Source organism: Juglans regia, chromosome 10 (genome assembly GCF_001411555.2).
Source record: "Juglans regia cultivar Chandler chromosome 10, Walnut 2.0, whole genome shotgun sequence".
In the NCBI taxonomy this organism is placed as follows: domain Eukaryota; kingdom Viridiplantae; phylum Streptophyta; class Magnoliopsida; order Fagales; family Juglandaceae; genus Juglans; species Juglans regia.
Window position 1 is genome coordinate 9883675 of NC_049910.1, and position 119997 is coordinate 10003671.

At 35.1% G+C, this 119997-nt stretch overlaps 11 protein-coding genes and 1 non-coding gene across 17 annotated transcripts; 7 read left to right on the forward strand and 5 right to left on the reverse strand.

Moving 5' to 3' along the window:
- The first annotated feature begins 7092 nt into the window (after positions 1–7092).
- On the forward strand, positions 7093–8082 carry LOC109001573. The gene has a single exon (XM_035695308.1). It carries the CDS (start codon positions 7188–7190, stop codon positions 7902–7904), a length of 717 nt encoding a protein of 238 aa, XP_035551201.1. The 5' UTR covers positions 7093–7187; the 3' UTR covers positions 7905–8082.
- Positions 8083–12656: 4574 nt separating this feature from the next.
- LOC109001558 lies at positions 12657–24817 on the forward strand. Its single transcript, XM_018978908.2, has 2 exons — positions 12657–12848; positions 23982–24817. Exons 1-2 carry the CDS (start codon positions 12772–12774, stop codon positions 24631–24633), a joined length of 729 nt encoding a protein of 242 aa, XP_018834453.2. The 5' UTR covers positions 12657–12771; the 3' UTR covers positions 24634–24817.
- A 1300-nt stretch (positions 24818–26117) lies between these two features.
- LOC109001574 lies at positions 26118–29417 on the forward strand. Its single transcript, XM_018978926.2, has 5 exons — positions 26118–26355; positions 26470–26543; positions 27590–27716; positions 27815–28129; positions 28922–29417. The coding sequence occupies exons 1-5, from the start codon at positions 26239–26241 to the stop codon at positions 29192–29194; spliced, it is 906 nt and encodes a 301-aa protein (XP_018834471.1). The 5' UTR covers positions 26118–26238; the 3' UTR covers positions 29195–29417.
- A 1038-nt stretch (positions 29418–30455) lies between these two features.
- On the reverse strand, positions 30456–33605 carry LOC109001578 (annexin D2-like). Its single transcript, XM_018978930.2, has 5 exons — positions 33475–33605; positions 32714–32859; positions 32300–32518; positions 31636–31848; positions 30456–30944 (listed from the first exon to the last, which is right to left on the reverse strand). The coding sequence occupies exons 1-5, from the start codon at positions 33548–33550 to the stop codon at positions 30648–30650; spliced, it is 951 nt and encodes a 316-aa protein (XP_018834475.1). The 5' UTR covers positions 33551–33605; the 3' UTR covers positions 30456–30647.
- Positions 33606–35324: 1719 nt separating this feature from the next.
- TRNAR-ACG lies at positions 35325–35397 on the reverse strand. The gene has a single exon. It is a non-coding gene; the product is annotated as a tRNA-Arg (tRNA).
- A 53-nt stretch (positions 35398–35450) lies between these two features.
- On the forward strand, positions 35451–40724 carry LOC109001577. Its single transcript, XM_035695064.1, has 8 exons — positions 35451–35988; positions 36797–37320; positions 37428–37500; positions 38032–38112; positions 38195–38258; positions 39987–40074; positions 40157–40241; positions 40406–40724. Exons 1-8 carry the CDS (start codon positions 35863–35865, stop codon positions 40487–40489), a joined length of 1125 nt encoding a protein of 374 aa, XP_035550957.1. The 5' UTR covers positions 35451–35862; the 3' UTR covers positions 40490–40724.
- Positions 40725–42278: 1554 nt separating this feature from the next.
- Positions 42279–50803, reverse strand: LOC109001576 (asparagine synthetase [glutamine-hydrolyzing] 3). Of its 3 annotated transcripts, none has more exons than XR_004802609.1 (15): positions 50655–50797; positions 49878–50016; positions 49538–49633; positions 49306–49447; positions 48499–48594; positions 47752–47846; positions 46474–46635; positions 45279–45359; positions 44963–45184; positions 44698–44832; positions 43808–43888; positions 43518–43604; positions 43226–43333; positions 42629–42927; positions 42279–42482 (listed from the first exon to the last, which is right to left on the reverse strand). XR_004802609.1 is itself a non-coding variant. In XM_018978928.2 (14 exons), the coding sequence occupies exons 1-14, from the start codon at positions 50732–50734 to the stop codon at positions 42697–42699; spliced, it is 1755 nt and encodes a 584-aa protein (XP_018834473.1). In that variant the 5' UTR covers positions 50735–50803; the 3' UTR covers positions 42279–42696. The 3 variants fall into 3 exon arrangements, 1 of the variants encoding a protein (XP_018834473.1); XR_001997893.2 differs by having other exon boundaries at positions 42279–42488; XM_018978928.2 differs by having other exon boundaries at positions 42279–42927; positions 50655–50803.
- A 2176-nt stretch (positions 50804–52979) lies between these two features.
- Positions 52980–58404, forward strand: LOC109001579 (UDP-N-acetylglucosamine transporter ROCK1). 3 transcript variants are annotated; one of them, XM_035694880.1, is made up of 8 exons: positions 53073–53183; positions 53924–54033; positions 54669–54717; positions 54821–55047; positions 55972–56170; positions 56261–56404; positions 57237–57311; positions 57915–58404. In XM_035694880.1, exons 3-8 carry the CDS (start codon positions 54700–54702, stop codon positions 58074–58076), a joined length of 825 nt encoding a protein of 274 aa, XP_035550773.1. In that variant the 5' UTR covers positions 53073–53183; positions 53924–54033; positions 54669–54699; the 3' UTR covers positions 58077–58404. The 3 variants fall into 3 exon arrangements, with proteins under 3 accessions (XP_018834477.1, XP_035550772.1, XP_035550773.1); XM_018978932.2 differs by lacking the exon at positions 53924–54033 and having other exon boundaries at positions 52980–53183; XM_035694879.1 differs by lacking the exon at positions 53924–54033 and having other exon boundaries at positions 52980–53183; positions 57237–57371; positions 57915–58028.
- Positions 58405–69499: 11095 nt separating this feature from the next.
- On the reverse strand, positions 69500–73438 carry LOC109001580 (BTB/POZ domain-containing protein DOT3-like). The gene is made up of 6 exons (XM_018978933.2): positions 73135–73438; positions 72865–72934; positions 71196–72091; positions 70786–71041; positions 70541–70669; positions 69500–70068 (listed from the first exon to the last, which is right to left on the reverse strand). Exons 1-6 carry the CDS (start codon positions 73299–73301, stop codon positions 69718–69720), a joined length of 1869 nt encoding a protein of 622 aa, XP_018834478.1. The 5' UTR covers positions 73302–73438; the 3' UTR covers positions 69500–69717.
- Positions 73439–75566: 2128 nt separating this feature from the next.
- Positions 75567–79281, forward strand: LOC109001583 (ras-related protein RABH1e-like). Its single transcript, XM_018978937.2, has 6 exons — positions 75567–75912; positions 76829–76899; positions 77275–77363; positions 77757–77868; positions 78444–78534; positions 78702–79281. The coding sequence occupies exons 1-6, from the start codon at positions 75796–75798 to the stop codon at positions 78843–78845; spliced, it is 624 nt and encodes a 207-aa protein (XP_018834482.1). The 5' UTR covers positions 75567–75795; the 3' UTR covers positions 78846–79281.
- Positions 79282–81187: 1906 nt separating this feature from the next.
- LOC109001582 lies at positions 81188–86386 on the reverse strand. Of its 2 annotated transcripts, none has more exons than XM_018978936.2 (7): positions 86182–86386; positions 85205–85319; positions 84982–85052; positions 84072–84356; positions 83798–83885; positions 82839–82968; positions 81188–81573 (listed from the first exon to the last, which is right to left on the reverse strand). In XM_018978936.2, the coding sequence occupies exons 1-7, from the start codon at positions 86203–86205 to the stop codon at positions 81495–81497; spliced, it is 792 nt and encodes a 263-aa protein (XP_018834481.1). In that variant the 5' UTR covers positions 86206–86386; the 3' UTR covers positions 81188–81494. The 2 variants fall into 2 exon arrangements, with proteins under 2 accessions (XP_018834481.1, XP_035550252.1); XM_035694359.1 differs by having other exon boundaries at positions 83798–83876; positions 86182–86361.
- Positions 86387–99275: 12889 nt separating this feature from the next.
- Positions 99276–101004, forward strand: LOC109001581 (1-aminocyclopropane-1-carboxylate oxidase homolog 4-like). The gene is made up of 2 exons (XM_018978934.2): positions 99276–100224; positions 100431–101004. The coding sequence occupies exons 1-2, from the start codon at positions 99367–99369 to the stop codon at positions 100707–100709; spliced, it is 1137 nt and encodes a 378-aa protein (XP_018834479.2). The 5' UTR covers positions 99276–99366; the 3' UTR covers positions 100710–101004.
- The last annotated feature ends 18993 nt before the right edge of the window (positions 101005–119997 follow it).

Here is a 119997-nt window from a genome sequence, read left to right on the forward strand (position 1 = left end):
GAAGGCCAAAACTGCAGAAGGGCTGAGTTTTAGAGACTTGGAGAGTTTTAACCTTGCTTTACTAGCTAAACATGGTTGGAGGATACTGCAGTAGCCAAATTCTCTAGCTTCACAGGTTCTTAAAGTGAAATACTTCACTTGTACAGATTTTCTTATGGCTAAGGTGGGTGCAAGACCGTCTTTTATCTGGAGGAGTATTTGTTCTGCTAGAAATCTGGTCGAAAAGATTTCTTTTTGGAGGATTGGAGATGGTCATGATACTCTTATTTGGAAGGACAGGTGGTTGCCCACTCCTTCTGGCTGTAAGGTCCAATCTCCCACTAGGATTCTACCCATAAATGGAAAGGTTGCAGCTCTTATAAACCATACAGAGACACAGTGCAATAGGCTGCTGGTGAGAGATGTATTTGGGAAGGAGGAAGTTGCTACTATCCTTAAACTCCCAATTAGTGCCACTAGTGCTAGGGACAGATTGATATGGTTAGGCCCTAAGGATGGAGTTTTTATAGTTAAAAGTGCTTACCACATTCAAAAGGAGATGAATGCATTTGCTACTGATCAGTCATCTTCTGTTGCTTATAAGGAGAATGATTGGACTATCTTGTTGGAGGTATAAAATCCCAAATGCATAAAAACGTTTTATGTGGAGAGCCTGCCACGAGTCATTGCCTACAATGTTAAACTTGTTCAAGAAGAAAATTTGTGACTCACCTATGTGTCCTATCTGTTTGAGTGAAGAAGAGACTGTGGTCCATATTTTGTGGAACTGTAAATCTGCTATGGATGTTTGGAGTCAAGGCCCTTCTATATTTCATAAAATTTCCCTCATAATAGAAAGATTTATTGAGCTTGTTGAGGAACTGAGCCTATCTTGTGATCAGCAGACTATGGAACTCTTTGTAGTAATAGATAGGACCATTTGGTATAGGAGGGATCAAATTATCTTTGAGGACTGATTTGCACATCGAAGAACTTTAGCTAAGCAAGTTGAGAAGTTCCTTGATGAGTTCAAAGCTGCTCAACAGACTCCTAAGGCTTCCACTCATGTAATATCAGATGAGAGATTTAATTGGATCCCTCCTCCACTAGGCACTATAAAGATTAATTGGGATGCAGCCTTGAGTGAGGTCAAAGGTAGAGCTGGTTTTGGTCTAGTAGCCCGTGATCATGAGGGTAAGGTGATTGCCACTAAAAGGATTTCAAAAGCAAGCTTAATTAATCCTTTATTAGCTGAAACTCAAGGAGCGTTTCATGCTGCAGAGTTGGCTGCTGATATGGGACTTAGATCAGTACTCTTGGAGGGTGATTCAAGCCAAGTTGTCAAAGGCTTGGAGCAGCAACTGGACAGATGGGATTGGGTGGGCATGATCCTTTGTGACACTAAACTGAGACTATTATCTTTGTCCAGTTGGAGTGTTCTGTTTGTTAAAAGAGATGGTAATATGTTTGATCATAATCTTGCTAAAGCATCTCTAGAGTTAAAAGAGGATGCTTCTGAACTGGCTGTGTACTAAAGCATCTCATAATCTTGCAACTTGCTACTCTTTCCTGAGTTTTAATGAAGAGTATTATTCCTTTTAAAGAAAAAAATAGCTGTGTACTATTAAGTATAAGTTTCAAATAAATAAATTTTGTACAAGTCTTTTTATAAAAATGTAGGTTTCACTGATAAATAATAGTTTTTTTTATACTTTTTTACGTTTGGATGTTGAGATGAGTTGAGATGAATTGAGTTTTTTATGAATAGTAGTGAGTTGAGATTGTTGAATGAGTTTGGTGGGGTCCACTTAAGATGAGTTTAAAATGTGTTTGGATGTTAAGATGAGTTTAGATATATTTATGAGAAGTTGTGAAAGAAATGGGTCCCACCATTATTCGGCTACTGTTCACGTGACAGTAAAAACAATTATCTTCCGAAGTCAAACATAGCACTTGAGAGAGAGAGTCAATGGGTCAATGGGTCCCACAAATTAAAGAGAAATAGAGAGAGTGTCGGGTAAATAAAGGGAAAAAAGAGAGAGAAATAGAGAGAGAGTGTCAGTGGGTCCCACGAATTAAAGAGAAAGAGAGAGAGAAATAGAGAGAGGATGTCAATGGGTCCCATTACTTTTTGAGAGAAAAGAGAAATGAATAGAGAATGTGGGTCCCACGACGTCTGAATTGAAAGTAGTTTAAAATAAAGACTAAAGTGTGTTTGGATGTCAAAAGTACTCTAAAAATAAACTCATCTGAGATGAGTTCATCATCCAAACGAAGGTTTAATGTGAAACTTGTCCATTTAAAACTTGTACAAATCATTTTTATATATACATACACACAAGTGTCTAAGGTTGCGTTTGGGTATAAGTGACATATTCTCTGGAATTATGTGAATAGTAATAAAAAAAGTAATAAAAAAATAGAATATTGAATAATAGTGAATAGAAGTGAAAAGTAGATAAAAACTAATAATAAAATAATGAACAGTAGTCAGGTATTATAAGAAGAGAGACCCTCCAGGCCGGTTGGATGTTTTTTTTCACTTTACACCCACAAATTACAAACTGCCACGTAGGTGTTGCAATAAAATACATCTTACACTCGCTTACAAGTGAAATTTCTTTTTAAGCTCTTTCCCCTCTCTCTCTTTCACTCCCTCCCTCCCCCCACCCTGTCACTTGCTCTCCCCCCACCCTCTGTCACTCTCTTTCTCTCGCTCTAGATTACGATCTGTGTAGAGGGATTTGTCGCCAACGACGCGAGATAGGTGAGGGTACTAGCTTACAAATTTTTAGTTTGATGTCGTAGTCTTTGTTCTGTTGATATGGCAAACACCCGGGGAAGTAAGTTTCCCCTTTTATTTTATATATTCGATGGATTCTTCTGGGTTACTAATGGAATCAAATCATTTCATAATCATATTTGATTCCATTATATTTTTTTTTCTTTTTAAAATTTTGAAAAGAGGAAATTTTAAAAAAGTATTGATTGCGTATCACAAAATTGAGACATGAAGGAGATAAGTATTGTTTTTGTGGAACGGCATGACAACATAGTCAACGATAACAATGAGAACTTCATCTCAATTTTGAAAAGAGGAAATTAAAGTATTGATTGCGTATCACAAAATTGAGACATGAAGGAGATAAGTATTGTTTTTGTGGAACGGCATGACAACATAGTAGTGACAGCGATTGTGCTCTACCTGATCTCACTCACCTTGCCGAGAAGAGGTAATTCTCTGAATAAAATCTGAAGACGAAGATGACCTCTATTGAAGGAGATGAAATCAATGCAAAGAATTTGTTGAAGGAGATGAAATCTAAAGACGAAAATGGTGGCCTCTGTTGAATGAGATGAAATCAATGCAAAGAATATGTTGAAGGAGATGAAATTTGAGGATGAAAATGACCTTTATTGAAGGAGACGAAGATGGGTCGAGGGAGTCCTTCGGGGAGAAGAGGAAGAGAGACAGGAGAAGATGGAAGAGATACGGGAGAAGAGAGATAGTAGAATGGATTTGATTTTACCGTAACTTTAATAAGTCTACTACGTATCATAACTTTACTGGCAGGTGTAAAAGTGAAATTAACATCTGATAGGTTTGAAGTTTTTCCCTTCTGAGAATACGTGGCAGTACCCAAATTAGGCAAAAAACTCTCCAATTAAAGAGGGAAAGCCTTAGCACTAAATCTGCTCGCCCTAGCTAGGAATATTTGACCAAAATGTACATGTAGTTACATTTGTCAAAGAAAAATTCTACTCATCATAATTTTCTTATCATACTCTTATCATCCCATGATATGGCATTAAATGATAGATTCATATCATAGGATGATGAGAAGATGATGAGAAAAATGATGATGAATAGCATTATTTGTAAGAAACCAAATATAAGAAACCAATTGCCAGGCATGTTTTATTTATTTATTTATCTAATTCTTAGCAAAACTTGAAAAATTGTACTCATTTTGAAAAGTATAGATTCATGAGACATGTGTCTCATGTATAAAGATGCATAAGAGACACTCTCAATCATGTCTAGAGAATTACTTGTAAAGTAGAGATCGATATGTTTCTCATCGATTCAAAAGTGGACATGATCTTTACAAGAGACACTCTCTATCAAGTGAAAATAAACACTAAATCCCAAACAAACTCCATTGTTGCTCCACCTTTCTTCGACTGTCTTCTCTCCAGAAAGAAAACCCATCTTTCCGTTGAGGTTTGTCAAAGAGGCAGATGTGAGTCTCGGTTCCACCTTCCTCTCAGTCTCCTTTTACTTTTCATTTTCATTTCTACTACCTATATGTGAATATGCTTATAAGGTAGTTTTTCTCACCCGGTTCTAATTTTCTCAGATCTACTGTACTTCGACCATGGAAAGTCGACACGCACCCTACCATGAAGTTTCCCAGCCGCCGATCTGCTGAGAATACGCGGGAACCACGCCCAAAATGTTAGCACATGGCCCACACACGCGGTTTGTTTCCGCACGTGGTCTTCACGTGCCGCCGCCCTCTGACTACTTCGTCAGCTACACGCGCTGCACCAACATGTTCCCCACCTTCTGATCCTTAGATCCTTTCGATCCTTCAGATCAATCCGACCCCACCTCCATACCATCGGCGCATAGCCTTCACGCGCCACTCCAGATGCGCGGGTTGACTGTCCCTCCGTAGATCTGCTCTTTTGATGCCGATCTATCCAAGTTATCGCTTTCCCTAACGAGTGATTTTGTTACAGAGACTAAGGATCTCTCCAAAAAATATTTCAAGACAACATGCTACAGTGCACCCACTTACACCATTTCCAACAGTGGCTTATCTTTTGATTGTCTTTTAAGACAATACCCTCTTTGTAGGGCTTGGGTAGTAACTAAGAAATTGATCTCAAAATCTGTTTTCTTTTCTTTTTATCACCAGTTTTGCACAGTAGTTGTTATATTGGCACTACAAAAAATACCAATTTTTCTTGGGAGTGACACTCGTGGGACTACAACAAAGGTTCAGTGGCATTGAGGCAGTTGGCTTTTTTGTCAAGTAAGTTGGTATGAGAACAATTGCAATGGTCTTACTGATTGCAATAATATCAACCGGCAAGCGAATATAAATTAAAAACAAATACGTGACCAGAGTCTCAGACCTTTTTCACTATATGCTACAAAGACAAGAAGCTACCAAGCAGTGATATGTGCATTAGGAAAGCAATCACGTACCCTTACTACTAGCTCCTTGTAAGGCTCATTTTGCACTGAACCGCTCTCACTTATTTGTCTAGCATTGACATATTCACTTTTCCTAGCACTTGTAGTTGCAGAGACATTTACTGACATTGAATCTAATTTAATTAATTCAAAAGTGAGGAGTTAGAGTTTGAACCAAAGTTGGGGGATCTTCTTGATTAATTTATAGATATGTTTCCCAATACGAGAATTTATTAAAATCAGCTTATGCCTTTTTTTAATGATTATGTTTTCAGTTCATAGATTAAGGAAATTAAACAGTTTACATCCATATGGTATCCAAAAGGCCCTTTACAGATGAGATAATGAAACTTACAGTCATAGTCTCCCCTCCATCCTATTCGTTGACCAGCCAAATCATAATAAAATATTTTGTCTCATTGGACAAGGTCTACAAAAGATTGTGATATTGTTATCATAAAAGCACAAAAGTAATCCAAAAAATAATAAATAAATTAGTTTAAGCACCAGGTAGTAAAAAATAAGATTTGTAATGAATCTAACGAATCAAATGTTTAAAATTAGCCTTAGTTGAAGGGGAAGTGGAAAGAAAGGCAACGAAATTGTCCAGTGACATGCAAAAGCCAAATTAGAGCAGCTGTTGCAGAAGCATGCGTGCATTAAGATAAGATAAAGAACACGAATTGAATAATATGGAAAAGTAGCAGGCAAAAGGAACAATTAGAGGAGAGATTTTGCTTTCCAAAGTGAACCTTGAAAACCAGAACATGAATTAAAGATTAGGGTTTCTAGAGTGACAGGTGAGAGCTGAGAGAGAACCTGCGAGAGTGGTGACGACATCTACTAGTCAGTGGACAACTATGACTGAAAAATGCTCGAACCCCTATGCTCATACCCAATAGGTGCTCTCAGGCAGTGACGCCACATGACCATGTGTTGTCTTTGGTGGAGAGCAAGGTCCAACCAGCCACCAGAAAATCGACGAGGTCAACGACGTTGGAAGTTCCACCGAATCTTCTGGGGTTGAACGTGGTGGATGCATGTCATGGGAGTTGTTACCAACTCGTGTATGCCAACCCTATCCTCTCTGCGAAATTATCTTTCCCAAGCCCTAGTTGACCCAACATGGAAATGATCGATCACGGGAGGATTTCATGAAATGGGAGAAAATAAGAGAGGTAGAGGGAAAATTTGGTAGATTTGGTCTGAGGAGAGAAGAAATTTCCCCGCTGAAATCGAAGGAAATGGAGAGAATGCACGCTAGCCAGAAATTTCCCACCGTGCTGTTCGTTGAAATGGGTTTGCACATATTACAAGCCGTATAATATGAGGGAGTTTTTTTGCGGCGAAATATTTTGGTGGAAAAAGAACATTTTTTACAACCATTTTAAATGATCCGTCGGCATGTCGTTATAACAGAGTGATTTTTTTTCCACAAACCCACTTTGTGGGAAAACGCCTATTTTGTTGTAGTGTGGGGTATTTGTTGGAGAACTCCATCACCTAACATGTATCATCTTTGATATATATTTTATTTTAATGAAGTTTGCTTGCTTAGAAAAAAAAAAATGTAGAGAAACACTATCAAGTTTACACGTGTCTTTTAGCTTAGGTGGCATGGTTGTACTACTTTTCAGTTTCACAAGGGTCAAATATGTAATCATCCATGACTGGAAATAACTCGTTTCTGTTAATTTATTTTTTATTCTGATCTCCTTCTTAGTGGGGGCAAGCAGGATCCAGGCAATATATGCGGCTCTGAGAGTGTAGCCCAACACTCTCCCAACTTGCAAGGGTCACTTGTGCAAAATCTTATCCCTTCAAGATTTTATAACCCTATTTTAATTTGGCATAATCTTCAAGTCAATCTAGCAGGATCCATGTCCATCTTATTATAAAGCATAAAAATCAAACCCTGCACGAAAACAATCTAACTAGCCTGCTGGGTGTTTATCCAACAGCGGCCTCAGAAAAAGTAATACCAGCGCAGCTTCCTTCCAATATGCAAACACTATATATATTCCCCCACCAACAATCAAAACCTTCATCAACAATCAAAGCCTTCATCTCTCTCTCTCTCTCTCAAATGGGTACTTCTCAGCAGTTTTCCTCTCTTAGCTGTAAACTAACCATCAAACAAGCAAAACAAGTGGAATTGAAGTCCACGGGTTCTCTCTTTGTTAGATACTATCTTTCTGCAGGAAACAACAAAAGAATTCGGCTTAACAGCCGAGAAATCTCCTCCAGGTCCGATCTCTATTGGAACGAGTCCTTCTCATTGGATTGCTTTGCTACCCACGACACCATGGACAACCTAAAGCAAGAAAACGTGGTTTTCGAGCTCCGGTGGAGATCAAACAAAGTGCCTGTTCTTGGGAGGAATATTATTGGGGGCTCAAAACTCTTGGGTAGGGCAGAGATTCCATGGAAAGAAGTCTATGAGTCACCAAACATGGAGATGGAGAAGTGGGTCACGATGATTCCCACGAGTGGATCGCGTGTGCTTGTTGAAGGTGTCAAACCACCTAAGCTGCAAGTGGGAATGAAAGTTCAAGTTCCTGCAATGGTGGAAAAGGAGGTCAGGAGGAGATCAAATTATGGGAAGGGAAAGAAATCATGGGATGAGTCATGTGGATGCAAAGATGGTCATGGGCATGGCTGCACTAGTTGTGAAGATTATAATATTTTTGCACTAGCGGCTGCTTTGGAGGCATTTTAATTAGGCGCAATGACATATAACATGTAATATTGGTTGGTGTCGACACTAGCTAGTTTGGCCTTATTATTGATTTATTAATTGTATTCGGGACATTGAGTTAATTTGTACTTAAGAGATGAATATGTATATTTAATGTGATGGGACTACAACTCTTGAAGAGAAATGAAATGGAGTCCAGCTCTTCAATTTTCAAACAACACACTATCAATAGTTTATAAATTAAATTATACCATGTAATATAAAAGCCTTCAAATAACATTGCTCAATAAATATATCCAACACACTATCAATAGTTTACTTCACCTTGATTTCACTTTCATTAAAAATACTGTAGCATTATTTTGATGACACGATACAAAGGATTGGAAGAACATCGGTGGCATTTTTGGTACGAGTACAAGCATGTAAAATAAAAGAAATACTTTCTTTAAAGAGATTATACAAAAATAAATTTATAAACTAATATAATTTGATATAATATGTCAGTGTATACCTTTTTTTTTTTAAGGAAAATTATCATCATTCATTCATCATATATACTTACATGCATGACCGGATATATTTTTGGATGTCCTTATATCAAACATGACATCATAAACCAAAATAATGTATTTGGAGCTCCACCATTATGCTATTTCCTTTTGTGACTGGTCTGATCTTCATTATTGCTGATATTCTCTACAGACAAATGTCCAAGAGATAACACTCTCTGCCTAAATAGGAATTCAACCTCACCCTTCATAGAATGAGAGAATTCAACCTCTATAGACAAACGTCCGAGAGAAGAACTCTTTTTTTTACTTGTCTCTTTTTAGCTACAAATGTCATATCTAAAAGGTTTGGTACGTGGTGGCGAGTTCGGTGATCTGGTGAATGTGTCAAGAAGAGCTGCTGGAAAGGGTGGCATGTGAGGACCACAAGCAGTGATTTTTGCATAACCATCACTTTCCTCTGAACGATTTTTGACTTGTGAATATTCTTGTGTCGCGCGTGTCTCTTGAGAGTTGCCGGAAAATTGTAAATTTATCTTTTTCGACCTTGAAGATAGCAAGATAAAACTAAGTAAAAGAAATCTTAATAGACAATGTGGATGAATGGAGGAACGAGTGAAGGAGAGGGAGAATAGCCGAGGGCTCCTCCCCTCTTCGGTGAAAATCAGATTTGGATCCCTTGATTTTTTACCATATAACTCATTTTTGTAGCAAGTATGTGAAGACGGAACATTTATATATATATATATATATATATATATATATATATTACTCATAGATACGTATAAAGAAATAACATCTTCTGCAAGATCTCATTCTCTTAAAACTACCCAAAACAATATCGGTTTCATCATCCCAACCATAGATTTTATTCTCTTTAGTGTGACCAAGGATATTACAACACTTGTGAATAATATCCTATTTAAATTACTAAACCCAAAAACAAAACATGAATTTTTTGGTTAAGTCAGTTATGTTTTCATCTTCTGATCATCCCATGATGTGGCATTAAATGATAGGTTCATATCATAGGATGATGAGAAGATGATGAGAAAAATGATGAGGAGTATCATTATTTGTAAGAAACCAAATATAAGAAACCAATTGCTAGGCATGTTTTATTTATTTATTTATCTAATTCTTAGCAAAACATGAAAAATTGTACTCATTTTGAAAAGTATAGTTATGTGAGACATGTGTCCCATGTAAAGATGCATAAGAGACACTCTCTATAAAGTCTAGAGAATTACTTCTAAAGTAGAGATCGATATGTTTCTCATCCATTCGAAAGTGGATACGATCTTTACAAGAGACACTATCTATCAAGTGAAAAGAAACACTAAATCCCAAACAAACTCCATTGTTGCTCCACCTTTCTTCGACTGTCTTCTCTCTAGAAAAAAAAACCCATCTTTCTGTTGAGGTTTGTCGAAGAGGCAGGTGTGAGTCTCGGTTCCACCTTCCTTTCCATCTCCTTTTACTTTTCCTTTTCATTTCCACTACCTATATGTGAACATGCTTATAAGGTAATTTTCTCGCCCGGTTCTAATTTTCTCAGATCTGCTGCACTCCGACTATAGAAAGTTGACACGCGCCCCACCATGAAGTTCCCTTGCCGCTAATCTGTTGAGACTACACGGAACAGCACCCAAAATGTCAGCGCGTGGCCCTCACACGCGGCTTGTTTCTGCATGTGGTCTTCATGTCTGCCCTCCGACTACTTCGTCAGCTACAAGTGCCGCACCAGCATATTCTCCATATTTCGATCCTTTAGATCGATCAGACTCCACCTCCATACCACTGGCACATAGCCTTCACGTGCCACTCTAGATCCGTGGGTTGACCGGCCCTCTGCAGATCTGCTATTTCGATGCCGATCTATCTAGGTTACCGCTTTCCCTAACTGGTGATTTTGTTAAAGAGACTAAGGATCTCTCTAAAAAATATCTCAAGACAACGAACTACAGTACACCCCCTTACACCGTTTCTAGCAATGGCTTATCTTTTGAACATCTTTTAAGACGGTACCCTCTTTGTAGGGTTTGGATAGTGACTAAGAAATTGATCTCAAAATCCGTTTTCTTTTCTTTTTTATCACCACTTTTGCACAGTAGTTGTTATATTGGCACTACAAAAAATACCAATTTTTTCCGGGAGTGACACTCGTGGAACTACAACAAAGGTTTATTGGCATTGAAGCAGTTGGTTTTTTTGTCGGGTAAGTTGGTATGAGAACAATTGCAATGGTCTTACCGATTGCAATAATATCAACCGACAAGCGAATATAAATTAAAAAATAATACGTGACCAGAGTCTTAGACCTTTTTCACTGTATGCTACAAAGACAAGAAGCTACCAAGCAGTGATATGTGCATTAGGAAAGCAATCATGTACCCTTATTACTAGCTCATTGTAAGGCTCATTCTGCACTGAACCGCTCTCACTTATATGTCCAGCATTGACATATTCACTTTTCCTAGCACTTGTAGTTGCAGAGTCATTTACTGACATTGAAGCTAATTTGATTAATTGAAAAGTGAGAAATTAGTGTTTGAACCAAAGTTGGGGGATCTTCTTGATTAATTTATAGATATGTTTCCCAATACGAGAATTTATTAAAATAAACTCATGCCTTTCTTTAATGATTATGTTTTAAGTTCATAGATTAAAGGAAATTAAACAGTTTACATCCCTATGGTATCCAAAAGGCCATTTACAGATGAAATCATGAAATTTATAGTCATAGTCTCCCCCATCCTATTCGTTGACCAGCCAAATCATAATAAAATATATTGTCTCATTGGACAAGGTCTACAAAAGATTGTGATATTGTTCTCATAAAAGCACAAAAGTAAGCCAAAAAATAATAAATAAATTAGTTTAAGCACCATGTAGTAAAAAATAAGATTTGCAATGAATCTACCGAATCAAATGTTTAAAATTAGCCTCATTTGATGGGGAAATGGAAAGAAAGGAATTGAAATTGTCCAGTGACATGCAAAAGCCAAATTACAGCAGCTGTTGCAAAAGCATGCATGCATTAAGATAAAATAAAGAACACAAATTGAATAATATGGAAAAGCAGCAAGCAAAAGGAACAATTAGAGGAGAGATTTTGCTTTCCAAAGTGAACCTTGAAAACCAGAACAAGAATTAAAGATTGGGGTTTCTAGAGTGACAGGTGAGAGCTGAGAGAGAACCTGCGTGATGGTGACGGCATCTACCAGTTCGTGGACAACTACGACTGAAAAACACTCGAACCCCAGTGCTCATACCCACGAGGTGCTCTCAGGTAGTGACGCCACATGAACATATGTTGTCTTCGGTGGAGTGCAGGGCCCAACCAGCCACCAAAAAATCCACGCGGCTACATTGGAAGTTCCACTGAGTCTTCTGGGTTGAACGTGGTGGATGCAAGTTGTGGGAGTTGTTACCAACTCGTGTACGCCGACCCTCTCCTCTCTGCGAAATTATCTTCCCCAAGCCCTAATTGACCCAACATCGAAATGGTCAATCACGGTAGGATTTCATGAAATGGGAGAAAAGAAGAGAGACAGAGAGAAAATTTGGTAGATTTGGCCTGAGGAGAGAATAAATTTTCCCGTTGAAATTGAAGGAAATGGTGAGAATGCACGCCAGCCAAAAATTTCCAACCGTGCTGTTCGTCGAAATGGATTGGCACATGTTACACGCCGTGTAATATGAGGGAGTTTTTTTTCCGGTGAAATATGTTGGTGGCAAAAGAATTTTTTACAACCATTTTAAATGATCCGTCGGCATGTCGCCGTAACAGAGTGATTCTTTTTCCACAAACCCACTTTGTGGAAAAGCGCCTATTTTGTTGTAGTGTGGGGTATTTGTTGGAGAACTTCATCCCCTAACATGTATCATCTTTGATACATATTTTATTTTAACGAAGTTTGCTTGCTTAGAAAAAAAAAAATGTAGAGAAACACTATCAAGTTTACACGTGTCTTTTAGCTTAGGTGGCATGTTTGTACTACTTTTCTGTTCCACAAGGGTCAAAGATGTAATCATCCATGACTGGAAATAACTCGTTTCTGTTAATTTATTTTTTATTCTGATCTCCTTCTTAGTGGGGGCAAGCAGGATCCAGGCAATATATGCGGCTCTGAGAGTGTAGGCCAACACTCTCCCAACTTGCAAGGGTCACTTGTGCAAAATCTTATCCCTTCAAGATTTTATGACCCTATTTTAATTTGGCATAATCTTCAAGTCAATCTAGCAGGATCCATGTCCATCTTATTATAAAGCATAAAAATCAAACCCTGCACGAAAACAATCTAACTAGCCTGCTGAGTGTTTATCCAACAGCGGCCTCAGAAAAAGTAATACCAGCGCAGCTTCCTTCCAATATGCAAACACTATATATATTCCCCCACCAACAATCAAAACCTTCATCAACAATCAAAGCCTTCATCTCTCTCTCTCTCTCTTTCTCTCTCTCAAATGGGTACTTCTCAGCAGTTTTCCTCTCTTAGCTGTAAACTCACCATCAAACAAGCAAAACAAGTGGAATTGAAGTCCACGGGTTCTCTCTTTGTTAGATACTATCTTTCTGCAGGAAACAACAAAAGAATTCGGCTTAACAGTCGAGAAATCTCCTCCAGGTCCGATCTGTATTGGAACGAGTCCTTCTCATTGGATTGCTTTGCTACCCACGACACCATGGACAACCTAAAGCAAGAAAACGTGGTTTTCGAGCTCCGGTGGAGATCAAACAAAGTGCCTGTTCTTGGGAGGAATATTATTGGGGGCTCAAAACTCTTGGGTAGGGCAGAGATTCCATGGAAAGAAGTCTATGAGTCACCAAACATGGAGATGGAGAAGTGGGTCACGATGATTCCCACGAGTGGATCGCGTGTGCTTGTTGAAGGTGTCAAACCACCTAAGCTGCAAGTGGGAATGAAAGTTCAAGTTCCTGCAATGGTGGAAAAGGAGAGGAGGAGATCAAATTATGGGAAGGGAAAGAAGTCATGGGATGAGTCATGTGGATGCAAAGATGGTCACGGGCATGGCTGCACTAGTTTTGAAGATTATAATATTTTTGCACTAGCGGCTGCTTTGGAGGCATTTTAATTAGGCGCAATGACATATGACATGTAATATTGGTTGGAGTCGACACAAGCTAGTTTGGCCTTATTATTGATTTATTAATTGTATTCGGGACATTGAGTTAATTTGTACTTAAGCGATGAATATGTATATTTGATGTGATATGGGACTACAACTCTTGAAGAGAAATGAAATGGAGTCCAGCTCTTCAATTTTCAAACAACACACTATCAATAGTTTATAAATTAAATTATACCATGTGATATAAAAGCCTTCAAATAACATTACTCAATAAATATATCCAACACACTATCAATAGTTTACTTCACCTTGATTTCACTTTCTTTAAAAACACTGTAGCATTATTTTTATAACACGATACAAAGGATTGGAAGAACATCGGTGGCATTTTTGGGACGAGTACATGCATTTAAAATAAAAAAATAAAAAATATTTTTTTATAGAAATTATACAAAAATAAATTTATAAACTAATATAATTTGATATAAAATGTCAGTGTATAGTTTTTTTTTTTAAGAGAAATTGTCATGATTCATTCATTATATAAACTTACATACATAACCGGATATATTTTGGGATGACCTGTGAAAGCAACACACTTGTCTAGTAGATTTTGAAATCTGTGACGACCTGTGAAAGCAACGCACTTGTCGCTTTTCAGCCACAAACTTCATATCTGAAAGGTTTGGTACATGGTCGCGAGTCCGATGATCTGGTGAATATGTCGAGAAGAGCTCCTGGAAGGGGTGGCACGTGAGGGCCACACGCAGTGATTTTTGCATAACCATCACTTTCCTCTGAACGGTTTTTGACTTGTGAATATTCTTGTGTCGCGCATGTCTCTCGAGAGTTGCCGAAAAATTGTAAATTTATCTTTTTCAACCTTGAAGAAAGCAAGATAAAACTAAGCAAAAGAAATCTTAATAGACAATGTGGGTGAATGGAGGAAGGAGGGAAGGAGAGGGAGGAGGAGGAAGCCGAGGCCTCCTCCCCTCTCCTATGAAAATCAGATTTGGAACTCCTGATTTTTTACCGTATAACTGTAGCAAATATGTGGAGACAGAGCATTTATATATATTTATATATATAGTACTCGTAGATACATATAAAGAAAAAACATCTTCTGCTAGATCTCATTGTCTTAAAACTACCCAAAACAATATTGGTTTCATCATCCCCTACCATAGATTTTATTCTCTTTAGTGTGACCAAGGATATTACAACACTTGTGAATAATAACCTATTAAATTACTAAACCCAAAAACAAAACATTAATTTTTTGTTTTCATTGTAAGTTGGCAAATTATCTCTACAACATCCAATTGCTTAATAGATATTTGTAAAATTCATGTGCAATTTATTTTTGCTTTTTTAAAAAATACATGAATTAATGTAGGGTGAATAGATGTCCAGCTACCAGTACCACTCATTCACATCCCTAACAACGGTCTGGTTAGTCATTAGTCTCTACCACAATCCTAATGTTGTGGTTAGACGAATTAAGTGGGCTTTGACAGAAGCTTTATGGTTGAGAGTAGAGGACTTAGTGGGGCGCTCGCCTTTTTGTGGAATAGCACAGATGACATTACCTTGGAATCGTTTTCCCAGAATCATATCTCTTTGTCTATGAGGAGGAAAGAAGACAATGTGGAACTATTGCTGACTGGTTTTTATGAACACCTTTCCACTTATTAGAGGGAGGGTAGCTGGCAGCTTTTGAGAATGCTTAAGTCTAGCAAAGATAGAGCCTGGATTTGTTTTGGGGACTTCAATGAAGTACTGCATCAACATGAAAAGAAAGGAGCAGCTCGAAGGCCTTATCACCAAATGGAAACTTCAAGGGAGGTAGTGGAGTTTTGTGGTTTGAGTGATCTTGGTTTTGAAGGAACAAAGTTTACTTGGAACAATGGAAGAGATGACTATCAATTTACCAAGGAAAGATTGGATCAAGCTTTTGGAAACCTGTCTTGGACAAAACTATTTACTGAATGCAGTGTCAGTGTTCTAGCAGCATAGACTTCTAACCATTGTCCTCTTTTGCTTAAAATGAGGAATGTGAGGGAGAGGAGATGGAGTGAAGAAGGGGGTAGAACAAAGGTGTTCAGATATGAGGCAAGTTGGGATCAGAGGGAGGAATGCAGTAGATTTGTTCATAATAGCTGGTTTCAGAAACAAACTTGGCAGGGGTCTCATTTATGAGGTGTGCATAATAGCTTATTGAGGTGTAGGGACTCTTTGATTAAGTGGAGCAAAAATTCCCTTGGAAAGCACAAGAAAGACGTTCAGGAGAAAGTCAAAAATCTTTCTAAGTTGCAGGATTCTAACTCTGGTGATCACTCAGTGGCTGTGAAACAGATGCAGAATGAAGTTGATGTAGTTATAGAAGAAGATAATGTGAGATGGAAGTAGAGGACCAAACAGATATGGCTCAAAGATGGAGATAAAAACACCAAGTTCTTTCATAGAGTGCTAAACAGAGAAGAAAAGTTAATGTGATCAAGAGAGTGGTGAGGAGAGATGGAAGGGTGGCCAACTGCTTGGATGATATTTCAGAAACTTTTTGTTTACATTTCAAGGACCTTTTTTCCCCTTTTAATCCTGATTAGATAATTGATTGTTTGAATCATGTGGGAAGAAGGATGGATGAGCACATGAACAGAATGTTGTCAAGGGAGTTCCTTGCATATGAGGTAAAAACAACTTTGTTTCAAATGAATCCATTGGGGTCTCCTGTCCTTGATGGATTCTCAGCTGTGTTTTATCAAACTCATTAGGACATTGTGGGAGGGGATGTGACTCGAGCTATGCTTGAAGTTATTAATTCAGCAGGTGACATTTCCCCTATTAATGAAACTTACATTGTGCTGATTCCTAAAGTCAAAAATCCTCAAACAGTTTCTGAGTTTAAACCTATCTCTTTATGTAATTTTATTTATAAGGTGATCTCAAAAGTCCTAGCAAATAGGCGCAAGCTCATCTTGCCTCAACCCATTTCTCTTGCACAAAGTGCCTTTGTGCCTGGGAAACTAATCCTTGATAATGTGATTGTGGCATTCGAGGCAATGCATTCAATGAGTTCTAAGGTGAAAGGGCAGCATGCATATATGTCTTTGAAGTTGGACATGAGCAAGGCCTATGATAGAGTGAAATGGAGTTTTTTGAGAAAGGCAATGAAGAAGATGAGTTTCAATTCTAGATGGATTTCATTGGTGATGGGATGTATTTCAACTGTTTCATATTCCATTCTTATTAATGGTTCCCCTTAAGCTTGGTTCCAACCCACAAGGTGATTAAGACAGGAGGATTCCTTCTCCCCTTATCTTTTTATCCTTGTCTCTGAAGTATTGAGCTCCCTTTTGAATCATGTTGAAGCTTCTAAGCAGATTCGGTGTCCAATTTGGTAGAAGCAAGTTAAGCATTAAGCATTTATTTTTTTTGTAGATGATAGCTAGCTATTTTGTTGAGCAAATGAAATGGAATGGTCTAAGATACTTGACTTGCTTGATCTCTATGAAAGGGCCTCAGGACAAAAACTCAACAAGGACAAAACATCCATATTTTTCAGTTCAAATACAAAAAATTTGACAAGAGATCCTACTCTTTTTGGTAGGTCAAGGTATCAGACTTTTAAAAGGATCCTAGATATAGTTGGAAGTAGAGTGAGCCATTAGAAGACAAAACTGCTCTCACAAGCAGGAAAAGAGATTTTATTTAAGGATGTTATTCAAACTCTCCCCACCGATTGTATAGGGTTTCTAAATTGCCTCAAGCACTTCTAATGGAGCTCAATAGAGTTATCCATCAGTTTTGGTGGGGTCAACAAAAAAATGAGCATAGAGTCCATTGGCTTTATTGGAAGCAAATGGGGAAGGCCAAAACTGCAGAAGGGCTGAGTTTTAGAACCTTAGATAGTTTTAACCTCGCTTTACTGGCTAAACATGGTTGGAGGATACTGCAGTAGCCAAATTCTCTAGCTTCACAGGTTCTTAAAGTGAAATACTTCCTCGTACAGATTTTCTTAAGGCTAAGGTGGGTGCAAGACCCTCATTTATCTGGAGGAGTATTTGTTCTGCTAGAAATATGGTTGAAAAGAGTTCTTTTTGGAGGATTGGTGATAGTCATGATACTCTTATTTGGAAGGACAGGTGGTTGCCCACTCCTTCTGGCTATAGGGTCCAATCTCCCACTAAGATTCTACCTATAAATGCAAAGGTTGTAGGTCTTATAAACCATACAGAGACATAGTGGAATAAGGTGCTGGTGAGAGATGTGTTTGGGAAGGAGGAAGCTGCTACTATCCTGAAACTCCCAATTAGTGCCACTAGTGCTAGGGACAGATTGATATGGTTAGGCACTAAGGATGGAGTTTTTACAGTTGTCAGTCATCTTCTGTTGCTTATAAGGAGAAGGATTTGACTATCTTGTTGGAGGTATAAAATCCCAAATGCAGCAAAAAGTTTTATGTGGAGAGCCTGCCATGAGTCATTGCCTACGAGGTTAAACCTGTTCAAGAAGAAAATTTGTGACTCACCTATGTGTCCTATCTGTTTGAGTGAGGAAGAGACTGTGGTCCATATTTTGTGGAACTGTAAACCTGCTATGGATGTTTGGAGTCAAGGCCCTTCTATGTTTCATAAAATTTCCCTCAGAATAGAAAGATTTATTGAGCTTGTTGAGGAACTGAGCCTATCTTGTGATCAAGAGACTATGGAACTCTTTGCAGTAATAGCTAGGAGCATTTGGTATAGGAGGAATCAATTTATCTTTGAGGACTGATTTGCACATCGAAGAACTTTAGCTAAGCAAGCTGAGAAGTTCCTTGATGAGTTTAGAGCTGCTCAACAGACTCCTAAGGCTTCCACTCGTGTGATATTAGATGAGAGAGTTAATTGGATCCCTCCTCCACTAGGCACTATAAAGATTAAATGGGATGCAGCCTTGAGTGAGGTCAAAGGTAGAGCATGTTTTGGTCTAGTAGCCCGTGATCATGAGGGTAGGGTGATTGCCACTAAAAGGATTTCAAAAGCAAGCTTAATTGATCCTTTATTAGTTGAAACTCGAGGAGCCTTTCATGCTGCAGAGTTGGCTGCTGATATGGGACTTAGATCAGTACTCTTGGAGGGTGATTCAAGCCAAGTTGTCAAAGGCTTGGAGCAGCAATTGGACAGATGGGATCGGGTGGGCATGATCCTTAGTGACACTAAACTGAGACGATCATCTTTGTCTACTTGGAGTGTTCTGTTTGTTAAAAGAGATGGTAATATGTTTGCTCATAATCTTGCAAAACCATCTCCAGAGTTAGAAAAGGATGCTTCAGAACTGGTTTTTAGTCCAACTTGTTTGCAATTTGCTACTCTTTCTTGAGTTTTAATAACGAGTATTATTCCTTTTAAAAAAATTAGCTAGTAATGTTAAGTATAAGTTTCAAAAAGATAAATTTTGTACAAGTCTTTTATAAAAAAATAGGTTTCACTAATAAAGAATAGTTTTTTTATAATTTTTTAAAGTAGAGTCTACTTTTGTAAAGACTTATGTGAAACTTGTCCATTTAAAACTTGTACAAATCATTTTTATATATACATACACACAAGTGTCTAAGGTTGCGTTTGGGTATAAGTGACATATTCTCTGGAATTATGTGAATAGTAATAAAAAAAGTAATAAAAAAATAATAATAGAATATTGAATAATAGTGAATAGAAGTAAAAAGTAGATAAAAACTAATAATAAAATAATGAACAGTAGTCAGGTATTATAAGAAGTGAGACCCTCCTGGCTGGTTGGATGTTTTTTTTCACTTTACACCCACAAATTACAAGCTGCCACGTAGGTGTTGCAATAAAATACATCTTACACTCGCTTACAAGTGAAATTTCTTTTTAAGCTCTTTCCCCTCTCTCTCTCTCTCTCACTCCCTCCCTCCCCCCACCCCGTCATTTGCTCTCCCCCCACCCTCTGTCACTCTTTTTCTCTCCCTCTAGATTACGATCTGTGTAGAGGGATTTGTCGCCATCGACGCGAGATAGGTGAGGGTACTAGCTCACAAATTTTTAGTTTGATGTCGTAGTCTTTGTTTTGTTGATATGGCAAACACCCGGGGAAGTAAGTTTCCCCTTTTATTTTATATATTCGATGGGTTCTTCTGGTTTACTAATGGAATCAAATCATTTCATAATCATATTTGATTCCATTATATTTTTTTTTTCTTTTTAAAATTCTGAAAAGAGGAAATTTTAAAAAAGTATTGATTGCGTATCACAGAATTGAGACATGAAGGAGGTAAGTATTGTTTTTGTGGAATGGCATGACAACATAGTCAACGATAACAATGAGAACTCCATCTCAATTTTTCTTCAAGCAAACAAATTCAAGACAAAGTTTTCATTATTACCAGATTTGATTGTATTAGTCGTAGAAGAATTTTCCTTTTTAATTATTACTTGGAGAATGGGAGTGTTGGGGCAGAGTCGTTCTGTAGTAGTGACAGCGATTGCGCTCTACCTGATCTCACTCACCTTGCCGAGAAGAGGTAATTCTCTGAATAAAATCTGAAGATGAAGATGGCCTGTATTGAAGGAGATGAAATCAATGCAAAGAATTTGTCGAAGGAGATGAAATCTAAAGACGAAAATGGTGGCCTCTGTTGAATGAGATGAAATCAATGCAAAGAATATGTTGAAGGAGATGAAATATGAGGATGAAAATGGCCTTTATTGAAGGAGACGAAGATGGGTTCGAGGGAATCCTTCGGGGAGAAGAGGAAAGAGAGACAGGAGAAGAGGGAAGAGAGATGGGAGAAGAGAGAAGGTAGAAGAGAGAGAGTAGAATGGATTTGATTCTACCGTAACTTTAATAAGTCTACTACATATCATAACTTTACTAGTAGGTGTAAAAGTGAAATTGACATCCGATCGGTCTAAAGTTTTTCCCTTCTGAGAATACGTGGCAGTACCCAAATTAGGCCTAAAACTATCCAATTAAAGTGGGAAAGCCCTAGCGCTAAATCTGCTTGCCCTAGCTAGGAATATCTTACCAAAATGTACATGTAGTTACATTTGTCAAAGAAAAATTCTACTCATTATTATTTTCTTATCATCCTCTCATCATACCATAATGTAACATTAAATGATAGGTTCATATCAAAGGATGATGAGAAGATGATGAGAAAAATAATGATGAGTAGCATTATTTGTAAGAAACCAAATGTAAGAAACCAATTGCCAGCATGTTTTATTTATTTATTTATCTAATTCTTAGCAAAACAAGAAAAATTGTACTCATTTTGAAAAAGTATAGATACATGAGACATGTGTCCCATGTATAAAGATGCATAAGAGACACTCTCAATCAAGTCTAGAGAATTACTTGTAAAGTAAAGATCGATATGTTTCTCATCCATTCAAAAGTGGACATGATCTTTACAGGAGACACTCTCTATCGAGTGAAAAGAAACACTAAATCCCAAACAAACTCCATTGTTGCTCCACCTTTCTTCGACTGTCTTCTCTCTAGAAAAAATCCCATCTTTCCTTTGAGGTTTGTCGAAGAAGCAGATGTGAGTCTCGATTCCACCTTCCTCTCCATCTCCTTTTACTTTTCCTTTTCATTTCCACTACCTATATGTGAATATGCTTATAAGGTAGTTTTTCTCACCCAGTTCTAATTTTCTCAGATCTACTGTATTTCGGCCGTGGAAAGTCGACACGCACCCTACCATGAAGTTTCCCTACCGCCGATCTGCTGAGACTACAGGGGAACCGCACCCAAAATGATGGCCCTCACACGCGGCTTGTTTCCGAACGCGGTCTTCACGTGCCACCACCCTCCAACTACTTCGTCAGCTACACGTGCCGCACCAGCATATTCCCCACCTTCCGATCCTTTAGATCGAGCCAACCCCACCTCCATACCACCGGCGCATAGCCTTCACACGCCACTCCAGATGCGCGGGTTGACTGTCCCTTCGCAGATCTGCTCTTTCAATGCCGATCTATCCAGGTTATCGCTTTCTCTAACTGGTGATTTTGTTAAAGAGACTAAGGATCTCTCCAAAAAATATCTCAAGACAATGGACTACAGTGCACCCACTTACACCGTTTCCAACAGTGGCTTATCTTCTGAACATCTTTTAAGACGGTACCCTCTTTGTAGGGTTTGGGTAGTGACTAAGAAATTGATCTCAAAATCTGTTTTCTTTTCTTTTTATCACCACTTTTGCACTGTAGTTGTTATATTGGAACTACAAAAAATACCAATTTTCCCCAGGAGTGACACTCATGGGACTACAACAAAGGTTTAGTGGCATTGAAGCAGTTGGCTTTTTTGTGGGGTAAGTTGGTATGAGAACAATTGCAATGGTCTTACCGATTGCAATAATGTCATCCGGCAAGTGAATATAAATTAAAAAAAAAATACGTGACTAGAGTCTCAGACCTTTTTCACTATATGCTACAAAGACAAGAAGCTACTAAGCAGTGATATGTGTATTAGGAAAGCAATCACGTATCCTTATTACTAGCTCCTTGTAAGGCTCATTCTGCACTGAACTGCTCTCACTTATCTGTCTAGCATTGACATATTCACTTTTCCTAGCACTTGTAGTTGCAAAGACATTTACTGACATTGAACCTAATTTGATTAATTCAGAAGTGAGGAATTAGAGTTTGAACCAAAGTTGGGGGATCTTCTTGATTAATTTATAGATATGTTTCCCAATATGAGAATGTATTAAAATTAGCTCAAGCCTTTCTTTAATGATTATGTTTTCAGTTCATCGATTAAGGAAATTAAACAATTTACATCCATATGGTATCCAAAAGGCCCTTTACAGATGAGATCATGAAACTTACAGTCATAGTCTCCCCCATCCTATTCGTTGACCAGCCAAATCATAATCAAATATTTTGTCTCATTGGACAAGGTTTGCAAAAGATTGTGATATTATTATCATAAAAGCTCAAAAGTAATCCAAAAAATAATAAATAAATTAGTTTAAGCACCAGGTAGTAAAAAATAAGATGTGCAATGAATCTAACGAATCAAATGTTTAAAATTAGCCTCAGTTGAAGAGGAAATGGAAAGAAAGGCAATGAAATTGTCTAGTGACTTGTAAAAACCAAATTAGAGCAGCTGATGCAGAAGCATGCGTGCATTAAGATAAGATAAAGAAAGCGAATTGAATAATATGGAAAAGCAGCAGGCAAAATGAAAAATTAGAGGAGAGATTTTGCATTCCAAAGTGAACCTTGAAAACCAGAACATGAATTAAAGATTAGGGTTTTTAGAGTGACAGGTGAGAGCTGAGAGAGAACTTGCGAAAGTGGTGATGGCCTCTACCAGTCCGTGGACAACTCCAACAGAAAACTGCGCAAACCCTTGTGCTCATACCCACGAGGTGCTCTCAGGCAGTGACGCCACATGACCATGTGCTGTCTTCGGTGGAGCGCAGGGTCCAACGAGCCACCAGAAAATCCACGAGGTCGGCGACATTGGAAGCTCCACCGAGTCTTCTAGGGTTGAACGTGGTGGATGCAAGCCGTGGGAGTTGTTACCAACTCGTGTACACCAACCCTCTCCTCTCTGCGAAATTATCTTTCCCATGCCCTAATTGACTCAACATGGAAATGATCGATCACGGGAGGATTTCATGAAATGGGAGAAAATAAGAGAGACAGAGGGAAAATTTGGTAGATTTGGTCTGAGGAGAGAATAAATTTTCCTGCTGAAATCGGAGGAAAGGGTGAGAATGAGCGCCAACCAGAAATTTCTCACCGTGCTGTTCGTTGAAATGGGTTTGCACATGTTACAAGTCGTATAATATGAGGGGTTTTTTTTGCAACAGAGTGATTCTTTTTCCACGAACCCACTTTGTGGGAAAAAACCTATTTTGTTGTAGTGTGGGGTATTTGTTGGAGAACTCCATCCCCCTAATATGTATCATCTTTGATACATCTTTTATTTTAATGAAGTTTGTTTACTTAGAAAAAAAAAATGTAGAGAAACACTATCAAGTTTACACGTGTCTTTTAGCTTAAGTGGCATGGTTGTACTACTTTTCAGTTTCACAAGGGTCAAATATGTAATCATCCATGACTGGAAATAACTCCTTTTTGTTAATTTACTTTTTATTTTGATCTCCTTCTTAGTGGGGAAAAGCAGGATCCAGGCAATATATGCGGCTCTGAGAGTGTAGCCCAGCACTCTCCCAACTTGCAAGGGTCACTTGTGCAAAATCTTATCCCTTCAAGATTTTATAACCCTATTTTAATTTGGCATAATCTTCAAGTCAATCTAGCAGGATCCATGTCCATCTTATTATAAAGCATAAAAATCAAACTCTGCACGAAAACAATCTAACTAGCCTGCTGGGTGTTTATCCAACAGCGGCCTCGGAAAAAGTAATACCAGCGCAGCTTCCTTCCAATATGCAAACACTATATATATTCCCCCACCAACAATCAAAACCTTCATCAACAATCAAAGCCTTCATCTCTCTCTCTCTCTCTCAAATGGGTACTTCTCAGCAGTTTTCCTCTCTTAGCTGTAAACTAACCATCAAACAAGCAAAACAAGTGGAATTGAAGTCCACGGGTTCTCTCTTTGTTAGATACTATCTTTCTGCAGGAAACAACAAAAGAATTCGGCTTAACAGCCGAGAAATCTCCTCCAGGTCCGATCTCTATTGGAACGAGTCCTTCTCATTGGATTGCTTTGCTACCCACGACACCATGGACAACCTAAAGCAAGAAAACGTGGTTTTCGAGCTCCGGTGGAGATCAAACAAAGTGCCTGTTCTTGGGAGGAATATTATTGGGGGCTCAAAACTCTTGGGTAGGGCAGAGATTCCATGGAAAGAAGTCTATGAGTCACCAAACATGGAGATGGAGAAGTGGGTCACGATGATTCCCACGAGTGGATCGCGTGTGCTTGTTGAAGGTGTCAAACCACCTAAGCTGCAAGTGGGAATGAAAGTTCAAGTTCCTGCAACGGTGGAAAAGGAGATCAGGAGGAGATCAAATTATGGGAAGGGAAAGAAATCATGGGATGAGTCATGTGGATGCAAAGATGGTCATGGGCATGGCTGCACTAGCTGTGAAGATTATAATATTTTTGCACTAGCGGCTGCTTTGGAGGCATTTTAATTAGGCGCAATGACATATGACATGTAATATTGGTTGGAGTCGACACAAGCTAGTTTGGCCTTATTATTGATTTATTAATTGTATTCGGGACATTGAGTTAATTTGTACTTAAGCGATGAATATGTATATTTGATGTGATATGGGACTACAACTCTTGAAGAGAAATGAAATGAGTCCAGATTTCTTGTCATTCTTTCCTTTCCTTTTCCTTTTTTATTTTTTTTAAATTGCTAGAGTAACCGAACGTTGGGTTCCGATTGTTCCGACAAATTTCTTTTATTTTCTTTTTTACTTAGTATTTAAAAAAATATATTTTTTTAGTGATGTTATGAATTTTAAAAAAAATATATATATATTTAAGAATATAAAAAAATGAATGAAAAAAAATAAAAAAAATATATATTTTTGTGACGGGTCTCGAGCACTGCTCTTTTTTTTTTTTTTAACATCTTCAGCTATATCTCATTCTCTTTAAGAAAAAAAAAAAAAATACATAAATTAATGTAGGGTGAATAGAGGTCCAGCTACCATGCAACACTCATTCACATCCCCAACAAAGGTCTGGTTAGTCATTAGTCTCTAGCACATGAATCCTAATGTTGTTAATGTTGTGGTTAGTCGATTTCAGTGTCTTGATCGAGGATGGGTTTCACTTTCCCAGACCTACATGAATGAATATATGGTGGGTCTTCACCATGATGAGGTACCAACGAATCTAGTAGTTCAAATATCTACTCCTTGGGCCTCCTTTAGGGATGGTGAGTCCTCAACCCAAAAGGGTGGCGGGCCATTCCAAGGGAAAATTGTTTTCTAATTATTTAATTTTTTTTTTAATATGATATGGTATTTGAATAGATAAGATTGATAATTTAACTTACGTTCTGTTAAAAATTTACTAAATATATCTTATTGAGAAGTGAATGGAAAAAATTGAAAGATCGATGAAAAAGATGACTTATTTTTTTAGTTAAATTATCAATCTTATCTATTCAATTTTCAAACAAGATGTATCCAATAAATTTTTAACACGATGTAAAACAAACTCACATTTTTTTTTTTTATGTGAAATCAAGGAATAGCGAGTTACAGTTTCTCAAAAATAATATACACCAATTAATATAAATTTATAAAAAAAATGATAAGAATCTTCTTTATTTTACTATAAAAGACTAGATTTAATGGATGAAATCCATTTCAATAATATGAAATATTAGATGGTTGTATTTTAAAAAAAAAAAAATTTAAAAAAAATGATTATATATTAAAGAAATCAAATAACAAAATATATAAATAAGATAGAGAGGATCTCTTTGAGTTCTTTATCCGTACAAATTTTTTAAATTTATAAAATCAAATTATCTAATCTCATTTTATTATTATAATTTTTTTAAAATTTTATATAAAATATAATAAATAATTTAATTTTTTTAAATTATAAAATAAATATTTTATTATATCAATATTTTATTTCACTTTTAATAAATAAATAAAAAAAACATCTTATTTCATTTCGCATCAACTGCCTAACGAAACGAGGCTCGAAATCTTTTAAAAATATCTCAAGCTCAAAAGTGGTGACCACGCAGAGACAGAGAGAGACAGAGAATGGAGAGAAGCACACCGGTGAGGAAGCCTCACACGTCCACTGCCGATCTGCTCACCTGGTCCGAGGTCCCTCCTTCCCATTCTCCGGCCACCGTATCCGGCGCTCGCTCTCACCAGGTAAGTTGCCTCTTAAATTTCTCCGGTGACGAATATAATGCTCCTTTTTCTCACTTCTGCAGCATTTCGTGCTAATCGAGACATCTGGTTTGCGTGTTCATTTTCAAATTTCAGCCGTCTGATCGAATCAGCAAAGTCCTCCACGGATGTCAGCTGACAGACGAAGAAGCCCAGAGCCTCATGAAAAAGTAAGATCCCTTTCTATTTTTGGCTTAAAGCTTCTCTCGTTGACGTTCACTTGTTTTTCTTTTTCACTCTAAAAGTGGTTTACAATGCTATTATATGCTCTGAGATTTCGTTGCATGCGTTATCTTTTTGTGATTCTCGATTCTTTTCCATTCGAAATATGATTTCTTATGTAATTTTCACTTTGATGGAATTTTCAGATCTAACTGATACTTTCTTGGCTTTGATCTGATTTCTGGTCCGTGGAAAATATTAGCTATGCGATTGGTAGAATCTTAGTCTTATTTTGATGTTCCTGGTCGGTCTTAGAAACTATACTAAGGCTTCTTTTCTGATTAATCTCTAAGAGAAAAAAAGAAAATTGAAATGTAAACGTGATTAAAGCCCGCAATCCCATACAAACACTTTCCAAGCGTGAAGAAACTACATCTTAGAAGAATATGAGAATCAATGATCTTTTAAGACTTCCTCTAGTCCGACTCATAGTTTCTCGCTGAAAATGCTCTTAAGCTATTGAATCCGATGATGGGGGTAAAACGTCCGCTTATCAAAATCACTGGCAAAGCAAGATTGATATGAAGAATAGCTTGTTTGTAGTAGGGTGGCAAACTTAAATTTCATTTGATTGTTGATGTAGAGGCTAAAAGCCCAAAGAAGGTGCTTTAGAGTCTATTTTGGTAGTTCAGCACTATCACTCATGTATACTTCAAATGCAACTCCTTTATGGACCAAAGCTAAGAAATCAAGTTCCATTGCTAAGAGGAATTATACAATTTATGTGAGGCAGGATTAGGGACATTTTTGTTTTTGATAAGTAAAAGAAAGTGTTGATGAGATCGGGACAAAATAAGAAATACAAAAAAATAAGTAAAAAAATAAAAGCAAAAATAAAAAAATAAGAAACGTATTATTAGTTTTTGTTGCTATAATCAATCTTATGGCTACATCATTTAGGGTTCTCATTGCATGGTCTGTTGTAAGCATGATTTCATATAATGGCTGTCTTTTATCTAAGGCTAGTCGGAACTGTTTCATGTGCTACATTCAGGAAGCCATGTTCTGGGTATAAATTGAAAGAAATCACTGGTAGTGGTATATTTGCTGGAAAAAATGAAGATGGTGCATCTGAATATGATGCCACTAATCATAACAAAACAGGGCTACGTACTTACCAGGTATTTAGTTTATCTCTTTGCATTCACTGTAAAATATGAGCACAGAAATCCATCATGTTGGCTATTCTTCTTCTTACTTATAATGGTTGGATTTTCAGCAAGCAATGAATGGAATTAGTCAAATCTCATTCAGTGCTGACGGAAGTGTTTCTCCCAAGAAGCCTACTTCTCTCCCTGAGGTAGCAAAGCAGCGTGAATTAAGTGGAACATTGCAAAGTGAGTCGGACAAAATGTGTAAGAAGCATACATCAAATGCCAAGTCCAAGGAGCTCAGTGGACACGACATCTTTGGGCCCCCTCCTGAAATTGTGCCTCGCTCGGTAGCTGCTGCACGCACCTTGGAATCGAAAGAAACCAGAAACATGGTGGAACCTGCACCTCGAAATGTCCGAACGTCTGTCAAAGTTTCCAATGTGAGTACTCTTTTTGGCATGCAAGAGAATATTTTATTGTCTTTATAGTTCATAATTTGGTGGAAAAGCTCACAGTTGTCGTTGTGCTATCTCCTTTTCTAATACACCATGTGGGATAACTTTATGGGATGGGTCTAATATTGAAATATGAAGTGTCCAATTTTATGCATTCCTAAATTGCAAATGTTTTGAATTCAAATTAAGTTGAATTCCAAGCTTATGAAATGTCAGAATGGGATTCTTTGATAATAATTTCAATTGCAATCACATGATAACCACCATGAATCCTTTTGAGTTATGCATTATTTCAAGGGATGTCAGACATGTATTAAAGTAGTTCACAGTTATACTTGAACACCTTTTCTTTATCATAATCGCTTGATTTCCTAACTTGCATTTCTTTCTTCCCTTGAAGGCTCATTTTTTGTCATCCTATCCAAATTATTGCCAAATTGCATCATTTCCATAGTTTCTTTCTAGCACTACTTTTAATAGATGCAAGGCTACATCAAGTGTTCTGTCTAATATTTTTTGTTTTCTTCTGGCTTTTATGATGATGTTTATCAATAACATATTCAAGCACAAAGTATGAAGGGATGTACCCTTCCAGTTGTGCAGTTCCACTAAACATTTATCCTTTTCTGTAGGCTGATGGTTTGAACTTGGAAGTTTTTTTTATAGGTGTTTGAACTTTAAAATGTTTCTCAAATTGATGTGTTCTTCCCCTAATTTTCTCATCTTTGGCTCTCAGCTATATAAACTAGTTCTTGTCTTTGTTTATCAATCTTATAGCCTGCTGGTGGTCAGAGTAATATCATGTTTAGTGAAGAACCAGATATCAAGACAGCAAAAAAAATACATAACCAGAAGTTTGCAGAGCTGACTGGCAATGATATTTTTAAGGGAGATGTTCCTCCAGGATCCACTGAGAAGCCACTGAGCACGGCTAAGCTGAGAGAAATGAGTGGAAATGACATCTTTGCTGATGGCAAGGCAAAGTCAAGAGACTATCTTGGTGGTGTCCGCCAGCCCCCTGGTGGTGAGAGCAGCATTGCCTTGGTTTAAATAATATAAGTGCATGATGCTTTCTTCATATCCCTTCATGAACTTTTGTGTCAAGATGAGGACTGTAAGATTGAAGGTTTTGGAGTGAATGAGTACTGTTATTCCAATACATTGTTAGGGTTTAACATTCAGTTATGTCGACTATCCATTCAATTATTTCCATCTGCTTGACTGTCAATATCAAAACATTGTCGGTTCAGGTTTATAAAGAATGGGGAAAGAGATGACAAATAAGCCCAATGAACACTTCCCTCACACCTTTCTACTTCACCCCCTATTTACTGTTCAGACACTTCAACCACTTAGATCCTCTAATTCGTCTATTATCCCATCAGCAGCCCCCTTTTCTTCACCCCCCATGAGCCTTTCAATATCCGTCCTTCCCCGGCAACTCCGACCAATTTGATCCTCTGGTTCCTCTCTTATCCCATCAGCAGCCCCTTTCTTCACTCCTCATGAGACTCTTTCAATATCCATCCTTCTCGGCAACTCCAAGCTCAGCTATTCCAATCGGCACACATCCGATCCCTCTTTTCAGACGATCTTGTGTCTGTTGTTCCTGCTAATTTATTTCTCTCTTCAATGTGATTTCTTTTGCAGAATTCTGTAACATTTGTTTAGTAGCCTAATTGTATGCACAAATGTTGGTTTAACTTTTGTTCGGCATGGCTATATAACGTATCCGCATTCTGGTTGACTCGATCTATCTATGGTCAACCTTGATGATCCAACTCTTTCAAAATGATCCCATATGGACAATCAAATTCTTCCGATCAAAGTTGCATCCAAACTGACTACTAGGTGAATTTGGGGGGCTAGTGGTTTGGTGAAGCATGGTAAGGAGGCATCCAGGATACATACCCTTCTTAAACATGCCCGGCGCATTTGACAAATTAGGGGAGATGAAAGTGCGAATGAACATAGTGGCGTAAAAGCTGTATGCGTAGTTACCAAGAGATTATCCATATGTCAGATGCAGGAGCTGGGGCCATGTGACGATGATGTGAGGGCTTGGGTAGTTGGGTGAGCCATTTGGAGTTAAAAAAAGGAAATGCGGATGTCATTTTGTGCCCAGTTCACGTGCACTGCAAAACTTGTTGCTAGGGCAATAATACATCTTTTTCTCCGACAAACAATTAGATCCAAAGATAAGATAATTAAACCAACAATAGTGGATAATCCTTCTGATGGCCAGCGGGTTTAGCACATGCGTCAGCGGCATTCATATGATATCATCAAAATATGAAGGATAAGCAGAGAACAAGAACAAAACCCTCCTCGTTCAATTTGGAACTCAAATAGAGTCGTATGAGAACAATGCCCACTTGAAACCATAACAAGACGCATCCAAATTAAAGACAACTTATTGCACGCAACTCAAACTACATTCATTCACTATTATGCAACTTAACAAGACACAGCAAAAGCAACGACACTTGGCCAGCAGCATTCCTCATGCATCCCCATGTCCTATCAATGTCACAAGCATTTTCTCATAGTCTCCAGAAGTTTCTTTGTTAATTGCACGATCCAGAGGAATGCTGTTCCTCCGATAGTATTCTTCTTTGATCCGTTCCATGTCAACCTCTGCTCGAGTGGCCACCACTCTTGTAAGAGCCCCTTCATCTGTCCCCAACCTGTTTATTGCCAGCCGCAGAACCTCCTCGAAATATTTTGCAGGGTAGGTCAAGCACTCAATTGTTGCTCTCAGTAATTTCTTGTACTCATCATCAGGATCAGCCTCCAAATCCTGCAAAAAGTTGCCCATCATCAGTTTGAATGGCAGCGGATTATCATTCAGCACATTCAGGCGTAGAATCCTTCTGCTTTGATCTATATTAGCTCATAACATTGACCTTATAATAGTGATAGACAAACCATCACTCAAAATTGGATAGTCATAAAGTCAGTCACTCAAAAATGAGAAAAGATATTTGCAACCGTAAATTGTGCAACCGTCGCGTAATCGCTTTGAAAAAAGTGAATAAAACATAGGATTCACATGAAAAAATTAATTTTTTAATAGAGAACCCACTTTTTTTCAAAACGATTATGCGGCATTTACATACTTCACAGTTGTATATAGAATTACTTCTCAAAAATTTGACAATGCACCAGGACTGCTCCTAGACCCTTTTCTGTATGCTATCACATTCAGCTACTTTTTTGTTTCACTTATTAGTTATATTTTTCTCCCTTAAGAGATCAGAATCATATGGTTATTACCCAGCTGGTCCCACTTAGTGGAGTCCTGGAGGGATACCTTAGATATGAATCTCCTAGCACAGCCTTGGGTTGTCAGAACAAAAAGTACTTTTTTTTTCAGGACAAGAAGTACAATAAGGATTTTCACACTGAAAAATCAGACCACAAATATCACATTGCTGGATCCAACCTCCGGTGCTTGCTACATCACACATATCATAAGAGATGCTATATACCTTGTCAATGGCATTTCCAAACTCATTGTTATAGTGATTGAGTGTCGCATTCAGCTGTGCTTTACTTCTTGTAGTCAGAATTCTAATGAGCTCATCATGATTATAAGATTTCTCGGATATCTTCTCATGAAGTATCTTGGCCTCTGATTTTGCTAATTTCATATTCACTTCATCTCCATCATATCGGAATGAGCTCACAAGGGGAACCAAAAGCTGTGATGGAAGCAGAGTTAATCTATCAGCCAGTGCATGGATTGCAATCATAGCAAAAAGAAGACAAATATTCTAAGAGGTTGGAATGAATAGCTGCTACCAACAATGTGAAATAAAAGAGTATTAAAGTAAATCCTGATTTTTGGTCCTTATGACATCTTGTGGCCATTCTAAAGGGCTCGAATCAAGCTATTAGTATTTGTCAAGATACAAATGTAATTGATGTAATGCACACCTATAGACACTTGGAGATTTTGTACGTATCTATTCTTGTAATATCACCAAGGTCCAAAGGATGCATTAGTCCCGTGAATGTTTGGCAAAAAGGTGTGTGAAGACATCATCTAATACAGATAAAGTATCATTTTGTAGGCACAGCACCGAAAATGTCTGATTCAATGTTTGGCAACTCGAATAAATCTACTGATGACCTGTGGGTTCAAGGATGTACCTTGCGAAAATCTCCAGATGTATGGTATGCAACATCCTCTTCAAGAGATTTTTTAAAACGAGCATGATATGCCTGCCTTACCATAAAGAGGTCAAGAGAAGACCTAGTACACGCTACTTCCACAAGAACCAAATTGTTGGATGTCAACATCTTTGTTGCTTCATTAGCCAAAAATGCATCACGCTCAGCTGGATCCAGAGTCCATAGCAGTACAAGCCGCTGTTTCATGCCAATAAAATGTGGAAGTAAGAGCATTAGCCTTCTGCCTCCCTCAATCCTCTCCTACTCAACTAAAGAGTACAATGAAAACTATGCCAAGCCTCTTGGCATGATTATTTACTCCGCTAATATTCAATGACTATTTGAAAAGCATTGCCATTTTAACAATTAAAATATTCGTGAATATAACCTGACCTCAAAGTCACTTGAAAGTTCTTTGTCTAGTGATTTAAGAAGATCTTCCCCATAAGTTTCAGCATAGGACTGCCTGATTAACTTCCTTTGAGCTGCATTCCTGTGAGCCAATATAGATATGATCAAGGCCTCATTGGTTCCCCATCCTGCAACATATTATCAGGACAGCTCGTAATGTATCCATCCAGGGCAAAATTCTTATCAGAAATATTAGAATTCTTGACCCAAGGATTTGTATTGGGTATGAAAAATTCCCAAGTAACCAATAAGCGATCAAACTTATTCTACAACTAACCAATGCAAACAATGCCGGATCCGAAATGTGTTGCAGTTAACCGATAAATAATCAAAACTTCTTTTACAACTAATCAATGCAAACAATGCTGGATCCAAACCGTGTTGCACGCAGATCATAAAGAGCGGTTCCTTCCTCAGATGCTTCGCGATATAAATTCTAGACTCTCAAAGTAACAAAAACTTGGTGATAACCAAAAAAATAATGCACCATTAAAAAGGAAAAAAAGAGAAGCGATCATGATCAATGGATCATTAACGGATCAGATTTAGAAAGCGATCATATAGCTAGATCCCAAAAAACAGAAATTCAGCAAGGAGAAAAAAATTGAATGCTGATCAAATGCATATGGTCAAAACGATATGATCATGATAAGAACAATAAAAGAATAGCAAGCGATCACATTGATAATCAGAATCAGTAGTAAAGGAATAGAGTGGACATGAAGTCAGATTGAACTGAGAACCTTGGAAAGCCTTTCGGAGTTGTTCGGCGTCCTCAGCTGGTGACGTAATCGCTTCTGGTACTCTAAGGGTCGCCATTGTCTCTCTCTCTCTCTACCTATGTCTCTCGCTCACTCGGTGCCTTGTCTTATTAATGTTTGTGGAAGACTGACGATGCACTTTAAACGGTTAATTACCGGTTACGGTTAATTATCCGGTTTAAATAGAAAATATAAAAATGACAAATTAGATATATGATATAGAATCATAGGTAATATTTCTCTTTCCATTTTTATTTTTCTCGCATTCAGTCACGGACACGTAATCCAAAAAATGGCAATATTTAAAATAAAGAGTAACATTATTTCTTTTAAATAAATGATTGTGAATTTTGTGCAATTTCTTTTAAAAGAGAAAGAGATATTTATAATTATGAATTGTGCAATCGTCACGTAATCGTTTTAAAAGAAGCGAATAAGACATAAGATTCATATGAAAAAATTTAATTTTTTAATAGTTGACCCTACTCTTTTTCAAATCGATTATGCAGCGTTTACACGCTTCGTAGTTGTATATAGAATTACTCCTTTTAAAAAATATAAATTTGAAATCTAAGTCAAAAAAAATTATTATTTTAATAATAAATTCTATTTTTTTAAAAAGAATGTATTAAACTTGAACCTCCTAAAATTATATTAGCTCATTTTAATTTCGAATATATAATTATTTTTTTAGACAATTTGTGCAGGAATATTGAACCCTATTGCCCTACTGAGGCGGATCGAGTCAGTCCATTGTATTAAGAAAATGAGATTTATGTCCAATATTTTTGTTCATTGATTTGTACCATCATGGATTAAACTACGTCTTCAATTCATTTTGAGGGAACGATCCCAATTCTTATTGTATGAGTCTAAGGGACTTTCTCCACAATGATTTTAGACTTCATATAGAGATTATTCATTTGTCTAGATTTATTTAAAGAAGAATGTTAGATATAGTTTTAGGATGGGTAAAACCCGCACACTCATTTTGAAAAACAGTCGATCTATCATTAAAAATAATAATTTTTTTATGTGAATTCTAAATTTATTCAATTTTTTTTAAGGGAATGTGTAGAACTTACACACTTTAAGACTACAAATATCATTTATCTTATTTAAAAATCGATTCTTTGTTACACGTCAACGTTTATCAATTTTTGAGAATAAATAGTAGGGTTTGAAAAAATACTTGAAAAAAATATCCTAAATGTTCCAACAGATGAGACTGATACTAATTTATTGATCAGATATGACCTACCATTACTGATTAACCACAAATGAAAGTAATCCCCTCAGTGGTGTGTTTCATTCAATCCAAATTGGGCCAAAATAATTAAGAAAATATCCCTACAAGTTCTAAGAGATCAGACTGCTTAAGTTGGACTTTATACTAATTTATTGATAAGATATCTCCTGCCATTATCGATTAACCACAAATGACTATAATCCCCTCAGTGGTGTTTCATTCAATCCAGATTGGGCCAGAATACTTGAAAAAATATCCTAAAAGTTCTAAGAGATCAGACTGATTAAGTTGAACATGATACTAATTTATTGATCAGATTTCACCTACTATTATTGATTAACCACAAATGACAGTAATAGTGTACTCTATTTTTTTTAAAAATAATTATACGGTGTTTATATACTTCACGATTATATGTAGAATTATAGTAATCACCTCAACCGTGACTTTCATCAAATCCAAATTGGGCCAGAATACTTGGGCCTCGACAACTTGAAGCCCACTATATCAAACGATGTCGTTCTTATACCCCTACCTGAGTGTTAAAAAAGATCTGGAACTCTCAACACAACTTGACAGGGTACGACTCCACTGGGGATCGAACCCAGAATCTCTGGTTCCGTAGACCAGCGCCTTATCCATTGGGCCATGGAGTCATCTTCCTCCACCGTGTAAATAAAACAAGATATTATACTTTAGAAAGCAGGTGATGGCGTTGACTGCCGCGGAAGCCGACGAGACCTCCAACACAGAAACCCCCAGCATTGACGTCCATTACAAAGTTCTAAGTTATGTCAGAGATTTTGTTGGGTGGCAACAATTATCTGCAAAAGTATCCCCTCCCTGAAAAGAACATGCTTCTTTGAGCATGCGCTTTCTTCCTCAATCTATGGGTTAAGAGGAATAATTTCCATCTTTACTCATAACCCATATGGTGGAAGTCTTTATAGGTTATAATGGTATCATAAAGCTCGTAGGCAAGGATTCTTCTAGCATACAGAAGCAGAAGTCAAAAAAGGAAGAAGAAAAAGAGAAAAGAGAAAGGTGGGAATAAGCATATCCTCAATCATATATAGACGATTTAAAGGTTGAGGCTTGAAATTCCTTTGCTTTTTTAGAAAATGGGTAGGCAACAGTCGCTGCGGAACAAAGCCGTCCACTTTGTTTCTGATCTCACCACTGTTTTCCTCAACCCCATCTCTGACAAACCCTCGGAACCTCATTCTCATCCTCCTCCTTCACCCACTGTAAGTCTCTCTCCCTCTACTGTTCCTTGATAAAGCTTGGTTTATTTTCTTTTTCTTCTTTTTGTGGTTATTGCTTTATTTTTCTTTCTTTCTTTCTTTCTTTCTTTCTTTCTTTCTTTCTTGTTTCTTTGATGGAATCATGGAACACCTATAGGATCTAAGAATTGATGGATTTTCTAGTATTGATAGACAGGGTGGGGTTTATGTTATTTTTCCTTGCGATCAACAGAAAGTGGGAGGTATATCGTTCTAAACGATACAAAAAATGCGCGGGTGATGGTTAGGGCCCGTTACTGGACGTCTAGCATAATTGATTCATATAATTAGCTAAAATTATAAGAACCCCGCTCTGTGCATTGAAGGAAGCTGGATAGATTGATTGAGAAGTGTAGTGGAGTGAAACAATCTTCTTCTTCTTTTTTCCATTTACAGTAAGTAAGAAGTTTATTAATAAGAAAAGTAGGCATAGCCTAGTACACGGAAACAATCTTGAATATGGGAACACGGTCTAATTTATTGGGGTCCTAAAAATCGAATTTTGTGTTATCTATTTAGGAATAAAAACTAGGTCCCATGCCTATTCCTGATGGATTAGTTAACCTTTTTACCAGACCAAGCTCCTATAACCGCGATTGGCTTTGCATGGCATCAATTGTGTCAGGCATAAAGCCGGGGAGCATGACCCCTCAAGTAATAACATGGTAACCCGTGATAAGCTAACATATGCATGTAGAAACAAAACCCTTTGTACATATAATCATTTTTCTTTTGACTCTAGTTTTTTTATTTTTTAAATATTATTGAACAGGAAGATGCAAGCAAGTCAAAGAGAAGTGAACAAGAGTCAGTTAGTGCAGAGGGTTCTGGGGATGTAGTCGATGGGCCTGATACTTCTTCTTTTCCAGCATTTCTCTATTCCCTATTGTCATCCTCTGAGCCTGGGGATAATTTGAAGTCAGATGAACAGAATAATGACAAAGTAGAATCAGGGGACCAGCAATCTGACACTCTAACGAAAGAAAGTGGTGGGAAGAAAAGCTTATTTTCTAGGGGGAAACATTCACTCGGTAAAGCTATTTACAGGGCTGCAAGGATCGGTGGCTATCGAAACCAAGATCGCAAGGGTGACCCTGACATGATATTTGATGGGAATGATGCAGGAGTTTCTGGAGTTGAAATGAGGCATATGGAAAATGAGAAAGAGTCTGTGGGCTTGGTCAAAGTCCCAGATGTTTCTGAACCTTCATTGCTTCTTTCAGAGAAAAGTAGAAGTGCTCTTTATGCTTCCCTTCCAGCACTTGTTCAAGGGAGGCAATGGTTATTGCTCTATAGGTGTGAATCTCATTTGCATAAATGAAATGGATCTTCCTAAAGTTGTATGGTCTTTCTACACTAAACAATTAAGTTACTTTTTCTGACATATCTATTGTCCTTTGTAGTACATGGAGGCATGGCATATCACTTTCAACCCTGTACCGAAGGAGCATGCTTTGGCCCGGGCTCAGCTTGCTGGTAAGTGTATATATCATTGTTTTTTTGGATATTAACATGAAGTTTGGGATTTTTGGCTGTATAATGCATGGAAAAGATCGAGAGAATTTTGTTTAGAAGTTCAGAGTTTTAGGGAAAGATGTTTTCCTTGGAGTGGAATTCATAGGCAATATTGGATTTTACTATCTCCTAAAAGGTTTTTTTTTGTAAGTCTGTCTTCTGGAAGTTTAAATTCTCTGGGACATCTTGCAAATTAAGTGGAGGCTTTTGGTTTTGAAACAGTTATTCAGCTGAAAAAGATAGCCTCTTTTATTTCTATTACTAAGCTAAATCCATGATAAGTGTTTTTATAAATCATTTGGATGTCACTTATCAAAATAAATAAATAAATAAATAAATCATTTGGATGTCACTATATAAAAGAATCCTTTTGGAGGTCATTATACTCAATTTGACTATAAACTTCTGCACTCGTCATATTATCTAATAATTTATTCATAAAAAAAAAAAAAAAACTTCTGCACTCGTCATATTATCTTTATTTTCCTTCAGGTTATTGGAGACCGTAAAGGTGCAGTATTTGGTGGCTTGGTTGAGGCACCCCTAAGACCAACCAACAAGAGAAAATATCAGGTTGCTAAAACTCATAATTATTTTGAATTCACTTAGTAACTGTATTACTTCTTGTATCATGTTGACCCTGGACATTGAACAGGGAACCAACAGTACATTTGTTTTCACGAATAAACCCGGACATCCTGTTATCTATCGCCCAACAGGTACTTTTGTTGGTGCCTCATGGGCACTTACTACTGCATATTAGCTTTATCAATGAAGTTAACATGTCATCATTAAGAGGATTATATATAGTGTTCTGCAACTCAACTCTTTCTTCCTACTTGGTTCTGCAAATCAACGATTTCTGCTTTTTTAATCAATAAAGAGAATATTTTATCAATAAGAATAGGCATAGCCAAAATACATGGGACATATACAAGAGCAACACCTATGCATAATTGTCTAAAGATACAAGGAAACCATGAATGCTCATGCCGTTAAAGTCTATTACAGATGACCAATGGAATAAAGTATTAAGAAAAAACATTCTAGGCGCACAATAAGATAAGACCAATAGAGACTTCATTAGAGTGCATTTGAGCTGCAGATCGTAATACTTGTGTTTATTCTTCTTTTGAAACATATTCTTTAGTTTTAGCAACCCATAGGCGCGAGATGTACCTTGTAGCTCATCCATTCTCCGTTCACGATCATTGAAGCTCCTTTCATTCTCTCCATACATATGCACCACCATAGACAAATCGGGACCATCTTCCACCTATCTACAATTTGAGAATTTGTTTGGATACCTCTCCAACTTGCTAGCAAGTCAACCACCCTTCTCGGTATCACCCAAAGTAGCCCCACTCTAGCAAAGATATTATTCTATAAGCTCATGGCCATTTCACAATGCAATAATAAGTGGTCAATGGATTCCCCACTTTTTGTTGCACATACAACACCAATCCATCACAATGCTTTGGCGTTTCCTTAGATTGTCTATGAGATTCTTCCCAAAGGAAGCCATTCCCAAGAAAAAGGAAGCTTGTAGGGGAGCCTGCTACGTTTGGATGTTGAGTTGAGTTGTGAATGGTACTATTTTGTGGGTCTCATTGAGATGGGTTTAACTTTTTTAGGTTGAGATGTGTTTAATTTTTTAGGTTAAAATGTATGAAGTAGGTTGAGATGAATTTAACTTTTTTATGGGAAGTTGAAAAAGTAGTGAGTCCAATCAATGATTTGTTTGAGATGAGTTGAGTTTGGTTCAACAACCAAACACAACCTTAGTCTTCCATATGTTCTTCCAAAGGAATGGACTTGACTTTTGTGTAATGAGGGACTTGTGGTATGAACGAACACCGAATCCCTTCTTAAAAAGTACCAAGATCGGTACTTTTCTGCTTATACCTTGGTTAGTTTTTAATGACCATAAGGATGCTGCATTTCAGTTTCTATTGGGGGAAATGAACTTTTATTTTCTATATGCAATTGCATTGATCTCCTCTCCTTTTATGGTTCAAAAATGTAATTAGAATGTGGATTAAAACAAAGCATCTGGGTTTTTTCTAATGCTTAGTTGGAAATGTTTTAATATTTTATTTTCATAAATATGTAAGTAGCCATATAGGAAGTAAGATCCTTATTAACATAAAGAGGCTATCATTTGTATGAATGAGTTCATGCTATACTAGAGTTCTCTCTGTTATACCTGAGTTAGATATTGTATAAAGAAATTATGATTATGTGAAACATATATAAAATGTGGAAACATAACAGAAGATTGAAGAGATAATGTTATACACCTGGCATGCACTCAGCAGTATGGTTCTGAACCTAAACCTTCCCTTAAAGGGACCATGCTCTCAAAAGGGTGCTCTGTGTTGGTTCAACCTCTGGTTTGGATTGATAAGTAAGACTATGTTTAGTGGAATGACATTGTCTCTTATCAGGTGTAAATCGCTATTTTACTCTGTGCTCCACTGAATTTCTGGCAATTGGTGGAGGTGGTCACTTTGCACTGTATTTGGATGCTGATCTGTAAGAATTCTGCTCCATTTGTTCCTTTTTTTTAGGAATCTGGATGCTCTTTGTAACATTTTCAATTCATTTTGTTTTAAAGATTGAATGGATCAAGTTCTGTTTCGGAAACATATGGAAATCCTTGTCTTGCGCACTCGGAAGACTTTGAAGTGAAGGAAGTTGAGGTATGCAGAAATGCACCGGCTCTCTCCCTCTCTCTCTCTCTCTCTCTCATGTTCTCAACAGTTTGGCTCACTAAGTATTTGACTATTGACTGTGATGCATTTATAGTTTTGACACTGTCATCTAAAATGAAGAAATAAATCCATAACTTCTTCATGTAATGCAGTTGTGGGGCTTTGTATATGCTTCAAAGTATGAGGAGATGCTTTCTTTAAGCCGAACGGAGGCTCCTGGGATATGCCGATGGTAAATGCTCCTCAAGCTTTTTGTGATAATTGGTCATGTTGTAGTCAGGTAGCTGCAGCTTGGTGCTAATGGTACTCTTGCATGATGCTGAATGTCTTTTGTATACACCATGATATGCTCCAAATACCAGGTTATGTTTGTACATACATGTGCATCCCATTTACACAAAGAGTGCTTATGTATTGAACTGCAAGTTTTTATGGATAAATGGTAGATTTTGATGGCATACCGATTGATAATAAGTAAGGATGTCCTAGCCTGGTTGTTCTGGGGTATACCATATTCTCTTGTATAGTTTTTTCTCTTTCTATACTGTTATTTACTCATCCATAAAGACATAAAAGAGAGGAAAAAAAAAACTGGGTCAAGTATCATCTGTTTTTCTGTCTAAAGAAACTGAAGAGGTTAGTGAGAAGATTCGGGTAAATTTTCAGCATGTGCTTATAATGTAGTGTATACAATGACTAGAAACACGAACATATAATTTCGAGAGCATGTCATTTTCAAAAACCGGTAGTATGTATATATATTTTCTACAACGTATTAAACATCTGGAGACTAGAGTGTATCTTAAGAGGTGAGCATCCATGTAGCATATGGTATTTCTTTATAACAAGGTTTATGTTCTTTCCTTCTTTTGGGGGGGTTGGGATAGGGGAGGCTTCGCAGCTCAGTTCACAAATTGTTCTTGCAAAAATACCATACAACCTCTGAGCAAGTTCATCCAATGCTAGATTTGAAGTAGATGAAAAATAGATGAAAATTGTTAGGTTTATAAAGAGATTTAGGTTTATAAAGTTTACAAAACTGATTTAGCAAAATATCAAACTTTAAAATTTTTTTATATAGCAAAACGAGTTTTATAATTCAATGTACCACAATAAACCACATAAGTATGTGAATTTTATTTTTATGAGATCTCAGTATAAAGAAAGCATTTGTCAAAGTAGATATGCTAATCCTAGAAAAAAGGAAAGGCAAGGGCATGTTTGGTTTGGTTCACGGAAGAATGCGGCAAGATTTTAGAATTGGCATTCCAATTTTGTGCAGTAATTACAATAAAAATAGTAGTGTTTTTGTATTATTGTATTTATAATTGTAATGCTATAATAAGTACAGGTTCGCATACCAATTTGTTAGTAGAAATCTTATAACATTCGTTGATGCAAAGGCGTTTTACATCAATGGTGTATTGAATGTGTCAATAAAGAGTATCATTTTGATCATTATAACCAAAAAGTATCAGTATTTTGATCATTTTCATAGATGCCATGGTTGGCACAATGAACGATTTTGAAAAAACTCGCTTGTAAACAACAGAATTCAAACTTCAAAATATCTCATTGAAATTAGATCAAAATTCTTGGAATTATCCCAATTCCACAATTTTTTTAAATTACTGATTTTATTTTTTAACCTTTAGAATAAAAAAAGATGAATTAATGGGTAGCCAGAAAAGAACAAGGGAGGTCGAACCACACGTGGCATCATGGTGGCAAAAGCCACCTTATATGGTCATTGGTGGGAGTGGGAGTGGTCAGAGAGAGACTGACTAGCCCGAAAATCCATTTATGTAAATGGTCCGATGACTCCGATTGACTCAGAATGCTCCTAAAATGGGGTTTTGGGGGTGGTGGTCCGATCACCCCAGCCCACCCTTGCCCACTAGTGTTTAATATCCTTTTCTCGTTTAACCTTACTAAGAAATATTACAATCCTTACCCAAGAATACATATTCCTCTCATATGTATTCAGTATTTAAAGGCATCATAAAACGTAACCAAATTAATAAATTATGGAATAATTATCCCCTAGTCTGTTCCTCGAATCAAGCATTCTCTAGACCATTCAAGATTTCAAAGGTACTACAAGAAATTCTTTACGCTTCAGAGTAATCTACACAAGAAGCTAGGAAATACACAGCAGTGAAATCAACTTCACAAAATACATAAACAGTTCGTTAAGAGCTGGATTGATATCAACCAAGGGCCACAAGCCTGTGTCTGTCACAATACCAGAAAATATCTTATCGAACCATATAGTCTTATAAACATGCAAAACGCTCCGTTAGTACAATCCCAAAAAAGGGTTAGTTTTGTCGCATATTTGAAAGAACAAAGGAGGAACCAAGAAATTGGGGTACCTTTTTCATCAGGAACAAATTTCTTCTGGTGGTTATGTGACAAATTTAAGATGCGAGGATGTCCTACTTCAAACAACTGCTGTAGTTTTCTCTACAGACCCCTGAAATTTTTGTGGGGAACCATTCATCGTATTGGCATTCTTGGCATCCACTCCTTCCTCGTATGCAGCTGCATGAACACCAAGTGCTGCACGACCAGAGGGGTCAGGGTTTTTTGACCACGAGGCATCCCATTCCACAGCTTTTGCAGTGCTGCAAGCCACACTTGGACCTCCGGGAACTGTTGATCTAGCAGCATTCTGTTCAGCAAATAAAAAATAATTATTTGTAATGAAACGAAACATTAAAAATGTAGACAGAAGCCAGCAGGCAGCACTCCAGTAGATAAATGTTGTTACATTTAATTGACGGCGCAGATGATTATTCGGATATTTAGAACAACCACCCTTACATTTCCCATCAAGATTCAAGATAGAGCATGTGCATTCCATAGCTAAACAACTTAACCTATTAAATATCATAATATATTGATTGCTAAACAGGAGCAAACAAATAAATCTACCCAATTCTTTATACGTTAAAAACATGAAAGGTCACCTTAGGAAAGAACTTCTCAAAGATAGCTCGGTAGTAATATGCTTCCTTTGTCGTAGGTGTATTTTCAGGGTAAATAAAACTTGCATGCGTCAACATTGCATCTGTTACCTGACCAATAGCAAAGGAAAATGAGAAATAATCACAGTAACCAAGGCAGAAGTATCTCTTCTGTTTCTTGAGCAGGACGGCGTAACAAAGTTGACTACAGTTCTGGTTCAAAAAGGAGAACTGCTGGCCATGATGAAGAAATGTAAGTCATATCACCATTCCCGGAAGTTCAAATGGTACATACTTGATCGTTTGCATGATCCTTCAAGCCATCAATCCAACTGTACCCAACGCCATCACTGAACTGCTCCTTTTGTCTGTACAATATGTGCTATAACCAAAAAAAGAAGAATACTTTAAACTGTTCTTCCGTGGATGCATAAATTAAATGAGTAGGGTTCTCAAGTCAAAAGTGAGAAACCATACAAAACGCTGATAGGGAAAAAAAACAAACAAAACATGTAAAAAGGTAGCCAGTGTTAGGCTTGAGTGGCACAATGGATGAAAATGTGGCAAGCACGCCGTGTCCCCCACCTTTGGCAAATATGGGTTCTGTTCATCATCAAATGCATTGCGTAGGATCCACTTCTCTATTCTTCCAAGATCAGGCCTGACCTGTCATTGCATATATGTGGAGGTAACTAACAGGTGGAAAAAGTGGACACTTAGGCCTCGTTTGTTTTTTCAAAACTTCTCAACTCATCTAATCTAATCATTACAACTTTCTCAAATTCTCACACAAAATAAAATAAACAATTCAACTTTTTCAAATCCCAAAACAAAAATAATATTAAAAAAATATATTCTAACAATATTTTATTCAATTTTCAACTTTAATCTTAACTCATCTCATTTCAACTGCGAAAACAAACGAGGCCTTAGAGGAAAAAGCTCAAATCAAAAAATTTCAGGACAAATATTTCAATTAATTTTTATTCATTTGCTCGTTCAAAGCAATCTCAGTTCTATAAACATGATTAAGAGATTGTCTAGGGACCTCCCATTCTCTATTCAATGCATCAGGTGCCAATACTGAAACAAGCACCACATACGATTATATATCTTAGACATAGGAGTTGAGAAAACCCAGACACATAATGAAGGGAACTCCTGATCCATGTTCAAACATAATGGCCCATAAGAGTGGGAAAGAAGGCATCAAAAAGCAGCCCAGGTAAATCAAACATTATAGGAAGTTACAACATGCACTGGCTCTTAAGATATAATTGGCAATGGCAAACGCTGCTATTAGGTAGGTTTCTATTAGATGGTAGTGAAAGATACCCTTTTGATTTTGTTTTGTAGGTAGGTGACCACTACCCTTAAACAACAGCTATTGAACTCTGATGACAAAGTATACATGAACTGCTCAGCAGTTGAAAAATGGGAACAAAATGTAGAGCCAGAGACAGTACGTATTATACCATTTTCCACTCAGGATCAATGTTCATTGCCACATTGATGAATTCTTTATCTAAGAAGGGTACACGAGCCTCAACACCCCATGCTGAAGTTGATTTATTGGCCCTCAGGCAGTCATACAGATGAAGAGCTTTAATCTGTAGCAATATCATAGAAGCCATGAAAAAACATGAAATGATAACATGCTAGTACAATATAATCCAGAAATATTGCCTGAACACAATCATACACCACAAAAAGCTGAAAGGGATACAAAGAATGTGATACTTTTTGACATGTTTCTTGGTGAAACTCCTCCTTGTTAGGTGCCTTGTGGAAGTACAAGTAACCTCCAAAAATTTCATCTGATCCTTCTCCAGAAAGAACCATTTTCACTCCCAAAGATTTAATTTTCCGAGACATAAGAAACATTGGTGTGCTGGCTCTGACAGTGGTCACATCATATGTTTCAATATGGTAAATGACTTCCTCAAGTGCATCTATGCCTTCCTGATATGCCAAAGAGAAAGGCACTTAAGTCGCTAATTGGTTGGATGCACCTAATAGATCCAAATCCTCTCCAGAGAAAAACACAAGTGATTACCTGAACAGTGAAGTGAAACTCATGATGACGAGTTCCAAGATAATCTGCCACCTCCCTGGCAGCTTTCAGATCTGGAGAACCCTGAATATCAGAATAGGCAAAAGTAGCATTTAAATATATAGAAGATAGTCCAGAAATATGAATATAATAAAAATTCAGTTACAGGAAAATAACCAAGTGGCACAAAACAAATAAGCTAGTAACTCTGTGTGTCAGAAGCACGAAACTTTGCACATGAGAGACAAACAACCAAGGCATCAATAACCAGGTCAATTCACTTTATTCCAAATTACAGTGTCAAAGCCCTATACAGAGGTCACACACCAAATCCAATTCACACTCTCTTCGCAGGTATATTATGTGGATAGCACTAGAAGCACCCAGACACCAGTTTTTTGGTCTAAACATTTTGAAAACCATCAGGCAAAAGCCAGAGAATAACCACCTTTATCTATTTGATACCTAATTTTTTATATATATACATAAGATCAATGTTTCATATCTATACCTTTATACAAGATCCGTGTTTCACATCTACAGCTGTGGTTCTTAGAGGTAATATGCTTAAAGAACATCAATGCCACCTCATTACTTGTACAAATTAGGTATTATTTTGTTATATATATAAGATCAATATTTCATATCTATACCTTTATATAAGATCAGTGTTTCACATCTATAGCTGTGGCTCTTAGAGGTAATATACTTAAAGAACATCAACGCCACCTCATTACTTGTACAAATTAGGCAGACCAGAAACCTCTCTGCTACAAGTCTGTTCAAACAATGAAAAACAAACCACTAATATGTCCTGGAGTAAAGGCATGCCTCAGGATCAGATAAAATCAACATCACTATGAGACCTTTTGTAGATATGACATGTATATGAGAATCTGCTGAGAATGATTAAGCATTAATTTTGCTAGTACGTATTTGCCTAGATGGTTATTTTACAGCCTATCACAATAAGAGATTGGCCAAACATAGTCTGGATACATTACCAAAAAGAAAAAAAGGTTTGAAATACAAGATAACAAAATAGCATAATGTTCTCTTGAAAACATTCCATTTTATTTTTCCCACCTAAAAATTTGTGTAACTAGAATCATCAATGCACGTCCTTGAGCAAAAAGAACAAAGAAAAGAAAACAGAAGGACCAAACATGGCTATCTAACGTGAGAGAAGGATTAGGACCTTCAAACCAACACAAAACGTGTGCAATTGTGATCCCCACTGACAAGCAGCTTCTGATTCTGCCATATAGCGGCCAGCCACAGCAGCAACAAGAGAGGAGTCCAGTCCTCCAGATAAAAGTACACCAAATGGTACATCAGTCATAAGTCTCTTAACCACAGCCTTCATGAATTTGAGAGGGAAAAACAAAGAATGAAGTTAGAAACACTAGGTACTCCTTGAGTATGACAACAGGGGTGTGCAGGCGCTGGTTGAAATGGAAAATCAGCAACATCCAAAATCAACAGGAGAAAAGTTATGTCAAACTTACATAGTACTTAACGAAAAAAACGAGAACTATCCAACCAGAAGCTGCTCAGTTTGTTTTTTAATCGATAGAAACAATAAATTTTAAACAAATATGAAAGATTCAAGTGTTCTCCTTTGAGATTTATAAATCATCCACTCTCTGACAATTAAAGCTTATATAGATTCAAGTACTTAATTAACCTCAAAGGAAATTCTATTTCCCTTTTCCCCCCTCTGTATATCTTATTATACCTCTTGCTTGGTACAGATTCTCCAATTTTTATTTTTTTATAAGTAATAAGTTATTTTATTGATATGAAGGTAGGCATAGCCCAGGTACACTAGAAGTATACATGTGAATACACCTATTTAAGAACTCGAAACAGTTACAAGGAAATCATGAAAACTAAGACCATTCAAATCAAGAGCAATGGCCCACACAAACAAAGTCTTCCAGGAAAAGCTCCTAAACTCTTCCAAAGAGCGTTCATGATCCTCAAAAAGTCTCTCATTACGTTCGTTCCAAATACACCAGAGAATACATATAGGAACCATCTTCCACATTGCTGCAATCTGTGATGTTCCTGAGATCCCATTCCAGCTTGCAAACAAATCAACCACCCTACCCGGCATCACCCATGCTTAATAGAGATACAATTAAACATTCTAGAATCGGGATTTGCATGCAAGAAATACAAAAAAAAATTAGCTACTACAGGATGAAGTTTTCTTGGTATAATAATGTTTAGAGCTACATAACTTTATTTTCAGTTAATTGACACGCATACATATGTACATGCGTACATACATATAAACGAGATAATTTCTTCATAAGTACTTGCATACATATATTCATATAAACATTCAACAAATCATCTCCTTTTGAAAGAATCCAACCCAACCCACCCAATATTCGCATAAGAGGCTAAGTAGGATGAAGAACACAAATAAAAGCACTAGAGCTCTAACAGGCACAAGTTCAGAGCGTGCCTTCTCAAAGCTCTCACGTAGAAGTATGGGATCATATCTAGTTGATGGTATGCTCTCTGAATACCATGGTGGGTTATACCATCTTCTAAGCCCTCCTGCAAACATTTCATGGCCTATATAATAAGCAAATCATCCAAACATCTGATGAACTTATATAAAGGATATAATTTCCAACATTTATCCATACAAAATCAAAAAGTAATTTTTTTCAGAAAAAGAAAACGAAAAGGACAAAGTACAGTATACATAACCATAAATCATTTAAAAGCATTGCCTAATTTTGAGTGATGACTTGTGTTGCACCTTTGCACTTATCAATAAAGATTAATTACTTATTGAAAAAATTGTCTGATGATTTGAGTTCCCCATGGGAAACTAAAACATAATTATCTCTTTCTGCCCTTAGCTCAATCTCTATCGAGGTGAAATGAGAAATTTTAAGGAATAAAAAAAATCAGATAGTTACATAAAAGCTTATACTGGAAAAAATGTAATATTTTTACTGTTCATAACATAAATATTTGTTTTTCTTGAATAATCTCTCAGAAAATTCCATTAAAGAAATTAATAAAATCATCAACATGAAAATCTGGACCTGAAGATATTTGCCTTATCAATCTTAAACAGACTTGAGAATTTAGAACCAACCCAGAAAATAAAGACCTCCATTAAATTTGGGAATTCCCAACACTTCATATATAATTAAAAAACAAGGAAGAAATAGTTTTACATTCATTAACAGCGTACCCTGTTTGCTAGAATATATATGCCCAGGAAGAAAAGACATAAATCTTTCACAATCATCGCTCAATGCCTTCATTTCTGAAGCAAACCATACTGAACCTAAAAAGAAAAAAGCAATACATTATTTCAAGTGTGTATTCCTTAAAATATATATAAAAATTAAATGGCAAGCTCTAGACAACGTATCAAAAAAAGTCAGCATCAATTACACTAAATCAAGTCGATTAAGAACAGGAACAAATGTCATTAGAAGTAGTAGATGAATAAAAAAAAAAATTCTCTCTATCCCTTGGTGATGTTAACAAAGTCAAGTCTTTTAAAATTGACAAGGTGTCACCAGAAGAAGTAAATTATAAATGGAATGACAATAAATACACTAGAGAGACAAACATACAAGAGATCTTATACAATTGGCATTGGCTAGAGGAGAACAAATGAGCATTGGAATTTGGCACGCAACCATGCTGACATCTGGTTTTTTCTGATAAGCATGTATGTACCAGCAATCAAACTAAACAACAAATAATAAATCTTTAAGCACCTTAAGATTGGGAGGCAAGCAAGATCAATATGCTTCATCATACCAGCTTTATAAACAAAGATACAATATTTGAATGAGTTTCTAGAATGATACTCGTTAATTTTTTTTCAATTTCCTTACATGTAAAGGTATTGAAACAAATAAAATAAATAAATAAATAGAAAAAGGACACTGATGTATGATAGCAAAAACTCCAATAATTCACAATGTGTAAACCCAGATCATACAAGAAAAAAGAGCATTTCTAATATCGGGATGAAGTTACATACCATCAAGACCCCAGCCGATGTAAAGTGGGGTAATGCCAATAGCATCACGCGCTGCAATAAAACTTTTGTCCCGGGTGTCAAGAAGAACAAAAGAGAACATGCCATCCAACATATCCACAAAACTTTCCCCATACTCTTCATACTGAAAAAGATAAGTAGCTAAGTTCTCGATTGCTTACAAGATGGCCAAGTAGTAAGGACACAAGATCTCAACAAGTTCTCAATTACTTACAAGATGGGCAATCACTTCACAGTCACTTCCAGTTCGGAATTGATGAGACTTCAGCTTCTCTCTTAATTGTTTGTGGTTATATATCTCACCATTAACCTACGAACAAAGTTCCAAACTCTAAAATGAGGCTCTGAAAACTAAGTATAGGTTTCGACCAACTCTATATGAAAGACGAATTACTACTTTTTCAATGACAAGGAACCCCAAAAACAGTGCAAACGCAACATGTCTTTTAACCGGTTAAACCCTGGATCCATTTGAAGAGAATAAAAGCTTAAACTATATCACAGAAATATGATTCTACCCATTCACAAAATATATAACATTGCTTAAAGAATACCGTGACAATTACTGTCTTGTCTTCGTTGTAAAGTGGCTGATCTCCTGAAGTAGGATCCACAATAGCTAATCGTTGATGAGCCAGATAACAATCCTCATGACAGTGCAAGCCACTCCAATCAGGACCTCTATGACGCAACCTACACTTTCAAATAATTTTATTAGGCATTTTATTCTATCATATATGTAGCAAAAGAAAACTGCATACTTACCACATACAAATTACAAAAGTATTTATCATAAATTAGAAAAAAATTGCATCTTTATAAGACAACTTTAATATTATACAATAGTTGCAAAACAAAACTGTTCAGCCCGTGTTTCTTCCAAGCAAAGTCCAGAAACTGTTAAACTGAAAAACAATAGCAGCCAAAACCTTTTTTTTTTTTTTATAATTTTCCTTTTACCACAAGTGATAAGCATCAATAATCATTTGGCATTAGAACGAGCAGCAGTGTAGTGTAAACCGATGGCTAAAAATCACATGCGTTGATAGAAACGGTGGTTTGAATTAGCAAACGTCGGCTACATTCGGGTGGCCATGGCGTGCATTCCCCAAGAAACGATTGCAATGCCATAGACAAAGGTTAGTTCTATTTAGTATTTACACAGTCTGACTCTGAACCAACAAAATCAATTACGGCTCAAAACACTGGGACTCCTAATCAATAGAATCAAACATGAAAATGGCGTACATTTTCAGCCAGACCAAAATCATACGCATCAGAAAATAAATAAAATTTCGCAAAGAAATACCAAAAACAAAAAAGAGACAAACCTCCGAGACAGTTCAATGATCCGGGAGCGCTTCGCCTGAGAGTTGTCGGTGCAGCCAAAGACCGCTAGTATTCCACACATGGTTGGCGGCTCTCTCTCTCTCTCTCTCTGTGAGTCTGAGCACGAGACAGAAGAAATTTGGGAAGGGAGGGGGGTGGACTACGTTATATTATGCTATAATTATATATAATGATGGTGATCCAGGCCGTTGATTCTGGTCAGTTTTCAAAAGATTCCAAAAGATTCTTTTTTTTCCCAAGTTAGTACAAAGGGTATATGTGATACTTTACACATTCTTTAAGTTATTTTTTTCTCCTTTACTCTTTAAATCTAAATTAAAAATTTTAGAGCATGGTTTTCTTATATAATTTAACAGAAAATAAATTTAATCAATCAACATAATCATATATTTAATTAAAAATAAATTATATTTTTAATTAAATTATATGATTATATTATTGATTGAATTTATTTTCTTTTAAATTATACAATAAGATCATATTATGAAATTTTTAATCTAAATTATAATAACTAAATAAATAAATAAAAATTAAATAATAAAACAGTAATAAAAAAAAATATAAGGATAATATATTAGGGTTTTAGGTCTGTCAACTATGACTGCTCCTTCAAAAGTAAAATATATTTAAAAAAATTAAAAATCTAAATACACTATAAAATAATAAAAAGACAGTAGAAAGATGATAAGCCTAACATTATCATTTTTACAAGGCCAAGTCAAACTCAGCATATGATTGGTCGGTTTTTTTTTTTTTTTTGCCCTTTAATCTCGACCCGCGTGGGTAAGGGTAGTACCACTGTCATTGGCGGACCCTTGGCAGATTTGAAGACCCATCGGAGTGACCAAGAATCGTGCCAATTGCCAGCTGACCAAGAGAATAAAAAGGGAGTGAGCGGACGAAAGGTAAGCCTGACGTGATGAAAGATAAGCTAAAAAAGTTGGACCACGTTCATGGCATCGATAGCACAGGCACAACAATCCAATAACAATGTAGAATCATTATAGGGGGTAATTTAATTATCATCAAGCCATGGACTATTATTTCGAAATTATAATTAATTTTGAAAATTAGATTAATCATGAACCTTGATTTATTACCATTAAATGTGAACGAAAGTGTGCTATTTTTTGCAAGCTATTGTGTTGAGTAATAAAGGATTAAGATACATGTGGAGTTCTCTAATAAATAGTACAGTATAAAGAAGAAAATAAATTAAATTTTGTGACCAAAAAATTAGTCCACACTCATTTTTTCTAAAGAGGATGCTGAGTAATTGCGTTTGTAAGGGTTTTTCTTACTTTTTAGTGGGCTTGTGAGGAGCAATTAAGAAAATAAAAAAAATAATGCTCAGCCCCAGAATAAAAAGGCCTCTCAGCCCGACCCTCAAGTAGACTCCCCAGGACGCAACCCCTATATGGGAGTATACTGCAGGGGATGAGACTCATTGTTCTGAAGATCTCTTGAACAATGTTTAGCCCTTGAGTACCTCTCCACATGAACAAGTGGGAAGCAAAGAGAACCTTCAATTCTCTAACAAAGTGACATCGACTGACCACCAAAAACACCAGTAGAGTAAGGCAAATCGAGGAATCACGTCGAATTAATGACACCACTACCCAAACTACATGTCACATTAATGACGTCATCATAGAGGCACGTCGCATTAAATGATTCTAACAAAAAGAACAGTAAAAAGGATATAAACTCTAGGGGCCGGCACAATCTGTCTCCCTAGATTCCTGGTATAAATAACAATTTTCAAATACAAAAAAGTTCTAACTCTCTGACCTCTAGACTCTCTCATTATTTACAAACTTTTAAAATATTCTACTGATTTTGACATCAAAGACTACCCGGCTCCAAGGTTGCACTCTCCCAACTGTTTTCTTCTTCATTTTTGCAGGCCCAACTTTAAAGATCCAAATTCTTGAAACCTAATCTAAAGACGTACAAAACACAATATTAATAACGTTAATGATATTACGCTAAACACTACGTCAACAAAATTCGTTTTTACTAAGTAGGAAAATGAGAGTTTTGAGATTATTGGTTTAACATTCATGTCATGGATTACATGGTTTAAATTCGTGCATTAAAAAAGGATTTTTTTTAAAGAAGAGAAGGGGAAGGGGGGGGGGGGGATGAAATAGTGCACATATCCATTGTTTTCTGGTAGTAAGGAAAAACAACACAACAAGCAATTGTTGTCGTTTACCTTAGACGACGCCGTTTGTGCGCGGTGTTAACAGAAAGACCGACTATCCTGTATTCCTTTCTTTTCATAAAAGGCAAAAGACGAAAAAACCAAAAAAGAATCATCAGCGACCGGACCGCCATTTAAAGTATAAAAGAGCACCGATAGTCACGGTGTCGCCAATGATGGCGGCGGTCAAGCCCAAGGCCTCCCAATGGAGCTCCAAGAAAACGAACGCGAGGGTCTGGCTCTACTCGGCCCTGCTCACCCTGCAATATGGAGCTCAGCCTTTGATCTCCAAGCGCTTCATCGGGTACCTCCACTCATTTCTTCCTCCAATTCGAGACAATTATCAATATGCTTCCATTTAGTAAATGGACGTCTCACAATTTCTCGGGTGGTTTATTGGCTGTTCACTCTTTATTGCTGTTTGAATTGTAGGCAATTAGTGGGAGTAGATCCTTTGAATTTTGGGTTTGTTTAAAATAATAGTTTTAGGCTTCGTTTTAGGGTTTAGGAAGTGGCTATGTGGTTTCTATATTGGAGAAATCTCCTTGATTTTAGTCGCTTTTCATTTCTTCAAGATAATAACGCAAGATTTGATTTGGGTTTGGAAACTGATTTAGTTAGTTGAGAGTCTTAACAGATGATTTGACGATAGTATGCTTACAACAGTGGCGTAATTGAGTTCGTATGACACCAAAAAGTTGTTTAAATCTGATATAGTTTCATATGGTTTGGCAAGATTTAAGTATGATAACCCATCAATGAACCACCGCGGCGATACTAACATCATCATAGATTATTAATGCTTGCGTTCCATTATTTTGGAAATATTCACCTTGGTACAGCGAGAATATGAGAAGAGTGGGGTCTGGAGTGGTGGCTGCTACAAAGCGGTAGCGAAATTGGCTCAGAGCCATGCCTCAGGAAGTGGAAGTCACTAATTAAAATCACCCTCATCTATTAAAATACCCTCATCCCCCTTCTTGGGGCCAAAATTGATTCCAAATGAAAGAAAAAGAAACTAAGCTAAACATATGAGTTATGCAGGGATTTGAGCTTTTGGCGTAGTTTTGGATGGATAAGATTAGCAAGGAGTTGAGAGGTGATTCGGTGGTTCAATTAAAAATATTGAAGTGACTGTTGGAAGCCTTGAAAGGGTATGTTTTTTTTTTTTTTCTTCAAGACTGTTCTTAAGCTTGTGGAAGTTTTCTGTATAACTTGCTATGTAATAAGGACCCTAGAGTTTCTATTCATGATATGTTTGATTCCTTTTCCATTGCTGCACACTTTCCGCTATTCATGCTCATATTCTAATTTGTTCTTTTAATAACTCACGCACCTTTGAGGGATTGGATTGAATGTGTGACCTTCCCCGGTGCCATTTTGTCAAAAGACGTTAGCATAGTCTAATTTGGTTCTTCTTCGAAGTTCATGTTTTCAGATATGTACTGTTGTAGGATGCTAACACCTGTGATATCTATTAATTATCGTGCAGTTCTCTTTCTTATGGTCAAGAAAGCCACTTTTTAAAATCAGCACAAGATTTTATCATTTTGTTTTTGTCAGTGAGTAATTTTTGTAATTATCACTTGCAAAGAAGTACCTGTGTTACAGTTTTACATTAATAGGATTATGGACTAGTTGATTCCTCACCTTGCTGTGCAAAGGTTTAGTGCTTCTGAGAAATTGAGTCCTTTCTGCTCAATTTAGTCACTTCACGTCATAAAGAAGTGGTTGTTCATATGTGAACATATGAGGTGCAAGCCATTTTCTCATATGCAATTTTCTGCAGAAAAGAAGTTATTGTGACATCATCTGTTTTGATGTGCGAGATAGCAAAGGTAGTGTTTCTTCTTCCTCTCTGTTCTGATTCCATTTGAATTATTATTTTTGTTATTTTTTCTAATTCCCTGACAAAGATACATGTATTAATATATTTTTTAGGTAATATGTGCCTTAATTGTCATGGCAAAAGATGGCAGTTTAGAGAAAGTTTACAATGAGTGGACTTTGGTTGGTGCGTTGACTGCATCAGGACTTCCTGCTGCAATATATGCACTGCAAAATAGTCTACTGCAGATTTCTTACAAGAATCTTGATTCACTCACCTTCTCAATACTGAACCAGACAAAAATAATTTTCACTGCTTTGTTTACATACTTGATTTTGAGGTATGTTCCATGTTGGCATCTCTTGCAATGGTAACTCTGTCGGTTGGTCTTCATGTCAAAGCATAAAGACTTCTATGAAATATTATTAGTAGAAGCCGGAGACTAAAATAGTGTTTATGTTCCATGTTGGCATCTCTTGCAATGGTACCTCTGTCGGTTGGTCTTCATGTCAAAGCATAAAAACTTCTATGAAATATTATTAGTAGAAGCCGAAGACTAAAATAGTGTTTATGTTCATTTTGGCTGATGCTCTCTTGCAATGCTGCATTTAATCAAAAGACTTTAGCAGAACTTGTAAATCACAGTCTGTTGTTAAATACTCACTGCCCACTTTACTATTATGGGGTCATATTTTACAGAAAGGTGCAAAATAATCGATATAATATTGATGTAAATAATGTACAGTAGTAGCCTATAGACACATTTGTTGATTGTGTAAGAATTCTTCAGCTATGATTTTATTTATTTCATGAGTATCCTGTAGAGATGAGAGTGTTTTCTTAATGGTTCTATGGTAAAAGTAATTTTTTGACTTTCCTTCAATGACTATGCCTTTCATTAGCAACATATAGGGGAGATATAAATTCAATAGCACGATGGTCCAATGTTGATGGAGTTTTTTGCTTGTTCTTTGAAGGGAATGTTTACATTTGAAGTTCTATTGTACACATTTTTATTTCCGATCCACAAAAATGAAAAATTATCTTCTAGAGGCACTTTCATTTTTCCATTACATCAACTATTTGAGAGACAAGCCACGTTAGAAATGATTTTTTATTCTATTACAAAATGGATTAAAAAAAGCATGCTGGCAACTCTGACCTGAAAATTAAGGATAATGTGTTTGGATAAGCTAGTGATGCAAAATTCGAGGTTGTGCATGACGATAACTTTAAGCCAATTTTTTGGGAACACCATTTGCAGGCAGAAGCAATCAATTCAACAAATTGGGGCCCTATTCTTGTTGATAGTTGCAGCTGTTCTCCTAAGCATAGGTGAAGGCTCTAGGAAAGGATCTAGAAGTGGTAGCTCTGATCAAATATTATTTTATGGAATCATTCCTGTATTGGTTGCTTCTTTACTCTCAGGACTGGCTTCTGCTTTATGTCAATGGGCTTCTCAGGTTAGCAAAGCATTTATTTTTCTTTAATTACAGTAAGTAATTCCATAGTCTCTTCAATTTCCCTGTAATTAAATTGTCCTTTTATCACAGGTTAAGAAACACTCATCATACTTGATGACTGTAGAAATGTCTTTTGTTGGAAGCCTGTGCTTGTTGATTAGTACCTCTAAGTCTCCAGATGGAGAAGCTATCAGACGGCACGGATTCTTATATGGTTGGACTCCTCTCACTTTGGTAATGATCATCTTGCTGTTGTAGAAAGCATTGCCAACCGATCTATAAGTATGATCTGGCCTTTCTATTGCTGGTAGTAAAAGTATCGGCCACTCAGTGAAGAAGTACCGTAACCATCTAAATAGTTTGTAGGACCCAAAAAGAGTTACATCATAAACTGTTACGCTCTTGCTTATAGCTATCATTTGAGGCAGAAAAATTTATATTTCCATTCTTTTCAATTATCATCCCCTCTCAATATCTGTATAACCATCAACATCAGATAGTTATGCTTGTAGTGTTTAGATCAGACCTAAAGTCGTAATTTTCTGTTAATTGATTGTGAAAATCGGCAATTCTTACGATTTATGAAAATTTTTGGCAGCAGCAGTAGGTAGTTAGAAATTTCAAGAAAGTGCATCAAGAAACATGATCTTGAAGGGATTTTTGTTGTTGTTTACTAATTTAAGTTCATTAAGGAAAGAGGCACCAATGCCCAAGATATTCAATGATGTGGTGTGGGCATTGTGTGGATCCAAGTCAAAGAGGGTAGAAGTTTGAAACTCCTTTTGGGGAATTGTTGAGTCTTCAGGGTGATGGCTAACAGAAAATGGTATGGGATTCAGAGGTTTTATTGTTTTTACAAGGCACCAAATTATCCCCCCACCCCCAACACAACAACAAAAGAGACCCAAAGAGATACAATGCCCTTGAATCGGTATAGATATAGATACTGATGTGAATTATATCTAGCCAAACAAATGATGATTTTCCTTTTGACACTGCAGTTGCTATTAGATATTATTGATGTGCATCAACTTCAAACCGATTTAATTGTTTTGTTTTATTTCAGATACCAGTTCTATCCAATGCCTTCGGTGGAATTCTTGTTGGGCTAGTTACAAGCCATGCCGGAGGTGTTAGAAAGGCAAGTCTGATTCCATAAAAGTAAATAATGTTCAGCATGGAACCTGCAATGATAAGAAAAGTACGGATTTAGATTGCTCATGCACATCTTTAGCTTTCTATAATTTTATCACGAGTAGACTGGTTAAGTGAAAAAAAGCGGAAAAAAAAAACAAAGAAAGGAAGGAAAAAGAAAAGAAAAGAGTGAGACGTTTCTCCTAAATTAATCACCTTACTCATACATCCTGTATGGGATCCACCTGATTCATATTGACCGAATAGAAACGCCAAGTTACCCCGGATCTGCTGTGTTGTTGGCAGCTGAATTTATTGGCATAGCTCTATTATTTCAATGTAACACGAGGCTAGGAAATTATACTGTTGAATACTTCTTTTGGGACTAGGACTACTGGATCCTTGATGTAAGGATTGAGATACAGTGACTGATATAGTTGGTACACAGATCTATCTAATCAGTATAAATGTCTGTGGGAATTAACTGGGAGGATAGTTGCTTCTTTCTTAAACTATTCTTGGATTCTTCTCAACTTTCACTTATCTAGAAAACTATTTACCATTATATAAATGCTGCTAACTGTAGAAAGCATTCCAAACATGATTGCAGGGGTTTGTCATTGTTTCTGCACTTATTGCCACGGCTTTGCTGCAGTTCGTTTTTGAAGGGAAACCGCCTTCATTTTTCTGTCTTGTGGCTCTGCCACTGGTGCTTTGTAGCATTTCAATATACCAGAAATACCCGTACCAAGTTAAAAAGAAGGAATCATAAATTGTCACCATGTTAGCACGAGGGAAGCTGTTTGATTAGCCCCTCAGCAATTGATAGGGTTTTTCTCAAGTGTTTCGTCAGGTACATTATGATTTATTTTTCCTTTTTGAGAGAGTCGGGTACACTTAATGAAGGGAATTGAGAAGGCTTTCTATGATGCTTTCATCAAATCCGCAAGGATTTTGCTATTTTTATGAGCAGTGACAATCTTCTTCTAAGATGTTCAATTTCATTTTACTGTGTAATAAGAAGAATGGCTGTATCAGTACGAGCTTTAGATAGCAAGAAGAAATCAGATAAATCATAAATACATTTAGAATCCATAGAATTATTGTGGTCTTGAACTTTGCACTAAAAGCTCTTGTTGTATCCTCAACTTCAAAGACTGATAAAACTCTGCAAAAATCATTGTTTTCAGCAACAAAAATTATTTAATGAAACGGTGCATTGTCTTTAGATCGTTAAAATGCAGCGTTTAATTCTTGTAATTCTCATGTTGTATAAGTAAAGGGTGAGAGGGATGATGGAAGGTATCTTGAAGTTGATTGTGAATGTAAACGAGGGGAAGCTTGGATTTTATCGAACTAAATCGACTTTCTTGATTCAATAAAACTCAAGTCTTGTTCTTGCTTTGTCTTCACTTTCAAGTTACCCATAACAATTGGTATCGTAAAGATTGATCCTCTCATGGCGGAAGGGATGCGGTCGAAGGTACACCAGAAGAACAACCGGTAGCAGCAAGAGGCCACATACAGAGACAACTTGATGCTGTGGTGGAACCACGTTGAGGCTAGAGGGGGGGCCATGGCAACCCTTGCCTTGAAAAAAATTATTATTTAAATTCAAATAAAATTTAAAAAATAATATTGATCTCAAAAAATTTAAAAACTTCTTAAAATCTTTTAAAAGTATGAAGATTATCTTCTAATCCCATCTAAAATTCTTGACTCTTCTTAAAAGTAAGAAAAAATAGTTTCTATATTTTCTTAAAGTTCATAATTTTTGCATCCAAAATATAATAATGACTACGTATATAAAAAAATATCAAGAATATAAACACTGAAAATCTAAAAACTTGAAAATATGAGTTATAAAATATACTATCCAAAAAATATTTCTTAGAAATTGAAGGAATATGAAATTAAATTACGTCTATAATGTATTTTCTTATAATTATAAATAACAAAGTGTATAATATATACATACACATAGGCATAGGTGTATAGGTGTAGATAAATATGCCCCCCCCCCCGGGGGGAAAGTAGAGTTTCTTGTTCTGCCACTGACTTGATGGCCAACAACAAACAACTCAAACTCTTACAGACAGGTTAGACCCTATACATGATATGCATGATATGATCCGAACTTTAATTGAACACCACCATGTTATTCTTTCTGGGGAAGTAACTCAAGAACCATGGTTAATAGTCCAAGAAGATGGAATTTTTTGTCTAAATGGGTGCGTCTAGAATTTCTCCATTTCGGTGGGAGTAATCTGACAAGGTGTATTTTTAAGGTAACTCAATACTTTGAGTTTCATCAAAAACCTCTGAATCAGAGGTTGTTGGTGGTCTCGTATCACATGGAGGGTCAGGCCTTGGTTTGGTACCAAGATGCGGCATATGGGGGTCAATCCACTGGGTGGGAGTTATTTGTAAAAGCCTTGCAAATCAAGTTTGGCCCAATGGCTTATGATAACCCCATGGAAGCCTTAACTTGGCTTAAGCATACATTCACAGTGATTGCTTACAAAGCCCAATTCGAGAGCCTTTCTAATAGATTGAAAGGACTTTTAGAAAATTATAAGTTGAGTTGCTTTTTTAGTGGGCTTAAGGATGAGATCTGATTGCCAATAAGGATGCTCAATCCCATTAACTTAGTATTTGGTTTGGCCAAGATTCAAGAAGAGTACATTTCGAGCTCGAGGAAGGCATTGAGGACAACAATGGTTGTTAGTGATAATCAAACTTTTGAGACTAGTAATGAAGTGGGAAGCAAGTTTTAGAAGAGTAGCGTTCAGAACATGAAGATTTTTTCCTCACTAATGGATGATAAAATAAGGAGCAGATTGTGTTACCATTGTAAAAAGAAGTGGAATCCAAGTCATGTTTGCAAGAATTCAAGAGTCTTATCTCTTGCAAGTGGAATATAATGCATAACATGATGAGTTAACTTAGGACAGTATAGTTGATGAAGACATACATAGGGAAGGATCGACTAAAACACATGAAGAGATCTTAGAAATTTTCATATATGTAATTTCCGATATCTGAGTGCTAATACAATGAGGTTGTTGGGGGGGGGGGGGTGATTGGAGTACAGTCTGTGGTAATCTTGGTGGATTTAAGGAGTACATATAACAACTTAGATCCCTTAGAATTGCACAAGTGGCAAGGCTAGAAATTGAGGAAACTGCTAAGCTGCAAGTGAAGGTGGCTAGTGGTTCACTTGTAGCTTAGCAATTTTCTCGCATTTATTGTGTAGGAGTAAATGTGAGAAAATCAATCTTAAGGTTCAAAGAAATAAACTCCTTATTTCCTTTCAAGTATTAATATTGGGTGGATGTGATATGGTTATTGGAATCTGGTGGTTGAGAACACTTGGATTCATTATTTGGGATTTCTTGAAAATGACAATGGAGTTTGAGTTAGTGGGGAGAAAGACTCTATTGCAGGGTTTTGCACTGATGACACCTCTGTAGAGGATGACAATACTTTTTTTAAACCATCTTCTGTGGAAAAAAAAAAGGGGTTGGTTGTTGCAATTCATGCCTAAGGAAAAGGAAGAGCATATTGGTAGTAATTAGCAAGAAGGGGTGGGGTTACTTAAGGAGTTCAAGAGTGTATTTGAGGAGCCTACTGTGTTATCACCTTCAAGAGCTTCTGATCATCAGATTATTCTTAAGGAGGGAACACACTGCACCTTAGTAAGGCCCTATTAGGGGTGTAACCGGTCCGGTTTTGGATAAAATTTAGGACCGAACCAGTATGTACCGGTTTTGTATTTTTCAAAACCGATTACGCACCGTTTACCCTCCTAAACCGGTACTTCCGGTTTTACCAGTTTCCGGTCCGGTCTGGTCCGGTTTTTCATTTTTTTTAAAATGTAAATTTCACAATTTGTCATTAAAAATTTGTTTATAAAAAAAAAAAATTGATTTAAAAAAAACTGTTTTATATTTTTATTAATATATTAGACTATATAATAGTATTAATATTAGACTATTGGTATAGTTATAAGTTATATATTAGTATTAGTTATAAACTTTTAGTGATTTAGTATTAACATTTTATGTAATAATTTATAAATTATAATAAGAAATTATTTCATATATGAATATATATGTTATATATAAAATTTCACATAAAAATTTATAATTATACATTATATATAAAACTTATATATATTAATATTTAATATATATAAAATATTTTGTATAAAATTTATATATAAAAATATTTTTTTTTAATTTTTTTTAATCAACCGGTCCGGTCCGGTCTGGTCCAAAAAATCCCGGAACAGGAACCGGCCAGTTTTTACGTTTTAAAAACCGGTTCCGGACCGGACCGGTTCAAAACCGGTAAAACCGGTCCGGTTCGGTCCGGTCCGGTCCGGTCCGGTTTTCCGATTTTTCGGTTTGAGTTTACACTCCTAGACCCTACAGGTACCCATACTACCAGAAAACTGAGATAAAGAAGATAGTGTAGGAGCTTTTGCAATCTAGGGTGATCAAGCCTAGTCAAAGTCTTTTTTCATCACCTGTGTTAATGTTAAAAAAGGCTTATGGGAGTTGGGGGGATGTGTATCAATTACAGGGCTATGAATCAAGAGACTATTAAGCACAAGTTTATAATCCCCATGATAAATGAGCTATTGGATAAGTTATGTGGGGTTAAGATATTTTCCAAACTCGATCTGAGGTTAGATTACTATTAGATTAGAGTGAGAGCCCAAGATGTTCCAAAAAGAGCATTTAGGACCCATGAGGGTTACTATGAATTTTTCGTGATGCCTTTTGGGCTCACTAATGTTCCTGCCACTTTTCAAGGACTGATAAATGAGGTTTTCTAACTTTTTTTTTTTTGTGAAAGTTTGTATTAGCTTTTTTATGACATATTGGTGTATAGCATAAACCTCATCAATCATTTGAAGCATTTGAGGGTAGTTTTGGGAATTTTGAGACAACACAGCTTGTTTACCAAAAAGTCTAAGGCTGCGTTTGGTTCTCAAACTCAGCTGAGCTAATTTGAGTTCAGTTTAATTTTAAGTTGAGTCTAACATTCAAACATCCAACTCTCAAATTATTAAACTCTTCCTAACTCAAAACTTTCTTACATGTGGGACTCACAATCTTTTTCAATTTAAAACATCTTTATACGTGGAACCCACAACATTTTTTAATTTTCCATAAAAAGTATTAAACTCATCTTAACATCCAAATACACTTTAAACTCATTTTAGATGAGTCCCACATAATTCTCTCCACTACTTAACTCACTGTTGTTCATAAAGAATTCAACTCGACTGAATTCAGTTCAACATCTAAACGCAACCTAAATGCAGATTTGTTGTGACTAAAATTGACTATCTTGGACATTTAATATCAGAAAGTGGAGTCAAGGCTGACTGAACCAAGATCTCATCTATATTGGAATGACCACTTCCAACTTATTTGAAGTTCTTAAGAGAATGTTTTGGGCTTACTGGGTATTAAAGGAAATTCATCAAGAACTATGAGTTGATTGCAGCCCCTTTGACTTCCTTATTGAAGAAGAAATCATTTGAGTGGATTGAATTGGCTACTGCAGCCTTTTTGGAGTTGAAGAAGGCTATCACATAATCACTTGTGCTGAGACTTCCTAACTCTTCAAGAGGTTTTACAATTGGGAATCGGCTTGCCTCTAGTTGCAAAAGTAACCGGACATCTCCTGTTATAAAATCTAAGGGCTATTGTTGCATTTTTTAAAAAATGGGGGGGCTACTGCTGTCTGATGGCAAGTCAAATCCCTTCATTTTTTTTTCTTTTCCTCTACTGTAGTACTCATTTTGATCAAACCAAACTACAATTCTTTGTCTCAAAGTTCAACCATGTTGAGAATAAACTACTACCTTAATTTGAAGAGCTACATGTTGATTTATTTTTTTGTTAATTTTTGTCAAAATTTTACTACAAATAAATTTTAAAGCGACCAATGACAATATCCTTGTTTTTGTTATGTTATTTATGTGTTGATATATAAATATTTTATTTATTATAAATATTAGAAAATAAAAATATATTAATGTCCTCCACACTGGCACTTGCAAAAATATAAATATTAAAAAATAAAGAGATTTTGTCCTCCACGCTTGCACTTGCAATAACTTTATTCTCTTATGTACCCAACACATTGCATCAACTATAATTGTTGCAATAAAAAAAATAAAAATAAAATCATTTATTTAACCATTAAACACGCTAATAATAAAAAAAACCGTCTATTTACCCACTACACAAACTAGTATCAAAGATATTTATATACAAACACATAAATAACATAACAAATTTAAGGACATTCTCAATGGTCTCTTTAAATTTATTTCTATTAAAATTGCAAAAATGTTCTCAACATGGTTGGATTTTGCTTGCCAACATGCAACGCTGGCCATTAAAGTCTTAACAGGAGATGTCCTATTACTTTGCAATTGGAGGTAAGCTGGATCCTTACAACTGAATGTGATGCAAGTGGAGTAGGATTGGAGGTAGTGTTGATGCAAGTGGGGCACCCATTGCTTACTTTAGTAAGGCATTCAAGGGTTAAGCATTGCTTCTTTTTGCTTATGAGAAAGAGTTATTGGCTTTACTTACTATTGTATAGAAGTGGTGACCATACTTGCTTGAACAATCATTCAAAACCAAGAATGACCAACAAGCATTGAAGCTTTTATTAGAGCAAAAAGTGGGAAATGAGGCCCAACAGAAATAGATCACCAAACTTATGGGGTATGACTTTTTCTTTATAGAATATAAGAAGGGAAAATAGAATAAGGTAGCAGATGTCTTGTCATTGAAGCTTGAAGAAGAGGAGGGAATATTAGCACTGTAATTTCATTCCCTACACCATTGTGGATTGAAGAGTTGAAGTAAAGTTACTCGTAGTTTTAGAAAATTCAATAAATATACTCGAAGTTGCAGAATGGACAAGAGAGTGATAGGCATTACTCCATTCAACATGGTTGTTGCTTAGAAAAGACAAGATGGTGGTGATTCCAGGTTTTGATTTCCAAGACAAAATTTTACAACACATTCATCTCAACCCATAAGCATGTCATGTGGGCCATCACAAGACCTTGAAGAGGGCTAAGATGGACTTTTACTGGGAAGGTATGTGGGTGATATTAAAAAGTTGGTAAGGGAGTGTAACATTTGCCAAACCACTAAGTATGAGGCTATGTATCATGCTGGTTTGCTACGGCCACTGTCAGTTCCAGTCTGTCCATGGATTGATATATCCATGGATTTTATGGAGGGTTTACCACTTTCACATGGATATAGTGTGGTTGTTTTAGTAATTGACAGATTCACGAAACATGCCCACTTATTTCCACTTTCTCATCCTTACATAGTTAGTAAGGTGGCTCAAGTTATTATTATTATTTTTTTCCTAGGGTGTTCAAGTTACATGGGATGCCGAAATCGGTGATTTTAGATAGACATGTTGTGTTCACTATTGTATTTTGGAAGGAACTATTTCAATCGCAATGCACCACATCAGTCTTTAGTTCTGCTTGTCCACAAATAAATGGGCAAACTGAAGCTCTTAATAAGTGCCTAGAAGGGTATTTAAGATGCTACATTGGAATAAACCAAAAGATTGGAGTCATGGCTTCCTATAGTTGAGTGGTGTTACGACACTACAAATCATTCCTCCTCTAGAATGTCTCCCTTTGAAGCATTGTATGGATATCCTCCACAAAGGCTACTTTCTTATGTTCCAGGGACAACTACAAATGAGGCTATTGACCGACAACTCAAAACAAGGGAGAAAAATATGATCTTGTTGAGGGAGAACCAAGATATAGCAAAGAATGAAGTGGTTTGTTAACTAGAGGAGGACTAAGAGGAGTTTTGAGGTAGGAGATTGGGACTTTTTGAGGTTGCAGCCCTATAGGCAGAAGTCAGTTGCCTTACACCAACTTGAAGTTGGCACCACGTTATTATGGTCCTTTTAAAGTTTTAGAAAGGTTGAGAGCTGTAGCATATAAGTTGGATTTACCAACTTCATCTAGAATGCATCCAGTGTTCCATGTATCTTATCTCAAGAAGAATTGGGGTAGCAAATCTCACCACTACCAACTTTGCCATCAGTGGACCGAGATGGAACCATTCAATCATAACCTGAGGCAATATTGGACAGAAGGATGAAGAAGGTGGGCAATCAGGCTATGACCGAAGTTTTAATTAAATGGAATGGTGCACCTCCAGAAGATAGTTCGTGAGAGCCCTTATGGAAGTTATGTGACCTTTACCCTCACCTTGTGGGCAAGGTTATGTGAAGAATGGGGCTTTCTATAGCCTTATGGTCAAGGCTTTTTCAAGAGGGGGTGAATGTTATGGACGCATAAGCAACTATTAAGTTAGTTGGGAGAAGAAGAAAGGGCAAAACACAATGTTGAAGATTAGTAAAACGGTGCATTTGAGAATTAGTAAACGGTATGCTGGAGGATTTAATGAAATGGTGGGTTGTGTTTAGATTGTTAAAATGCAACATTTAAGTCATCTTTGTAAATCTTGTAATTCTCCTGTCGAATAATAAGGGCGAGAGGGATTATGGAAAGTATCTGGAATTTGATTGTGAATGTACACGGGAGGCTTGTGTTGAGGTCTTGTTTCGTACGCCTTAGACCTGGTTCTGACAACTTAGGTCTGGGCTTTTATACCTGCACACAGACCAAGGTAAGGGTGGCTCGGTGGTGTCCGAGGAGTCTCCCATGCTAGTCAGTTGATCTTCTTAGTAAGTTGTGCGAAGTGCGAGAGCTTCAAAGAGAATCCTTCGTACTTGGGGGGTCAGTTTTTATAGGAGGTTGCTGGGGGGACATCCCATCCCCTCTATTAGGGAGTTCACGTTATTCCTACTGCAGTTTGTGAGGATCCTTTAATGCGGCGGTGGAGCCTGGGTCACGTCATTAATGCGGCGTGGGGGCCGGGAGATGATGATATTAATGCAGCGTGGCTCCCCGAATGGCTCCTTACTAGTAGATGATTTGTGCCACATTCTCCCATACCCTTTGTCAGGGGATCAAGGGCCTCTCATGGTTCTTCGTGGGCTTGTCTCACCTGTCGGCACAGGTTTTCGAGTCTCATCTGTCCTTGTCAATTGCCTCTCCAGTGTGAGGGTTTGCCTCTCGAATTGGTGTAGTTTGTGGACTAGATATATAAAGTGATGCATGGGCCAAGATGGGCCTCTCTTGGTTCTTTGTGGGCCTGTCTCAAGGGCCCGGGGGAGGGAAAATCCCCTCACAACTTGGATTTTCCTCGAACTAAATTCGACACAATAAAATTCAAATATTGTTCTATTTGAATTCTTGTTCTCGCCCTATTTCTTTACTTTCTAGAATACCTATAACACAATCCTTGTTTAATTCTAAAAAAGAAACTGTTAGGGCCTTTGTAATCTTCACTATAATGTAATATGGAATGGTATAGAGATGAGAATGCTTGCTACGATACACTGGGGACAGAGTGCACTACAAGTGTTTGATGAAATGGAACAGAGACAACAAGTATGAAGAAATTTTGCATTCATTAATGTAGCTATGTTGGAACTATTCGTGGCAGTTTCTTCCTCCTGTTACAAGCTTACAACTATGGAAATAACTCACAATCCAAAATGATTCCCTCACAGGCTCTCTCTCACCTAAAATACCGAATCTGCAACAAACTCTCCTAGGCCAAGCTAAAGTGACCTCCTTGGTATGAAAGATAGAACGCACTGTTTTGGTTGCATAAACCAAAATGCTGCGTTTACAAACAGAAGATAAAAGACCCACTTACAAACTGAAGATAAAAGACCCCACTAATTATAACGCACCGTTTTGGCATGTCGAAGCCAAAACGTTACATCTAAACAACTGAAATATAAAAGAACCTAATAAAACGGGATGCATCGTTTTAGCTTATACATGCCAAAATGCTTCATCTTACAACTTATTTCCGATAACGCTGCTTGTTTCTATTTCAAACAACGCCTTCCAATACTACACTTCACTTCAGATCACTTCGTAACACTTCACAGTTCACTTCTGCACTTCATGTCTTCAAGTTAGACTTAGGGTTCCTTTCTTCATGCGACACCCTAACAGAAACAAAAACAAAAAGACAATTGAATCCTACACACCTTTGACTGTCTTGTAGATACTCTCGAGTTCAACCCCTACTCCCCCTTGCACGAAGACCACAACATAGAAAACAAAAGGAACGAGATGAGAAAAGAGAACATGGAAAGCTAATTGCGAAGACGAGTGGTACACATGGCAAACCTCCCAAATTGGGAAAGATAAATTACTTCTTGATTGGGTGCTAGGGGCGGCAAGTCTCGTCTGTCATTATCAATTGCCTCTCCCGCGTAAGAGTTTGCATTTCGAATTGGTGTAGTTTGTGGACTGGATATATAAAGTGATGCATAGGCCAAGATGGCCCTCTCATGGTTCTTTGTGGGCCTATCTCACGGGCTCGGGGGAGGGGAAATCACCTCACAGGCTCACAGCTTGGATTTTCGTAGAACTAAATCCGATGCAATAAAATTCAAATATTATTTTATCTAAATTCTTGGTCATGGTCTGTTTCTTTACCTTCTAAATACCCATAACACAATACTCGTTTAATTCTAAAAAAGAAACAAAAAAAAAAAACAACTGAATCGTGGCGGCAATGCTGAGAATGAGCTAAATCCCGGAACAATCCAATCCCTCCATCTTCTTGGGGGTAAACGAATCAACAGATTGCTCCTCATCACTCTGTGACTCCTACACACCTTCCGCTGTCTTGCAGATACTCTCGAGTTCGACCCCTACTCCCCCTCGCACGAAGGCCACAACATAGAAAACAAAAGGGACGAGAAGAGAAGAGAACATGGGAAGCTGATTGCGAAGACGAGTGGTACACATGGCGAACCTCCCAATCAAGCTGCGGATGCCCAGCACTTTCACTAACATCAAAGAGATCGCACTTAAGACCATCCCTTCCGCTTCCAAGAAACCAAGCGCGTCCTCGATTCCCTCCAGGGCTTCGAGGTCGAGAAGGTTCAAACCCTCAACATGGAGCGCAACAGGAAGAAGAAGCGTGGCGGCCTGTTGGTCGCAAAACCCGACTACAAAAAGGCGTACGTGACTCTGAGAAACCTCTCTAGAGCGAGATGAACAAGCAATCCAAGTCGAGCTTAGGGGACAAATTCGACAATCGCCAGCATGGCAACGTGGCGAAATTTCCTTGGAGCAGTATGAGGTTTGCTGGTGATGCGAAGTAGACTAAATATGAAAGGTCATATTTTTACTTTTTAGTGAGCAATGGGATGTTGGGTGTCTAATGCCTTTTGATTTGTGAACCGTTTGATGCATTAAAATAAGTTAGTCGTTTGAGAGGAAAGAAGAATTATAGAAGCCTTTAGATGGAAAGTGGATTGTGGAGAATTAAGATTTTGATGAAGAGAATTCTGTGATTGGCGTTGGAGCTCCATTGTCGAAAAATGCGTGATTGGCGCTTCTCTAAGAATTTTTGTTTACCGACTATGCATGGTATATAGTTTTTAATTGTGGTAGAGCAAACCATTTTGCTTGATATGTAAACAGTCATGTATCATTTTCACAAAATTGTGCCGCATAGAATGATGTCTATCATTAGACTGTAGGTTCTATGAAAATACCATAAATCTAGAATTAGCATATGACCAGAAATACAATCTTCTAGAATTAGATTTTGACGACAGATAACTTGTGAAAATGGAGGGTGATCATAGTAGATTAGTTCTGCATGTGTAAGAAAAGTGGTGAGACTGTAGATCATCTTCTACTGCATTGTAAGATTTCTAGAGCGTTATGGGATGATGTGGTCTGCTGATTAGAGCTAACTTGGGTTATGCACGCCACAGTGGTTGCACATTTGGCCAGTTGGACAAATCTAGGAGGTATTCCACAAATTACAGACGTGTGGAAGATGGTTCCTATCTATATTCTGTGGTGCTTATGGCAGAAGTGAAATGACCAGATGTTTGAAGACAAGGAGCACTCATTAGAGGAACTTAGATCTCTTTTTATTATAACTTTATTTGTATGGGCCATAGCTGTAGATTTTAATGGCCTTAGTGTTCATGACTTTCTTGTTTCTATTTCTTCTTCTTAGATAGGTTTTACCTCTTGTATACCATATTGTGTACTTGGGCTATGCCTATCTTATTAATACAATCCTTTACTTCAAAAAAGAAGAAGAAATACGATCTTCTATTCTTCATCGCTAACTGATACAAATTCTATGTGCATCTGCTATATTTTTTGAGCTTGGACAAGCTATAAGGCAGATTGTCATATTTCTCTGCATGATCCTCTGAAGGCTCTTTGATGGACTTAGCATTTATAGTACAGAGTGTTTGTTCCGATGGTAAGTCAATTAGGAAATGGATAACCTTCGTCTGAAGTGGTTGGGTATCTGCTTTCCAGCTCCAGTTTCTTTCCCTTCCACTTTAGTATGGAAAGAGTTCTTGATCTTCCTCCAGCTGAAACTCCATTGGAATATGTTCGTTTGTTTGTTGCCTAGCTTTTCATACTCCCGTTGTAAGTCAGAGTAGTCATTCTGCAGCTCTGCAATATTCATCTTAACAACTTCAAGCTCTGTCTTGAGCATCTTTATCTCTGCATCTGTAGATGACTGGTTTCCTTCCTGTTCGGAGATATTGCCGCTTGGTGCTGGCTCCTTCTCTTGCATTACTGCCCTCATCTTTACTTGCTCTGAAAACAGCACCTGCACGATTCATCTTTATTACTAGGGAGAAATGTTAAATTTGATATGCATCATACTGGTATGCACTGTGCTCATGGGTTTTATGTAGATTGAGTGCATGTATTGCTATTGCTTAGCTGAACAACTATGTGCTTTTTTTGAGTGCATCTTTTATATGTACCATGTCGGCAGGGGCTGTGCTCCTGAGGTTTCTGCAATATTGCTATTTATCTGAAGCGTCCTTTATATGACTTGTCTCTTTGACTTATTGCTGGAATTACTTTATTGGAATGATGACATTGGGGCCCGATAATCACTCTATCCAATATTAGTTCTAAAATATCTGGTCTGTTCCTTCTATTGTTAGTTGAAATAGTTTCTTTAAAACCAAATATCTAAACTTTGCAGGATATGAAAGACTGACTGTTATGACCTATTAAAAGACCTATGAAGGTTATGGAAGATGAGGCTCTAGAATTCTTGAAAATAATACCTGGACAACGGTTCGTAGAGGTAATCGATCATTTTGTGCAGCATGCATGCATGCATCAAAAGACAGTTTCTCACAGTTCATTATTTTGCACAGCCTTCTCCTGTCATGCTCAGATAGTGAAGGATGAGTCTGAAATGTAGATTACATTGTAGAGTTTAGAAAATAAATATTACTTTCACCCCCTTCCCCAGAAGGAAGAATATTATATTATACAAGAAAAGAATGAGAAAAAGTTAACAGGTAACCTTGAGGTAGGTGTCAATGGCCCTGTAGAGACCATCATGGCATGGTCGAGCATTTTCCGGTAGTGATTCAGCTAAAACCTGAAACTTAGTGATAGAGAGGTTTGGGTCTCTTGCAATCTCAGCTAGGTAATTATCTAAGATCTTACTAATATTGCATTTTCTAGACTTCTGTTGCTGTTGCTGCTTTTCTTGCATCAAAAAATAATCCACTATCCTTTGCACAACATCTATATCATGCATTGTGCATTGTTCCGAACTGCATCAGCCAGATGAAAATTAAGAAGTATTTTTTTATTTTACTTATAAAAAAAATTAACTAGTATTGTTAATTTGATGGATTATGATTAGGTTTTTCTGGACTATAATGCCAAATCATACAATGTAAGAAGAAAGAGCAAGCAATCACTCACTTCACCAGCTTGCCTTGAATGGAATTTTTATAACTAGGGACCAGAAGATCGTTCACATTGGCATCTTCCAACATCATCGCGAGTCTCTTTTCCAGCTCTGAAATCAATTCCGGGGTTGCAGAATATACCATTGCCATCTTTAACATCTTGAACAGGAACTTGCATGAAACAGCTTCTTGTTGAGGAGGAAGTATGCTTACTAGGCTTTCAATAATTGTTTTTTGCTCCTTACTGTTTCCACTGCCTCCTTCTTCCTTCCCACTATAGACACTAAATGGCAGCTCGTTCTTTCCATGCCCATAACCTCTTAGTCCTCCTAACTCCATGTCCATACCTGGCAACCATCTATCTGCATAGTGCATGATACATTTACCTATGATCTCTGGTTTTGTTCCCCTTGACCTTATTGCAGCTATAATCTTTATGAAATGATCCATGTGAAGGGTAGCAGCATCATCAAACCACCAGCCTTCTTCAATAAATTCATCTCCAGTTGTTAAGATTTCTCTAGAAGCCTTCCAAGCTATTGAGTCACAACATCTTCTGACTATCTGGAGATTTTCAGCCCATGGAGATAGAGTTTCACAGGATTTTAGAACAGTAATGGTGTCTTTCCAAGAGGAAAGGACTACAAATGTGAGGAAAGCTTCTGTCTTGGTGATGAGATTTCCATCTCCAAACTCTTCCGTCATCTCCAGAAATTCTGATGCACATCTTAGTGGAGCAATGTTGTTAGAATTAAAGTCTACTGGGAGACCATAACAAAATTTTAGAACAAATTCAAATGTTTCTGATCCTCCTGGGAAGTTTTCAAGCTTGACGTCGTACCCCGAATTTAATATTGAAGGCTGAAGTTCTAATCGGTGTATGTAGCCACATTTTGAAACCAAGGGATACTGTTTCAGGAGAAAAGAGTTAATATATCTGGGTATGGGATGGGTATCTTACCCTTTATGCATCCCGATTGATATGATTTAGAGCTATACAAAAGTAAGTTTTACACGGATGATCCAAGAGGGAGGACCGAGACAAGAACACTCAACAATAACAAAAGACGACTATGACTCTTAGGCCTCGTTTGTTTTTACAGATGAGACGAGATGAGTTGAGATAAAAGTTAAAAGTTGAATAAAATATTATTAGAATATATTTTTTTAATATTATTTTTATTTTGAAATTTGAAAAAATTGAATTGTTTATTTTATTTTGTGTGAGAATTTGAAATAATTGTAATGAGTAGATAAGATGGAATGAAATGAGAATAATTGTGAAAACAAACGAGACCTTATTGTTTTGGCTTATTCCTTTTAATGTGAAAAATATGTTCGGAACTTATTTTTCACGAAAATCTATCAAAAATCTATTCATCCATGAGACTCTTGTACAATTATATGCATCATATATGACCCGTACAATTAATTTCTCTAATTAATGAACAAATTAGATCGAGTGATATGATATGATATGGAAAAAAAAAAAAGAGAAAGATTGAGTGCAAAGTGGTGTCTCAACGTGCATGAGCCTGATATGTATTCACCTTTGATATATCTTTGCTTTTGAAAGGTCAGGATTGTAGCTTTCATTTAGATAGCTTGCCAACAAGGAAAAAAAGAGTTCTCTGGACTTTAGAAATTGAGTGATGTACTTTGTCTTGTTCATATACGGTTACCTTGTGAACATTAAAGGCGATTCCCTGAACTTGGACTGATAAATCTGTAGGCATTGGTGAAGGAACAAACCTGAAAAGAAGATGGCACGGGAAACAGAGATGTGAAGCGGTTGAAACCACAAAAGAATTGGAGGAAAAATAAGCAACAAACTTGATATGCCAGAGAAATCCTATATCAGCTTAGACACTCTCTAGGAACAACTAGCTTTGTCTTTCATATGAGAAACTGGATTTTATTGTCAATCGTGAACTAACTAACTATTATGTTACCACCAGAGTTCTTTCTCTTGAAAGCTATTAGCTGTAGCGTTGAGTTTGCTGCTGCCACCGGCACCGGGGATTATGATGCTTTGGTCGTCAACTTGGTCGTTGCCATCAGAATCACTGCCAGGGCTTGGTGGTCGAGAGACTCGAGCCACTTGAGGAGACTTCTTCATGGGGATTCTCTGGCTGGAGAGGTACCTGTTATGAGTGACGAGATATATAGGTCAAATAATAAGGCAATGGAGAATGTGGGGGTATGCTCCAAATAAATGCCTGAGAAATTAGAATGTGGTTGGAATAGGGGGTACCATTATGAGGGCTGCTGTGGATTGTTTATTTTTTTCCTTGGATGTGTATCAACTGTCACGAAATTCGATTATGACATTAGAGATTAATTAGGTCAGTTTAAGTGAAATACTGAGAATGTTGGGTTCATGTTCATTTTGAGCCACAAAATTAAACATGGGCTGGGACCAATAGATAGATGGTTGTGTGGTTGAGACAAAGTAGCATGAAGATATGTTAACTTACTTGTGGGTCTCTTATGACAGAAAAAATGCATAAACATTGATGTTACACTTACATCTGTCGAAATTTTAGAGGTTGAATCCATTATCCATATGATATTCGTATTTATCAATCAGAGTTTTTCGAGTCCTTGTTTGAAGTGGACATGATGGTATTAATTTTTCTTTAAATTCTACAAAAGGAAAGTTACTTCAACCGCAGAAGACTATTCTTTTGAGTTTCCTTCTATTTTTATTAATTTTTGCATGCTTTGATTTATAAATATCTTAGTGTGAAATATGCCAAAAAGAGATGATTCAATGGACTTGACTGTCTCTCAGCGTGCACCTGCACAAAGCCATGTGCATGCGCCGAGGAATTCAGAGCTGCTATCCAAATCGGTTGTTCCCCTGCATGCCAAAGATGCCCTAGCTGGATCCCCATTTCTTCCCCATGAATAATGTTGACAGCTTAGGACAGGTTGTTCTATATATAGAACGATTCACATTTCTGTGCTGCTCATGGATTGATTCCGTTACCTTACATTACATATTCATGCACGAGTTGGTGTAAAATATACACAATCAATCTATTTGATGGGTCAAACTCCTTCTTGTCTAGCTAGGAAAAAGGTACGTGCCAACCATGCCATTGATACAATCAAGCAACTTAACCTCAAGGGAGAGCTTAAGTCACAAATTAAAATTTCACTTATAAATTTAAAATTTATAAGCATCTTGCAATAACCTAGAAATTTAAAATTTCACTCATAATACATATCTATATGTTAACGTTGTATTTCGTATGTCTTTGAGCTAGGTTCTAGCAATTTAGGTTTTTATAATTGGGCCTGCAAAAATAGAGAAGAAGGCAATTGGGAGAGGATTGCCTTGGGGCTAGGGAGTCTCCGATGTCAAAGTTAGTATTGTTTTTTAGAAATTTGTAAATAAGTGAAAGAGTTTAAGGATCAAAGAGATATTTCTCATACCTGAGAGTTGCTATTTATACCGGGAGTCTGAGGGAGACAAATTGTGTCGCCCCCATGGTGTTTGTGTCATTTTATTGTTCTTTCTGTCAGAGTCTTTTAATGTGACGTGCCACTGCGACGACTTTGTTAATGTGTCGTGTAGTTCGGGTAGTAGTGCCATTAATGAGATGTGGTTTCCCGATTTACATTACCTTGCTGGCATCATTGATGGTTCGTCGATGTCTCATTGTTAGAAGATTGAGGGTTCCCCTTATTTCCCGCCCGTTTACATGGACAAATACTCAAGGTCTAGGACACTGTTCGAGGGGTCTCTATGTCGATGAGTCTCATTCCCCTGCAATACGCTCCCTCATGGAGGTTGCGTCCAGGGGTGTCTACCCATGGGCCAGGCCGAAGAGTCCATTTATTCTGGATTGGACCTTCGCTTCTTGTTCCCTTAGTTGCCATTCTTAGACTCGCTAAGATTGAGGGGGGAAAAACCCCTTACACTATATATTCAACGAGTTACACATTGCATATCAAATTATCAAAATTAACACGTCTCTCCTTCAATTTTCACATTATCAAAAGTTGACACTTACCATCCTTGTGAACAAAAAATAAGTGACATAACATAATCTCAATGATCAAAGCTTACGTCAGTGTTTGATAGTTTAAAGATCATCATTTTGATAGCTTGAAGGGCAAAGTGCAAAATGCTTTGAAGTGTATTTATCTATTGAAAATTTTTATTTATAAACCAATGTGGATAGCACACATTGTAAAGTGTTTACGTGATATAATTTGATTTGAAAAAAATAAAAAATAAAAAACATTCAAATCAAATATTATCAATTGAGTTATGTGATTGTTATACTCTACGCATCTGATTCACAATAGAATAACTCTGTTATCCGTTTTTATAGGGAAACATGAATGTGCTTTGGAGTTTGGAGAAAAATAATTTGGATGGAAGATTTGACTTCTTATGCCTACTCTTCACCGTGGTTGGCGGTTTTTTCCTCCGGACTATCATATAAATAGATTAAGCTCCAAACATTCTTTGTTTCTCTATCAATTCTCTCTCTCCTAAAAAATTCCGAGAATTTCTGAGATTCAGATCTAAGTTCTCTTTCCTAAGTTTCCTTCACCTTCGATTTTTCCACATTTGGAAGGAGCTGAGAATCTGAGATATGGCGACGGTGTCCCCTCTCTCCAAATACAAGCTGGTTTTCTTGGGCGATCAATCCGTTGGCAAAACCAGCATTATCACCCGCTTCATGTACGACAAATTCGATACCACCTACCAGGTTCCGATTAATCCACCAATGCCTATTTCCTCTCAGTTTTCTATTCTTTTATTTACAGAATTCTAGTCTCTGATGCCTTGATTTGGTGGTCTATATAGTAGGAAAGATAATTCGATTCGGTTCTTGATCTTTTTCCTTTGTTTCCTCAACGTTGTCCATTGAGTTCTCTGTCTGTTAGGAATGTAGGCTTCTTATGATTTACCACTACGAGAATAAAGAAGTTTCGAAATCGGTCCTGCATGTTAACAATCATGTGGTGTTGTCGAATTAGTTTCGAAGCAAAGTTGAACAGAGGCGATACAATATTCAGTACAAATATCCATGGTTTGTTTATCCAGATTTCATAACCTTTCAAAGAATTCACTGTCCTTTTTAGGGATTTATTATCGTTGTCGCTTTAGGTGTAAGTGTTGTGTTTTTTAATTGAACCAAAGGTGACCGTTTATTAGATCTTGCGGTGTAATTAGTCGAACCGACTCTTAAGCCCAGTTTGGATACATAGAATCATTTCATTTCATCATTACACTTTTTTCAAACTCTCATACAAAATATAATAAATAATTTAATTTTTTTCAATTCTAAAATAAAATAATATTAAAAAATTATATTCTAACAATATTTTATTCAACTTTCAACAAAACATCTCATCTTATTTTAACTGTGTAACCAAACGAGACTAAAAGATATAATATGATAGATCTGTGTTATTTGTTGTTAGATGCTGATGTATCTAGTCGTGGGATTAATAGAATTCGCATTCAATTACTACTGCTAAAAAGATAGAAGGCAACTGAACACGAAGCGTATGAGCTGATCACTCACAATTTGAAAGATGACTAAACAGGGAAAATTAATTATGTCAAATTTCCAAATTAACAAGCTTTTGCGGCCTGATGTTCGGCTATATAAATTGCAGGCTACCATTGGAATTGATTTTTTGTCAAAAACGATGTATCTTGCAGATCGGACAGTTCGTTTGCAGCTTTGGTAAGATGTATACCATTTTCTTTTTTATAAACAAGTTGATTTTTACGCTTGCCTACCCACTTGTTAGGATGGATAAAAGAAGGAGATCAATGAGGGGGAGGGAGGTGATGATATTGGTGATAGGAATATTGTTATTAGTCATCAATATAAAGCAAATTATTCTGCTTACAAAATTACTCATTAGAAACGAGTTGGTAAAACAATTATGTCAGAATTTTAAAGTAAATTTCACTCATGTGATTTAGATATTTGTGATGAACTTCGTATGGTAACACAATGTTCTTGCTTTTCCAATTCTTTTCCATGTATCGGTGATGTATGTGCTGATGTACATACTTTAATTTTGTTACCGTAATATGATATTGTACTCCACAGGGACACTGCCGGACAAGAAAGATTTAGGAGTCTTATTCCAAGCTACATCAGAGATTCGTCTGTTGCGGTAGTTGTCTATGATGTAGCAAGTGAGTCGTTAGTCCAACTCAAAAGAAGTTTATAATTTCCTTATATTATTATTATTATTATTATTTGAATACTCCTTGCAAGTTCCTGTGTCAATTTGAATTTATTTTACATGGATAATATTTTTCATTGAAATGAACTTTTTGCATGCAAACAATTGTTTTCTTTTCTCTTTTGGTTAAAAATGGGCTTCATATGACAGATTTTTATTTGCATATATATATATATATATATATATATATTTGTGAATGTTTGCGAGAGTGTCCATTAATATTCATGTAAATCTTGCCTTCATCCGGTAGATCACGTGAGGTGATTATGTTATCAAGATTTAAGATGAAGAACAGCATGTCTTGTAGAGTTTTCTGATTACTCACTAAGCCGTCATCATGCAGATAGGCAATCATTCCTGAGTACTAATAAGTGGATTGAAGAGGTACGTACCGAACGGGGAAGTGATGTCATCATCGTCCTTGTCGGTAACAAAACCGATCTTGTTGATAAAAGGTGAGGAATTAAGGGGTTTAATATATTTGCTGGATTAGTTATTTAGATTATTCATGGTAGTCAACATTTACCTATATCTCCACTTGCTGCCATTAGACGTGAAAAACCTTTTTGCCAAGACAAGTGACTCAGTTTGGGATGAGAAACACTTTCAATTCATCTCATTAATTTTCACAAATTTTTACATAAAATACAATAAACAATTCAACTTTTTCAAATATTAAAATAATAATAATATTAAAAAATAATATTTTAATAATATTTTATTCAACTTTTAACTTTTCATCTCAACTCACTATAGAAACCTAACCTGAATTTTCTTCTGTTCATCGTGCTTTAGCATTTATCATAAAGAACCTAATATATGGACCCAATTCTAGTATCATTACTACAATGGAATACCTGCTGTTACACTGAACGTTACTAGAAAGAATACCTGGTTATTGATTTTTTTTTGTTAATAAAAATAGATAATTTTAGTCACTAATGTTCAAATCTAGTTTGGAAGTTACTTTTACCATGGTTATTATGTTTCCAAAAATTGTTCTGATTCGGTTGTTTTGGTGACCATATAGGCAAGTTTCTATAGATGAAGGAGATGCCAAGTCTCGTGAGTTTGGAGTCATGTTTATAGAAAGCAGCGCAAAAGCAGGATTCAACATCAAGGTGAAAAGATTTAAGTGAAATAACTACTTCACATATTTTACTTTCTAGAAGAATCCATGCGTTTGATTAAACTCCAATATTGTATTTAACATTATTCGTTTTTGCATAACCTTGTTTTTAGTTTCTCACGTTTTTGGTATGAAACTTCTATACTTGTATTATTGCAGCCTCTCTTTCGTAAGATTGCTGCTGCCTTGCCAGGGATGGAAACCCTTTCTTCCGCCAAACAGGAAGACATGGTCGACGTAAATCTGAAGCCCACCGTTAATTCATCCCACACACAACAGAAAGAAGGAGGTTGCTCGTGCTAGGGGAATGTATGTGTTTCAGAAGATAGAGAGATTCATAGGACATAAAAACTCTACAACTTGAACGACATATCCGTCAAGATAAAGTTGCAGCAGATCTGATGCTTTGCATTCGACATACCATAAGGTTGTTTCTTAGGTGCTCCCGGGAACAAAAGAAGAAATGACTCCGTACTAACTTACTAAGATCGAGCATTTTGGAATCTTTATTACCATTACCGTTTCATTGTTTTCTTTATACTTATCATGAAGTTTTTTTCAAATGTTGTTGGTGTCTGTACTGTACACTGTTCAGAATTTCATTTATTACAGTTTGTTTTATTTTCGGGTTGTGCTACAACGCCGCCTGCTTGTTACCGCTCCCTTATACCGCTTGACGTGGCTTCGCCACATGGCAGCCATGTATTTATATTAAAAATAAAAAAAACCGATTCTCATCTATTCTTTCTTCCAGTCTATCGAAAGTCAAAAAATCTACTCAACCTCTTACTATTCACACAACCTCCACACTTCACATTATTTTTTAATTTTTATTAATTTTTTCTTTTATTAAATATTTATTATATGAATAAAAAATAAAAAATTTGAAATAATTTAAAAAGAATAAAGTCAAAAAAAAATTTAAAAAAAATATTAAAAATTTAAAAAATTTAAAAAAAATATTAAAAATTTAAAAAATTTAAAAAGTATAAAGTGTGGAGTGTAGTAGAGGTTGTGTAGCAAAGCTCATCGAAAGTAAACGAAAATGAAGAAGCAAGTCGGTCTCAATTACCATCCAAGCTACCGCCCTCTAGAGTGTCTGCATATCCATTTTCCTTCTCCAAATCGACCTCGAAACGAAGAATATGTTTTTCCGTCCAAGCTACCGCCGTCTGCTTATCAAGAGAGTTCTTAGATCTGTGTTTTATCCTTTCCTTCTAATTTTGTTTTCTTTTATGAATAAATATAGATAGAAGTTATTATTAAAAATATCTATTTTATACATATAATATAATATTATATAGATCATACATCTCTAAATAAATATTAAAAATAATTAACTAAAAATAATCACATGAATATTACACTATTATAATAACTTTTCTCTACCATTACTTTTCTTTTATTATTTGGGAAAATTAATCAAATGGCACAGGAAACCTTGACCATATCCTCTCATGTCCAAAACAAAACATTCCATCAAAACGCCGTCAGACACACGAACCAACGGTTTTGAGATTTTTCTGGTTTTAAACATTGGAGATAGAACTGAGAGAAAGAGGGGCTGCGATGGGGATCGACCAAAATACTCTAATACCCATTTTTGCGGTCTTCCTTTGGCTTCTCCATGGATTCCACGGAATCAAAATACTCTGATACCAAATTCTTCACACACCAATCTCTGTAATTGTAAAGAAAATAGAAACAAGGAAATGGTTGGTAGAAAGAACAAAATAGATGGAAAGACTCTATGGTTTTGCTCGAGGTCGATTTGGAGAAGGAAAATCACAGCTCTGGATGGGGGACGAGGGCTTCCTCTAGAGGGCGTGGGCGTTTTGCTTTTTTGCTTCCTACAGAGGGAGTTTTGTTTTCTTTTTCTTTTTTTGATAAATTTTGTTTTCTTTTTTAAATCATTTAACACGTGGCATATCCATGTCCATCGGTAAGGATCGGCAGCAGAATAGCATTTTCGGATTTTTCTTTATTTTCAGCTTCTACCGTAAGACTGGCTACTGGCTAGGTAACCAACCACAAAGAAATTTGATTTTTTTTTTCTTCTTGGGATCACCTTATAGACATGAAGGTTTCAGTAAACATTGGATCAGACATAAAAGCCTATTTGGGCAATTATTGTGTGGAATAAAAATTCTATTGACAAGCCCACTTATCGACATTTTAAGCATTTCTCTAATGCAAATCAGTTTAGATCTAAACTCATCGCAATTTATCATTATAATTTTTTCACATCTCAACATAAAATATAATAAACAATTCAATTTTTTTAAATTTCAAAATAATAATAATATTAAAAAATAATATTCTAACAATATTTTATCATCTCAACTCAATTCAATTCACTTCAACATCTAAACACACTCAAAATGTGTTAAGACTTTTTTAACGACTGATCTGGTCCCACAGTAAATACTGTGTTTTTTACATATTGGCTTTTAAGTAGCAGAGCACTATGTTGAAGGCAGTGGATAAAACTGGCAAAATGAATATTAGGAGTTACCTGGTTAGTTCATGAAATTAGGAACATCCCACGCTGGGAAAGCAGTTTTTTGTGATTCAATCATTTAGAACTATTTCAGCCAGTTTTGTATTTCAATCAAATAGCATAAAAAGAAAAAGAAAAAAAAAAATTGATAACACCACACGCATGGTCATTGCCGGTGACATTTGTGAATGATCCACCTAAGATGCATAGGACGGGGCATGAATTGCGAAACTACGAAGATCGTGATTCGTGACAAATTTGTGAGAGTTGGACATTACAGAGAACCTAGTAGAAATGTGAATGATACTACTTATGTACAGATGACAGACACTCAGAAACATGTTTTTATGAACATTACAAAGAAGCAAATTTCACAGGTAGCTTCGCAAGAGAACTCCATAAAAGCAAAGCTGAAGCATGAATTAGAATGCAGAGAAGGCAAGAAAACACCATCAGACAGGAACATAACCATCACCATTCTGCCTAACTCTCAGCGTCAGATATATCAGTACCAATGTTCCCAAACTCGATCTGAAAAAAAAAAAAACGCGTGGGCAAGTCAATTGTCAGTACAAGAAGTAACAGAAAAAGGATAGTTAAAGATGAGACATATAGAGTAATAAGTCTCACACTCTGCACACCACTTAAAAAACATGTGATTTTACTCTTTTATCATCATATTTCATATTTCATGAAACATGAGGGTAAAAGAATAAATTCACATACTTTTAAGTGGTGTGCAGGAGTGTGAGGCTTATGTATATAATTTTTCTATAGAGTAATTGACAACCCAGTAGCTGGTAATGGTTAAATATAGTACAAAGAATGAGTTCAGGGAAAAGTGCTTCATTAACCAAATAAATCCATCCTCAACCTTTAACCATATAAGTTCAAGTTCGTCTCCTAGTTTTGAAAGCAGTATGACCTTGGGTTGCCATTGAATTTGTGGATGTGTGTAGGACCTCAAACCATAGGTCCTACTTGCCAGAATGCCGGTGGTACCAGTTTGTGGTTCTAAAATTCTAAGTGACAAGTCTTTCGTATGCTCGAAATCCTAAGTGTTTAATGGACTAGAATCCTATAATCAAGAGTTTTACTATAATTTTAACAAGAAGAATGGGTTGCTCTCAACTTTACTAAGCCTCATCCCAGTTACTAAAACCTACAGCACAAATACTTCTCAGTTAACATGTTTTACACTTCTATGTCTTCTTTGCAGACTATCCTTCTTAACCTTCCAGGAATACACATTCTATTTTGCATATGTTGACCTCTAATATTCTGCTCCTTGATGGTCCTTCCGTAATAAAAGATGGTCGGCATTTGATTTAACTACTCTTGGAAAATTTCAGCACCAAGCCTCTAATCCATGCACATGTTTTTCCTTCCTTAACAATTGATATTACAGTTTTTGTTTGGTCCTCCTAATCGGCTAATCCTAAATCAAGCATCTCTTAAGAATTCTAAATTGAGAATACATCATGGTAATTGTTTGGAACACACAGCTCATAAGTAACATTAATACGAATTGTTGGAGGCTAAAACCAAAGTTTACTGGGTAACACTACCATCCTTCCTCACTGTTGCCATGCTACTTATAGTTCTACCAGTATCTGAGATCAAGTCAACTATTGATTTAATTCTGCCAAATCTATACTACAAGTAACATTGGGAACATATTAACAAAAATTCAGATCATGTGGAATATTTTAAGATGTGAGAAGCAAGTTAGTATCACTACTATTTACGAGATAAACATGAGACTATATTCAGTTCCTTCAGGATCTGGTGCTTACAAGATTGAAAAAAGGAGAACGATCCTTCTTGAATCGAATGAGATCTTTCTTGAATCAAATGAGGCAGCACGCTTATATTTTCTCCATTGATTATTTGGAGTATCATGGGCCCTCTCAGTCATTGATTTATCTACAAGATAGAAAAGAAAGTTGAGAAACAAATTAAATGCCTAGTTGTAAAGCAGCTAAAGCATAATGTGTTAGAAAGTACAGGGAAGTTAAATATATCCATATCGAAGATTAAAATAATTAGGAACTGCTTCAGATTATCTATGTAAGAGAAACTACAGAAAAAACATTAACTATGCAACATACATCTCCTACAATTAAGTTGACTTCATTTTGAGAACAAAGAAATATTCAATACAAAAAAAAAACTGCTAACTTTGGAATATGATAGCAAAGACTCCAGATAAAATATTATGAGCTACATTAGTATGAAGAGTTCCAATTTGATTAGCCATACAAAGCAAAGGGAATATGACCAATGATTCTATCTTCAAGTTTAGGTCAACCAAAACTTTTGGAATTTTAAAGTGTGCATCTCAGTGATTCTTGTGGACTACCAGCTCACCATTCTACCAAAAAATATGTGTAACTTAAGTTCTCTTGTGCTTGATCTTGTGGCTGCAGACGAATCATACTGAGCCCACTTGGCTAGAAGAAGTTTTAAATATCTTCAGAATCTACAGGTAGCCATGCGGTAACATTTTTTTGGAATGTCTCTCATTACTTTGTTTCATAAAGGTTCTTCTTATTCTATACCTCACAAAAACTTGTGATTTGTCAAGCCATCAGTTAAACTGATGAACGAAAAATCTTTCAACTCTAGTTTGCTCTGCAACAGCTTGATTATTGACAGAATATCCATGTCTTTTAATCATGAACAGATTTGACAAACCACCATAGAGTTTAAAGACAAAATGCTTACATAAATGGAAATATAAATTCTTATATACCTCTCGAAGTGCCATGGTTCATCAAAAGTTGCATCAGTTTTCCACCTATTTTAAAGCTTGCCTGTCTCCGCAACAACTTCTGAAAATGCTTTAAGCCAATAAGTAAAAGCATTAGGGACAAAGGAAAACAATACTCGTCCAAAACTGAAAGAACAACAAATTAATCAAAAATCAAATGATTCCAGAACACATTTGTTGTCTGCAACTACTTTAGATATGGTATATTTCACATCAACCAAAGGTCTACAGTAAGAGATGAGCAGATAAAACTTACAGTTAGCACACCCTCGCTTTTCAAACTTTCCACTATTTCATCAGTAGAGTCAAGTGTTTTTGAACATTCTTTTTCATTATTTATGTCAACAATGCACGGGGGAATAGCATCAGCACTTTTCATTTGCAAATCAATGCAGTTCTTGAAATTCAATTGTGCATCCATGCACATCTGATTTTTTGATGGATTAGAAACTTCCAAGAAGCTTAGAAACGCCAACTCTGAAGCACATCGTTTATTGTTGCCTTCTTCAGACAACACTGAAATGCTGCAGACATCTTGGCCCTGCAAAAATGGGAGACTCGAAAATATAAGCAGCATATTTTAACCAATCTCCAAAATTTCATTTTGGCACTAAATAAAGCATTCATAAGAACCAAAGGCTTGAAACCAATGAGGTTCAGGGACTTGGTGGCTTGGCTACAACTCTGACTAGAGAGATAACAAAGAGATGTTTCTTAAAGTCAAGAACAATAACAACTGAAAATATAATCTACGACCAAGAAATATGACTAGCAAAAGTTAGCTATAGGATAATCCGTGTAAAAAAATCATGGCACACGGGGGTCTTCTCATCATCTCTCCAAAAAGAAAAAGGGCAAGTTCAAACACTATTCAGAATTCACTATAAAATAACCACTAGGTGTAGCATCCTTCAAGAATCTTCTTGTGTACAATGTTTGAGAGGCATACCAAATTAAGCGCACACTCTAGTTTTCAGTGTACAATTTGCTATAAGAAGCGTGCATGCAGAAAAACGGTGTTTCTGACATGGTGTATGGGTAGAAATGAAAAATGAAATATCTTTTAAGCACCAAATTCCCAGTCAAACCAACAGAAATCCCCTTATTTAAGATTAAAGGAAAGAGAAGATAAGGATTGAACCCCAACATCACAGTGAGAAACTTACATGGGAACTGTGAAAGGGACAATTTAATCTTTCTGGAAAGGAAGCCTCCTCAAGAAAAATTGGCAGAATGCCTGAAATGAATCAAGATAACGATTAAAGATGCTAATCCTTAAAATAATAATAATAATAATAATAATAATAATAATAATAATAAAAAAGATAAATATTAAAGATGCTAACACAAATAAGGTGCTTCACCAGGAAATTGATTAAGTACAATTACCTATAGAACAGTGATTGTTGACCTCATCAAAAGTTGGCTTTAGTAGCTTGAAACAGGAACAGCTGGCAGGTGCTCTGCAACTTCCATCCAGGATGCCCCTGATATTTCGTTCGCGCTGAAAGTAATGCACATGTCAATGATGTCAGTGTCATGCATGAAAAACCTCCAACTAAAAAAATGAAAATCTTCCCCCAACAGAATCCTTAATGCAAAACATAAAAGTTCAGCCAATCATTTGCAGGTTTTGAGAGGGAAATTATCATTCTTGCACCACATGAAGAGCAGATGCAGTCCATTGAATCAGCAAGACTTGTAGAGATACTTAAATTGAGAATGTCTTAGCAACATGAGAGTGATGGGATTTTACTGACAATGATTATTAGTCAAATTTATTCTCAGTAAAGTACAGAGGACACAAGGTGAGTATCAGATTCGACAAGCTTAAACTTTGTTCAATATGTAGAGACAGAAAGCCTTTAACACACAAATACAAAGTTCAACATGCTGATTTCAAGTCCTAGAAAATAAAATTTATTGTGGAAAGAACTGGATTAGAGTCTAATTGGAGATTTTGAGATGTCAGTTCTGAATTTTATTTCTACAAAATTAAAAAGAGAAAAGCGATCATAACAAGCAGTCAGAAAACTCAATGCCAAGTACAAAACAAAACCACAAACAAATTACGTCTAGCCAAACAATCCCTCGGTAGCTGAGGAAACTTAAGAGACAAGATTTTATTTTCTGAAGCCAAATAAGTGAGCCACAAAGTACCGATTTGTTTTATTTTTGCTTTAATGTCTTGGAAACTGAACCTTGTAGCTTGGAACATAAGCACTTGAATTGGAAATAAACAGAGAATTTTAGCGAACAGAACTCCAAAATCCAAATGCAGGTGAATCAGAGATCCGGAGCTCGGAATAGTTCAAAATTGTGACTCACAAGCAGATTGAATTTCGAAAAGAGAACAGCAACTTTACCTCTTCGAACTTATTCGCAGCCATTGCGTAGAAATCAGCAGAGATTATGAAGCTGTGGGTTCCGTAATATGAGAGAGAGAGAGAGAGAGAGAGAGAGAGAGAGATGCCTGGAAGTGAACGTTAAGTTGAAGATCGAGGAAGCTTTGGCATTCCTTGTTATAAGCGGCGCAATTTGCCAGAAAAGCTCCTGAGTTCTGACTACGACATCCAAGACGTGACAAAATAGTTAGCATATTAAATTAAGAAATACTTTATTACCAATACTGCCCTCTCGCTGTGACCATTACCAAATTGGCCCGTTTACACAGTGATACATTTTGAATTTTTGAGTAATTTTTATTTTAAAAAAAATTAAAATTGATTTGTCAAAATTTGTAGAAAAAACTATAATATATAATAAAAATAATATATTTGTTTAAAAACTAATTAGCAATCTGTCTAGTTTGATTATGAGTTGAGATGAGATGAAATGAAAGTTATATAAAATATTATTAAAATATTATTTTTTATTTTGATATTTAAACAAATGAAATTATTTATTATATTTTATTTAGAATCTTGAAAAAGATGTAATGATTAGATAAAATGAGTTAAAATTATTTTAGTATCCAAACCAGGCCTTAAACAAATTCAAAAAATAAATGATTACTGTTACATCTACGAAAGAATTATACAAAATAATCTTATAAATTGACGTGATTTTATCTAATATGTTAGATGTAATTTTATAATCTGACAAATCATATCAAATCATATCAGTTTATATAATTATTTTTATATAATTTTTTATGATTAAAATATTTTCTAAAATAAATATAATGAGATTTATAAATTAAAACTCGACTTGTTACCATAACATAGACGTCACTTGCTTGCAGTTTCATATCAATTGATGCATTTAGGCAGCCACTAGCCGGTAGCCACCAAAACGATCACGTGGGGGGGATTTAGCGAGATGTGAAGGGCAAATTAAGCGACAGGAAATTAGGGAGATCTTCGGTGATGCTAGGGAACGTACGGGATTTGTCTGGACGTTGGGACTAGCTCCATGCATGTGAAGCCTTAAAAGCCAGAAGAGAAAACAAAAAGGCTTACTACTACACAGAGAAGGAGACAAAAGTCAATCAAATGGAGTCACGGGTTGTAAAACTATTCATAACCTTGATCCGATTCTCTTACATTCATGCATACAGATCTTTCCTAATCTTCGTACCGACGGTGATCTGATTTAAGAATGAATAAATATAGATAAAAGTAATTATTAAGAATATCTATTTCATATATATAATGTGGTATCATCTAGATCATATATTTCTTTAAGTGAGTATTAGGAATAATTAAGTAAAAGCAACCACACTGTGAGTGTAAAGTGTACACTACTATAATAACTTCTCTCTAACATTACTCTTTAAGAATAATGTTTATACGGTAATCTCTTTCCTAATCTTCGTATCGACGGTGATCTCTTATTTTAACCGTTCATATTTTTATATTTTTTCTTTTATTTACTTATTAAGAAAGTTATTATTAGTGTATTAGTATTTTTTTATAATATTTTAAAAAAATTAAAAAAATATAAATTAAAAAAATTAAAAAAGAAAATTTTGCTAAGGGGCATGACTAGTGATCACTGTTGAGTGGCATCCTAGACTCTTAATTTAAATGCTAGATATATTTTAATGGTGGGCAAATTTTACGTTTTTTATTTAAATTTATATATCTTAAAATTGTAAATATTATTTATTTTTTTAAAAAAATTAAATCTATTTAAAAAATTACTTTTTATGATTATCTTTATTTTTTTTTTAAAAAGCTATATAACATTACTCATTTAAAAAAAATATATAAACATAATATGCGAATTTTACAACATTTAATATGGTCTACATATATACCCTCATAACTATATATTAATATTTTGTTCATCTTTCTTTACATTAATTATACCATCCAATTTAATTAACTAATAAGATAGAATCTCATTGGGTATGACAGACTGATGACTTTGGTTTGGGCTGTTGGTTTTTTTGGTCCACTGTACTGATCTAAACCCGTTTATTTCAGGTATACATGCACATCCACATTGTGTACGTAGTGAGGTAGCTAGGCTTGAATTTCCTAGGTACCAAGTACTGGACCAGCATGTTGGGTTTTGAAATGCCCTACGTGAGTCACAAACAGATGATTCTACTGTTTCAGCCCTGGAACTTAATTCAAGACACACTAATAATAATAGATATGGGACCAAAGCTCAGCTGAGACTTTTGTTGTAGTAAAATAATAAGGAAAATGCTTGGCCACCGACAATGGTATTGGTGCCCCAAAACTGACGGATTTTTTTTTTTTTTTTAAGTAAATATTTTTTAATGAGTTTGTTAATATTTTTAAATATTTAAAAAAATTAAAAAATAAATACAATTTATACTATCGATACAACAACGCAGAGTCACCCTAGCATTGTCCAAATAATAATATTCCTTGCTTCCCCGTCCCCTAACTGCCTGAAATCAAGTTGTTGCTGAGGAAAAGTACTAGCACGGATCGATCTTGCACCCTTTGCGATCAGATGGAAGGTAGCTGTTTCCCAAGCGTCGTTCATTTCATAGATAGATGCAGTTCTGGGCCACTCGCCATCCACTTGATATTCTTGATCACTTCTCCGACAAAATTAAATCATTCTAGATCAATGCATGCATGCGGTACTTTGAGATTAAGCAGTGGCTTGAATTTAGAGATGAGTTGAAATAGTTTGTGAATGATAGAATAAAAATTAAATTATTTATTATATTTTATGTAAAAATTTAGAAAATTTGTTTTGAAATTTGAAAAAATTAAATTGTTTATAATATTTTATGTGAGAATTTGAGTAAGATATAATGATGAGATGAAATGAGATGAATTGAAGTGGGTTGAGATGGATTACGAATACAAACGAGACCTAATTCTACGTCCTAATCAATCAGAGAAGTGCTTTCGTCATGAAATTTTTTATAAAAATAAACTCATAAATTGGCATAACTTGATATAGAACGTTAAATTATAAAAATATTTTTATTGTAAAGTAAATATATTATATCATATAAAGTCATTTCAATTTATTAATTTACTTATGTAAGATTTCTTTGCTTCTCAAATCTCAATCAATAATATTTAATCCCTACAATTGCATTTTCTCGGTAGTAAAGATCAAATTGCAAACATTTTCACTAAATCATTATATCATCTATATCTTAAAAGATAAAAGATACGACAATAATGGTCAGACGAGGAGTTTTCTATTTTATGATTTTATCTCCATGGATTAGATTTAGAGAGGAAATTAATAAAAGGAAAATGATAAATCTACAATTAGTCTATAATTATTTTATAACTTTATTTAAAATGAAGGATAATTATGTAAATTGAAATTATTTTTTAATAAAATGATATAATTACCTTGGTTAATTTATAAAGAGTAGTAAAATAATTATAAAAAAGTTAGTAAAAGAAAAATAGGACTTTAAGGGTTGTTTGGATATAAGAAGCCTCTCAACTCATTTCATCTAATTATTATAATTTTTTTTAAAAATTTACAGACAAAATATAATAAAAAATTTAATTTTTTCAAATAATATTAAAAAATAATATTTTATTTAATTTTCATTTCATCTTATTTTATTTATCTCGAATCAACTAAACTTACTGTCCAAACTTCCCTTAAAGGAGTGCGGGGTGCGTTTCAGATAGACATGGTCGCAATTGAAACACGACAACGTCGACAAGTGTGAAAGTTGGTCTTTGGGCCTATAGGACGGGCTCCAAACTCTTTTATTATTTATTTTATTTTTGAAAGCGGACTCTTCAAATGACAAAACAATATTTGTGCTAGAGTCGTTTCTTCCGAACTCTCAACAAACAATATTTCAAATCTTAAAAATTATACAATTCGTATAAGATAAGACGTTAGTTTAGACCAACATCTTTACAATGCTCCTTCGGTATCACAAGTTGCAATTATATGGATAGAAACTGACACATGTACAGAAAAAAAGTCGAGACATTATTGTTTTTAATCAAGCAGGTGACAACCATGTTGTTCAGTATTATTTTAATTGTTATGATTCACTTCAATATTCACTATTATTTCCTTTCGATGACCCGGATTGGCATCAAGAAAGAAAAAAAGTTGAAAGATGAACAATATCAATAAACACTCAAACATTAGAATCACGTCATATTGAACATTCAAATAGCGCATAAGAATTTATTCGAACTGAATAACAAGGTAACAATAATTTTCTGTCCATTTCATCATATATCTTAATTTTGTATAACTTTTCTAAATTCCATCTTATATTATTTTTAGAGTCGGAGAAAAAGAAGAAAGTACCAGTAGTTTCTTGCCATGAATATTATTGCTTCAAATTACAAATGAGAGATGCATACAGATTAATTTTGTTATTATCTGGTCGTTTGCTACAACAATTTGTTGTCGACATGTATATTAAAATTGAAACATCAAGATTAGATTATTTTCATTCAAAACAACATGAAATTAGATCAGATGTATATCAAGGTATTGTAGATAGTATTTCAATTGGAGAAATTAACGCTTCCAAAATTGGAAAACGCATTATCCTACCTTCATATTTATTGGAGGTCCAAGAGATATACGTAAAAGATATATGGAAGTAATGGTGTTAGTTCAACATTTCGGCAAACCTAACATTTTCTTAATTATAACATGCAATCCAAACTGGAATGAAATCTTAGAACAACTAAATCCACAAGAAGAAGTTCAAAATCGCCCTGATTTAATTGCAAGAATCTTTAGAGTAAAATTAAAAGATTTAAAAATTGATTTATTCAAAGAGAAATTTTTGGCAAAGTTGTAACATATATTTATGGAAAATTCTATACACTATACTTTCATCCCACTAAGTATGATGTGACACATTTATCACCATTAAATGATCATTTATTGCATGCTTCTTTATCATCTAATGGTGATGAATGTGCCACATACCACTTAGTATGATCAAAAGAGGATGAGAGTGTGATGTATAGCATTACTCTATATTTATACCATCGAACATAAAAAAAGAAGTCTAGTCTACCGCATGTTCATTTCTTAATTATACTTTAAATAAATTGGAGAATTTATGCCTCTGAAACTTTTGATGAAATCGTTTCAGCAAAAATACCTAATAAAACAAAAAGCTTACACTTGTATAAGGCTGTGGTTAAACATATGATGCATGGTCCTTGCGAGATATTGAATCCAACCAATGTATGTATAAAAAAAAAACATTTGTAAGAATCGATATCCTAAAGAACTTGCACCTACGACAAATGTTGGAATCGATTGTTTTCCACTATATAGGTGTTGTAACAATGGAACCATTGCTAAAATTAAAGGAAAAGATTTAGATAATCGATGGGTTGTTCCGTACAATCCGTATATTCTTTGTTAATATAACTGTCATATTAACGTTGGGATTTGTTCTACGATTAAAGCTGTTAAATATTTATATAAATATATTTATAAAGGACACGCTCACATTGCTTTCAATATTATTAGTGAAAAAATAATGAACAAATTGATGAAATCGAACAATTTCAATCAGGCAGATAGATTACTCCACATGAAACAATATGAAAAATATACGGTTTTACACTTAACGAAATGTATCCATCAGTTTATAGTTTGCATCTACATCTTGAAAATCAACATTTAATATCTTTCTGTGCACATGAAAATCTAAACATTGTTTTAAACTCATGTCTGTCAAATAAATCAATGTTAACAAAAATTTTTTTTTTATAGAAACCAAATCGACGAAAAAGCTCGAAATTTGTTGTATAGAGAATTTCCTGAAAAATTTGTTTGAAATTCAGAATGTAAAATTTGGACTCCAAGAAAGAAAGAAATTGTTATAGGTCGAATTGTTACAGTTAATCCATATGAAGGCAAAATATATTATTTGCAAATATTATTAAATCATATTAGAGGGCCAACATTGTTTGAGAACTTAAGAACAGTTAATGGCGTTGTACTACCAACATATCGTGAAGCAGCTACTTCACATGATTTGTTAGACAAAGATAGGAGCTCAGAAAATTGTTTAGAAGAAGCATGTCTATATCAAATCCCAAGCAGTTTAAAACACATTTTCTCAACAATTTTAGTATATTGTAATCCTATAAGTTCAAAAGAACTTTGGGAACGATTTGAAAAAGAAAAGTGTATAGATTTTCTTATAACAAACGTATCATTAACAACTGTTAGAAAAATGGTTGTGTAAAATATTGCTTTCACACTTGAATCTGTGGGAAAAAATATAAATATGTATCATTTTGTTCCTATTGATATATTTTACGGTCAAGAAGAATTTGCAGATAAAGAAATTGACGACGAGCGATTTGTCACAATTTTGGAAGAAGACTTACTTGCATCGCAATTTGTAAGTTTTGAACAAAAAAAAATGCATACAACTTGATACTACAAACCTTACTGTCAAATGAATTTGGTGCATTTTTCGTTGATGGTCCTGCTGGTACCGGTAAAACTTTTTTGTACAAAGCACTTCTAGCTATAATAAGATAAAAAATTATAACAGCGCTTACAACTGCATCGTCCAGTGTTACTGCATCCATCTTACTTGGAGGACGAACAACATATTCAATATTTAAGATTCCATTAAATGCAGACAAAGATAGCACTTGTAATGTCATCAAACAAGGAAGCATTGCTAAACTATTACATCTTGTAAAATTAATTATATGGGATGAATCACCTATGTCTACAAAACATTCTATAGAAGTGTTAGATAAAATGTTGCGAGACGTAAACGATACAAATCTCCATTTTGGTGGCAAAGTTATTGTTTTTTGTGGAGACTTTCGTCAATTATTATATGTAATTTGTAATAGGGTTGTTCAAAATTTTTTTCGACTCCGCCTGACATCTGCTCCGACTCTGTTGAAGTCGGAGTGGTTGGAAAACAGAGTCATAGTGCGGAGTGGCTTCGAATAGAGAGTTGGAGTTGGAGTCGGAGCTTCAAACTCCGACTCAGATTTTTTTGAAAAAAATCCAGATGTAAAACGGGAGCTCTACGACTGCGATTGTTTTGAAAAAAATCCAGATGTAAAACGACGTCGTTTCACATTTGAATTTTTTTCAAAAAAATCAAACGACGCCGTTATCATACGGGGTCCAAAACATAGGGACCCCCCCCCCCCCATTCCCTTCCCTTCTCCCTTCTCCCTTCTTCCTTTTTCCTCCTCTCTCAAGTCTCACATTTGAACAGCTGAACAAATAAACCTCCACATCGCCGCCTCATTCCCTCTCTATTGTCGCCATGAGTCTTTGCTCCTCCGTAGTGTGCGACTTCAATCTGAGCTTCAACCTACAGTGAGAACCCGATTCCGAGCCCTAAGATTAAATTGCTTGATTTAATTTTATGTATTCCGTTACTCATAGCATGCACGTCTGGGTATTTTGTTGTGATTGAAATGAATTTGTTTTGTAAATTTGTAGTAAAGAAATATATTTGATAAAATGTGTAATGTGTTTGTAAGTTGTGTTGTATGTGTGCAATGTGTTTGATAAAATGTGTAAGAGATGTTTACGTTTTAACTTGGATCCTGTTTACAGTTAGTTCCTGGCGAATGTCTGAAACTCCAACTCGACCTTACAAGATTGTCATGCCACTGTTTGTGCTTGCCTGCTCAACTTCATACAAAATATGATTGACCCGAGTGAATTTTCCCCCATAAAAACTTGCAGTTTTGAGGTGGAGTCTAGCAATTGATAGAAAACAAAAACAGAGATGCTGATTATTATCATGTAATAATCAAGAAAAAAAAAACAATAAAGGGCTTTGCAACAATGTTACGACCACCTTTTAAGGTTGTTCCGTCTTTAATCACGTAAACCTACCTCTGCCTTCTTGATTGTCATGTTTTATGGCAATATTCATATGCAAAAGTATGTAAATTATACAAATTTTTCTTGGCTTATGATACTCAAAAAAGGTTCTTACATATTAAATTCGACTGCAAAAGAATGCAATAGGCAATTCTGAAATGTGAAAATTACGCCCAACTGATCTGGTTCTAATTGAGACCTTGAGCTCGTGACAGTCCATATATGCACATATATATGGACTAGGTAAGGTATATGAGTGTAGGTTGATCCCATCCTAATCCTAGACCCTTTGAATGCCAAGTTGATTTCCCATGATCTCTTAATATTAAATGTTTTTGGGGTTTTGTAAAATATATGATCAATGATTCGAGACATGATTACTAAAACAATGGACTCACAAGTTTGTTGTTGCAATTCATGAACCACGTATAACTACTCAATTTAACTTTGTTTGGCCTAATCTATGGACAATGGAACGTATATTATATATATGGTGGTTCTTCAACTTTGAGTAGTGGGCCAAATGGCACTAAAACTCACCTTATGATATTCCAAGTGCTCATGATATTAGAACAAGCATCTAGATGGCTAATCTTACATTAATTAATAAATAAATAAATGTGGCTAGAAAGTTTATCAACTTGGTGCTATATTTATTTTCTTAGTCTGTTGATTACTACGTATGTGAATACTTTACTTGAGAAGTTGAATTTAATCAATCTAATTAATAATAAGTCCATCTTATATATCATATTAATATGAAGTCGCTGAAAAAGCACATAGATTTTCCTTTGCTTCTTGGTATATATATTCCCCTATCGATTGGTCCATGCATTTACCATTGAGATACAAGTGGATGCATGAGCTGCACTAACTGTTTAATTATTCAGTTTCTTGTATGTTCTTTACCTGTCAAAGTTGATCTTATTCAGATGATGGCTTAAATTAGTAATGTTTTGGAACACTTTATGATACAATAATACATATCCTATATTTTTGCATTGATTAAAATTTTTAATATAGCCTAGTTTATTTTTAAACTTTTTTGCTTTTAATTTATTTTTTCAGCTTTATTGATTGTGATATGGATCCTAGACCTAGTAGAGATAATTGTTCACAAGAGGATGTGGCGGATACCAATGCTACAACTCCTACACCGGTGGGTATTTCCACCCATAGAGCCACATCTTGGGCAGTTACATCTAGAGCATCTACATCTTGTATGAGTAGTTGACTCCCACTCCCAGTAGATATAGAGGAGGAGATGCCCATTGAGTAAGATCAACCACCATGACCTTCTAAAAATGGGTTGTGGACATGAGAGCATTTCACCAAAATTCCTAGAGGTTGGTTGAGATGAAATGAAGATGAAGGATGTGAATTAGTGAATAATCAAGGTAAATATTTTTGTTGATATTCTAAAGTTAACAATTTTTACATTACAATTAGAATATATTAATTGCTAATATCAACAAATAATAATTTTTTACTATTCTTAGATCGCGAGTTTATTTAAAGGCATTTGATGACAGCACCTCAATCCCAATAGTTGCTTTTGGATCTGCAATAGAACGAATCTTGAATTGTACAATGATAGATCTTGTACAACATGCTGGGGAGGTAAGATTTGTACTTTTTATGTACGTTTAAAAAGTTTAATACATTACCTTCTTAGAGCATTCCCATCTTATGCCCTATTTCACTGTTATTCCTAAATTATAGGAAAGAATTTATGGAAAAGCTCAAAAACCCACATCCCCCTATTTTAGGATTTTGATTTAGAGGATGAACGGTGGTCTCCAAATATATGAAATCACTATTCATCCCTAAATAATCTTTTATTAATATTTTATTCCAATAAATAAAATAAATTCTTCTTCCAATCATCTACAATTTCTCTCATACTCATATTTATTATAGTTTTAAATAATAATTTTAAAAATAATTTAAATAATTACTAAAATATAAAAAATTAATTTTAAAAATATTATCATACTCGTAAAAAAATAATTTAATTTTTTTTTTAAATATTCACTAGAGTAATAGTTCAAAACATAAGAAAAAATATTGAGTAGTTAAGTTTGTAAATGGAAGTGAGAGAAAAAATTAATAAAGAAATAATAGAAAAATATTATTTTAATAAAATAAAGAAATGATAGGGAATGTGATGTAGAAGGTTTTTTAAAACTAAGTAAAATTTATGATAAAATTATAGGGAGTGTCATTTTTAGCTAAAATTTAAGAAAAAATTTAAGAAACCGGATGAGAATGCTCTTATATGTTTTTATCCTTATAGGAGGACCCCTCATATATTGCAAATAAAATCCAAGATAAAAAATGAATGATAGTCTTGGGCGCACTTATGTACGAATTTGGGAAATTAAGCCAAAATAAACTTTAATGTATTATCCATTAATAATGTGCCTGAAACTAGGGGTGTGCATCCGGATCCGGATCCGGATATCCGGCCACAACCGGATCCTGATTTTAAAAACCAGGTGGTTATCCGCCCGGATTAATCCTGATTTAATCCGGCCGGATAATCGGGTTAAATCCGGATATCCGGCTTATAACTGGATTTAATCCGGTTTTTTTTTTTTTTTTAAAGAAAAATTTATAGTAGGTTTTTTTAAAACAAATTCATCCAAATCAACATGTGGGAGTTTCAGCTTACAGGCTAACATGCATTCATCCAAAGTGTGTATGTTGTTCTTGCCAAAGTACTGCATATATATTACAACTAATTAATATACACTATCCTTTGTGATAGCTAATTTATTTGGCCTAGGTGTTAATTCACCGTGAAAAAGCCCGGGCTGCTAAGGCCCTGGCCATTGAAATGCTCTCCAATTTATTTCAACTCCCTATCTTTTTCTTCCATCTTCCTTTCCAACTCATGTATGGCTTGTTCCCTTTCATGCAATTGCTCCTGCCCAAATAAATCCAAACTTAGAACACCATTTCTACCTCAAAGCATGATCAAGTCTAGATCATCCTGCTACACATGAATGATTTGGCTTTTAATAATATGAAAGTCTAAAGCACACGTAATATAATAAGCACTAATAAAAGAATAATGTTGCTAGTGCATGAAATGGTTCGCACCATGTGCTTGTTTTAAAATGGGTGTAGATGCTATGAGGCCAAAGAGCCACATTTCAAAAAAAAATTGAACAAAAGATTGTAAACATTTTGTAATTTGACTGACCTTTCAAGTTTAGAACAGACCAAATCATGATCATTGCAGTCGAAAGATTCGGTTCCACAAGAGAAGATTTTGATAAATAATACCCAGTTGGTCAGTATCAATAATGGAGAAGCATGAATCCCAAAAAAAAATGTAAAATACTCAGATTGGTGAAATGAAACAAAGCAATAGTAGTGTAGCAGTTGAGCAGCAATTTGAAATCTACACAAGCTGATAATGCGTCAGCAATGTCAAAATTCAAGACCAGGCTGACCAACTCCAACAAACGTGTGTTCTTTTTAAGTTGATGGGTCTTTGTTAAAGTGTCTCTCAGCAGCAAGCAAAGCAAAAAGAGTTTTAAAAGAAAAAAGAACACAAATTGGGAGATATGGTCCTAGATATGGTCCCCTCCCATTCTCACCAATCGATATATATATATATATATATATATATATATATATATATGCACAAGCAACTTGTAGTACTAAAACATTTTATACTCCACCCTAAAACTGGTTGCATGGGTTTTTTTTACATCAATTCTTCTTTCAAGGAAAAGGTTCTCTAAGCCCGAAAACATCATCATGATCACCTGCAATTGTGCGAATTAAAAGTAGTACTGGAATCAACTAATTTGTTTCAATTTTGTTTTTCTTCTCACCAAGTACTTATTGTATCTTTAATTTCCTATATATATAAATAAATATATATATATATATATATTCAATCCCTCGTTTTCTAAGTGGAGACTGAAATTTAGTCAGTGACAAAAATACATGAAATTTAGACAAAAATACAGCGACAAATCGTGAAAAACGAGTATACTTCAATTTTTTACTGTGAAATATTGATGCATTTTATTTTTATACCAACCCTCCACCAGACCACCACAATCCTCAACCAGCCTGGTAAGGGCACTACAAGTACAAAGAGTTCCTTTTGACAAACATGGGAAAAGAATAAAGAGGGCCACTCAAAGTCTCCATCAAAAGCATACGAAAATAGAAGGCATAATGCCATAAATCCACTGTAATGGCAAGAAAACTAAATCCCATGTGAAAAATAGAGTAAAGGAAAAAAAATCCACTAATAAAGTATCGAAATAAGCTTACAGAGCAAAGGAAAATACCTTAAAAGCTTAGAGAGAGAGAGAAAATATGGATGGTAGCCTCCGCGTGTTTCACCCAGATGCGCAAAGCACTTCGAAGTTTCTATTTCCATGTTTCGGTGAGGTCGAAAAACTTGAGAGATAACAGAGCCTTGAGAGAGAAGGCCAGAAGGGATTCGAGAATTGGAAAGACTTGAGAGAGAAGGCGAGAAGGGACTCGAGAAGACGAGAGAGCTGCAAGTTTGCAAAGGACTTCGAGACCGAGAGAGAAGGCGGATTCGAGAAGACGTCGAGACGAGAAAGCTGCTAAGGACGGGTAAGTGCAAACCTAATCGATGCGAGAACGCCGAGAAGACGAGAAACTAGAATGGGCGGATTTTTTTGTTTTAAAGGACCCGGTTACGGATAACCGGGTCACATAACCGGATCCGTAACCTTATTAACCGCCCGGGTGTAATCCGGGCGGATAATCGCCGAGATGCACCCAGGTTTCTGGGTTCCGGACCGGACCGAAAAAAAATTTAGTCCGGATGCACACCCCTACCTGAAACATCAGAATAACTATTTTGAAACTTTTTTTTCAAAACTTTCAATTATTGTAATATATAGCTACAAAAAATTTATGTGTAATTATAAATGTGTTTATGAAAATTTATATGTTACAGTTATCAATATTTTGCACATAACATATGTGATGTTCTTTATAATTAGGAATAAGATTTTAAAATATAGATGAAACTCTGTCCATTCACACTTAAAGTTGAGAATTTGTATGAATTTTAAATTCTCATTTTTTTTGTCAATTGTGAATTGACAGGTAGCATTTTTCATGTCTTTCCAATTGGGCATGTCCTTACTAGTATATATATATATATATACATAAGCAGGCCATACATTGATACACAACAAAAATTATTCGGCTAGAAGTTGTACTCTATAGTTATTAACAGACACCGAAAAACAAACACATAATTGAAGCACATGGCAGACGTCGACGCTGGTGTTACTCCCGCATACGACCGTATGAAAGAAGTCAAGGAATTCGACGAATCCAAGGTGGGTGTCAAGGGACTCGCCGACTCCGGCATCACCTCAATCCCCCGCTTCTTCGTTCACCCACCGGAGACTATCTCCGACCTCAAGAAACCCTCTCAAGCTTGCACCACAAAAAGCATACCTGTAATCGACCTAGCCCATTTGAAGTATTCCCCCCACGAACGACAGAAACTTGTTGCTGAAATCAAAGAAGCAACGGCCACATGGGGCTTCTTCCAAGTGATCAACCATGGCGTACCGGTCTCCGTCCTCGACGAAACAATAAACGCGATCAGAGCCTTCCACGACCAGCCTCAGGAGGTCAGGGCCAAGCACTATAAGCGTCAAGAGTCGCATGGCGTCATGTATGCGACCAACAACGACTTGTACCGAGCCAAGGCAGCCACCTGGCATGACTCCCTCGGGGTGTGGTTGTCGCCAGAGAAAGTACGAGCAAAGGAGGAGGAAATCCCGGAGATCTGTAGGAAAGAGGTGCTCGCATGGGAATCGCATGCAACAAAGGTGGCTGAGGCTTTGTTCGAGTTACTGTCTGAAGGGTTGGGAGTGGAGGCTGGAAGGTTCAAGGAGCTGGGGTTTTTGGCCGGTAAACTGCTCGTGGGCCACTGCTATCCGTACTGTCCACGCCCGGATCTGACCGTGGGGATCACATCTCACACAGATTCCGGGTTGACGGTGTTGTTGCAGAACCAGGTGGCGGGATTGCAAGTAAAGCATGGTGATGAGTGGGTGAATGTGAAACCCATCCCTGGAGCTTTGACCATCAACATTGGAGACTTCATCCAAGTAAATATCTCATTTCCGTAACTCAGTCACAAAAACATGTTTGTTCATTTCATCAATGAACTGATCTAATAATTTCTTGAGCAAACTCTCGCTTAAATTCACAACATGCATCATGCATATTTGTTAAAGGTTTTGTCGTGCAGGGCGGTTCTTAAAACTTGAAGAAATATATATATTTGAGCTAGATTTCTATATATATTTGGCAGATAATCTCCAACGACAATTACACAAGCGTGGAGCATCGTGTTTTGGCTAATCCATGCAAGGACCCTCGAATCTCAGTAGTGATATTTTTTAACGTGGGGAATCGGGGCGATTCTGAGTACTTTGGACCACTGGAAGAACTAGTATCTGCAGAAAAACCGCGTCTTTACCGGAAATTTACAGTGCAGGAGTTCCATAAAAACTTTCTCGGCAAGGGATTGGATAGCAAGTCTATCATTGAGCAATTCAAGCTACCAAGAGAAGCGGAAAAGTCGGCATGATTTTCTACCTTTACGTACGTGTGCACCTCTGCAATTTTAATGAAATGGAGTGACTTATCCTTTTGTCTTTTCTAAGGCCAGTACTGGAGGTTGTGATCAATCAACGTGTGTACCTATGCAATTATAATGAAATGGAGTGACTGATGTAAGAGCACTAGTATTAATCTTTAAAATTTGATGATTTCAATTTTAAAATTTTGGTAGTGAATTCATTATATGTTCAAATATCAAGTTTTTAGTTAAGTACATTTTCCTTTATCTTTAAATTTAAAGACTTATTATTCACATTTTATAATCATTATTCTATTTACTTAAATTATTATTTCTCAATTTTGAGCCACAATATATTTAAGTTGGAAAATAATAATTTAAGTATCAAATTAAATTATTAATTAATATATAATTAGTGTAATTATAAAATATGAAAAATAAATAAATTAAAAATATTATCATTAATAAAATAATATTATATTATTATTTAATTTGATAAATCCAATGGTTAATCCAATGTATGATTATGGATAGAAAGGTTTTGGATTTATGAAAAATATGTACTTTTCATCAAATTTTGAAAATGAAAATAATGAATATAATACTAATGCTCTAAGGCTAGTACTGGAGGTCGTGATCAATCAATTTTCGGACATGATACTGTACAAATCAATCAATCTTTGGATTTGGTACCACAGAAACAAGAGTCCGTGCTACACTCACTAAGGATTAGGTGAACAAGAATCAATAGAACCAATCGAAATTAGTGGAGAATCAGTCGAGATACAGTTAAAATTTGAAGAATTTGACACCGGTCTGGTTCGGTCCTGATTTGAACTTGAACCGACCGATATAATTATATATATATATTTAAGTAAACGCTTCACGGTGTCGTTTAATAGTTTGAGTCTAGACAAAAAATAAACTAAAGTGCAAAATGACGTTTGAAGAAATTGATACCGGTCCGGTTCGGTTCCGATTTGAACCTGAACAGACCAAAATAATTATATATATTTTTTATATATATTTAATTAAATGCTTAACGGCGTCGTTTTATAGTTTGACTATAGAAAAAAAAAATTGAAATTTGAAACGTCATTTTAGGTTTAATCCTCCCCCCAGTCCTTCTCTTCTTCTTCACTTTTGTTTCTCTCTCTCTCTCTCTCTCTCTCTCTTTCTCTTCTCTATGACGGTAGCTGCGTATCTTCTCTCTCAAGCCCTCCAAGTCTAGCCTCCAACGGTATCAGCCAGTGAGTCCAGCCTCCAGCCATCCCTCTCCATCGTTTCCAGTTTTGGAAAACGGTGACGTTCTCTCTCCCTCTCTCTCTTTCTCTCTCAGATTCTTTACGCCTATTATTTTGTTGATTTTGTTGTGAAGCAATCTTGTGATATTTGTTGTAAGATTTTCTAGTTTTTTTGTTTTGTGAATCTCTCTGTTTTTCTCTGTATTTTTCTCTCCCTCGTTACTCTGTCTCTCATCGCACCACCGACGACACTGGTGAACCGACCGGAAGAAAATCAAGACCGATGTAAACGATTTTCTTTTCCTTCACCGGCCGGTTTCAATCGAGATGTTGGTATTTTCAGCAAAGCAATGTGATAAACCAGACCTTTAGTTTTCACCCCTACTAAAGATATTGTCTAAGAATAGGTCCCACAAGACCATTTGATTTTTTTAATTTTTTTTTTTATACTCTTAAATATTTTTAAAATAAAAAAATCATAATATTATTAAAAAAATAATACTTTAATTATTAAATAAAAAAATATATCGAGACCCAACCTTGTGACCCACGTCCTCGGGACAACTAACATTATTCTAGAAATAAGGGTGTCTATTATTGTACCACAGTGATTCTTTTTATTATTTTTTTATAATCATATTTTATAATAAAGATATTTATATAAAATGATGTTGTTTTTATAAGTTTATTCTACGCAAATGTCACTCATTTAAAATATAATTATATAAAATATTAAAAAATTGATCGTGTCTGTCGTTTTCCATCTCTAGAATAACCAATTATATGTCAAAAATTAGGCAGTCTGATTGATCATGATCTGTCGGTCAGATAACCTTTATCTCGGTAACGTTTTTGGAAAGCTAAGGCAGTCATGATGTGTCAATCAAACAATTTAGGTCCACACTTTTACACTCTACTTTTTAGTAAGTGCTGAGAACTTTATAGCCATCGAGGGTAGAGGCGATAATATGTTACACGATTCATTAATTCAATATAAATATAATATGATAAAAATAAATTTAGATTTAGATTAAAACAGGTTAATCCATTAAGATATAATTACTTAACGGATCACTAACGGGTTAAACCTGTTATGATCGTTAAAGTATTATTTAGATCATATATTTTTTCAAGTAATTATTGAGAATAATCAACTAGAAACAGTCACACAATGAGTGTAAAGTGTGCACTGCTATAATGACTTCTCTCTAGCATTACTATTTAAGAATAATGTTTCTACGATGATCTCTTTCCTAATCTTCGTATCTCATATTTTAACCGTTCATATTTTTATATTTTTTTTCTTTTATTTACTTATTAAGAAAGTTATTATTAGTGTATTAGTATTTTTTTATAATTTTTTAAAAATATTAAAAAAATATAAATTAAAAAAATTAAAAAGGAAAATTTTGCGACGGGGCACGATCAGTGGTTACTGTTGGGCGGCATCCTAGACTCTTAATTTAAATGCTAGATACATTTTAATGGTGGGCAAATTTTACGTTTTTTATTTAAATTTTTATATCTTAAGATTGTAAATATTATTTTACTTTTTTAAAAATTACTTTTTATGATTATCTTTATATATTTTTTAAAAAAAGAACTATATAACATTACTCATTTAAAAAAATATAAACATAATATGCGAATTTTACAACATTTAATATGGTCTATATATATACCCTCATAACTATATATTAATATTTTGTTCATCTTTCTTTACATTAATTATACCATCCAATTTAATTAACTAATAAGATAGAATCTCATTGGGTGTGACAGACTGATGACTTTGGTTTGGACTGTTGGTTTTTTTGGTCCACTGTACTGATATAAACCCGTTTATTTCAGGTATACATGCACATCCACATTGTGTACGTAGTGAGGTAGCTAGGCTTGAATTTCCTAGGTACCAAGTACTGGACCAGCATGTTGGGTTTTGAAATGCCCTACGTGAGTCACAAACAGATGATTCTACTGTTTCAGCCCTGGAACTTAATTCAAGACACACTAATAATAATAGATAGGGGACCAAGGCTCAGCTGAGACTTTTGTTGCAGCAAAATAATAAGGAAAATGCTTGGCCACCGACAATGGTATTGGTGCCCCAAAACTGACGGATTTTTTTTTTTTTTTAAGTAACTATTTTTTAACGAGTTTGTGAATTTTAATTTTTAAATATTTAAAAAAATTAAAAAATAAATACAATTTATACTATCGATACAACAACGCAGAGTCACCCTAGCATTGTCCAAATAATAATATTCCTTGCTTCCCGGTCGGTCCCCTAACTGCCTGAAAGTCTCGAGTTATTGCTGGGGAAAAGTACCAGCACGGATCGATCTTGCACCCTTTGTGATCAGATGGAAGGTAGCTGTTTCCCAAGCGTCGTTCATTTCACAGTTGTAGTTCTGGGCCACTCGCCATCCACTTGATATTCTTGATCACTTCTCCGACAAATTAATTAAATCATTCTAGATCAATGCATGCATGTCGTACTTTGAGATTAATTCTACGTCCTAATCAATCAGAGAAGTGCTTTTGTCACGAAAATTTTTATAAAAATAAATTTATAAATTAATATAACTTGATATAATATATTAAATTATAAAATTATTTTTATTATAAAGTAAATATATTATATCATATAAAATTATTTCAATTTATAAATTTATTTTTATGAGATTTCTCTTTACAAATCTCAATCAATAATATTTAATCCCTACGATTGCATTTTCTCGGTAGTAAAGATCAAACTGCAAACATTTTCAATAAACCATTGTATCATCTATATCTTAAAAGATAAAGATACGACAATAATGGTCAGACGAGGAGTTTTCTACTTTATGATTTTATCTCCATGGATTAGATTTAGAGAGGAAATTAATAAAAGGAAAATGATAAATCTAAAATTAGTCTATAATTATTTTATAACTTTATTTAAAATGAAGGATGATTATGCAAAATTGAAATTATTTTTTAATAAAATGATATAATTACCTTGGTTAATTTATAAAGTGTTGTAAAATAATTATAAAAAAGTTAATAAAAGAAAAATAAGACTTTATGGGATGTTTGAATATAAAAATAAGACTTTATAAAAAAGTTAATAAAAAAAGTTGGTCCGGTTTTGAACCGGTCCGGTCCGGAACCGGTTCCTATTTTATGAAAACCGGCCGGTTCCGGTCCGGTTCCGGTTCCGTAGTTTTTGGGACCGGACCGGACCGAACCGGACCGGTTGGAAAAAAAATATATAAAAATTAATTTATATATTATACAAAATTTTTATATATATAATATATAATTATATGTTAAATTTTTATATATAATATATATAATTATATATCATATATGAAAAAATTTTATATTATAATTTATAAATAATAACATAAAATGTTAATCTTAAATATGAACATTTGTAATTTATTTGATCATATGTTATTAATATAATTATATATAAGATAATGTTGTTATAATTTATAAAATAAAAGTTTAATCTTAAAGATAAAAATTTAATTGATCATATGCTTTAAGCATAATATATATATTAAATTTTTAATAATATTTTATAATAAGAATTAACACTTTATTATATGTTTTTTACATTTAAAAAAAATCGGAAAACCGGACCGGACCGGACCGGAAACTGGTAAAACCGGAAGTACCGGTTTAGGAGGGTAATCGGGGCGTAATCGGTTTTGAAAAATACAAAACCGGTATATACCGGTTCGGTCCTAGATTTTGTCCAAAACCGGACCGGACCGGACCGGTTACACCCCTAAGTCTCTCAACTCATTTTATGATCTCATCTCATCTAATCATTATAATTTTTTAAAATTTATATATAAAATACAATAAATAATTTAACTTTTTCAAATAATAAAATAAAAATAATATTAAAAAATAATATTTTATTTAATTTTCATTTCATCTTATCTTATTTATCTCGATTGAACTAAACTTAATATCCAAACTTCCCTTAAAAGGCTTGCGGGGTGCGGCAATTGAAACAATGACTGGCTATGTTTGGCTATCAAGGTATTCTCAACACTTTTTAAGTCTTCTCATACTTTTAAAAATACTTCACATGTCAAACAACTTAAAATACTCTCAATGGGACCCACAAACCAACTTCAATCTCTACTCATAACTATTCACAAACATTCTATAATACTTATCACTATTATATATAAATAAAAAATAAAATCACTATAATATTTATCACTATTAAATATAAATAAAAAATAAAATCATTATAATATATAAATAAAAAATAAAATCACTAAAATATATAAATAAAAAATAAAATACTATAATATATAAATAAAAAATAAAATCACTATAATATATAAATAAAAAATAAAATCACTATTATATATAAATAAAAAATAAAATCACTATAATATATAAATAAAAAATAAAATCACTATAATATTTATCACTATTATATATAAATAAAAAATAAAATCACTATAATATTTATGAGACCCACACCTTTTTGAACTACTTATCCAAAAGTCAACCACTCAACATACTTTACACATCCAAACAACTCAAAATACTCTCAATGGGACCCACAAACTCACTCTAATCTCTACTCATAACTATTCACAAACATTCTCAACACTTCTCAAGTATTCTCATTACCCAAACATACCCTAAGTGTGAAAGTTGGTCTTTGGTCCCATAGGATGGGCTCCAAACTCTTTTATTATTTATTTTGTTTTTGAAAGTAGACTTTTCAAATGACAACATTACATTTGTGATAATGTCGTTTCTTTCGAGCTCTCAACAACATTTCAAATTTTAAAAATCATACAATTCGCATAAGATCAAATATTGGTCTAACCAACATCTTTACAATGCTCTCTCAATATCACAAGTTGTAACTATATGGATAGAAACTGACACATGTACAAAACTAAAAGGCCGAGACATTATTGTTTTTAATCAAGTAGGTGGCAGCCATATTGTTTAGTACTATTTTGATTGTTATGATTCACTGTAATATTCACTATTGTTTCCTTTCGATAACCCGGGTTGGCATCAAGGAATAAAAAAGTTTGAAAGAGGAACAATATCAATGAACGCTCAAACATTATAATCACGTCATATTGAACATTCAAATAGTGCAGAAGAATTTTTTCGAAATGAACAACAAGGTAACAATAACTTTCTGTCCATTTAATCGTATATCTTAATTTTGTATAACTTTTCTAAATTCCATCTTATACTATTTTTAGTATTGGAGAAAAAGAAGAAAGTACCAGCAGTTTCTTGCCATGAATATTATTGTTTCAAATTATAAATGAGAGATGCATACAGATCAATTTTGTTATTATCTGGTCGTTTGCTACAACAATTTGTTGTCGACATGTACACTAAAATTGAAAAATCAAGATTAGATTATTTTCGTTCAAAACAACATGAAATTAAATCAGATGTATATCAGGGTATTGTAGATAGTATTTCAATTGGAGAAAGTAATGCTTCCAAAATTGGAAAACGCATTATCCTACCTTCATATTTTATTGGAGGTCCAAGAGATATACATAAAATATATATGGAAGCAATGGCGTTAGTTCAACATTTTGGCAAACCTGACATTTTCTTAATTATGACATGCAATCCAAACTGGAATGAAATCTTAGAACAACTAAATTCACATGAAAAAGTTCAAAATCGTCCTGATTTAATCACAAGAATCTTTAGAGTAAAATCAGAAAATTTAAAAATTGATCTATTTAAAAGAGAAATTTTTGGCAAAGTTGCAGCATATATTTATACCATCAAACAAAAAGAAAGAGGTCTACTGCATGTTCATTTCTTAATTATACTTCAAAGAAATTGGAGAATTTATGCCTCTGAAACTTTTGATGAAATCGTTTCATCAAAAATACCTGATAAAACAAAAAGTTTACACTTGTATAAGGCCGTGGTTAAACATATGATGCATGGTCCTTGCGGGATATTGAATCCAACTAATGTATGTATGAAAAAAATGGTATTTGTAAGAATCGATATCCCAAAGTATTTGCACTTACGACAACTGTTGGAATAGATTGTTTTCCACTATATAGGCCTCGTAACAATGGAACCATTGCTAAAATTAGAGGAAAAGATTTAGATAACCGATGAGTTGTTCCGTACAATCTGTATATTCTTTCCAAATATAATTGTCATATTAACATTGAAATTTGTTCTACAATTAAAGCTGTTAAATATTTATATAAATATATTTATAAAGGACACGATCACATTGCTTTCAATATTATTAGTGAAAAAATAACGAACAAATTGATGAAATCGAGCAATTTCAATCAGGCATATGGATTACTCCACATGAAGCAATGTGGAGAATATACGGTTTTACATGTAACGAAATGTATCTATCAGTTTATAGTTTGCATCTACATCTTGAAAATCAACATTTAGTATCTTTTTGTGCACATGAAAATCTAAATACTGTTTTAAAATCATGTCTGTCAAATAAATCAATGTTAACAGAATTTTTTTATAGAAACCAAATCAATGAAAATGCTCGAAATTTGTTAAATAGAGAATTTTCTGAAAAATTTGTTTGAAATTTGAAACATAAAATTTGGATTCCAAGAAAGAAAGAAACTGTTATACGTTGAATTGTTACAAGTAATCCATATGAAGGTGAAATATATTATTTGCGAATATTATTGAATCATATTAGAGGGCCAACATTGTTTGAGAAATTAAGAACAGTTAATAGCGCTGTACTACCAACGTATCATGAAACAGGCACTTCACATAGTTTGTTAGACAAAGATAGCAGCTTAGAATATTGTTTAGAAAAAGCCTGTCTATATCAAATACCAATCAGTTTAAGATGCATTTTCTCAACAATTTAGTATATTGTAATCTTATAAATCCAAAAGAACTTTGAGAATGATTTGAAAAAGAAATGTGTACATATTTTCTTATAACAAACGTATCATTAACAACTGTTAGAAAAATGGTTGTGTAAAATATTACTTCCACACTTGAATCTATAGGAAAAAATATAAATATGTATCATTTTGTTCATGTTGATATATTTTACGGTCACGAAGAATTTGCAAATAGAGAAATTGACGACAAGCGAATTGTACAATTCCAGAAGAAGACCTACTTGCATCGCAATTTCTAAGTTTTGAACAAAAAAATGCATACAACTTGATACTACCAACCTTACTGTAAAATGAATCTGGTAAATTTTTCGTTGATGGTCCTGCTAGTACCGGTAAAACTTTTTTGTACAAAGCACTTCTAGCTACAATAAGATCAAAAAATATAATAACGCTTGCAACTGTATTGTTTGGTGTTACTGCATCCATCTTACCTTGAGGACGAACAACATATTCAAGATTTAAGATTCCATTAAATGCAGACAAAAATAGCACTTGCAATGTCATCAAACAAGGAAACATTGCTAAACAATTATGTCTTGCAAAGTTAATTATATGGGATGGAGTACCTATGTCTACAAAACATTCTATTGAAGCGTTAGATAAAATGTTGCAAGGCATAAACGATACAAATCTCCCTTTTCATGGCAAAGTTATTGTTTTTTGTGGAGATTTTCACCAGGTATTACCTGTAATTTGTAAGAGTGCAAAAGAACAACAAATTGATGCAAGTTTAGCTTCTTCTTATTTATGGTCTATCCTGAAAAAAATCAAATTAATAGAAAATGATGGACACAAAGAAAATATGAGAGCCAGATTAAATCTTGATTTCTTACGTTATCTAATTAAAGTGAGCAATAGCAATGCCCCAATAACTGTTGACTAAAATATCAAAATCCCAGAAGAAATTTTCATTCCTTATAATAGTGATGCTGAATCTCTAAATTCTTTATTAGATGCTATTTATGGAGATATTTCCAACTATTCAAACAATTTAATAGAGATGGCAAATCGAGTTGTGTTAACTCCAAAAAATCGATCAGTTCACGAAATAAATGCTATTCTCATTGATAGATTTTCCAGCGATGTAGTAAGATATTATAGTTTTGACGAAACAATTGATGTATCTGAACATGGCATTATGGAAGATTTTTTAAATACATTAACACTGAACGGACTATAACTGCACGAATTATTACTTAAAAGAAAAATTGTCTTATAATGTTAATTAGAAATATCAATCCTTCAGAGGGTCTATGCAACGGAACACGGTTAGCTTATTGTAACTTCAGTCGTAATATGATCGATGCAGAAATTTCAATTGCCCACTCTAGTGGTAAAATGTATTTATACCTAGAATTTCATTTCTACCAAAGACAAATGAAAGTAACGACTTCCCATTTAAAAGAACACAATTTCTTATTAGACTAATTTTTGCAATGATAATATATAAATCGCAAGGATAAACATTAAATTATGTGTCGGAATATATTTACCAAAACCTGTCTTCTCCCATGGACAATTATATGTTGCACTATCAAGAGCTAAAACTGCTGAATCAGTGAAAGTGCTTATAAGACCAACAACAAGTACCGTTTGTGAAATAAATGATACAAAAAACATTGTATATAGAAATTTTTGAGATTAACAAATTCATTATAATATCATGTAAGTATTTGAATTCTTGTAACGTCATTATTATTCTTAAACTTTCTCATTTTATTTACTAATACTATAAATTTTATGCTATGTATTAGCATTTCTTCATTTTCTCAGTTTTATTTGCAATAAATATGAGGATTGTGTATGCATCTATTAAGTACATCACTCCAAGTACGAGAAATTGAAAAATCAAAATGATCGTTGCAGAGAAGTCATCGAAATGTGTGGCTAAAAATTCACCTACGAAATACCAAAATTTGGTACTCGTAGATGCTGAAGTATTAAGAAATTCTGTTTTATTACTTATCATTATTTTATTTATGATTTAGAATTAAACAAGTAAATTTTATTCTCGTCTTTTTACAGGGAAATCGTATGCAAGCAGTAATCTTTGGAAAAGACATTGATCTACGTGATGACACACTGCATGTCTACCAATCTTACTACATTCCCAATGTCTTTGTCAAACCATTAGATCCAATGAATGGTGGTATGAAGAAAAGGTGATTCCATCACGAGATAACATGAGTAGTCAGTTGAGTCTAGTGTTTGAAATTCTGGAACAGGAAAATCAATATGCGATGCCCAAGATTGGGTTGGATCTTGTGCAATTCCAATTAGCGCTTGAGGATGAGAATATAGTACATGGTTTGGCATCAGATAAAGGCTATGATTTGGAAGGTGAAATCTCAACCCAGAATTCCTTTAATCGAGTTCTTAAGCAATGGAGTAAGGTAGTCCTAACGGGTTATTACCTGTCGCTCAAAACTTAATCTATGAGTACAACAATGTTGGTGCGGAATGTGCGAGGGATAGGCACGTTGAAGAAGCGTTTGAGGAATTTTGTTAGGAAATATAAGATATTTATGTTGGCCATTTCGGAACCATTCATGCAGGAAGAGTCTATGTCTAGTTTTGCACACTTCTTAGAGTTCCCAAATTATTATTTGGAAGAAGCAATGGGAGGAAACATGTGCATGATGTGGAATGAAAATGACGATTTTGATGTAGTGAGTATGTCGGACCAAATGATCTCGGGTTGGGTGGCTATAAATGGGATCAAAGTGCTTGTCACTGTTGTATATGCCAAGTGCTCTCTCTATGAACATTGAGGTCTCTGGATTGATTTGGAAGCTTTACAAACAGGTTCTCATCCTTGGCTTATTGTGGGGGATTTTAACACTATACGGGAAGATGGGGAGAGAATTGAGGGACAGCCTAGACCTTTGGCGGCCATGAAGGAGTTTAATAGTTGTTTGAACAACTGTGGTGTTGTAGATTTAAAGTTTCATGGTGGAAGAATGTCCTGATTTAATGGGCACGAAGGACAGACAAGGAAATGGGTGAAGCTTGATCGGGCTCTTGTGAATGTGGCTTTCTTAAATGTGTTTCAAACTATTAGCCTGGAATATTTGTCGAGGAAGACATCAGATCACAAATCGATGCTGATCCAGTTTTCAAAAAGATTGACCAGATATGGACCACCTCCTTTCAGGTATCAAAACATGTGGAGTACTCATGAAAATTTCATTCCTTTTATGCGACAGGCGTGGCAGGAACTAGTTCATACTTTGGCCTTATATAAATTGGTTACTAAACTCAAAAAGGCAAAAAGTACTCTAAAGAGGTGGAATGTAGAGGTTTTTGGTCATGTCAATCTTACTATCAAGGAGTTGGAGAGCCAAATTGTAGGCCTGGAGGAGTAGTTACAAGGGGGCTTAACCAAAAGGTTGAGATGGAACTTCTTGGCACTAAATGTGAATTGGATTATTGGGAAAAAAAAGGGAGGAAATCGGTATTTCTCAGATTGCAAAGAAGAGGTGGTTAATGGAGGGTGATCAAAATTCCAAGTTTTTCCATGCGGTGGTTAAGCAAAAATGCAATTCCTCTATGATTGAATCTATGTTATTGGAGGATGGCATGGTTTTGGCATCACCTGAGGAGATTCATGAAGGTGCGGTGAGACATTTTCAAAATTTTCTTTCTACTCCTTCTAGAGCACTTCCTGATCTGAGTCATCTTATTTCTACGGAGATATCGATTGAAGAAAAGGAGTGGATTGTTAAAGAACCTTCAGAAATGGAGCTGAAATCGGCACTAAACTCGATTCTTAAAGATAGTAGTCCCGGCCACGATGGTTTTGGTATGAATTTTTACTTATCTTGTTGAGATTTTGTGAAAGACGATTTGTTAGAAGCTGCAAAGGAATTTTTCCGTGGAGTGACCCTTCTCAGATTTTTCACTTCCTCTTTTTCGGTTCTCATTCCTAAAGTGAAGGACCTAAAATTTTTTGAAAAGTTTAGGCCGATTAGTTTGTGTTCTGTTGCTTACAAAAAAATTTTAAAAATTATTGTTGAAAGATTGATGTGTTGTTTAAACAAGATAGTCTCACAGGAACAAGGGGTTTTTATCCCTGGAAGAAGTATTTTTGAAAGTATTACACTTGCATAGAAAAATGGTTCATTTAATCAACAGAAAGAGCAAAGGAGGAAATGCGGTATTAAAAATAGATATGGCCAAAGCATATGATCGGGTTGATTGGAGATTTTTGAATTGGGTCTTGGAAAACTTCGGTTTCTCTAGTCAAGTTTGCAAATTGTTAGCAAAATGTGTTCAAATTTTATGGTTTTCTATTATGATGAATGGTACATATAAGGATTTTTAAAATCTCAACAGGGCCTTCGGCAAGGTGACTCACTCTCACCGTATTTATTTATATTGATTGAAGAGATTTTTTCTAGACTTCTTAAAAAAATTTTGAGGCAGGCAGGATTGGAGTTTTTTTATCATCTGAGGGGAGCTCCTTTAATCTCTCATTTATTATATGTAGATGATCTGCTTGTTTTTACAAATGGTGAAATGAGATCTTTGAATATGCTTTTGAAGATGTTAGAGGTATATGAAAATTGGTCTAACCAATTAATCAATAAGGAAAAATCCGCTCTTTTTTTGTCCAACAAGATTAATAATTCTAGAAAAATGGGGCTTTTAAGTTTGACGGGTTTTATCGAAGGAAAATTTCTAATAATGTACCTTGGGGCACCTTTGGTTCCTGGGCGTCTAACTGCTCATATGTTAGAACCGTTGGTCTCAAAAATTTGTAATAATGTGGCCAGTTGGAAGATGAGGTTGCTATCTCAGGGAGGTCTATTGATCCTTATTAGACATGTTTTATCATGTATGGTGTCCCATACGCTGGCAGTTATGGCGGTTATGGCAGTTCTGCTGGTGGTGATCAGAAAATAAATTCCTTGCTCTTTTCTTTTCTTTGGGGAGAGTAATGGTAGGGCAAAAATGAAATGGCGCGCTTGGTTGAAGGTACACACCTTTAGATGAAGGGGGTATTGGCGTAAGGGACTTGATAAACGTCCAAAGAGCTTTTCACATGAAGTTTGCATGGAGACTTATGACAGTAGATAATCTTTGGACTCGTTTCTTTCAGGCTAAATACGTTAAAACAGGACACTTGGCTTTAGCAGTTTCGACCCTTGCAGGATCTGGATTTTGGATGACAAACTTGAAGGTTTTTCCGGATGTTTATGAGAATGTATATGTGAAGGTTAGAGAATGAAAAGCCTCGTTCTGGTTTGACAAGTGGCTCAGTAATGGTCCTCTGGCTGCGTCTTCTCACACGATCCAACATCCTAATATTAAAATTTAAGATTGTTGGGCGTTGATACTTGGGATGCCGAGGTGCTAATAGATTTGGTAGGGGTCCAAAAAACAATCGAGATTTTGATGTTATTCCATCAACAACAAAGAAGGGCTTGATATGTTTATTTGGAAGCCATCCACAGATGGTAAATTTTCAACTACTTCTGCATGTGGGTGGTCAGGGTAAAAGGAGAGAAATGTCCGTGGATGGAGCGGGTCTGGCATAAATTTCTTCTGGAAAAATATCTATGTGCATGTGGAAGGCTCTATTCCAATGTTTACCAATAGATGAGAGAGTGCGGAACCTGGGAATTGATATGGTATCATGTTGCAACTGTTGTGTGGATAGACATGAGAAGTCTCTCAACCATGTAGTGAGTTGGGGTACCATTGCAAGTATAGTGTGGAAAAGAGCTACTTCAGCTTTGGATATTTTCAATATGGACGACAAGCCGGGGAGGGTGAAAATCAGTAGATGGTTCAGATGTGCTAAAAAGGGAAACTCAAAAAGGCAAAATTATAGGTGTGTTACCTGCTGTAATTACTTGGAGACTATGGCTTATACGGTGCAAAGCCTGCATGGAAGGAAAGTAAGACTCGGAAGAAGCTGTTTGGTTATCGGTGAGGTTCTTGCTTGCAAAAATTGCAGGGGGCATGAAGGGTGCTCTGTCTTCTATTGATAAAAAGGTTCTGGAATCTCTATAGGTGAAGACATCATCGCCAAAGATCTGATTGCCTTGCCAAATAGTCTGGGAAAAGCCTCCTGCAGGTTGGTTGAAGCTGAATATAGATGGCTCATGTAGAGGTAATCCTGGCTCCTGCGGTGGTGGTGGGATCATCCGTGACTCTCTTGGAAATATCAAGACCGCTTTCTTTGAAAAATTTGGGACTTTTGGGAAATACTAGAGGAGGAGTTGCAAACTTACAAGGTCTTCATTTCTCTATAAAACATCAATTTAGAAAAGGTAATTAGGAGGCAGATTTCTTGGCGCGTCAAGGAGAGGGAGGCATTATAAGGAGATATTTTGCTGGCGATGTTTTGCCGACTAGATTGAGAGGAATCATTCGAATGGATAAGATGAGAATTCCCAAGTCTTTGGTTTTAACTTTATGTCGTTGTTGGCTTGTTTCCACTCTATTCTTTATTGGTATCGTTTTTTGTTTTGTTTATTTGTTTGAGTTGGATGATGTATAAGGTTTCCCTCCACCATAAGTGATGATTGTTTTAATAAAGATTGGGAGTTAAGAAAAAAAAAAAATAGATCCAAGACATAAAAGAGAGGCATACGAGTTCAAATGGATAATAAACTTTAGGACCATTGTTGAGAATATTGAAGATGATGAGTCACCACTTAGACGCCAAAATATAACATCATTCCTTTGAACTAACTTGGTGTATACAAAGATACAGATGCGGAAATAGGTAAATACTATATAAACATGTTGATATCTTTATATGGTTTTCTCTTACTACGGAGTAACGAAAAAAAATTCATAAATTAGATATTTTGGCAATTGCAATTTATATGAATGCATCAAAGGAAGTGAACATAAGCCACAGAAAAGCACTGGTCCAAGACATATACCTAATCGATCCAATGTATGAATATATATAATCTTGCATTGATGGAGTTTCTAATTTAATATCTTATAATAGTTTTATTATTATAAATTTAACATTATTTATAATTTTGATAGTCTAAAACTTCTACATCTAACAATGTGGAATCGATTTGTCCACGACGAGTGCCATCAAATTTATAATATTATTTTGCTAAAACCAATTATTCTTGGAACAAGAAGTAGAGTCTCTTCCTATAATGGTACTTCCTGTTAATATCAACATTCTTATTAATTATCCATCATGTATTTGTATATTTATTCATACATGCTTATAATGTAGCTTATACTTGTCATCAAGACCAACGAGCATTTTCACTGTTGAACCTCTTCTTGCATCCACTGTTCCATTACGTACATGGTAAAAAATTTATTTAAAATAATTTATTACATTTGTTATTTAAATGCAATATAAATTTTATATTGGCTTCTCTCAATATACTACCATATATATCTAACATGTATTTTTTCTTGTTTCAATGTTTTGGTTTAATTATTAATTCAAATCTTCAGGGCAATAGAAAACAATGTATTACTTGAAGAAATAATTGCAAACAATTTTGATAGGCCAAGCGCATTAGCTTCAAGCAGTTCTGCTGATCCAATAATAAAAATATTTGAAATTGCAGAAGGCCTGAAATCTATGCTAGCAATGACGGTATAATTTTATTGTTTAAAATCGTATCTCTTATTTTTTATAAAAAAAAAAAATAACTTTTTTTACACTCTTTTGAATGATTTTGTTTCTTTATATATTTTTTTTAAGATATGGAGATTGGAGGTTGGTTGAGATGAAATGGAGAGGAAGGATGTGAATTTTTGAATAATCAAAGTAAATATTTTTTTTGATATTATGAAGTTAACAATTTTTACATTACAATTAGAATATATTAATTGCTAATATCAACAAATAATAATTTATTTACTATTTTTAGATCTCGAGTTTATTTAGAGGCATTTGATGACAACATCCCAATCCCAATAGTTGCTTTTGGATTTGCAGTAGAACGAATCTTAGATTGTACAATGATAGATCTTGTACAACATGCAGGGGAGGTAAGATTTGTACTTTTAAGTACGTTTAAAAAATTTAATACATTACCTTCTTAGAACATTCTCATCCCATGTCCTATTTCACAGTTATCTCGAAATTATAGAAAAAAATTTAGGGAAAAGCTTAAAAACCTCCTTCCATCCCATTCCCTATTTTAGGATTTTGATTTAGGGGATGAACAGTGGTTCCCCATATATAGGAAATCAATTTTCATTCCCTAAATCATCTTTTATTAATATTTTATTCGAATAAATAAAATAAATTCTTTTTCCAATCATTTACACTTTCTCTCATACTCATATTTATTATAGTTTTAAATAATAATTTTAAAAATAATTTAAGTAATTACTAAAATATAAAAAAATTAATTTTAAAAATATTATCATACCCATAAAAAAATAATTTAAATTTTTGTTTAAAATATTCACTAGAGTAATAATTCAAAACATAAGAAAAAATATTGAGTAATTAAGTTTGCGTAAATGAAAGTGAGAGAAACAAGTAAAAAAGAAATAATAGAAGAATATTATTTTAATAGATTAGAAAAATGATAGGAAATAAGATGTAGAAGAGTTTTTAAAAATGAGTGAAATTTAGGATAAAATTATAGAGAGTGTCATTTTTAGCTAAAATTTAGAAAAAAATTTAGGGAACCGGATGTGAATGCTCTTATATGTTTTTATCCTTACATGAGGACCCCTCATATATGAAGAATATTGCAAATAAAATCGAAGATAAAAAATGGATGATAGTCTTGGGCGCACTTATGAACGAATTTGTGAAATTAAGCCAAAATAAACTTAATGTATTATCCGTTAATAATGTGCCTGAAACAACAGAATAACTATTTCGAAACTGTTTTTCAAAATTTTCAATCATTATAATATATAGCTACAAAAAATTTATGTGTAATTGTAAATGTGTTTATGAAAATTTATATGTTATAGTTATCAATATTTTGCACATGAAATATTAAAATTCGTATGAATTTAAATTCTCATTTTTTTTGTCAATTATGAATTGACAGGTAGCATTTTTCATGTCTTTTCAATTGGGCATGCCCTTACTAGTATATCTCTTTTTATATATAAAGTGGCTATCTAACGAAAATTCTTGTTTTAACGGTTTTTATTATTTTTTCTGTTAAAGTTAACACCATTTGGCCTACTACAAATGCCTGCAGCCAATAAGTTTTGTTTTAATATCTGACCCCACGCATTAATTGAGGTTTTAGGGATCAGTACGTAGTCATCTAAATATTATTTCTAAATTATTATTATTATTACTATTATTATTATATGCCCAACAAGCCCTTAAGATAAATTTTTAATACTGATTTGCATAAATATTAACAATCCTATATACTTAATTAATAATGCTCAAATTATGAAGAAAAGAAATAATAATAATTATATCATGTATATATTATCAATATTTATATGTTGTACGTACAATATTTGATTTGTTTATTACTTTACTGAAATTTAGATTTTTTTTAATCTTTATTTTTTATCTTTTTTTAACCTTATATTTCCTTTTCCTAGACAAATAAGTGACTATCTAACAGAAAATCTTATTTTAATGATTTTTTATTATTTTTCTGTTAAAGTTAACGCCGTTCATCTATAGGTATATTATCAAAGCGTAGTAATTAATTATATAGGTCAAGAAAAGTGAGTTGCGGAGATAATCATTATGATTAGGACTAGGAATCCAAGTTTAGTTTTTGTGCCAATTAAGTTCTATCTATCTATCCTAAAAGAAATATACGTAGGTCCACAAGAACTATCTGATGTATCTGTCTGTGATTGTAATTAAAGCTCCAATTGAATTTCTTTAAAACTATATGATGTACATGTCAAAATTATTTCCTACAATTTGACAGAATATGCCCTCCTAAAATTACAATTACCTGTCAGTGATTGTAATTAAAGCTCTAATTGGACTTTTTTAAAGTATCATAATGTGTAATTATTTATAAATTACATAAACATTATATTGTTATTTAATTAACCAAAAATATTATATTTTTATTAATAAAAAATGAGTTCTTAACAAAAAAAATTTAAATATAAACTAAGTAAACGTGCATTGCACGTTGCTTTCATCTGGGTGAAATAATTATTTTAAAAAAATAATATATATTTTATAAAAAAGTTTATTTCAATCAATAAATTAAGACATATAGGAAAAAATGTGAAATCTAGCAAATATTTAAGGGTAATAATAGTTAAGTAGAGTATAATAACTACATGCTTGCATAGATTAGAAGATAAAAACATTAGTTTAAAATATAACATACTCCAACACATATTTATAACATTGATAGTTTTAGCAAAGTTACTTGCGATAAGTTTAATACAAACCCAACAAAAACATTAGTTTAAAATATAACATAGTCCAACACATATTTATAACATCGATAGTTTTAGCAACAAACCCAACAAAAACATCAGTTCAAAATATGAGTCCTTTGATGTTTTTACTATGATCCATCATTTTGTGTCTTCTTGTACTGCATCAATAGAAATGACATTGAAATTCTTGTGCTGTTGTTGGTTGAGTCGATTGGGATCTACTAAAAGTTCAATCATCCACTCTTTCTGTGAAACTTGTGCTACAAGATTTTCTATATAAGGCAAATGTTCCTGCAAAAGAAATTTTTAATAACCTTGCATGATTAATAAAAATTTAAAGAATATATATGCTGGAAATTAATGTAGTAAATATGTCAAAAATTCTAAGACGGACTTTTTTATTCACAACAATAAAGGTAATAGAAAATAAAAAAACATACATCACCAGTATGATTCATTAGCTCAACTGCCGAACAACCGAATGTTTCCTCTACAACTTCACCAAACATAATAGCAGATAGTCTTCCTATACCATCGTCGAGTTGAACATATGCTCGACAACTATAAAATTGATGGAAATATCATTTTAAGTTAGAATCAATAAAAGTTATATATTAAATCTATCACATAAATTATCAAACAGAACAAAAAATTTGAATGATACATACTGTGGTTGGGAAATACTTTGGCGTTTGCAATGGTAACAAAGGAAGCTATCATTGTAATCATACCCAGTTCCTTTATTACAACCAATACATGACATGTAAAAAAATATCTGGCGCAAGTCAA

What these genes read in the sequence shown, in the direction of transcription:
- LOC109001583 (XM_018978937.2), top strand. Translation starts at nt 75,796, where the DNA reads ATGGCGACGGTGTCCCCTCTCTCCAAATACAAGCTGGTTTTCTTGGGC. An exon ending in AGTTGTCTATGATGTAGCAA is followed by an intron (nt 77,364 to 77,756) that starts GTGAGTCGTTAG and finishes GTCATCATGCAG; the next exon opens with ATAGGCAATCATTCCTGAGT. An exon ending in ACCGATCTTGTTGATAAAAG is followed by an intron (nt 77,869 to 78,443) that starts GTGAGGAATTAA and finishes GTGACCATATAG; the next exon opens with GCAAGTTTCTATAGATGAAG.
- LOC109001573 (XM_035695308.1), top strand. Translation starts at nt 7,188, where the DNA reads ATGCAAACACTATATATATTCCCCCACCAACAATCAAAACCTTCATCA.
- LOC109001578 (XM_018978930.2), bottom strand. Translation starts at nt 33,550, where the DNA reads ATGGCGACCCTTAGAGTACCAGAAGCGATTACGTCACCAGCTGAGGAC. An exon ending in ACTCCGAAAGGCTTTCCAAG is followed by an intron (nt 32,860 to 33,474) that starts GTTCTCAGTTCA and finishes AATATGTTGCAG; the next exon opens with GATGGGGAACCAATGAGGCC. An exon ending in TTGGAAATGCCATTGACAAG is followed by an intron (nt 30,945 to 31,635) that starts GTATATAGCATC and finishes AACTTTTTGCAG; the next exon opens with GATTTGGAGGCTGATCCTGA.
- LOC109001576 (XM_018978928.2), bottom strand. Translation starts at nt 50,734, where the DNA reads ATGTGTGGAATACTAGCGGTCTTTGGCTGCACCGACAACTCTCAGGCG. An exon ending in GTGAAGTGATTGCCCATCTT is followed by an intron (nt 49,448 to 49,537) that starts GTAAGTAATTGA and finishes TATCTTTTTCAG; the next exon opens with TATGAAGAGTATGGGGAAAG. An exon ending in AGAACCCATATTTGCCAAAG is followed by an intron (nt 43,605 to 43,807) that starts GTGGGGGACACG and finishes TTTTGGTTATAG; the next exon opens with CACATATTGTACAGACAAAA.
- LOC109001581 (XM_018978934.2), top strand. Translation starts at nt 99,367, where the DNA reads ATGGCAGACGTCGACGCTGGTGTTACTCCCGCATACGACCGTATGAAA. An exon ending in ACATTGGAGACTTCATCCAA is followed by an intron (nt 100,225 to 100,430) that starts GTAAATATCTCA and finishes TATATTTGGCAG; the next exon opens with ATAATCTCCAACGACAATTA.
- LOC109001558 (XM_018978908.2), top strand. Translation starts at nt 12,772, where the DNA reads ATGCAAACACTATATATATTCCCCCACCAACAATCAAAACCTTCATCA. An exon ending in GCCTTCATCTCTCTCTCTCT is followed by an intron (nt 12,849 to 23,981) that starts CTCTTTCTCTCT and finishes CAAAGCCTTCAT; the next exon opens with CTCTCTCTCTCTCTCTCAAA.
- LOC109001577 (XM_035695064.1), top strand. Translation starts at nt 35,863, where the DNA reads ATGGGTAGGCAACAGTCGCTGCGGAACAAAGCCGTCCACTTTGTTTCT. An exon ending in CAATGGTTATTGCTCTATAG is followed by an intron (nt 37,321 to 37,427) that starts GTGTGAATCTCA and finishes TGTCCTTTGTAG; the next exon opens with TACATGGAGGCATGGCATAT. An exon ending in TGTTATCTATCGCCCAACAG is followed by an intron (nt 38,259 to 39,986) that starts GTACTTTTGTTG and finishes GTCTCTTATCAG; the next exon opens with GTGTAAATCGCTATTTTACT.
- LOC109001574 (XM_018978926.2), top strand. Translation starts at nt 26,239, where the DNA reads ATGGAGAGAAGCACACCGGTGAGGAAGCCTCACACGTCCACTGCCGAT. An exon ending in GCCCAGAGCCTCATGAAAAA is followed by an intron (nt 26,544 to 27,589) that starts GTAAGATCCCTT and finishes TGCTACATTCAG; the next exon opens with GAAGCCATGTTCTGGGTATA. An exon ending in CGTCTGTCAAAGTTTCCAAT is followed by an intron (nt 28,130 to 28,921) that starts GTGAGTACTCTT and finishes TCAATCTTATAG; the next exon opens with CCTGCTGGTGGTCAGAGTAA.
- LOC109001580 (XM_018978933.2), bottom strand. Translation starts at nt 73,301, where the DNA reads ATGAAGAAGTCTCCTCAAGTGGCTCGAGTCTCTCGACCACCAAGCCCT. An exon ending in TCGCCTTTAATGTTCACAAG is followed by an intron (nt 72,092 to 72,864) that starts GTAACCGTATAT and finishes CTCCTGAAACAG; the next exon opens with TATCCCTTGGTTTCAAAATG. An exon ending in CTCTACGAACCGTTGTCCAG is followed by an intron (nt 70,069 to 70,540) that starts GTATTATTTTCA and finishes TGAATCGTGCAG; the next exon opens with GTGCTGTTTTCAGAGCAAGT.
- LOC109001582 (XM_018978936.2), bottom strand. Translation starts at nt 86,205, where the DNA reads ATGGCTGCGAATAAGTTCGAAGAG. An exon ending in CTGCGAATAAGTTCGAAGAG is followed by an intron (nt 85,320 to 86,181) that starts GTAAAGTTGCTG and finishes CATTACTTTCAG; the next exon opens with CGCGAACGAAATATCAGGGG. An exon ending in CAACAATCACTGTTCTATAG is followed by an intron (nt 85,053 to 85,204) that starts GTAATTGTACTT and finishes GATTCATTTCAG; the next exon opens with GCATTCTGCCAATTTTTCTT.
- LOC109001579 (XM_018978932.2), top strand. Translation starts at nt 53,053, where the DNA reads ATGATGGCGGCGGTCAAGCCCAAGGCCTCCCAATGGAGCTCCAAGAAA. An exon ending in ATCTCCAAGCGCTTCATCGG is followed by an intron (nt 53,184 to 54,668) that starts GTACCTCCACTC and finishes AATTTTCTGCAG; the next exon opens with AAAAGAAGTTATTGTGACAT. An exon ending in GTTGGACTCCTCTCACTTTG is followed by an intron (nt 56,405 to 57,236) that starts GTAATGATCATC and finishes GTTTTATTTCAG; the next exon opens with ATACCAGTTCTATCCAATGC.